Raw genomic sequence first — 140,711 nt, 5'->3', positions numbered from 1 at the left:
TAAAAATTTATAATATTAAAAAAAATTGAATTAAATTTAATTTTATTTGAATCGTTATTACCTTTAATCTCTCTTCTCCCTCCCTTTACCAGTAATGCTTAATCTATAATTCAAAAAAAAAAAAAATTTCAAAATAAATCTTTTTATATTTGATGCATTATTAATATATAAAATTTATAAATTATTAGTGAATACTAAAATTTTTTATCATTGAGATAATATAATCTTATGTATTAATAATGTATAAAATATATCGATAATACATTAAATCTAAACTCTTATAATAAAAGATAATATTACTTTTTATTTTTTTTACTAAAAAGTGTATTTTCAACTAACTTTTACAAGGAGATAAACATCTTTAATTGAATTTGAAGCATATTTGTTGTATCTATTTGGTTTACTTATCTTTTGTAAGCCTTCAATCTTGAAAGAAAACTACTCACAATGGGAAAAGGAAACGTAAAGAATCCTCAATGGCATGAATCCAAAAACAGGGGAAATGATTAATCATAAAATAGTACAGATTAGCCTGGAAAGTCTTCAAGTTTTTATTTTTGTTAATTATTTTGGGTGCAAACCTGGAAAGTCCATCAGGCTTCAGGTGTGCTTTTGGCAACTATGCATTGCGTGCTAACCACAAATAAATTGAATTGAATCAGTAAAGCACTCAAAATTAAAATATGATTATTTAATTTATATTATTTTTTATAAAAAAAAATCACAACTTTGAGAACAAGTAATAAAATTTAAATATTAAATTTACTAAATATCAGCTCTTAAAAATTACTGTAAAAATCAATTGCAACAACTGTTCTTACTGCTTACTCCCTGCAATATATATTGTACAGCTGCAGAGATACACATAGCCACCAACTCCTGCCATAAGTAGATGAAGAATCAGTCTATTTTATCACTTTTTTTTTTTGTTTTCTTTTGGAATGGAATTTGGACATTGATTTCAGTACTTACATACTGTGGGATTATAGAATTTCAATTGACAAATGAAAAAAAGAATCAGACTATACAGTCTGGATTCTGAACTTAAGGTATATAGTTGAGTTATTAATACTACTTAATATGTATCAAAAAGTGACATTAACCTGTAAATGATGGTAATATATTAATTAATATGTTATAATGAAGTTTAGAACATGAGAGTATTCAAAGGGCAAATCATGAATGATCAGCAGCCACTTGGGGTCCATGGGAATAGGATTATGAAGGCTGTTGTTGAGGTTTCACTTTCTGTTCTTGTGTTTTGTTTTTGACTTCGTTAAAATTGTTGTTGAGGCCCTTTCTCATGTAAATTTTAATGCACGTTCCTAACGGAAACATGGTTCTTGGAAACTGAAGTGAAATGTACAGGGACAACAAGACCCTGAGACAAACAGTTCCTTCTGTAATTTCAAGGGATGGACAATTCTTGAGAACAAGAAAAAAAAAATATTGGTAAGGGAATAATACAACAGCTGGTTAGATTTGTTTCCCTTTGTTATTAACCATTAACCGTATAATTTATTGATAAAGTATTTGATTATTAATTTTATTAATTATAATTTAAGTTTAGAAATTCCCTATAATATATTAGAAAATCAATTAAACTCTCATATTTTAAGATATTGTCCTCACAACAAACGCATTTTGTCTTTGCTTGAATTAATGTAATAAATCACTAAGAAAAAAAAAAACCTTGAGACATATTGATTTCTTGCCGTTTGAATAACTACTAAAAAAAATCTTTGAAATTATTAAGGTTTGGTGGATGATAAAGTCGCCGATTTTTTTATCGATAAAAAAAAAAAAATCAAATTGTTTACCCACAACTACAAGTGGTGGCTCATCATGGTTGACTATGCTTTAATTTTTTTTTTTTTTTGCAATTTGTTATATTTGTTTCGTGAAATACTTAAATGTTGACTAAAATTAAGATCGAGTAACGTCTTTATGTTATACAAGTAAGGGAGGAAGGAATGAGTCAACGTCCAATATGGCCCTAAAAATCAAAGTGATGTCAAATTCTAATAATTACTATTGTTAGATGTATTTTTGGATCTCAAACATAAATCAATTTTTTTTGTTTTTTTATTAAAGAATGTCAATAAATGATTAAAAATATTTTTAATTTTTGAATTAATTTAATATATCAGATCGATTTAACATATGTAATATTACATTAGCTTGATTATATTATCATTTTACCCAATAAATCTCTCATTTTTTTCTTTTAAAATAAAACCATCTAAATATTATTTATTCATCTTATTATTTTTTTATTTTTCTCATTTTATATTCTTCTTTTGATTTCCAATAATAGATCTCAAATTTGAGTATGAGAATGCAAACATTAAAAATAATTTTTATTTTGGCCTTTAATTATTTTTTATTTTGGTTATGGTTTTAAAAATTTGACTCTTAGTTTGGAGCTCGATATCAACAATTAATAATTTCAATTTATAAGAAAATTTTGATTCAATTGAATTAATAAAAAAAAAAACCACAATAAAAATATCTTTGACGTTAAAAAAATGTTACGTGGAGTTTTAATATATAATGGAAGTATATATATTACTTTGACATGTAAAATTAAATTGAGCTTGATGATTGGAAAAGTAAAACAACAACGAGGAACGTTGGTGACTATTGTCGTTGAAGCATTTTCTTACCAAATAGCAATCGTGGAAAGCAGGATAAATGTGCATTTCCAACAGTACCTTCCACTAGTTTGTTGCCTTCTTTTTGTTTGAAAATTTGATGTTCATGGCCTTTCTGACATGGGAACATAAAACCCACTTGCCTTTGCCTAGGATTTTGACCATTTTTACGTCTTTAGTCATTGCTTAGGCAGATTCCGTGTGGTAAGGGAGGAAAGCCATGGCAACAGGTTATCATCTTTGTCATGTCCTTTTATTTTGATTTGATTTGTTTTGTTTTTCTTTTTCTTGTTGTAAATAACTATTAGCATCAAGTTTATGGAAAAGTTCCGATTTGTCAAGTTTTACCCAATCAAAAAAGTTTTGATTCACATACAAAACCTTTGTTTCTTGTTCTTTTAAATCATTTATTGATACATTTTAAACAAGTGATAAGAAAATCACCCCTTTTTTGGCATGCATTCGATCTACATTTGATTCTAATATTGACTGATAGAATTCCCTTTAAATTGATAGTTTATTGATGCTTGATGGGTTCCAAATTCCAATAGCTAGAAAGTTTCTATCATTATCATTTTTGCAACATATGGTTTGAACTTTTAAATTCACGCAAAGTAAAGCTAGAGATTTGAAATATTTTGTTGATTAGAAAAAGGGTCAGATTATTTTTGCAGTTGGTGCGTTATTGGCTATGGCATAGGCTGAGACCTAACAATCCATCCTTAGCTACTTCAAAAAAATATTTTTTGTCGCTGTTGACCATAACTCATTCAATAGACTGAACCCAAAATGATCAATAAAAAACAGCAACAGCAGCGGTAAAATTTCTACTTAGGATTTGAAAGGACTTTTCACCCTTGTGCTGCTGCTAGAACTTCAGCATTCAATTGAGGGGGGCGGGCATACCTGACCAGCTCAAAGTCTTGCTTGTATGATTTAATGAAATGGGTATTCTTGAAAGCAACAAAGTAACGTTCTAGGCTTCTAGCAAGCGAGGTTGAAACCAAAAATTAAATGCATTTCCATGGAGCGAATGACTGGAAATAAACTTGACTCATAATTAACGTTCACAGTGTTTAATTGATTGAAAGTGATCTTCTTTGGGAGGTGGGCGTTGAAAGTGATTATGAGAAATAATGGTTGGAGACTTGGAATTCAACATCTGAAAAAAACCATGGGGATACGTTTCAAAAGTAAGCATGGTTCAACTTCAGGATCTAGACATTAAAATTAGAAGCAACTATTTCCACAAGCAAGAAAATTGCCTTGAGAGTAACAAGTCATGACGTCAATTTTCTCTTGGTGGTCGACATAACTTTTCAGGGAGCATTGTTATATTTTAGTCAAGATCCTGGTTATATTTTAGTCAAGATCCTGGTGGTTGTAATAGTAGTTGCCAGAAGCAGGGGACCAGAATAGAAGAAAGGCTTCACTCTCTCTCTTAATTGGGTTTTGTCTTATCTTTTCCTTCTTCTTTGGTTCTAATCATTGTAGTTATTCAATGATCTTGTTTTTCTCTATCTCATGTGTCATTTTCTTGACACCAAACTTAAAGAGTTTCACAAGTCAATGTTTTAATCAGTGTGAAAAAAAAAAAAACAATTATATTGCAGTACAATATGTTTCTGTCTTATAGTTTTTTTCCATGCATGAAAGAGATTTTTGGTATTGAAAGAGGAAGATTATCATCATTTTTTTTCCAGATGAAGAAAAGCTCCATCTTGCCCTAGCTGTAGTATGAAACAAAGTTTCATGCTGACAAGTTGTATAAAAAAAAAAAACTTGGATGGATCCATTGAAAAAGTGGGTATGAAGTTGCAAAGTGGATTTGTCATAACTCATGAGTTTCAGAAGCTGTCAGTTATGCGAAGCTCTTGTAATGGTAAACGTTAAATAAATGTTTAATGAACCTCATGAATGCCAAGAAATTATTCAAGAAATTACTGATTTCAATTGATGTTACATACAAGCATTTCTTTCACAATTATTTAACAGCTTTTGTTAAAAATGACAATTTGAGTGATCCCACTAAGATTCACACCAGTCAACAAGTCTTTCATTTAATTAATGCTTTCTTTAAATATTGTGATCCAAAAAAAAAAAATAAAACTATTGCAGTTCAATCTCTTATCTTCAATAAAAAAATTCCAATTGAGATCCAACATTAAAATACTTATCAAACTATAATTTGAGACTTGGAAATGGAATCAAAGCAAAGGAGATAAGAGTTTGAATATTATCAATAGAAGAGATGGAGATTTCAGATTTGGGATTAAATTTTTATTTTTGTTCATATTCTTGATAAAGCTCCTAAAAAAACCCAACAAAAGGTTGAACTTGAAAAGAGTTAAAAAAAATTGGATGGCCGAATTATTTGATTAAGCGAAACAAGTACATTAGGATCACCTACCCAGGCCAGTGCAGTCCCACATGAACCCACCATAACAGGGACTTAAAACAAATGCAAGTAATATCTGTTGCTTGAATAGTAAATAGCAGATTTTTCCAGCCCTATGAACTGTAAATTTAGGTGTCTCTTTTTATCACTGGTAACTAGTACTGTAACTTTCCTTGAACCGTTGAGTGACAGAAATTCATTCCAAAAATCCAGTTGTTTTTCCTCCCCACAAAAACAAACAAAACATCGTAAACCAAAACAAAAACGGGAAACATGAGAAAACCTTGAAGAAGTTATTACAAGACAATGGAACAAAGAAAGAGAAAGTGATAGAGAAGTTCTTTTTTTGTTTTTTTTACGAAGCTTTGCTTAGCTGGCTTGGGCGGGATTACCGGAGGTCAAACTAAAAACCCGAACCAGCGCCGGACCTGGCTCTGTTGTCAGACCAAAATCACGCAGCCAGTGGTTCAAGCCTGTTATTAAGACTTCTTTTTAATTCTTACCCCTTTGTTCTTACCCCTTTTTTTGTCCCTCTGAAAGATCAACTCTTTTTTCATAAGTTGATTTGTCAGAGCTTAAAAATTAAACCTTTTAAAGTCCGTTCAGAACAAGAAAAAGGAAAGAGACAGAGTGTAAAAGTCCACCACTTGAGTTTTTGACCGGCCTCCTTCAGTTCGTTCTCTCTCTAGAATTATTATTGATTAATTCATTAAACATTTGTAGTTTTTTTTTTCTAAATTTCTTTTCCCTCTGTCTTATTCTCTTTTGTCAACATTAGAAACTGAAGGATTTAGAGAGAAAAAAGCAAGCAAAGAAGAAGAAGAGAAGTTGACACGGATTGGTTACCAACAGTTTTGAAGAATTAAAAAAATAGAGCTTTGGTGCTTCAAGGTAAGAGCTATTTTGTGTTCTTTTTTTGGGTGTTGAGTCTTACAAAAGAGAAAGAAAGTAACCATTTTTACTGAAGTGGGTATCTTTTATTTTTGTCCAATTTTCATTACATGTAAAGATACATGTATTAAGAATGGAGAGAGAGAAAAAAAAGAATGTTTAGATGATTGGGGTTGGTGTCCATAAGCCATGGTGGATCAGCGTAGCATAAGAGTAGCTTTGTTATATCTCATGTTCTTGCTGTTATTTGAGTCTACATTTGGGCAACAAGTGCAGCAGCAGCAGCAGCGACTGAGTTCAGGCATTGAGTTTACAGCTTTATTTGAACTCAGATCCTCTTTGGGGCTTAGAAGCAGAGAATGGCCTAGAAAAGTTGATCCTTGTACACGTTGGAACGGTATAACATGTGAAAATGGTAGTGTTATTGGGATTAACATTTCTGGGTTTAGAAGAACAAGGGTTGGTAAACAAAACCCACAGTTCGCTGTTGATTCTCTCGCAAATTTTTCGCATTTGGTTTCTTTTAATGCATCTAAATTCTTGCTTCCTGGTTCTATTCCTAATTGGTTTGGCCAAAGGCTGTTGACGCTGCAAGTGTTGGATCTCAGGTCTTGTAATGTCACAGGTGTTATACCTTCGAGTATTGGCAATTTGACTAATTTAACTAGTCTATATTTGTCAGATAATAGGCTCACTGGGCAAATTCCTTCTACTCTGGGTCAATTGTTAAGCCTTTTAGTTCTTGATCTTTCGAAGAATTTGCTTACTGGATCTATACCATCATCATTTGTCTCACTAAGGGATTTAACGAGTCTTGACATTTCTTCAAATAACTTAACGGGGTCAATTCCTCCCGGCATTGGGGCCCTTTCAAAGCTACAAAGTCTGAATCTTTCGGACAATAGTTTAATTTCTTCAATACCTGCACAACTTGGTGACCTTGATAGCTTGGTTGACCTTGATCTCAGCAGCAATGGTTTGTCAGGGTTGGTGCCACAAGATCTTAGAGGGCTAAGGAATTTGCAGAGAATGGTTTTTGGGAACAATGGTCTAGGTGGGTCTCTGCCAGCCAATTTGTTCCCTGCTCCAAGTCAGTTGCAGGTTATAGTTCTGAGAAACAACAGTTTCATTGGTGACCTTCCTGTAGTATTATGGTCAATACCTGGGTTGAATCTGCTTGATATCTCTCACAATAATTTCACAGGGGAGCTGCCTAATTCTGCTTTGAATTATAATGCCACTGCTGCAGTACTCGATATTTCCCATAACAAGTTTTATGGAGGTCTCACAACTGTACTTGGAAGGTTTAGTTCTATTGATGTGTCAGGAAACTATTTTGAAGGCAGGGTTCCAGACTATGTGCATGACAATGCATCTCTTAGTACTAACTGTCTCCAAAATGTGTCAAACCAGAGGACTTTGACGGAGTGTGTATCATTCTATGCTGAGAGGGGCCTGAGTTTTGATGATTTTGGGCGCCCAAATTCCACAGAACCTTCTGCCCCTGAAACTGGGAAGAGCAACAGAAGGACAATTATATTGGCTACAGTTTTGGGAGGAGCTGGGTTAATTGTGCTATTAATGTTGTTGCTATTGCTGGTCCTATGTGTTCGTAGACGGAGCACTGCAAATCATAGAGAGATTGGTGTCGGACCAGTTCCTGCTAGAGAAACACCTCCTTCGCTGGGAGTAGATATTAATTTTTCGAATCTAGGTGATTTATTTACATATCAGCAACTTCTTCAAGCCACTGGTGATTTTGGTGATGCAAACCTCATCAAGCATGGTCATTCCGGTGATCTCTTCAGGGGCATCTTAGAAGGTGGGCTTCCTGTTGTCATCAAAAGGATTGATTTGCAGTCAATTAAAAAGGAAGCTTATCTTTTGGAATTGGATTTCTTTAGTAAAGTTTCACATCCACGAGTAGTTCCCCTATTGGGACACTGCTTAGAGAAAGAGAATGAAAAATTCTTAGTTTATAAATATATGCCGAATGGGGACCTGTCAAGTTCCTTGTATAGGAAAAACAATTTGGAAGATGATAGTTTACAGTCATTAGATTGGATAACAAGATTGAAAATTGCTATAGGAGCTGCAGAAGGCCTATCTTATCTGCACCATGAATGCACACCACCCCTTGTCCACAGGTATTTTTGCAGTTTTCTGTTTCTTATGCTTAAACTTCCTTCAGTTGCATGGTTCTTTTCTTATGCATATCAAACCTTCTTGTAAACTGGAATACAGAGAAACTTACAGAAAAAACTTCAGGGTTTAGCAATATCGCAGGAATGGTAGTCCTTTATGTAGGCAAATTATCATATGATGAGGATTTTGTTACAATAATCTGTTTTCTTTTTCCCTTTTTCTTTTGGTAGCCTATCACTAAAGTATGTCGCCTTTTCTTTGTATGGTCGTGTTTTGATAAATCTGCTTGCATCAACAATGGGTTAATTCTATAAAGCAAATGCTTTGGCTGCATCAAATATATCTTTATTTCATTTGGCTGTGCAATAGATATTTGTTGATTAGCTTCTGTAGGCGCTACAAAAACTGGCAGTGACATGTTCTCTTTTATTGTTGTAGAGATGTTCAAGCTAGCAGTATACTTCTTGATGATAAATTTGAAGTGCGACTAGGGAGCCTGAGTGAGGTCTGCGCTCAAGAAGGCGATGGTCATCAAAATAGAATTACAAGATTACTGCGGTTGCCACAGTGAGTATTCTGTAGAATTGTCTCTGATCAGATGTTTTCAGATTGTGAACTATACATAGATGTATGTTTTAGCTTGCATAAGATGTTTGTTGAACATATTCTAGCATATTGATTGTGTTATCTCACTTTTTAGTAAGTTGCCGAATACATTTGAATTTTTAATATTTGTTAGTCTTCCCGAGGATGGTGGTTTGACATGCTTATATTTTGTAGTTTAAGTTGCAGAAAAGTGTTGCCAGCTGCCTTTTTAATGCAAATATTTATTGATTGTTTTCATGGGTTTCCTTCACTTAGTTGTGGATTGCACTGAATTTTTGCAGTATTGCTTCCTTTAGCTGTCATGAGTTCTGGATATATAAAAGATTTTGCTTAGGTTTTGTTATAAAATCAACCTTCCTTTCACCAGAATGAAGCTGAGAATTTAATGTATATATTTTTGGATGGAGAATCTAATTGAACAGAGTGGTACTTCTATGTTGTTCTATGTTTTGGCTACAAACAACAAACTGGTAGAACATGGTATTATGAAGTCTGAACTTTCGCGCAATTAAGCCTGCCTATAATTCTTATGTGCCCAGTGCAGTGCTTTGCTTCATTTTAGCGTTGTGCATATTTTTCCTGGACACAAACATGTTTCCTTGACCTGAAGGGATGAGCCCAAGATCTGGTTTTAATGCCTGATGCAGTAGAGAGCTGGCAATTTATATGTTAAATAAAATTGTTATATTTTGCTATGGGATCTAGAATATATTGATATACTTTAGATGTTTCAAACCTGGAGCAATGCATGCCCATATGCATCAACATTCGTTGTAAACTGAGTAGTAATTACCAAGTAGCGTATTTTATTTCTGCCTCTCCATTTTCTCCTTTTGGATTTTATTGCCGTTTCAAAAAAAAATGTACCAAGTCTAATTTCATGCTTTTTATGCTTGTTTTACTTGATAAAGGTTGTCATACAGTTTTTTCTTTGTTGCATGCAGGTCATCTGAACAAGGTTCTTCAGGTATGTGCACATTTTATTCATAAAATTTCACACTTATTTTAGATCTCAATTGTTATCAACTAGCTGTTCATTAACGTACTTTGCACTTTAGGTCCAACATGTATGTTGCATCTCTTATATGTTTGCATGCGTTCTGCCATTTGACTAATTAGCAACCATTTTCATTCAAGTTTCACATTTGGATAGCATTGTACCTGAAAATTCAACTTTTCTTCCCCCCCTTCCCTTTAGGAGACTGGCGGCTTGTTGCTGTGATATGCCTACTTATTTAGACTTACCAGATAAATAAATAATCACTCATTCTAGGACAGACAAAATGTTGCCAGAGTCTTCTTAAATTTGCCTGACCTTACCTCCCAGGGGGATTTTGAAACATGAGGGAGGCTTGATAGCGTAGAATTGACATTAAAATTTTCATCAAATCCGAAGGCTTTTTCTGAAATTGCTTTTTTATTTGCAAAATGGCCAGGTTCATCTACAGCATTATGTGCCTACGATGTTTACTGCTTTGGCAAGGTTTTACTTGGGTTGGTAACAGGTAAGCTGGACATCAGTGCATCCAGTGATACCCAGATGAAGGAATGGTTAGAACAGACACTACCGTATATCACTATATATGATAAGGAACTTGTGACAAAAATTTTGGATCCATCTCTTCTTGTGGATGAGGATCTATTGGAGGAAGTCTGGGCCATGGCCATTGTTGCCAGGTCTTGTCTGAATCCAAAACCTTCTAGGCGACCCCTAATGAGATATATTCTCAAAGCTTTGGAAAATCCTTTGAGGGTGGTTAGAGAAGATACTTCAAGCTCAGCAAGGCTTAGAGCAACCTCCTCAAGAGGATCTTGGAATGCTGCTCTTTTTGGTAGCTGGCGTCAAAGCGCTTCGGATGTAACAGTTATTCCACCAGCCTCCACCACTAGAGCTGAAGGGGGAAGTAGTTTCAAACATTCAGGAACAACGGGTTCACAGGGCAGTGCCCCGAATGGTGGAGGTGACCATTCATCCTCACATAGACGGCATTCTAAGGAGATATTCCCAGAGCCACCCGAAGCCCAAGATATAGAAAGACCGGATCGTGACTAGCAGAGAGGTTAATTTGTTCTCAATTCTTTCTTAATAAGACAGCGGGCTTCCTATTTGAGTGCCTGCTGGCTGGCACCTGATGAAACTCTTCTTATTTTTGGAAGTAAACTGGGTTTCAAGGTGATATTTGTATCGAATGGGAGGCTTCGAGATGCACATTTCTTTAGATGTTCATTGACAACTAAGTTTTGTGAAGTCAGAGTCCAATGGACAACAGTTTTAGTTTGTGTATGGATCAGGATTGATAAAAGTTGGGCAGAAAAAGGGGTGCCATTGACCGTTATGGTTCATATTTGTTTGACAGCTTGTTTTCATTTTAAAACAAGCCACAATTTGATCTGTAATTGATCTTTTGTTTGTGGTCCTTTTGTGCAATGTATATGGTAATTTTCCAGGATTCCTTCATTCAGATCAGATTTTCAGTTGTTCAGAAAGAGACAGAAAATCAAGAGAGAAAAGAAATTACGCTAATTTTTTTCTTGGTATTTCTGTGGAAATATACTAATTGGGAAAGAGTCGTACTGTTTGGTCAAAAAAAGAAGGCTCAATTATTTTCTTGAGTAAATGAATTCTGTTTCTCGTATACGGTGTCTCTTTCATAGAGTGTAGTCTTTGTTCTCTTCCTTTCCATTTGGTCAGATCAAAATTCCGTGTCAGTTTGGTGAAAAAAGTACAGTATGAATAAACTCTGTATTTAATAAAAAGGCAAAAAGAGAAGAAATAATATCGATACAGACAAACATATAATGCCATCGAAATATCCATCCCAAACAATGACAAGCCTGAAACAAAAAGATAACGATTCCCTATCACCAGATGCTTCTAAAATGATTAATGTTGACTTCAGAAAAGAACACATGCTTTTTTTTTTTTTTAAGAAACAAAAGGTTCCACCGAGATTTGAACTCGGGTTACTGGATTCAGAGTCCAATGTCCTGACCACTAGACCATGGAACCTCGGCTGTCAACAATTACAAATATTTCAAATGAAAAAAAAAGTAGAAACCCACAGTCATATTATCTATTTGGTTATGCGGGCGCTTGAGATTAGAAAGGTAATGCCGGAGGTTTTTAATGGGGCAATGAGGAAGGGAAAATTTGGAATTACTTAATCGACGAATTTGGTTAATAGGTTGTTAGAATTTATTGATTACGCGATGATCGAAGCAGCTCTCTTGAAAACGTTGCCTGAGTTTGAGGATTCTACGTTTAATGCACGTGCTAAGTATGTTATTGATGACTCCAATGTTGTTCGTGTTATATGGTAAGGCATTGCTTTTTTTACTTGGTTTTTGCTTCAGGGTAAAGTCAAAATGCAAAAATGTCTTTGGATATGAAAAGATAATGCTTTTTGGTATGTCTATGGTATGTCTTCGTCATATTGATTGTGATTACTTAATTGTATAGGTGGTTGAACCACACTAACCTCTCATATCCTAAAATTGCAAAGCTGATATGCATGTCTAAAGGGAATCTTGAGTCTGTAAGACGGCTTGTTGAGTGGTTGAAGACAGTTCATGTGAAAGGAGAATTTCTAGGTGTTACGCTTTTGAAATCTGGACTTGATATTTTGCAACGTAGAATTGAAGAATTGGATCAGATTTTTGAGTATTTGGAGAGTAATGGAGTTAAGAGGGATTGGATGGGTTTTGTTATTAGCCGATGTCCAAGGTTGTTATCCCATAGCATGGAGGAAGTGAAAATGCGTGTGGAGTTTTACTTGAATATGGGTATGAAGAAAATGATTTTGGGACAATGGTATTTGATTATCCTGGAGTATTTGTCTATTTCACTCTTGCAGAGATGAAGCTGACTAGTTTGCTTGCTCCTCTTAACATTCTAGATCCTTTATTCACTTAAATAATTTAATCTACATGGAACTTTGATCACAATACCAAGGAGTCTTGCTTTGTAGCAAGTTCCGTTAAAGTAATTATATCCAGGCTATTTAATCATTAAGTTATATGCTCCCGATGTTCATACGGGTTAATTGTCCGAAAGAGTTTGGCCAGTACAGTATATGTCGGGAAATCACTAGCATTCGGGCTACAGTTGATGGGTTGTAGCAATGAAGAAAGATGGAAGCCTCTGGTTAAGAAACTATATTACCTTGGACTTTCCCAAGATGGAATGAGGAGAATGCTTACCATTAAGCCAATGATTTTCTGTTTTAATTTGGACACAACAATTGCACCCAAGTTAGTCATTGTTGTCTTGAATTGGTTACGTGCTTCAGTTTTCTTCCTAAATGTGATCTTATTTAGCTAACAATGTATTTCATGTTTCATTTATATTTTCCATTTATGATCCTATACTTCAAATTTTTCTTATTTTGTTTTTCCTCTCCATCTCTAATATGTACATTTGGATGATAGGATATATGTCATGAAGATAATGCTTCAGCTTATATATTATGAACTAGAAATCTCTTATATTGAATGGTTATGATGTCATGCTGTATAATGTGAGATGTTGACACTGATTTGGGTTTCATCTTTTCAGGTACAATTTTTCCGGGACCTAGGCGTTCCAGATGATGCCATTAGTAACATGCTTGTTAAGTTCCCTGGAAGCAACATTTCAGGTCTGAACATACCAGAATTCCCAATTTCCATCCATTTCTTCAAGCCTTTATAATAACTGATTAAAACAAAAATGATCTATCAAATCTTATATTTACCTAGCAAGTAACAAACCAATTAAGAGAAGCATGTGACTTATCACCTGAATATCTCCATGCTAGGTTCAGTATATGGGTTGCAAGCAGGCTTGAAACGCATCTTTGACATTCCTGAAAGAGATCATATAAAAAAATTAACATAAATTACATTACTCACATTTCCAACATCACTACAAATTCCTAAGGCAGTTCCCGTGGCATCAATTTCATGATGATCAGTAGCATAACAGCAGACAGATAAACCAACTGTTTACATGACAAAACTTATCCAGAAACACTACACTCTTCAATATATTGAACCATAAAAAACTAAACTATTTGTCCAATTTATTAAAAAAGGCTGCTATGGAACTCTATCTCCAGTAGAATGATGATAGATGATCATTACCTAGTCATGAGAAGCAGTCATTCAGAACACCAATTAAGTCACCAAGACTAAGACCCCGCTTACGTACTAAACCTAAATCCAAAGAGATAATTTCCAGATGGTCAGCGAATCATTAAATGCATTCCAAATAAAAACATTAATCAGCTATTTGAGATAACAAAAATAGTGCAATAGAGCTTGGTCCACAGCTTGGATCCAGTTAACATAATCAGAACTTGGACTTGACTAAAGATGACAAAACCAGTGCAGATGCATGCAGCTTATAAATAACTTCAATGTGATGGAACTCTGCAAGATGAGTTCGGTCCACAGATTCATTTCTGAACACACAATCTATAGAGAAATATCTTTTGGGGGCAAAAGGTTGCTGAAGATGAAATCATAAAGCTACTGTATATTAAGATTCACAGATACTAAAAAATAATGATGCAACCAACATCAACGACAACTAACTATTAAGACAGCATAAAATATTTAAATACAGCTATCCTTTTTTCCAGATGGAAAGTCAAATTTAACATATAACAGAGATCCTGATCATTGATGGATTATACTTGCAATCAGCATTATGGTGCAGTGCACATAATTATAATGGCAGTATGATGCTCCTAGGGATGTATGAGTGCATAAGCATTAAAGCAGTATACACTAGTTTAGAAATCCAAACTACAAGTTTATGAGAAAAGCTTAAGAAAACGAGGGCTTTTGAATTTAGGAAAAACGTTTGGCCAAAAAAAAAAAAAAAGAATTTAGGAAAACAATCAATTGAAGGTGGTTACATTACATCTAACCAGAGAGATAGATAAAGTGTATGAAGACAATCAAACCTTTGCTAGAGCATAAAGCATTCTAGTAGAGACAGCAGTTGTATGAGTTCGCAGCAGATTTTTGTTTGCTTCCTCTCTTTTCCAGTCATACATATATCTTTGGGAAAATGAATAAATAAATCAATTTCATGGTTGTGAAATATGGAAGCAAGAAAAACATAAAAAAAAAAAAAACGTCATACCCCCTGGAGCCATAACCACCAGACTCATGAACATGCTTCACCAACTCAACATAATCTTCAGGCAGTTCCCATGTAGTGGATGGAACTGCAGATGAATGCTCCAAATAAGCATCAAAAGGAGAGTAGAAAAGGCATGTGTTGGCCATTCAGTCAATTGAAGCATACCTTCCAGAAGGAATGTATCATGTGAATCACGTGCAGGGTGTTGTTGTGGATGGAACAATGCATCAAAGTTCCAAAAGCTACAAGTTAAAACAAATATAGGTTAGCAACTTTAGAAAAAAATTTATTCTTGTCAGATATGAAGGAAAAGATTTAATGAGAATGTAAACATAGGATTTCGGGTTCCTTCCAACCACTTTTCTAAAAACATTATCTTCAGAATGCTTGAAGGCACCCTTGAATTAAGAAAACTGGAGGCATGCATATGTTCCTTTCTCAGTTTTCCTAACAAGTATATGTTGCTTTCTCAAAGAAGCTCCACTTGCAATCAACTATCACAGAAAGAGCTGGCTATGTCAACTACCTGCTTTCAACGAAATTGTTTGTTGGCATCTCCTCAAAACTGCAGTCAGCACAAAATGAAAAAATATATAAAAGTTTTAACAAATGCTGCAAAAACAATCATCTCAAACTTGCAGAGAGAAAAATCTGTAAATGAACTTGATACTAAAGAAAAGAGCATTATAATAACATGCCATAATTTGTGGTGATGCCAAGTAACATGTTTTTAGTATCACAAAAAAATAATAAAAGTCGAGGTAAGGCAGAAGGTGTCGTATATGGACTATGAGTTGATATTTATCTGTGGTTCTCATACCGCACCACTGTCACCATGTAAGATAAAGTATAAAACAAGCATGTACAATCTGAATATATGTATAAGATTTATATCAAAGCTCAAAACTAACCCCATCTGAAGAAATATGTTCTTCAATTGTTGTTTCACCAGAATATAAAATGAGGCCCAAAAATTTTAGCTCCATATAAACAATCAAATGCTTAAGCAAACAAAAGTCAAGGCATCAATCAACCAAAAGGGCATGGTGAAACAACTTCCTAAGAGAATTATTGGCATCATATTGTGCATAATATATCGTTTTCACACATTCAAATATAGGTGCCACGAAGAATGATCATAATGTCTTTTTCAGACCAAAAAGAAAGGCCCAATTTATATATCTTCACAAAAATTATTCCCTCTCATGACAACTTTTCTTCTATTCATTTTTATGCCAGCAAGGAATTATCAACCTTTAACAATTATTTAGTTGCATATTAAAACTACAATGTTCATAAATTAAAACGTATATTTAAAAGGCTGATATCCTCATTTGTATGTTTAATGGTTACACATTTGTTGAAAGCTAAATGAAGTTGATAAATATATGGTCCTATCCTTGCTTTGAGCAATGGGTGAAGATGGCCAGCTTCAGCAGGTGGTCCTTTAGCATTGAAGTTATACTCTTTGAACTCTAATTCCTTCCAGTCACCCCTAAAAAGACAGTAACCATGTATAGATATCAGTCTAATAAAATCCCTCTGGAACAAAGCACAATGGTTAACTAAGAAGACAAAAATAAGTCATTTCAACTTCATTACCACAATTCTAACTTCAAAGGCATATTTATCAAATCTATGGCATACCTCTGTAGATTCTCTCACGTCAAATTGGTAGCAACTTTCTTTCTTTTAGGGGCATAGTTAGGCCCTTTTCTCACCGTGTAGCCCTTCCATGTCCTAAAACAAGATGTAATTGACAAAGTATCAGCAATATGAATAAAAATATACATATACTGAAAGAAAATTGATAAAAGCTCAGGCAAGGGACTCAATGATCACTGTGCAACAATAAGCTTCCTTGCTTTAAGTGAGTTAATATCACCTTTGCCAATTGCCTGGAGTAAAAATCAACGTCAATCAGTAAATTGAAACGAAGAAGCAAAATTAAAACCATACGCCTCAATTCAATTAGAAAACTTTTGATAGACTGACCCAATGCAAAACCAAAGACAGGCAACTCATTAATAATGGTGAAATACCTCTCCATTTTGTATTCTAATAAGCAAATCCTTGACCTTGTCTTCCACATGTTGAACCTATACCAAACCAAAAACTGGAGGGATAAATGACATAATCACGTAAAATATGAGCATTCATAAACATTAACCGTAAATATTATTACCTTTCTTGAAACTTGCTTTCCCATGTCGACCCATTTGTTTTTACCAGCTTGTGAGCAGCCAATTTTGAAACTGAAGGGTCTAGCTTTTTCTGTACCAAAGCACAAAATATATTAAAGAAAAAAATTTTAAACACAGATCCCAATAAAAATTTTAGGGATTAAAAAAGGAGAATACTGGCCTGTAGTTCACCTTTAGAAATGGAACCTTCAGGAGGAATAGCTAAGAAGACTTGAGCTTCGGGGGATCCTTCAGCAGCACACTTTTGACCCTCGTCCATGAGTACCCAACTCTCCCTTCAAATGTCCTGAGCATCGATGTAACGGAAACCGTGGAGACTCTTGATGACATTAACGACGTCGTTGTGCTGGAGACCATGTTGGGATGCGAACTGTCCTGAATCAGGGATCTCTTCGTGGGTCGCCAAGTAACCTAGTATTGGTTCCTCCGCCATTGCTGCTGTGTTTCAACTTTCCTCAGTGCGATTTGAACTTCCTGTTCAAATCTAAAAGGCCCCACCCCTCAAGCTGAGTGAATTGGATTGCGTTGCGTCGACGATCAAACATTTTTCGGGCAAAATTACCTCTTGTCCAACGCCAATAGCAGTGGCTTGTGGCCGGGGTCCTCCACTTTGGGCTCTCTCTCTTTGCAATTGGGTTTCTAACGGGGCTGTTTTACAATTGCATCGATAAGCCTATTATTTATGAAAACTAGAATTTCAACCCATGCTTTTAAATTTTAAAAATATTTATCTGTTCCCTGAACATATTTTTACATGCATTTTAATTTTTAACCCCCAATTTGGGTTTTAATTGATATAATTAAAAAAAAATCACAAAAATCTTGCTGCTTCTCATTTGGGCAAAGTTTTACAAATTGAAAAAGTGTTCACTGAACAGAGGAATCTTTTATCCACCATTGCCTTCAAATTTAGCAAAAACAAAATAATTCATCAGGATACATTGACAAAGACATAATGCCCAAAATGCATGCTAGTATATGCAAGACCATGCATCTATTTTTATTTTCCTTTTAAGAAACAAAGAAAGCAGCAGTTGCTGTTCCAAGCAAGAAGGAAATGGAGGGGCAATATCAGCGATAAAGGCTTTCAGATCTGAGATTCTCCGCAATCTCAGTTTCCCATCGGTCACCATTCTCAAGCAGCTTCTCTTTGTCATACAGCAGCTCCTGCAATAACAATGCTGATATCTAATTCACTTTAACTAGCAAGCGAAGGTAGCCATTTATAATTTAATTGAAAGAAAGATGAACCTCATGAGTCTCGGTGGCAAATTCAAAGTTGGGTCCTTCAACAATTGCATCAACAGGACATGCCTCTTGGGAAAGTCCACAGTAGATACACTTTGTCATGTCAATGTCATACCTGCAAAGTTGAATTCGTGTAAGACAAAGATGATAACAATAACAGAAGAAAAACAAGAAGATAGAGAGAATCAACCTTGTTGTCCGACGACTTCCATCCTCTCGTTCCTCAGCCTCTATTGTGATTGCCTGTGCTGGGCATATCAGATAAGCCACCAATACTTCATGAGAACTATATCACGATAGTAAATCCATATTTAATAAAGATGAAAGGAGCTTAGTTTGACTGGGTCCAACTTTTCACAGATTGCGGGCTCTGAAGACTAGCAATGACAGACACTAAACTCCCTTTCTATAACCACAGGGTGTAATAGAGACAATATACACCACAAATATTGTAAACCAAGTTAGATGCATATTAAAAGAAGAATCAATGAACTGACCATGATATCCATTCAGGTGTCAGGTATGCCAACCTAAAACAACATCATACAGACTCAAAGGCAGCGCCCCCAGGCACTTGCATTTCCACTAAGGTGTTCATATCAGAGGGCAGGGGATAGTTTCTACCCAGGTGGATAATTGTTGTCCAATATTGAATCACTGCATGCTGATATCATTCCCACCCAATAGAAACGTAATTTAGATAATGGGGTCATTTTTAAGATGAAGCTTCAACTTACAGCTTCACAAAGTTTACAAGCAATGCAACGTTCCTCTCCGGTTGGTTATCGGCGGAGAGCATGCTCCCCTCGAAAACGAGGGCTCAATGGACCCTTCTCAAATGGATAGTTAATCTGCATAAGGAAAGACAAGTTTGTATCATATATCTGCTCCAATCTAAGCTCAAAGAAAAGGATCAGGAAGACACTTACAGTAACTTTTCTGTCAAAAAAGTACTTAAGCGTCAGCATGAGACCCCGAACCATTTCAGTTAGAAACAATGTGTTTATGCTTCGCTCAAAAACTGCAATTGAGCAGAATACAAGAAATCAATCATTGCCTAAAAGAAAAGTGATGTAACAAGTAAGGGAAACAGAAATATTTTAACGCACTACATTACCAGAGCTCCAGTCTTTTGAAATCTCCTTTGCAAGCTGCTCTCTTTCTTCATCATCTACAGTTATACACATGAAACATCCATGAACCAGAGATACATAGTATCAACTAAAAATTTGCAGCCTTGCAAAAAAAGAAGTCCAATCAAACAAGGGGATCCATAGTTACACGATTAAAGTCTGTTACATGCCTTTTCTAGAAGGATATCTAGTATACTAATGAATCCAGATAGCCCTTTCCACACTCTTTTCAAAACTCAAACTATGACTTCTAAACATGTAAATTTTGAGATTTAGATAAATATGAGAAGACAGAGAAATAAACGCTACCTTTCTTGGTGCTATATAAGTGTGCACTGAGTCGCAACCCGTAGTGCTGTGAACCCTGCAACACTTGCCCTGAGACAGCCTATCCATACATAAACAAAATAAAATAAAATAAAAAAAGCAACTCAACCATGGAAAAAATAACAAATCCTAACAAAAGAAAATTGAACTAAAAACCCTTTTGTTTATAAACAATATTATTAAAGTATTTACCTTAAATCTAGCTATAAAGATTTGCCCTTTTCTATGGTACATTTCCAAATTACATTAGCAAATGCCAGAAATTAACATTTGAATTTTGACCGTCTATCAACAGGTTCTACTGAAAGTTTTATTGCCAATTTCATGAAATTTAATGAAACTAATGCACGCTTGTAAAGAAAATGTCCACAAAAAAATGTTTAGGTTTGGTCCGTTTGGAGGAGGATGAGCGAATTAAGTTCTTACGAGGTGTCGAGATCGGAGAGCATTGAGAGAGTTACGAGCGAAGATCGCAGCCATTGATTTTGTTCGTTGGTGGTAGTAATCTGCCGGATGAAGACGATTAGAACTTCGGCGATCGGAGCTGTAAAGCCTCCCGATTAATTGGGGATTGTCAGATCATTTTTGTTGATGATGACCGAGCGGTTCGTTTAAGAGAAAAACGACGCCGTTTTGGATCATGCAAATGCCAGCCTAATACACTAGTTGAGGCATGAGGACTTTCTGAATGTGGGCTACAGGAAGGGAATTGCCCAACTGACCCAGCCCGATCAGAACACTTTAACTTGACGGTGTCGTTTTAGTTATGTTTGAAACGACACCATTTTGTAGTCCAAGATCTTAAATCTCTGATCCAAAATTTAGGGTTTAAGGAGCGAGCCAGCCCAGCCTCCTATTTCCTCAACCTACGGCTTCACCTTCAAAACCAGAGAGAAGAAATGGCGTCGTTTTGCAGATCAGCAATAATGGTGGGTTCTAGGTCCCTCGCTTCTCGATCCAAAACCCTAAATTTAAAGAGCCTGACCCCAAAACCCATATCGTCTCCTTTCTCTTCTCCATCAACAAGAGCTCTCCCTTGCGCTTCAAGGTACTTTCTTTTTGGTTTTTACATCTAAATTTAGTGTCAAATTCTTAAAATTTATTTTATTTTAAAGGATTGTTTCGGTGTTGGGAGGAGTAGAGTCGATGATACCACTTCATAGTGCCATTGCATCCGCTCGGCTACAATCAAGCATCGCCGTCGATTCCTCCTGTTGGAGCTGGCTCTCTCAAGGTCTTTTCTTTTTCCTTTTTATTTTGTTGGTTTTTTTTTTTTTTTTTGTTTCAATTTTATCTGTTTTAAGAATGCAAAAAATTAAAGCTCCATTTTGACCACTTGGTTGGAAAAAGAATGTGGAAAAAGCGACGACAATAACAATGCTTGGCGAATTGCTTTCTTTTTCTTAAGCTTTAATTGTCAGTTTTACTTCCCTAAGTGCCCTTTGGACGTTTTTCGAGAATCTGAAGTGGAAATTTTGGATAGAAATGATTTGTGTTGCTCTTTAGTTTTAACTGTTATGAGGAATTATACATGGAAATATACTAATTAGTAGTAATCCTATTCACCTTCTGAGCTTGTAGTTGCCTCTTGTTTTATGTAAAACATACATGTTCTAACTTGCTTTTTCTACTATATGAAATAGGACTTGCAACACCATTGTGACAAAGGTGGATCCTTTGTGAGACAATAAAAGCATAGGATCTTTTTTTACAAATCTATGTCAAAGGAAAGCAAATTGTTCAAGTTTTTGTTTTTGTATTCTGAAATTCTGCAGTGCCTGCTGATTTGTTATTTGTCTTTTCACTTATTTACAAGAGTTGAACTTAGCTGTGTATGATTTCTGGACAAGTGAATCTTTTTTAGCTCCAAAATCAAAATGTCCTAGCAAATGATTAGCTGGCTTTCTTTTTTTTTTTTTTTTTGGCTCTGTTGGGTTTTTCCTTTTCAATTTGTTTCAAGCTTCTTTTTGAGGGTTTGAATGATGGGTCACTTACTGTTGCTTGGGAATTCAAACCTTTTTAACATGATGTGGTTTTTTTGTTGTTCCTGTGTGATGGATCTGATTTAGGCCTTTTTTATGCTTTTGAGGAATCACTGTCCCGAGCAAAATCCTTATATATAGTGATGCTCATCGGTCTCGAATCATTTACAAAGTTATGTTCTTAGACCTGTCTTGTGTCCAACTTAGAATGTTATGTGATGTATCCTTGCTGTCAACTTCATCTCCTTATATGCCACCTTCTTTTCTAACATGCTTTTCTCCCTCAACTTGTTTCATACTTTTTGTTCTAATCAGGAAAATTTTCATAATTCCTTTGATCGAACTTTTCCTTCTACTGATTATCTTCTATATTTCTTTATTGTCATGCCCTAGACTTTGCAGTTCCTCGGTGACAGAGTAATGGCTTCAGTCATTCCAAACCTTGATCCCTTTTCCTTCTCTTTGCTCTTGTTTCCAAGCCTGCACATCACATCTAAAATTGTTCTTTGGCTTTGGGAAATTTGGAGGCTTCACGCAGACCTGCAAAAGTACTGCATACCGTTGCTTGTGCCTTTTTTCCTTCTATTTTGTGTCACAGTTCTCTGAGAACTGGGGTTGTCAGCCGCTTTTACTCGTGTTCGTAGTGGCGTTTTCCATGAAGGGAAAACCAGTATGTCTGTTGGCTTTTGGGTTATTGCGTCAGTTTTTATGCTTGTTTTAATTACCCCTTAAAATTCTATGTTGGTGGAGTTATTGATTTCCAATGATCATATTAAATGAACAAATGGTGTTCATTGCTTTATGATAGGAAATGCTTTTATATCAATTTTCACTCAAACTGAATCCTGATGACTACCTCTAAAAGAGCTCGAGAATCAACTACGCTAACTGCTATGGGAAAATGATTGGTGTGGGACTGGGGTTGACTTATTCTTTTCTTTTGTTGGGCCAAAGCGTTGACTTTATGGGTTTGGGGATTCCAAAGTTTGGCTGCAGACCCTAAACTAACGTAACAGATTAGTATTATATATCCAGAAAGAAAAAGACTAGCCAGCTAAATTATATGCGAATTTGATAGAGATAAAGGCTAACCTTTATAATAAGGAGGCCAAAGCTGACAGCTAAAAGGTGTGGCTTGCGAGGACAATAAAATATTGAAGCAACTGATTTATCCGAAACAAAAAACAAATATTGAAGCAACTGCTTTAGACTAGTGCCTCTGTTTTGACTGTAAATTCTTTAAATCCGATTTGTCACCCTTAATTTCAGTGTGGAATAACCAAAATCTAGTAGCTCTGTTTAGTGGAATGCGTATAGAGAAATGGAGCTCGCCCTTGTGTTTTCGAGAAATCAAATGAGTGTCTCTGAAACTGTGTTGGTCCATGTGATTTTCACGTGGAAATGTTAGGAATCAAGATTTATATATCTGTCCTATACTAGAAAATGATGATAAAGACCTAGCTATTTTCTTGCCTTTTGACCCTCCCCATAACCCCGGATCCGAATCAATGATAATCTATGAAACAAGAAACTAGGCATAAAAACTGTGGATGGCATCCATTTTCTGTATATATAACAAATGAAAAGGCTTAAAATGAATCAATATTCGGTACGTTTTTATATCACTAGCAAGAGAAAAGTGATTATCATGTTGTTTGTTTCAAGTTTCAACTTTCTACAGGCGGAAAATTTCCCTTGAAGGAAAGGAAGAACCAAATTGTTGCTCTACATTTTGTAACAATGACAAAAATCCAGGGAAATACATCCAGGGGACTCGTTGTATCAGATACAAGAAAAGCCGTCCTTGGTATTTAAGTCCCGAACACGTCAAAGATAAAGAAAGAAAATGGGGAGTCGAGAAAAGAAAAACAATTCAATCTCAATCACACTTGTTCCCTAAACTAACAAATATTTATATGCTTATCAAAAGCAAATAAAGATTAAAAAATTCAAGAGGAAAAAGCGAGCTAAAAGAAAATATCTTCAACAAAGCTGTGAACAGAAACAACAATATCATTAATAAAGTAGTTGCATACTTAGGCCTACTAATATCTCACTCTAGGCAAAACTTCCTTCCAGTGGGAGAAAAAGCCTTGGCCTTGGATACCCTTTTCAACACAAGTGGCTAGTGAACCATCATTTCTCTGTTTTAAGGATAGATCTGTAGAATGCATCGTCCACTTTGATCCCACTTATAATCCTATCATACATTGGAAAAGGAGAAGAAAAGAAAACAACAAGAACCAGCGCTGTTTACTGAATTTCAGCCCTTGGGTTGTTCTTTGTTTTCATTGATTGTAATTTGATTAATTTTGTTTAGAAAATTTAAGGACTTGGGTTGGTCTTCGTTTTGCATTTTACTACTACAAAATTATTTAGAATGTGATTTTTGCCTGGTGAGGATTGGCCTCTTTAGAATATCAAGAGCTGTGCTTTGTTCTATTTGAGGAGAAGGAAATTGGGAAAGACCACTCGAAGTAATTCCTTTTGGATAGCGTACGCCACAAAGGAAGATTGAGGATGTCAGTTATTCGAGGTAAGTCTTTCTCTGTGTTAATGTTTTGATTCAAAAAAGGTTGTGGCTTTGTTTGTTTTGATGTTTTCCTGGTGATCATACACATGCCTGATCGATGCATTAATTTTGTATACAATTAAGAGAGAGGGATATACAGAAGGGTCTTATTTTGTCTGTTTAGGTGACGTGCCTGAAAAATTGTCTATCACCGGCAAGTTAGTTGAAATCTGTGGGAATTGATGTTGTTGCTTTTGTTTTTTTCTCTGCTATGATCATTCGTTTAAGAGTTTGGCAAGACAATTTGTTTGTTTTAATTAATCTTCATTGAACTCTAATCTAGACGGATGAAAGGACAAATATAGATTCTTTTTTCTATTGCTTAGCTGATTTCATTGATGCCACTCTGATGTTCATTATCTTAGTCACTGGTTAAATTTGATTCTAGATTTCCTTTTATTCTGTGTAAATTTTGGATTGGAATTTAAGGTTGTGTTTGTTGTGTTTTCGTTTTGCTTTTACCACCAATATTTTTTGGGCTTCAACACTTCGGAACTTTGGATTTTTCTCCTGTATACCCATCTTCTTATTTCTTCCTTAACTTTTTGCTTCTACTTTTGGTTTGGTAGTAGTTGCCCTCATTGGCTCTGCCACTGCTTGAATTGCTTTTTGTTTCTCAGTTCAATTGCTGCAGAAAATAAACAGAATTTCATCAATAGGTTCTCTCTTCTGTTTGATCTCTGTCCTGAGGGTTTGATTTCTTTACTTCAGTTTCATCTCTCCCTGCTCTATTTCCTTTTGAGGGGTTTTGTTTCTTTAGTTCAGCTTCAGTTGCCTTGTTATAGTTTTGGTATTTTTCCTTATTTCCTCTTTCAACTTCTTATTTTCTGGTTTAGAGTTGAGTAGTCTTCAGTGGAAATTTAACCTCCACCCCTCTCTCTTTTCATTGTCTGGAACAAATTGCATGAAATTCCTTTGGTTTCACCTCCTTCACATTCCTGCTGTTTTTTTATGATCGAATGATTCTTGTATGGACTATAACAAGTCATCAACTCAAACAAGGTGGAAGGGATTCACCAAGGAATACTAGGTTCTCTGGAGTTATGGAGAGAGTTTATGAATCATCTAATGGAAATGGACAACTAGTAATGGCCACACGGTCATGAGGCACTCTCCTTACCAGCCATTCTCCAAGGGATCATTATCTTGGCTTGTTCTAAGAGTTTTCTATGTCAGAATAAGCAAGTGTGAGACTGATGATTCAACCCCCAAATACCTCAATTTAAACCATGTCCCATTGAATCCTGATACACTTCTTGAAGTAAATGGTGTTAGGACTGGCATCTATTCTGATGGTGCATCCACCATTCTTAGAAGGGATCGACTAGATAAAAAATCTGAAGAAACCACTTTTGTAAGCACGGAGAGCATAAAGCTGACAGGAAGTGTGAAGTTCGAGGTCTTTTATAAGGATACCTTTCTGCTATCCGGGGTTTTAGAGTTGTGTGACAGTAATGGTTACACTGAAAAGTCAAGAGGAAGTGGCCAGAAGTGGACCATGAATTGCGAATCAGTTATAAGTTCAGGCACTAGCTTTCTGAAGGCCAAGCAATTTTTCAGTCCAGATTCAGCTTCACCCACAGTTGAGGTCTATGTTGCAGGGTCTTTCTTGGGCAGTCCAATTATATTAACTAGAACTTTGCAGCCTAGCTTACGGAAGAAACAAATGAAGAAGGGGATGCTGGATTCAATACCAGAGTATGAGGCAACTGAAGGCCAGAAAGAAGTTACTCCCTTGCAGGTATTTGTTAACATTTGAATCTTCATAAGAAATATGGCTGGTTTCCCCTTCCCTACTTAACTGGTATGGTTATCCTTATCCATTTATCAAATACTACTGATTATACCCTAAATTGTTCATTGTCTGATAAAACTCCTAACTAATAATCAATCTTGTCTTAAATAAGCAGAATATTTTGATAGGTACATACTTTTACATCAAAAGGTAATACTCAGTCTATGGTACGTAGGGCATTGTTAACATGACCTATTAGAATATTGGTAGAGCTGCATGCATTTATCTCATTTCCTATGTTGTAAGTACTAATATATGTTTTGATTCGTATCAGTAATCCTATGTGAAAGTCATATGCATACCTGAACCTTTTTTTTTTTAAATAGGAATATTTTACCTGATACTTGCCTTGGAAAGATTAGAGAAAGAGTTGAATATCATGTTGAGTTCAATCTCATTGAAAAACTGTTATGCGGTTTACAGTTTACTATGGTTTGGGACTTTGGGTGTAAATCATCCTGGTGTATTGTCTTGTTTCTTCGAGGTATCCTTCTGAACCTCAAACATCCTGAGTAGTAATAATTTGGCAAAAAGATCTGTTAATTGTTAGAAACCTAATACCATAACTTAGAATGTAGTTTCCTTAGCTTGAGCTTTTTGCATTAACATACCAGTTTATTGCATCGATGCTAGTATGATGGTCAAATCCAACCACAAAACTCTATTGGAGTTGTTGTTCTTCCCTCTCCACTGTTCTCCTCAAGAAGGTACTTCACAATGTCTTTTCTCTAAAACAGGTCGAACTGCTGCATGTTTTTGCAAGATGAAATCTTTACCTTAAAAAAAAAATGTAATAACGTTTCTAAGAAGCTTTTGGGTCATAGATCAAATAATAAAGGGTTTTTTAGCTAGTGACTTTGCCAAGTGCCAACCATATTGATGTATCCATATATTTGAATTTGGTTAATTATTTTGAAAACTATGGGAATACAATACATAAACCATGTCTGTTTGAATTATCGTTCTGCTTTTCATTTCTTTCTCAATTTTGCAGTACCAGATTACTTGAATCGTAAATCAGAAAGTGAAGAAGAGTACAGTTATGTGCATTCAGGGATGTACTATTTTGATGGTGAAGATGGGGAGCTCACTTGGTTCAATGCTGGTGTGAGTGTGGGATCTGTGTTGGAATTGGGATAGGAGTTGGTTTGCTGGTTCATACCTACCAAGGCACTACCCGTAACTTTAGAAGGCGAATACTATAATCAACACTTTCCCCTTGCTCATCCTTTTGCTAAATAAGTCCTCCATATTTTACCATGGGCTAACTTAATTGGTGTTTCTAAGATATTTCCTTTGTGTAGGAGCTCATAATTTTCGATTAACTGAGACAAGGCATGAATTTGAGCATTTCTTGCCATTAATTTTAAATAAGTAGATAATCTTGTTCTATACTATGTATGCTAGCTCGAATTAGGAAGCTTTCCTACATTTGATTTCATAAGAAAGAGAATTCAGTCACATTTTAGCCTCTTCATATAGTTAGCTTGTGAGTTTGGTAGGGGCTGATTACTCTAAAAATCATAGTGATTAGATTATTATATTTGGTAAACACTTATTGATCATACATAGTACTGATCTTGAATCACTTAAAGTGATTAGATCACTGTCTTGAAAGGTGATCAAATTTTCATACAAAAAAGTAAAAATTTTTTATCATTGAGATGATGTAATATGTAAAATTAATAATAGTTAATTTTATTCAAGTGAAGTAAAAACTTATTACATCTTATAATTGTAATTATCTTATATTGTAAGTTTTTGTATTTTCAAACCAATATTTATTATAATAAATTCAAAAATAATTTGTGTAATTTTTTAATTTTCTTTAATATTTTACATGTAATATAATTTTTTTTCTTTTATTATGGATTTAATTGATTGGTTTTATTTTCTAATTCATATATATTTTTAAATATAATTCACATTATAAAAATCAATTTACTTATCAATAAATATATTTATTAATTTAATTATATTTTATTATAAAATAAATAAACATTATTAATATTTTACAAATTTTTATCTTGAAACAATCTTAAAATTATTAATTTATATAACTATTATAATATTCACGATTATTTTCATACTTTAAAACAAAATAATATTTGATTTTTAATAATATCAAATCCAATAATCTTTAATTTTTAAAAATTAATAATTGTTAATCAAAAAAAATAATTTTAAATCATTGAGTGTTAAGATTATTCTTGTAATAAAATTATTTTGATAATTATATTATCATGATAATTTTATAAAAAATATCAAACGTTGCTTTGAGAATGTCGGCAACAATAAAGATTTTGGTGAAAAGAGAAGATACAGATTATGATCCAATATCTTTGCAAGTTGCAGGTCCTTGAAATTACTAGTTTATTGTTAATGTAGGGTTTAAACTTGAGAGCTTCTAAATACATCCCACTTTTTGCCTTTTATTAATTTTTTATAAATAAAATCACTTAATTATCCTTTTAAGAAGTTTTCGAATATCTATATTTAATAAACTTTTCGAAAATTCATTTCCATGGAGAAAACTTATAAACTTTTTAAGGAAATTTACAAAAATGGAATTTTAGTAAAGATTATGTAAAAAATAATAAATTTTAAAATTAATAAAAAAGAAGTTAATTTTATTATTTTAACCTTAAAGAAAAATAAAATTTTATGAGATATTAATTAAACATTTTAAACTTATAAACTTTTTATTAATTGTTGTAATAAAAAATTATTGTGTAAAAAATAATAAATTTTAAAATTAATAAGAAATAAGTTAATTTTATTATTTTAACCTAAAAACAATAATAAAATTTTATGAGATATTAATTAAACATTTCATCTCTTGATATTACGAAAGATGATAAAGAAATTATAAAATCTAATCAACATTTGAGAGATGATATTCTTTAAAGTTATATTAGTAATACTACTAAATACTATATAATTTTATCAAAATTCCTATATGTTAACTAGAAAAACCTATTATGATAAGCAAATGTATCAAAAAATTCAATTTAATTAAAACTATTATAAAATTTTAATAATTGATACTAAAAAAAAATTTTATTAAAAGATAATAAATTTCAAATTTATAAAAAACTTACATTTACTAATTTATCCTTAATTATTTAACATAAGATTTTTTAAAGTGAAAATAATATAGTTAACTTTTTTATTAATTTTAAAATTTATGATTTTTTCAATAATAACTTTTTTATTGCACCAATTAATAACAATTTCTAATACATTTTTTTCATAATTTTTCTTAAATTTTAATTTTCAAATTTTCTGAAATAAATTTTTAGTAAATTTTATATTTTATCAAAATTCATTCGGATAACTTGTGAGAAAGATAATTAAATAATTTTAATTATAAGAAATAAAAAAAAATGTAAAGAGAAAAAGTGGAATTTATTTAGAAGCTTCCTCAAACTTTTGGCCATGAGCCAAGTTCGTGTTAATGCCGCTAGAATACATTTGCCAGATATGTACACGCAACTTCCTACAACATCGACGCGGAGGAAGCCCTTTCCTAGTTACAATAGAAGTATGATTACGGGATTTATAAATATGGCTGAATAGTTTAACGAAGAAAAAGTCATTATAATCGAACAAAAAAAAAATGGCATTGCCTGGCAAGAAACCTGTGATTTTAGACAAGTTTTTGCAGAAGATTTGAAAAGTGAGTTTGCGATAATCCAGAGTGCAATTTTGGACTACCCTTTTGTCTCCATGGATACCGAATTTCCAGGTACGATTTTCAAGCCTTATAAACGAGTCATCCAAGAGATCAATCCTGTTATCAACTACCAGTATATGAAATCAAATGTCGATGGTTTAAAGATTATTCAACTTCGCTTAACCCTCGCTGATTATGAAAGTAATCTGCCAGATTTTGGTACTCCTTTCTGTTATATATGGGAGTTTAATTTTAAAGATTTTGATATGAAAAAAGATCTTTATGTTAAGGAATCCATTGAGTTACTTAAACATCAAGATATTGATTTTGAGAAAAATAAAAAGAAGGATATTGATTCTAATGACTTTTCAATGATGATTTGAAATTCTAGATTATTAAATTATTTTAAAAGGTTGAACTGAATTACCTTTCATGGCGCTTATGATTTTGGGTTTTTGATAAAGATTTTGATTCAACAACCGCTACCACCTGAGTTTAAATCTTTCATGAAACAATTGGTTTCTCTCTTTGGTTATAAGATTTTTGACATCAAGCACACCTTCAGATTTTTCGGCCTGGAGGGTGGTCCGAAGAAAATGGCTAAAACCTTAAATGTGGATGGTATGGCTGGTTTGAGCCATCAAGCAGGGTCAGACAGTCTTCTCACCCTTGAGTGTTTTATGATGCTTAAGAAATCCAAAGTTTTTGAATGCAGCCAAAGACAGAGTAATCAAATGCTGCCTGCTCTCGCATTGTACGGACTAGTTTCAACAATAGGATGACAATTTTCCTATTTACTTCTAGTGATTTTCTATAGCTTATGATGCTGTATTAAAATTTTTTTCCCAGTAAATCTCAATTATTATGTTCAAGATTGCTTGCTTGCTTGCTTGTTGAGTTGGATTCTAGTATTAATATAATTATTACAACTACAAGAAAAATTATAATTATTACAACTACAAGAAAAAATTATAATTGTTGAGGTACAGGACAGCTTCAAGTGACTGCATTAAGAGCATTCAGTTTTTGATTCTGTTGCGCACATTGGAACATTGGGGAATATCCAGTTTTATATACAAAATAGCCGGTTTGACTCTACACATCACTGCGTCAGTTTAGTATATGCACAAAAGTCAACAGAGTAAACTAAACCTCCATAATCAAAGCATCCACCCACCGACGCCATATGTCCATATGCAAATACCCTTGCGAACCAAGTATTGAAAGCTGTGACTAAGTGGGGGCAATCTTCAACATTTCTGGTTAAGACGCTGAGACATTGCTTGCTGCAACTACACTTGTACATCTGACGTTTGCAGTAATCCTTTGTGAAAGTCATATGCATACCAGAACATTTTGTTTTATTAGATAGGTATATTTTGCCTGATACTTGCCTTTGAAAGAGTAGAGAAAGACTTGAATATCATGTCGAGGTCAATCTCCTTGAAAAACTGTTACGCAGTTTACAGTTTACTATGGTTTCGGTATAAATTGTCCTGATGTACTGTCTTGTTTCTTCGAGGTATCCTTCTGAACCTCAAACATCCTGAGTAGTAATAATTTGGCAAAAAGATCTGTTAATTGTTAGAAACTTAATACCGTTACTTAGAATGTAGTTCCTTGATTGAGCTTTTTGCATTAAAATACCAGTTTATTGCCTCGATGCTAGTATGATGGTCAAATCCAACTAAAAAAATACGTCTCCATCGGAGTTGTTTTTCCCTCCCCACTTTTCTCCTCATGAAGGCACTTCACATTGTATTTTCTCTAAAACAAGTCTGTTTCATGCTTTTGCTAGATGAAATTTCTAACTTAAAAAAAAAGTAATAAGGTTTCTTACAAGCTTTTGGGTCTTAGATCAAATAATAAAGGTGGTTTTTTAGCTAGTGACTTTGCCAAGTGCAGACCATATTGATGTATCCATATATTTAAATTTGGTTAATTATTTTGAAAACTATGGGAATACAATACATAAACAATGTATGCTTGAATTACCATTCTACTTTTCATTTCTTTTTCACTTTTGCAGATACCAGATTACTTGAATTATAAATCAGAAAGTGAAGAGTACAGCTATGTGCATTCAGCGATGGACTATTTTGATGGTGAAGATGGGGAGCTCACTTTGTTCAATGCTGGTGTGAGTGTGGGTATCGGAATTGGCCTCTGCATCCGTGTTGAAATTGGGATAGGAGTTGGTTTGCTGGTTTGTACCTACCAAGGCACTACCCGTAACATTAGAAGGCGACTACTACAATCAACATTTTCCTTCTTGCTTATCCTTTTGCTAAACAAGTCCTCCATATTTTACCATGGGCTAACTTATTGGTGTTTCTAACATATTTCCTTTGTGTGGATTAGCAGCTCATAATTTGTGATTAACTGAGATAAGGCATGAATTTCAGCATTTTATTGCCTTTAATTTTAAATAAGTAGATAATCTTGTTCTATACTATGTATACTAGCTCAAATTAGGAAGCTTTCCTACATTTGATTTCACATGAATGAGAATTCAGCCACATTTTAGCCTCTTCATGTAGTTAGCTTGTCAGTTGTCTTCTCTTTTGTTTTTATGAAGCTATTTCTATCTTTAGTTTGGTTTTCTTTTAAGGATTCGACGACAACAAAGTTTTTGGTGAAGAAAGAAGATATAATTATGACCCAATATCATTGCAAGTTGCAGGATTGTCCTTGAAATTACTAGTTTATTGTTAACATCGGGTTTAAATTTGAGGGCTTCTAAATACGGAAAAAATTTAAATGAAAATTTTTAGATGAAGTTCACGAAGTTTTTAGCTAAAAATAATTAAATACAAATTGAAATAAAAAATTAAAATTGATAGATTAAAATGTATCTTATATAGATCAAATGTAAAAATTTTTAAAAAAAATTTAACAAATTGATATAAATATTTTTAATAAAAATATTGATATAATTTTTATCATTAAATAAATATTAATTAAATTTAAATTATAAACAATATATTTACTATATATTTTTTTACATATTATTGATTTTTACAATTTTTTGTTGATTAGGTAATACCCGGATTTGAACTGAGAAATAAGAGATTTACAATCCTCACCTTACCGCTCGGCCATGTCACCGAAAGGCTACAAACAAAAAAATGAGAGTACCTCTTTTTATTGTTAGATTGGATTCATACCTTCAATTGGTTATAGTATCTCAAGACACACAATATTTAAAAACAAAAATTTTTTCCCTTTTTTTTTTCTATTGAAAAAAAAATGTAGATTTTCAGTTACAAAAGTCAAAATACATGACAAAAAAATTGGAACCATTAACTATTTTATTAATATATTGGTTTAGATTTTTTATTAAAATATTTTTAAAAAGGAACTTCATAAATTTTACCTAAAAAAACTTTATGAAGTTTTCTTTTCCAAATACACCCTTTTTTTACTTTTCATATCCTACTTTTAAAAAAAAATTATAAATAAAATTACTTAATTATCTTTTCAACAAATTTTTAGATATTTATATCCAGTAAATTTTATAATTTATGAAAAATAAATTTTGATAAGTTTTATAACTTATCAAAACTAGATTTCTAAAAAGTTATATAAAATTTTTTGAAAATTTATTTATGCAGAAAAGTTATAAAATTTTTAAGGAAAATTACAAAAAAAGGATTTTATTAAAAAATTTTTTAATTGCTGTAATAAAAAATATTATTGAAAAAAAATAAAATTTAAATTAATAAGTTAATTTTGTTATTTTAACTTTAAATAAAAATAAAATTTTATAAGACCTTAATTAGATATTTAATCTTTTGATGTGACGAAAGATGATCAAGAATCTACCGAGTCTAATCAATATTTGAGTGCTAAAATTTTTTGAAAATGTGTAAGTAATATTATTAAATATTATATAATTTTATTAAAATTTAATATATTAATCGGAGAAACTCATCACGATAAGTAGAAGGAGAGAATTCTCCAAAAAATTTAATTTAATTAAAATTATTATAAAATTTTAATAATCAATACCAATAAAATATATTTAAATTTATAAAAAAATTACATTTATTATTTTAACCTTAATTTATTGAAAAAAAGATTTTATTTTTTAAAGTCAAAATAATATAATTAACTTTTTTTTATTAATTTCTTGAATTTAAGATTTTTTTCAATAATAATTTTTTTATTAAACTAATTAATAAATTTTCTAATAAATTTTTTTTCGTAATTTTTCTTAGAACTTTAATTTTCAACTTTTTAAAAATGAATTTTCGATAAATTTTATAACTTATAAAAAATTCCTATCTGGATAATTGTGAGAAGTATAATTAAATAATTTTATTTATAAAAGAATTTAAAAAAAAAGGGATGTAAACAGGAAAAGTGGAAAAAAATGGAATGTATTTAGAAACTTTTTCGAACTTTTGGCCATTGGCCAAGTTCCTGTTGATGCCGCAAGAATACATTTGCCAGTTATGTACACGCGACTAGCTGCAACGCCGACGCCAAGAAAGCCCTTTCCTAGTTACAATAAAAGAACGATTACGCGATCCATAAATATGATTGAATAGTTTTACCAAGGCAAAAGTCATTATAGTCGTGAAAAGAAAAAAAAAAAAAGATGGCGTTGCCTGGCAAGAAACATGTGATTGTTAAACAAGGTTTTGCAGAAAATTTGAAAGTGAGTTTGTGATAATTCAGAGTGCAATTATGGAGTACCCTTTTTTCTTCATGGATACGGAATTTTCATATATGATTTTCAAGCCTTATAAATGAGTCATTTAAGAGGCTAATCCTGTTATCAACTACCAGTTCATGAAATCGAACGTCGATTGCTTAAAAATTATTCAACTTGGCTTAATCCTGGCTGATTCATGAGATAATTTGTTAGATTTTGGTATTCCTTTTTGTTATATATGGGAGTTTAATTTCAGAGATTTTGATATAAATAAAAATCGTTATGTTAAACAGTTAATTGAATTGTTTAAGCAATAAGATATTGATTTTGCAAAGGATAAGAAAAATGATATTAATTCTAAAGACTTTTTAATGATAATTTAAAATTTTGGATTGTTTAATTATTTCGGAAGAATAAATTGGATCATTTTTTATGGTACTTATGATTTTGGGTTTTTGATGAAGATTTTGACCCAACAGCTATTATCCCCTAAGTTTAAATATTTCATAGAACAATTGATTTCTTTATTTGATTACAAGATTTATGATATCAAGCACACCTTTAGATTCTTCAGCTTGGTGGGTGGCTTGTAGAAAGTGGTTAAAACCTTAAATGCGATCGCGTTGCTAGGTTAAGCCATCAAGCAGGATCAGAAAATCTACTTATCCTTCACTGTTTTATGAAGCTTAAGAAATTCAAGGTTTTTGAATGCAACCAAAGACAAAGTAACCGCATGCTGCTGCTCTCGCGTTGTACGGATTGGTTTCAAGAATAGGATGACAACTTTCCTATTTATTTTTGGTAATTTTCTATAGTTTATGATGTATTAAAATTTTTTTTCAATAAATCTCAATTATTCTTATTTTTAATATTGTTTTCTTGTTGAGATGAGATAGATTCTACTATTAACGTAATTATTACAACTACGAGAAAAATTATAATTTTATCTTCATTGGAATTTAATTCGTATTTAATTTTAAAAGTTTTTAATGTATTAAATATTCATAAAAATGAATTTTCCAGCATTTGACTTCAGGGTTTAATTCCACACGTGAAATATAGACTAAACAGTTTTTAAGAAAATGCTTTTCTCTTCTTTAAAAAAAAAAAGGGAAATTCTAATAGCAACATGAATTCAAACTTTGTTCTTGAGCAAAGTGATACATGCGGTTATAATTGAGTCAAAGACAAAAGCTTTCACTAAAACTAAAGATGAGGTCAAGAGGTGCAGGACAGCTTCAAGGAACAGCATTAAAAGCATTCAGTTTTTGATTCTGCCGCGTACGTTGAAACTTTGGAGAATATCCAGTACTTTTATGTACAAAATAGCCAGTTTGACTCTACACATCACTGCATCAGTTTGATATATGCACAAAAGTCAACAGGGAAAACTAAACCTTCATGATCAAGGCATCCACCCACCAACATTTGTCCATATGCAAATACCCTGTGAAACCAAGTATTGAAAGCTATGACTAAGTGGGGCAATCTTTAACATTTCTGTTTGAGAAGCTGACACATGGCTTGCTGCAACAACACTTGTGCATCTGACATTGGCAGTGTCGAGATAATTCTCAGGAATATCTCCTCCAATTCCAGATACAGTGTTTTGTGGCTGGGCAGCATGGGTGATACATTGTCTTTGCACACAATCAGAACAGGAAGCCAATCTTTGATAAGCTTCATTCTAACCTGCAATTTTACAGAATGTTTTATAGGCTTTACCCTCAAACCTTATTAGAACAAATAACTCAACCTTTGAGTACTCTGCAATTTATCATTCAAATCTGAAGTCAACACATGTTCAGACCATACTTTTGCTTTAAAAAGATAAGTTTTAGTTAGACTTTAGAAGAATTTGTTAAACTCTGAGAACCAAAACAATTCATTTTTCTAGTACACTTGCTAGATCTTAAGTACATTAAGTTAAATGATTTTTGACAGATAAAATTTTAAAGGTCCCAGTTGTGACCATTGTGTACAGGATTCTAGAATGAGTGATTCTCAACTGATTTAATGAACTACCTTGAGTAGGCATATCAGTCAAATGGTTAGATCACCCAAAGACACCACATCATATACATTTGCTCTTTTAAACAGGACTGATGACAGGCCACATTTTCTGGTCCTCACTTTATAAAAGCAAATCACATGTATCAACAGGTGGCCAAAAAAGTGATCAAGGCCTGGGACGAAACAATTACCCTAACTTAAGTACTTAGCATTCCAAACAAATTTTCAAAGAGTCAAATGTTAATTAGCCGAAGACATGAACTTTCTCTCAGCAATTGATTGAACAGAGCCAAATTTCTTGGGGTTTATAATCAACTTTCTTTCAGAATCACTTTTACCGCAGAGCCTAAAGAAGAACTGAGTAACAATACGTTTACACAGCATATAGGTAATCCCTACTCCATTGTCACCTAGACAAGACAACTAATATGCTTGCTTCATTTTCTTGATTTGTCCATCATAACTTTTAATTGAAATCAACTTGTTCCTATGGCTATTAGTTCACATAACTTAACAAATAATTCGCGTTTGCATGCCTAACAAGCAGCCCTCACCAGCACTCCATTAGAAGTACCAGCAAACTCGAGTAGATTCCACCAACAAAACACAACATCATCTTTACCAATTTATTAGACATTGTACAATAAATAGCTGCATATTCATATAGTCAAATAACTTCCAAGAAACCAATACCTGTATAGCAGCCAATATTGTTCCAACAGCAACTGCATTGGCAGGCTTACAAGTATACTGGAGCAGGACAGTAGGGAGTTCCGGAACAATATTCCTCCTAGCATCATCCCTAAACGCTCTCAGCAAATCCGCTGTAAATGCAGCCTGCTCACTCCGTTCCTTCACTGCCGAATCTGCCACCCTCAACTCAATCATCCTCTCAACCAACCACAACAAATGCCTCCCATTAGTCATTGCCGTATGCAAATGCAACCCCTGTATTACCTCCGTCTCCTTATGATCCCCTCTAAAATCAGGGCTCGAAAACCCCTCCAAACACTCCTTCACAATCTTCAAACTCGTCTCGAATGCCCTTTCCAAACCCTCCTCGCTGACTACCGCAAGGAAAAATCCCTCAGAAGCTTAGCGACAAACGCTTCAACAAACGCCATATTGGGATGGTTATGAATCGCTGCTAAAATCATTCCGTGCAACATTTCTTCACAAGAATCATTTTTACCTGGTGAAACTCTAGCGAGAAGTTCCTTCGATTCCTCCTCACACAAGAAAGAGATCAAGCTTAAAACTGTCTTCTTATCCTCCTCCTCGCTCCATGGCACGGCTTCCAAGAATTTCACGTATGATTTTATGCAATCTTCGAAGAGTAATTGGCTTTGGTCTTGATTCCAAGCCATCCTATATATCAAACATAAATACTAGATTAATCAAGGGTTTTTTTTTTTCCTTTTTTTTTTTTTTTTATGCAACTGATGTAAGATCTTGAAATTACTACAAACTAACCGTTATGATTCTTTGGTTTGACTGCATTGGACACAATCTGATAAGTAGATATAGAGAATTCTCCAAAAAGTTTAGTTGAGTTAAAATTATTATAAAATTTTAGCAATTGATAAAAAAAATATTTATTAAAAAATAATAAAATTTAAATTTATAAAACAATTATATTTATTATTTACTCTTAATTTATTTAAAATAAGGTTTTTTTAAAGTCAAAATAATATAATTAACTTATTTTTATTAAGTTTAAAATTTATGATTTTTTTTCAATAATAAATTTTTTATTACACTAATTAATAAAAACTTCTAATTTTTTTTTCATAATTTTTCTTAAAATTTTAATTTTAATTTTTTAGAAAAAATTTTCGATAAATTTTATAATTTATCATAAATTCATATTAGAAGAAAGATAATTAAATAAGTTTATTTATAAAAAAATTTTAAAAAATATATAAAGAGAAAAAGTGGAATGTTTTTAGAAGCTTTCCTAGTTACAATAGAAGTAGGATTGAAACCCTTTCCTAGTTACTATAGAAGTAGGATTAAGGGATCTATAAATATGGCTGCAAAGTTTCACCAAGCAAAATTCATTATAGTCGAACAAAAAAAAAAAAGATGGCATTGTCTGGCAAGAAACCTGTGATTGTTAGACAAGTTTTTGCAGAAGATTTGAAAAGTGAGTTTGCGATAATCCAGAGTGCAATTTTGGAGTATCCTTTTGTCTCCATGGATACCGAATTTCCAGGTACGATTTTCAAGCCTTATAAACGAGTCATTCAAGAGGCCAATCCTGTTATCAACTACCAGTATATGAAATCGAATGTCGATGGCTTAAAGATTATTCAACTAGGCTTAACCCTTGCTGATTATGAAGGTAATCTGCCAGATTTTGGTACTCCTTTCTGTTACATATGGGAGTTTAATTTTAAAGATTTTGATATGAAAAAAGACTCTTATGTTAAGGAGTCCATTGAGTTACTAAAACAACAAGGTATTGATTTTGAAAAAAATAAGGAGAAGGGTATTGATTCTATAGACTTTTCAATGATGATTTGGAATTCTGGATTATTCAATTATTTTAGAGGACTCAACTGGATCACCTTTCATGGTGCTTATGATTTTGGGTTTTTGATGAGGATTTTAACTCAGCAACCACTACCACCGGAGTTTAAATCTTTCATGAAACAATTAGTTTCTTTCTTTGGTTACAAGATTTTTGACATCAAGCACACCTTTAGATTCTTTGGCCTGGATGGTGGCCTGGAGAAAGTGGCTAAAACCTTAAATGTGGATCGAATTGCTGGTTTGAGCCATCAAGCAGGGTCGGACAGTCTTCTCACCCTTCAATGTTTTATGATGCTTAAGAAATCCAAGGTTTTTGAATGCAACCAAAGACAGAGCAACCGAATGCTGCCTGCCCTCGCATTGTACGGGCTAGTTTCAACAATAGGATGACAATTTTCCTATTTATTTTTGGTGATTTTCTATAGTTTATGATGATGTATTAAAAAAAATTTTCTCAATAAATCTCAATTATTCTTATGTTCAAGATTGCTTGCTTGCTTGTTGAGTTAGTTACTAATATTAATATAATTATTACAACTACAAGAAAAATTATAATTTTATCTTCATGGAAATTTAAAGTGTTTAATTTTAAATTTTTTAAATATAATAAATGTTACCATATGTAGTTCATATAAATAATTTTCTTCCATTTGACTCTATACTACTCAAGGACCTTTCACATAAAATTAAAGGTAAGTTCAAGAGGTGCAGGACAGCTTCAAGGAAAAGCATTAAGAGCATTCAGTTTTTTATTCTGTTGCGTACATTGGAACATTGGGGAATATCCGGTTTTATGTACAAAATAGTCAGTTTGACTCTACACATCAATGCATCAGTTTAGTATTTGCACAGAAGTCAACAGAGTAAACTAAACCTCCATAATCAAAGCATCCACCCACCAACACCATATGTCCATACGCATATACCCTTGCGAGCCAAGTATTGAAAGCTGTGAGTAAGTGGGGGCAATCTTCAACATTTCTGGTCAAGAAGCTCAGACATTGCTTGCCGCAACAACACTTGTACATCTGATGTTTGCAGTAATCCTTTGTGAAAGTCATATGCATACCTGAACATTTTGTTTTATTAGATAGGTATATTTTGCCTGATACTAGCCTTTGAAAGAGTAGAGAAAGACTTGAATATCATGTTGAGGTCAATCTCATTGAAAGGCTGTTATGCAGTTTACAGTTTACTATGGTTTGGGTATAAATTGTCCTGGGGTATTGTCTTGTTTCGTCAAGGTATCCTTCTGAACCTCAAACATCCCGAGTAGTAATAATTTGGCAAAAAGATCTGTTAATTGCTAGAAACCTAATACCGTAACTTAGAATCTAGTTTCCTTGCTTAGCTTTTTGCGTTAACATACCAGCTTATTGCCTAGATGATCATATGATGGTCAAATCCGACTACAAAAATATATGTCTCTATTGGAGTAGTTGTTCTTACCTCCCCACTCTTCTCCTCAAGAAGGTACCTCACAATGTCTTTTCTCTAAAACAAGTGGAACTGCTTCATGTTTTTGCGAGATGAACTAAAAAAGAAGTAACAAGTTTTCTTACAAGCTATTGGGTCTTAGATCAAATAATGAAGGGTTTTCTTTAGCTAGTGACTTCGCCAAGTGCCAACCATATTGATGTATCCATATATTTGAATTTGGTTAATTATCTTGAAAACTATGGGAATACAATACACAAACAATGTCTGTTTGAACTACCATTCTGCTTTTCATTTCTTTCCCCCCTTTTGCAGATACCTGAATCAGAAAGTGAAGAGTACAGCTATGTGCATTCAGGTATGGACTGTTTTGATAGTGAAGATGGGGAGCTCACTTGGTTCAACGCTGGTGTGAGTGTGGGTGTTGGAATTGTTCTCAGCAAGTGTGTTGGAATTGGGATAGGAGTTGGTTTGCTGGTTCGTACCTACCATGGCACTACCCGCAACTTTCGAAGGCGACTACTGTAATCAACACCTTATCTTTGCTTATCCTTTTGCTAAATAAGTCCTCCATATTTTACCATGGGCTAACTTATTGGTGTTTCTAACATATTTCCTTTGTGTGGATTAGAACCTTATAATTTGTGATTAACTGAGACAAGGCATGAATTTCAGCATTTCTTGCCTTTAAGTTTAAATAAGTAGATAATCTTGTTCTATACTATGTATACTAGCTCAAATTGGGAAGCTTTCCTACATTTGATTTCACAAGAATGAGAATTCAGCCACATTTTAGTCTCTTCATGTGGTTATCTGTTTAGTCATCTGCCTTTTGTTTAATTTTGTGTGTTGGCTTGGTTTTCTTTTAGATAATGTTTGGTACATGATGATTACTCTAAAAACCATACTAATTTACACATAGCGATTAGATCATTGTGTTTTATAAACATTTAATGATCTTATGTGATAGTGATCTTAGATCACCTTGAGTAGTTAGATTATTATCTTAAAGTGTGATTTAACTTTCATAGAAAATGGTAAAAAAATTTTATCATCGAGGTGAAATGATATGTAAATTAATAATAATTAATTTTATTCATCTAATATATGAATTAAAAATTTATTGTATTTTAAAATTGTAATTATTTTATATTGTAAGTTTTTATATTTTCAAACTAATATTTATTATAACAAGTTGAAAAATAATTTATATATTTTTTTAATATTTTATATGTGAGGTAATTTTTTGTTTTTCTTTTATTATGGATTTAATGGATTAGTTTTATTTTCTAACTCAAATTTTTTTTACATAATTTATATTATGAAAATCAATTTATCTATCAATAAATATATTTATTAATTTAGTATTTTAATAATATTTTATTAAAAAAATAAATATTACTAATATTTTATAAATTATTATCTTTAAACTACCTTCAAATTATTAATTTATATAACTATTATAATATGCATGGTTATTTAGTACATTTACATAAAATAATATTTGATTTTTAGTAAAATCAAATCCAATGATCTTTAATTTCTAAGAATTAATGATTGTTAATAAAAAAATGATTTCAAATCACCAATTATTATCTTTATAATATTTTAATTACTAATATTTTACAAATTATTATCCTTAAACACCCTTAAAATTATTAATTTATATAAATATTATAATTTACATAATTATTTTTATATTTTTAAATAAAATAATATTTGATTTTTAGTAATACCAAACTCAATGATCTTTAATTTCTAAGAATTAATTATTATTAACTAAATAAAATAATTTCAAATCATCAAATGTTAAAATTACTTTAATAATAAGATCATTCCAATGATTATAGTACCATAATGATATTCTAAAAAATATCAAACGTTAGTTTAAAAATGTTGACAACAATAAAGTTTAAGTGAAAAAAGAAGATAAGATTATGACCCAATATCTTTGCAAGTGGCAGGGTTGTCCTTGAAATTACTGGTTTATTGTTAATATAGGGTTATAAACTTGAGGGCTTCCAAATACAATCCACTTTTTTCTTTTCATATATATATATATATATATATAGAACAAAAATTTTTAAAATATATATATGAAACAAAAAGCTTTAAATATATATATATATTGGAAATTTTTTGTTTCATATATATATTTTACAATTTTTTGTTTCATTTATATATTTAAAATTTTTGTAAATAAAATCACTTAATTATCTTTTGAATAAATTTTTGAATATTTATATCTGATAAATTTTATAGCTTACTAAAAATAAATTTTGAGTAAATTTTATAATTTACCAAAAATGAATTTTCGGAATATTATATAAAACTTTTCAGAAATTCATTTATGTAGAGAAAACTTATAAAATTTTTAAGGAAATTTATAGAAAAAAATTTTATTAAAGATTTTTTTTAATTGATGTAATAAAAAATTATTATTGATAAAATAATAAATTTTAAAATTAATAAGAAAGAAGTTATTTTTATTGTTTTAACCTTAAAGAAAGAATAAAATTTTATGAGATATTAATTAAACTTTTCATCTCTTGATGCTAGGAAAGATGATAAAAGAATTACCAAATCTAATCAATATTTTAGAATTGAGACTCCTTGAATCTGGACAAGTAATATTACCGAATATTACATAATTTTGTCAAAAACTTAATATGCTAACTAGAGAAACCTATCATGATAAATAGATATACAGAATTCTTTTAAAAGTTTAGTTTAGCTAAAACTATTATAAAATTTTAATAGTTAATACTAATAAAAAATATTTATTAAAAAATAATTAATTTATAATTTATAAACAAAATTACATTTACTATTTTATCCTTAATTTATTTAAAATAAGATTTTATTTTATTTAAGGTCCAAATAATATAATTAATTTTTTTATTAATTTTGAAATTTATGATTTTTTAATACACCAATTAATAAAAATTTTCTTTTTCTTAATTTTTCTTAAAACTTTCATTTTCAACTTTTCAAAAATGAATTTAAGGTAAATTTTATAACATATAAAAAATTCTTATTAGGATAATTTGTGAGAAGTATAATTAAATAATTTTATTTAGAAAAAAATTTTTTTTTAAAAGAGAAGAGATGTAAAGAAAAAAAGTGGAAATAAATGGAATGTATTTAAAAGTTTTTTCAAACTTTTGGCCATGGGCTAAGTTTGTGTTGATGCTGTTAGAATACATTTGCCAGATATGAACATGAAACTCACTGCAACGTCGACGCGGAGAAATCCCTTTTCTAGTTACAATAGAAGTAGGATTACAAGATCTATAAATATGGCTAAATAGTTTAACCAAGGCAAAAGTCATTATAGTTGAAAGAAGAAAAATGATGGTGTTGTCTAGCAAGAAACTGTTGGGATATGGTTCATATGTGAGTAAAAAATCTCACATCATTAGAAAATTTAAATAAGATATCCTATATATGTATGAAAGACCTAAGAATTTAATAATTTAAGCTTTTGGGCTCAAGTTGTGTTCAACATGTATGTATGAGCTCTCTGGTGTGCTCCTGTGAGCTCTGAATGTGGCTTATATCCCTAACAAGTGGTATCAAAGCGATTGTTATTTTGAAACATTGATATAGAAGTAATCTAAGACAGAAGTAAATTCTGTTTAAAATCATAAAGGGTGATACAAGTTTCATGATAAAATTGATAGCATCAAATTATTTAATTTGAAAGCCTATGATGGAAGATCATTTATACTGTAAAAATTTGTACGAGCCAGATATGAAAGATTAAAACTGAAAGAAGATAGGCAGAAAGACGCTAGCTACAATAAAAAAATGAGTTGATATCAGCATATTCTATCATGTAACGAAGAGATAAATACCCACATTATTTGAGAAAAATTGGTAGCATTGTATGAAAGAAAATAGGTATGAATAAAGTTATGCTTGTTAAAAAACTTGTAACTTTATAATACAGGGATAGATGATTGATTGTAAAGCACTTGAGTGATTTTCAAGACATATTTAATTGAATAACTACTATAGAACTTAAGATGGATAATGAAATGAAAGCATTATTTTTTTTTTTGGTTCATTTTCAGACAGTTAAAATACTCTAGTTATGACTATTCTTAATTCAGCTCATGATTATAAGGTGACATTAGAGATGGTAAAGGAAAGTATGCTTAATAAAAAAGTAGGACAAAAAGAAATAGACCATCGGAATCAAGCTCTGGTCACAGAGAACAGAGATAGAAATATCAACAGAGGTTAAAACTCAAAAAGTCATAGTAAATCTAAACATAGATCCAAGTACATAGATAAAGTGAAGTTTTTTCATTATGGTAAAGCAGGTTATATAAAATAACACTGTAAAATCTTGAAGCAAGAATGAAAAGATAAGAAAAAAAAGAGTTCAAATGATGGTAATATTACAGCAGTGAATTTAGATAGTGATCCAATTACTTTGATTTATACATGTGATAATTGTAATCATGTTGGCAATTTCGGCATTGAGTGGATAGTTAACACAAGAGCAGCATATCATTATGTTTTTAAGAGAGAATTATTTACAACTTACAAAGTAGGAGACTTTGGTTGCACTAAGATAGGAAACAAGAGTGTGTCATAGATTGTTGAGATTGGTGATATTGTTTTACAAACTAGTACGGCTACATATTAACCTTGAAGGATGTCAAACACATTTTAGGTATAAGAATGAACTTACTTGCTATTAATATCCTTGATAAGGAAGGATATAGAAGTCGATAAAAGAATGGGCGGTGAAAGTTTCTCAAAGGATTTATGATAGTTGTAAGAAAAAAATTATGCTGCACAATGTATAAGATATGGATGCAATTGAATGACAATCAGATAAATGCTATTGAGAATGATGCTTCAGCAAACTTATAACACAAGAGGTTGGTACATATGAGTGAAAATAGGTTACAAGTTTTGGGAAGGCAATCTCTCATTCCTTTGATCAAATGTATGTTTCTCGATTCATGTGATCATTGTTTATTTGGTAAGCATCATAGAGTTTTTTTTCGTAAGAGTTTTTTAAAAAAATAGATTGAAATTAATTTATTTTGACGTATGTGATCTCATTGAGGTTAAGTCATTAGGTGGTAGTAGGTATTTGCTACTTTTATTGATGATACTTTACGTAAGACTTGGGTGTATATGTTGAAAAATAAAAGCGAGGTACTATAGTATTTTTAAAAATTTCATTCCATGGTGGAAAGGATGACAGGTTACCCTTGAAGTATATTTGGACTGATAATGATGGAGAATATACATCCAAAGACTTTGAAGAGTACTATTCAAAGCATAGGATCAAGCATAAGATGACAGAACCTGAAACATTATAGCATAAGGTGTAGCTGAAAGGATAAATCACATCATTGTGAAAAAAGTCAGATGCATGTTGAGGATGACAAAATTATCAAAGCCATTCTAAGGTGAAACAGTCAACACAACTTGTTATTTGTTTGACAGATCACCATCAGTTCCTTTGGGCTTTAGCATTCCAGAAAGAGTGAAAGATGCTTCATACTCTCACTTAAAAGTTTTTAGGTGTAACGTATTCATACATATACTGAAAGAGTAAAGGTCAAAACTTAACGGTAAAGTTATACAGTGTGTGTTTGTAGAATATGATAATGAGAAATTTGGCTACAAGGTATAGGATCCAGTGAAAAAAAAAATAATCAAAGTACAGATGTGATCTTTTATGAAAAAGAAGTCATAGCAGATCTTAAGAAAAATGAGAAGATTCCACGAGTTACTATTAAGTGTGATGTTTCAACATCAATAAGGGTTCCACACGAAAAAGCCACAGGTAGTGAAAATGAGTAAAAAACAAAAATTAAGGATATGAATAAGCTAGTCACGGTTAGTGATGAGCCAAATGCAATCAGTTTAAGTAGGAGAAACAATCCTCTTCACCAAAAAATGTTAAGTAAGGGGAGCTATCTTTGGCATCAAATGGTATAGAGTTTTATCCTAGGAGATCTTCTAGAGAGCACATGCCATCTATCAAGTATCCAAGTTCAGATTTTATTTTAGCTACCAATGAGGGAAAGCCAGAGAGCTTCCAAGATGTATAGGCCACTATTGATAGAGATCACTGGTTAAAAGTAATAAAAAAAGAGATGGAGTCATTACAAAAAAATAATGCTTATGATCTTGTTAAATTTTTAAAAGGGATGAGATCGTTGAAAAATAAATAGGTGTTCAAATTGAAAAAGAATGGTGACTAGCTAGTGAGGTACAAAGCTCGATTGGTGGTAAAAGGTTTTTCTCATAAACCAGGCATCGATTTTGATGAGATATTTTCTCCAGTTGTGAAGATGAGTTTCATTCGAGTGGTATTGAGATTAACAGCTTGTTTGAATCTTGAGTTTGAGCAACTTGATGTCAAGACTACATTCTTGCATGGTGACTTATAAGAAGACGTTTATATGAATCAGCCTGAGGGTTTTGAAATAAAAAAGAAAGAGCACTTAGTTTGCAAAATAAAGAAAAGCTTATATGGCTTGAAACAAGCTTCGTAACAGTAGTACAAAAAATTTAATTTTTTTATGGTGAGCCATAACTATAAAAGAACGATAGCAGATCCTTGTATGTATTCAAAAAAAATTTTGGTGGTAAATTCATTATTCTCTTATTATATGTTGATTGTGGGATAAGATGCTAGTATGGTTCGTAGGTTGAAATAATAATTATCTAAGTCCTTTGATATGAATTATTTAAGTCCAGTAAAATAGATTCTCGATATGAATATTATCTGAGATAAGAGAGCTAAAAAGCTATTGTTATCATAAAAAATGTATGTTGAACGAGTGCTTAGTAAATTCAACATGTAACATGCTAAATTAATTAGTAGTCTATTTGCCAACTATTTTCATTTGAGTAAGAAATCTTAACTGGTGACTAAGAAAGAGTAACTGGCTATGTCTAGTATTTCTTATTCTTCTGCAGTTGATTCTTTGATGTATCTTATGGTTTGCACACGACCTGACATTGCTCATGCAATTAGTATAGTGAGCAGATTTCTTTCTGGTGTACTGGGAAGCAATGAAATGAATTTTTTTATATTTAAGGGGTACTTCAAAAATGTGCTTGAGTTATGGAGTTTCACAACCAGTACTGATGTTGATATGGTAGGTGATCTTGATGGTAGAAAATTTACTTCAAGGTATTTGTTCACTTTTACAGGAAGAGCTGTGTCTTAACAGTTTAAGTTACAAAAATATGTTACTTTATCAACTACAAAAACTGAGTATATTGCAGCAACTGAATTAAGTAAATAAATGCTTTGGATGAAACTTTTTTTTTTTGTATTGAGATTGAATCAGAAAGAGTATGTGATATTTTGTGATAGTCAGATTGCTTTAGATTTGAGTAAGAATGTCATGTTTTATGCTAGAACAAAGTACATTGATGTTAGATATTACTAGTTATGTTTAGTGATTGAGGAACATCAAAATGTTATTGAAGAAAGTTCACACTGATAAGAATATAACAGATATGTTAACTAAGAAACTTCCTAGGAAGAAGCTTGAGCTCTGCAGTAACTTGATCGGAATGAGTTCTTTGGCCAAGGTAAGTTTCAAATGAAACTACTATGATGATAAATCTTTTCCTAATGGGGCTAGAGGGAGAGATTGTTAGAAAAATGGGATCTAGCCCCATGTAATTGGGTTTGGACTAATCAAAAGCCATAGGCCTTGGTATTTTTTTTTATATAAAGCTCTAGCTACTTAATAAAAAGAGATGGGGCTATTTTAAGGTGGTGTGGCAAATCAAGAAAAGAAAGAAGAAAAGTCAAAAGAAAAAAGAGAAAAAAAAAGAGTTGGTTAAACAGAAGTCAATCCGTGATCCGATTGAGTTAAAATTTTATCAGCAAGTTTATGATTTAGAGTTCTACATTCTGAACAATGAAGATCAGATTTGAAGCTCTCTAAGAACAAATCCATGGTGTATTTGTTAAATCACCTATTTGGTGAGATTTCTTCAATTGTCTCTTTCTAGTTGTTGATTATCTCTAGTTTTAGCTAGAGAAAAACTTTGTATATCCATTATTTTATAGTGAAGATTTTTTTGGTAGTTCATGGTTTTTCTCTCTACACTAGAGAGTTTTTCACGTAAATTTTAATTCTTTTATTTTTTTTACGTTATTAATTATTGATTGTTGTCTATTACTGTGTGTTTATTGCAATATATTGCTTCTGTATCATTGTGTTTATTGCTTCAAGCTCAACAAGTGGTATTAGAGCCAATGTTACAGAAGGTTCAAGTCCTAGTGATGTTGCTGGGGGGAGATTGCGGGTAGATCGGAGGTTGGTCACATCCATCAACTCCATGTGCTTGAATGCCGGTATTAAAAGGTTCGACTTGGATACAGTGAGTCTATGATAATATACAAAAGTGGAACACCCAAGTGGGTGATCTGTTGAGTCAATTTGGAGTGTAAGCTTAAGGGAGCACTAAGACAACCTAGGCAGCCAAGTGCTATGCCTTGGCCCAAAAGAGCACTAGAAATGTGATGTTGCCTGGCCCAAAAAAGGAGGTTGTCTAGCCCAAATGAGGTGTTGATAGGACTTACTCACATGGGAGAGTCGATGTGGGACTTGATTAGAACTCATAAGTGAATGGGAGAAATTATTGGGATATGGTTTATATATGAGTAAAGAATCCCATATCATTAGAAAATCTGAATGAGATGTCTTATATATGCATAAAGGACCTAAGAACCTAATAGCTTAAGCTTTTGAGCTCAAGTGGTATCTTACATGTATGTATGAGCTCTTTGGTGTACTCCCCTGAGCTCTAAGTATGACTTATCTCCCTAACAGCAACCTGTGATTTTTAGACAAGTTTTTGCAAAAGATTTGGAAAGTGAGTTTACGGTAATCCAAAGTGCAATTCTGGAGTACCCTTTTGTCCCCATGGATTCCAAATTTTCAGGTACGATATTCAAGCCTTATAAACGAGTCATCCAAGAGTCCAATCCTGTTATCAACTATCAGTACATGAAATCGAATGTCCATGGCTCAAAGATTATTTAACTAGGCTTAACCCTCGTCGATGGTGAAGGTAATCTGCCAGATTTTGGTACTCTTTTCTGTTATATATGGGAGTTTAATTTTAAAGATTTTGATATGGAAAAAGATTGTTATGTTAAAGAGTTTATTGCTTAAGCAATAAAGTATTGATTTTGTCAAGAATAAAGAGAAGGGTTTTGATTCTAAGGACTTTTTAATAATAATTTGAAATTTGAAATTATTCAATTATTTTGAAAGGTTGACCTGAATTACCTTTCATGGCGCTTATGATTTTGGGTTTCTGATAAAAATTTTGACTCAACAACCACTAGCACCTGAATTTAAAATTTTCATGAGACAATTGGTTTTTTCTTTGGTTACAAGATTTTCGACATCAAGCACATCTTCAGATTCCTTGACCTGGAGAAAGTGGCTAAAACCTTAAATGTGGATCATGTTGTTGGTTTGAGCCACCAAGCAGGGTCGGACAGTCTGCTCACCCTTCAGTGTTTTATGAAGTTTAAGAAATCCAATGTTTTTGAATGCAGCAAAAGACAGAGTAATCGAATGCTGCCTCCTCTCGCATTGTACCGACTGATTTCAACAAAAGGTTGACAATTTTCTTATTTATTTTTTGTGATTTTCTATAGTTTATAGTGCCGTATTAAAATTTTTTTCTCAGTAAATCTCAATTATTCTTATGTTCATGATTGCTTGCTTGCTTGTTGAGTTTTTTACTAATATTAATTTAATTATTACAACTACAACAAAATTTATAAGTTTACCATCATTGAAATTTAAAGTATTTAATATTAAATTTTTTTAAAATGTAGTTCATATAAATAATTTTCTAGAATTTGACTTTATACTACTAAAGGATGCACATCAAATTAAAGCTAAATTTCAAGAGGTGCAGGACAGCTTCAAGGAACGGCATTAAAAGCATTCAGTTTTTGATTCTGTTGCACTTTATTATTCAAATCTGGAGTCAACACATGTTCAGACCATACTTTTGCTGTAAAGAGTTAAGTGATGGATGATTTTTTTGAACTCTGAGAACCAAAATAATTCATATTTCAAGTACACTTGCTAGATCTTAAGTACATTAAGTTAAATGATTTTTGACAGATAAAATTTTAGAGGTCCCAGTTGTGACCATTCTGTACATGATACTAGAACGAGTGATTCTCAACTGATTTAATGAACTACCTTGAGTAGGCATATCAGTCAAATGGTTTGATCACCCAAAGACACCACATTATATACATTTGCTCTTTTAAACAGGACTGATGACAGACCACATTTTCTAGTCCTCACTTTATGAAACCAAATCACATGTATTAACAGGTGGCCAAAAATGTGATCAAGACCTGGGACGAAATAATTACCCTAACTTAAGTACTTAACATTCCAAACAAATTTTCAAAGACTCAAATGTTAATTTGCTGAAGGCATGAACTTTCTTTCAGCAACTGATTGAACAGAGCCAAATTTCTTTCGTTTATAATCAACTTTCTTTCTGAATCAGTTTTACATCAGAGCCTAAAGATCTGAATAACAATATGTTTACATAGGATATATGTAATCCATACTCCATGGTCACCTGGACAAGACAAGTAATATGCTTGCTTCATCTTCCTGATTTATCCATCATAACTTCTAATTCAAATCAACTTGTTCCTATGGGCCATTAGTTCCATCATAAATAGCTGCATATTCAAATAGTCAAATAACTTCCAAGAAACCAATACCTGTCTAGCAGCCAATATTGTTCCTGCGGCAACTGCATTGGCAAGCTTACACGTACACTGGAGCACTACACTAGGGAGTGCCGGAACAATATTCCTCCAAGCATCATCCCTAAGCTCTCTCTGCAAATCCCCTGTAAATGAAGCCTGCTCACACCGTTCCTTCACAGCCGAATCTGCCACCCTTAACTCAATCACCCTTTCAACCAACCACAACAAATTTAGTCATTGCCGTTTGCAAATGCAAGCCATGTATTACCTCCGTCTCATTATGATCCCCTCTAAAATCAGGGCTCGAATACTCCTCCAGACTCTCCTTCACAATCTTCAAACTCGTTTCGAATGCCCTTTCCAAAACCCTCCTCGCTGATTACCGCGAGGAAAAATCCCTCAGAAGCTTAGCGACAAACGCTTCAACAAACGCCATATTGAGATGGTTATGAATCGCTGCAAAAATCAATCCGTGCAACGTTTCTTCACAAGAATCATCTTTACCCGGTGAAACTCTAGCGAGACGTTCCTTCGATTCCTCCTCACACAAGAAAGAGATCAAGCTTAAAACTGTCTTCTTATCCTCCTCCTCGCGCCATGGCACGGCTTCTAAGAATTTCACGCATGATTTTACGCAATCTTCGAAGAGTAATTGGCTTTGGTCTCAATTCCAAGCCATCCTATCAAACATAAATACTAGTTTAATCAAGGTTTTTTTTTTTTTTTTCCTTTTTTGAGTCGTTTTTTTTTATGCAACTGATGTAAGATCTTGAAATTACTACAAACTAACCGTTATGATTCTTTGGTTTGACTGCATTGGACACAATCTGATAAGTAGATATAGAGAATTCTCCAAAAAGTTTAGTTGAGTTAAAATTATTATAAAATTTTAGTAATTGATAAAACAATATTCATTAAAAAACAATAAAATTTAAATTTATAAAACAACTATATTTATTATTTTATTCTTAATTTATTTAAAATAAGGTTTTTTTAAAGTCAAAACAATATAATTAACTTATTTTTATTAAGTTTAAAATTTATGATTTTTTTCAATAATAACTTTTTTTATTACACTAATTAATAAAAACTTCTATTTTTTTTTTCATAATTTTTCTTAAAATTTAAAATTTAATTTTTTAGAAAAAATTTTCGAAAAATTTTATAATTTATCATAAATTCATATTAGAAGAAAGATAATTAAAGAATTTTATTTATAAAAAATTTTTAAAAAATATATAAAGAGAAAAAGTGGAATGTATTTAGAAGCTTTCCTAGTTACAATAGAAGTAGGATTGAAACCCTTTCCTAGTTACTATAGAAGTAGGATCGAGGGATCTATAAATATGGCTGCAAAGTTTCACCAAGCAAAATTCATTATAGTCGAACAAAAAAAAAAAGATGGCATTGTCTGGCAAGAAACCTGTGATTGTTAGACAAGTTTTTGCAGAAGATTTGAAAAGTGAGTTTGCGATAATCCAGAGTGCAATTTTGGAGTATCCTTTTGTCTCCATGGATACCGAATTTCCAGGTACGATTTTCAAGCCTTATAAACGAGTCATTCAAGAGGCCAATCCTGTTATCAACTACCAGTATATGAAATCGAATGTCGATGGCTTAAAGATTATTCAACTAGGCTTATCCCTTGCTGATTATGAAGGTAATCTGCCAGATTTTGGTACTCCTTTCTGTTACATATGGGAGTTTAATTTTAAAGATTTTGATATGAAAAAAGACTCTTATGTTAAGGAGTCCATTGAGTTACTAAAACAACAAGGTATTGATTTTGAAAAAAATAAGGAGAAGGGTATTGATTCTATAGACTTTTCAATGATGATTTGGAATTCTGGATTGTTCAATTATTTTAGAGGACTCAACTGGATCACCTTTCATGGTGCTTATGATTTTGGGTTTTTGATGAGGATTTTAACTCAGCAACCACTACCACCGGAGTTTAAATCTTTCATGAAACAATTAGTTTCTTTCTTTGGTTACAAGATTTTTGACATCAAGCACACCTTTAGATTCTTTGGCCTGGATGGTGGCCTGGAGAAAGTGGCTAAAACCTTAAATGTGGATCGAATTGCTGGTTTGAGCCATCAAGCAGGGTCGGACAGTCTTCTCACCCTTCAATGTTTTATGATGCTTAAGAAATCCCAGGTTTTTGAATGCAACCAAAGACAGAGCAACCGAATGCTTCCTGCCCTCGCATTGTACGGGCTAGTTTCAACAATAGGATGACAATTTTCCTATTTATTTTTGGTGATTTTCTATAGTTTATGATGATGTATTAAAAAAAATTTTCTCAATAAATCTCAATTATTCTTATGTTCAAGATTGCTTGCTTGCTTGTTGAGTTAGTTACTAATATTAATATAATTATTACAACTACAAGAAAAATTATAATTTTATCTTCATGGAAATTTAAAGTGTTTAATTTTAAATTTTTTAAATATAATAAATGTTACCATATGTAGTTCATATAAATAATTTTCTACCATTTAACTCTATACTACTCAAGGACCTTTCACATAAAATTAAAGGTAAGTTCAAGAGGTGCAGGACAGCTTCAAGGAAAAGCATTAAAAGCATTCAGTTTTTGATTCTGTTGCGTACATTGGAACATTGGGGAATATCCAGTTTTATGTAAAAAATAGCCAGTTTGACTCTACACATCAATGCATCAGTTTAGTATATGCACAGAAGTCAACAGAGTAAACTAAACCTCCATAATCAAAGCATCCACCCACCAACACCATATGTCCATACGCATATACCCTTGCGAGCCAAGTATTGAAAGCTGTGAGTAAGTGGGGGCAATCTTCAACATTTCTGGTCAAGAAGCTCAGACATTGCTTGCCGCAACAACACTTGTACATCTGATGTTTGCAGTAATCCTTTGTGAAAGTCATATGCATACCTGAACATTTTGTTTTATTAGATAGGTATATTTTGCCGGATACTAGCCTTTGAAAGAGTAGAGAAAGATTTGAATATCATGTTGAGGTCAATCTCATTGAAAGGCTGTTATGCAGTTTACAGTTTACTATGGTTTGGGTATAAATTGTCCTGGGGTATTGTCTTGTTTCTTCGAGGTATCCTTCTGAACCTCAAACATCCCGAGTAGTAATAATTTGGCAAAAAGATCTGTTAATTGCTAGAAACCTAATACCGTAACTTAGAATCTAGTTTCCTTGCTTAGCTTTTTGCGTTAACATACCAGCTTATTGCCTCGATGATCATATGATGGTCAAATCCGATTACAAAAATATATGTCTCTATTGGAGTAGTTGTTCTTACCTCCCCACTCTTCTCCTCAAGAAGGTACCTCACAATGTCTTTTCTCTAAAACAAGTGGAACTGCTTCATGTTTTTGCGAGATGAAATCTCTAAAAAAAAAAAGGTAACAAGGTTTCTTACAAGCTATTGGGTCTTAGATCAAATAATGAAGGGTTTTTTTTAGCTAGTGACTTCGCCAAAGTGCCAACCATATCGATGTATCCATATATTTGAATTTGGTTAATTATCTTGAAAACTATGGGAATACAATACACAAACAATGTCTGTTTGAACTACCATTCTGCTTTTCATTTCTTTCCCCCCTTTTGCAGATACATGATCACTTGAAGCATAAATCAGAAAGTGAAGAGTACAGCTATGTGCATTCAGGGATGGACTATTTTGATAGTGAAGATGGGGAGCTCACTTGGTTCAATGCTGGTGTGAGTGTGGGTGTTGGAATTGTTCTCAGTAAGTGTGCTGGAATTGGGATAGGAGTTGGTTTGCTGGTTCGTACCTACCATGGCACTACCCGCAACTTTCGAAGGCGACTACTGTAATCAACACCTTATCCTTGCTTATCCTTTTGCTAAATAAGTCCTCCATATTTTACCATGGGCTAACTTATTGGTGTTTCTAACATATTTCCTTTGTGTGGATTAGAAGCTTATAATTTGTGATTAACTGAGATAAGGCATGAATTTCAGCATTTCTTGCCTTTAAGTTTAAATAAGTAGATAATCTTGTTCTGTACTATGTATACTAGCTCAAATTAGGAAGCTTTCCTACATTTGATTTCACAAGAATGAGAATTCAGCCACATTTTAGTCTCTTCATGTGGTTATCTGTTCAGTCATCTGCCTTTTGTTTAATTTTGTGTGTTGGCTTGGTTTTCTTTTAGATAATGTTTGGTACATGATGATTACTCTAAAAACCATACTAATTTACACATAGTGATTAGATCATTGTGTTTTATAAACATTTAATGATCTTATGTGATAGTGATCTTAGATCACCTTGAGTAATTAGATTATTATCTTAAAGTGTGATCTAACTTTCATATAAAAGGGTAAAAAAATTTTATTATCAAGATGAAATGATATGTAAAATTAATAATAATAAATTTTACTCATTTAATATATGAATTAAAAACTTATTGTATTTTAAAATTGTAATTATTTTATATTGTAAGTTTTTATATTTTCAAACTAATATTTATTATAACAAGTTGAAAAATAATTTATATATTTTTTTAATATTTTATATGTGAGGTAATTTTTTGTTTTTCTTTTATTATGGATTTAATTGATTGGTTTTATTTTCTAACTCAATTTTTTTTTACATAATTTATATTATGAAAATCAATTTATCTATCAATAAATATATTTATTAATTTAGTATTTTATTAATATTTTATTAAAAAAATAAATATTACTAATATTTTATAAATTATTGTCTTTAAACTACCTTCAAATTATTAATTTATATAACTATTATAATATGCATGGTTATTTAGTACATTTAAATAAAATAATAATTGATTTTAGTACATTTAAATAAAATAATAATTGATTTTAGTAAAATCAAATCCAATGATCTTTAATTTCTAAGAATTAATGATTGTTAATAAAAAAAATGATTTCAAATCACCAATTATTATTTTAATAATATTTTAATTACTAATATTTTACAAATTATTATCCTTAAACAACCTTAAAATTATTAATTTATATAAATATTATAATTTACATAATTATTTTCATATTTTTAAATAAAATAATATTTGATTTTTAGTAATACTAAACTCAATGATCTTTAATTTCTAAGAATTAATTATTATTAACTAAATAAAATAATTTCAAATCATCAAATGTTAAAATTACTTTAGTAATAAGATCATTCCAATGATTATAGTACCGTAATGATATTCTAAAAAATATCAAACGTTAGTTTAAAAATGTTGACAACAATAAAGTTTAAGTGAAAAAAGAAGATAAGATTATGACCCAATATCTTTGCAAGTGGCAGGGTTGTCCTTGAAATTACTGGTTTATTGTTAATACAGGGTTATAAACTTGAGGGCTTCCAAATACAATCCACTTTTTTCTTTTCATATATATATAAATATATATATATATATAAAACAAAAATTTTTAAAATATATATATGAAACAAAAATCTTTAAATATATATATTGGAAATTTTTTGTTTCATATATATATATTTTACAATTTTTTGTTTCATTTATATATTTAAAATTTTTGTAAATAAAATCACTTAATTATCTTTTGAATAAATTTTTGAATATTTATATCTGATAAATTTTATAGCTTACTAAAAATAAATTTTGAGTAAATTTTATAATTTACCAAAAATGAATTTTCGGAATATTATATAAAACTTTTCGGAAATTCATTTATGTAGAGAAAACTTATAAAATTTTTAAGGAAATTTATAGAAAAAAAATTTATTAAAGATTTTTATTAATTGATGTAATAAAAAATTATTATTGATAAAATAATAAATTTTAAAATTAATAAGAAAGAAGTTATTTTTATTATTTTAACCTTAAAGAAAGAATAAAATTTTATGAGATATTAATTAAACTTTTCATCTCTTGATGCTAGGAAAGATGATGAAAGAATTACCAGGTCTAATCAACATTTTATAATTGAGACTCCTTGAAGCTGGACAAGTAATATTACCAAATATTACATAATTTTGTCAAAAATTTAATATGCTAACTAGAGAAACCTATCATGATAAATAGATATAGAGAATTCTTTTAAAAGTTTAGTTTAGCTAAAACTATTATAAAATTTTAGTAGTTAATACTAATAAAAAATATTTATTAGAAAATAATCAATTTATAATTTATAAACAAAATTACATTTACTATTTTATCCTTAATTTATTTAAAATAAGATTTTATTTTATTTAAGGTCCAAATAATATAATTAATTTTTTTATTAATTTTAAAATTTATGATTTTTTAATAATAATTTTTTAATACACCAATTAATAAAAATTTTCTTTTTCTTAATTTTTCTTAAAACTTTAATTTTCAACTTTTCAAAAATGAATTTAAGGTAAATTTTATAACATATAAAAAATTCCTATTAGGATAATTTGTGAGAAGTATAATTAAATTATTTTATTTACAAAAAATTTTTTTAAAAAAAGAGATGAGATGTAAAGAAAAAAAGTGGAAATAAATGGAATGTATTTAAAAGTTTTTTCAAACTTTTGGCCATGGGCTTAGTTGGTGTTGATGCCGCTAGAATACATTTGCCATATATAAACATGAGACTCACTGCAACGTCAACGCAGAGAAATCCCTTTTCTAATTACAATAGAAGTAGGATTACAAGATCTATAAATACGGCTAAATAGTTTAACCAAGGCAAAAGTCATTATAGTTGAAAAAGGAAAAACGGTGGCGTTACCTAACAAGAAACTGTTGGGATATGATTCACATGTGAGTAAAAAATCTCACATCATTAGAAAATCTAAATAAGATATCCTATATATGAATGAAAGACCTAAAAACCTAATAATTTAAGCTTTGGGGCTCAAATTGTGTCTAACATGTATGTATGGGCTATCTGGTGTGCTCCTATGAGCTTCAAGTGTGGCTTATATCCCTAACAAGTGGTATCAAAGCGATGGTTATTTTAAGATATCGATATAGAAGCAATTCAAGACAAAAATAAATTCTGTTTGAAATCATAGAGGGTGATACAAGTTTTATAATAAAATTGACAGCATCAAATTATTCAATTTGAAAGCTATGATGGAAGATCATTTATACTGTAAAAATTTGTATGAGCCAAATATGAAAGATGAAAGCTGAAAGAAGTTAGGCAGAAAGATGCTAGCTACAATAAAAAAATGAACGCTAGCAACAATAAAAAAATGGGTTGATATCAGCATATTTTATCATGTAGCGAAGAGATAAATACCCATATTATTGGAGAAAAATTGACAGTATTGTATGAAAGAAAAATATGTATGAATAAAGTTATGCTTGTTAAAAAACTTGTAACTTTATAGTACATAGATAGATGATTGATTATAGAGCACTTGAGTGATTTTCAAGACATATTTAATTTAATAACTATTATAGAGCTTAAGATGGATAATGAAATGAAGGCATTGTTTCTTTTGGATTCATTGCTAGACAGCTGAAATACTCTAGTTATGACTATTCTTAATTCAGCTCATGATTATAAGGAGACATTAGAGATGGTAAAGGACAATATGCTTAATAAAAAATTAAGGCAAAAAGAAGGACCCTAAGAATCAAGCTTTAGTCACAGAGAACAGAGATAGAAACATCAACAGAGGTTAAAACTCAAAAGATCGTAGTAAGTCTAAACATAGATCCAAGTGTGGAGATAAAGTGAAGTGTTTCCATTATGGTAAAGTAGGTCATATAAAACAACACTATAAAATCTTAAAGCAAGAGCGAAAAGTTGAGAAAAATAAGTGTTCAAATGATGGTAATGTTACAGCAGTGAATTTAGATAGTGATCCAATTACTTTGATTTGTACATATGATAATTGTGATCATGTTGGTAATTCCGGCATTAAATGGATAGTTGATACAGGAGTAGCATATCATTGTATTTCTAAGAGAAAGTTGTTTACAACTTATAAAGTAGGAGACTTTGGTTGCACTAAGATAGGAAACAAGAGTGTGTCATAGATTGTCGAGATTGGTGATATTATTTTACAAACTAATACGGGTTGCATATTTACCTTGAAGGATGTCAAACACATTTTAGGTATAAGAATAAACTTACTTGCTATTAATGTCTTTGATAAGGAATGATATAAAAGTCGATAAAAGAATGGGCAATGAAAGTTTCTCAAAGGATTTATAATAGTTGTAAGGAAAAAACTATGTTGCACAATATATAAGACATGAATGGAATTTAATGGCAATTAGATAAATGCCATCGAGGATGATGCTTCAGCAAACTTGTGACACAAGAGGTTAGTACATATGAGTGAAAAGGGAATACAAGTTTTGGGAAGGAAATCTCTCAATCCTTTGATCAAAGGTATGTTTCTCGATTTATGTGATCATTATTTATTTAGTAAGCATCATAAAATTTTTTTTCGTAAGAGTTCTTAAAGAAAAAATAGATTGAAATTAATTTATTCTGACATATGTGGTCCCATTGAAATTAAGTCATTAGGTGGTAATAGGAATTTGTTACTTCTATTGATGATGCTTTATGTAAGACTTGGGTGTATATGTTAAAAAATAAAAGTGAGGTACTATAGTATTTTTTAAAATTTCATGCCATGATGAAAAGGATGACAAGTTACCCTTGAAGTATATTTGGACTGATAATGGTGGAGAATACACATCCAAAGACTTTAAAGAGTACTATTCAAAGCATGGGATCAAGCATGAGATGAGAGAACCTGGAACACTGTAGCATAATGATGTAACTGAAAGGATAAATCACATCATTGTGAAAAAAGTCAGATGCATGTTGAGAATGGCAAAATTACCAAAACCATTCTGGGGTGAAGCAGTTAACACAGCTAGTTATTTGTTTAACAGATCACCATAAGTTCCTTTGGGCTTTGGCATTCCAGAAAGAGTGAAAGATGCTTCATACTCTCACTTAAAAGTTTTCAGGTGTAACGCATTCATACATGTGTCGAAAGAGTAAAGGTTAAAGCTTAATGGTAAAGCTATACAGTGTGTGTTTCTAGAATATGATAGTGAAAATTTTGGCTACAAGGTATGGGATCCAGTGAAGAAAAAAATAATCAAAAGTAGAGATGTGGTCTTTTATGAAAAAGAAGTCATAGCAGATCTTAAAAAAAATGAAAAGACTACATGAGTTACTATTGAGTGTGATGTTTCAACATCGATAAGGGTTCTATAGGAAAAAGCCACAGGTAGTGAAAATGAGTAAGAAATAGAAATTGGGAATATGAATAAGCTAGCCACGATTAGTGATGAGCCAAATGCAATCAGTTTAAGTAGGGAAAATAATCCTATTCACCAAAAAGTGTTGAGTAGGGAGAGCTACCTTCAGCATCAAATGGTGTAGAGTTTTATCCTAGGAGATCTACTAGAGAGTACATGCCATTTACCAAGTATCTAAGTTCAAATTTTATTTTAGTTACCAGTGAGGCAAAGCCAAAGAGCTTTCAAGATGTATAGGCTACTTTGGATAAAGAGCACTGATTAAAAGCAATAAAAAAAGAGATGAAGTCATTACGAAAAAATGATACTTATGATCTTGTTAAATTTTCAAAAGGGATGAGGCCATTGAAAAATAAATATGTGTTCAAGTTGAAAAAGAATGATGACTAGCTAGTGAGATACAAAGCTCAATTGGTGGTGAAAGATTTTTCTCAGAAACTAGGCATCGATTTTGATGAGATTTTTTCTCCAGTTGTGAAGATGAGTTTCATTCGAGTGGTATTGAGATTAGCAGCTAGTTTGAATCTTGAACTTAAGTAACTTGATGTCAAGACTACATTCTTGTATGGTGACTTACAGGAGGACATTTTTATGAATCAGCCTGAGGGTTTTGAAATAAAAAAGAAAGAGCACTTAGTTTGCAAAATGAAGAAAAGCTTGTATGGCTTGAAACAAGCTTTACAACAATAGTACAAAAAGTTTAATTTTTTTATGGTGAGCCATAGCTATAAAAAAATGATAGCAGATCCTTATGTGTATGTCAAAAAAATTTTTGATGATAAATTCATTATTCTCTTATTATATGTTGATGATATGTTAATTGTAGGATAAGATGCTGGTATGGTTAACAGGTTGAAAGAATAATTATCTAAGTCTTTTGACATGAAAGATTTAAGTCCAGCAAAGTAGATTCTCGGTATGGATATTATCTGGGATAAGAGAGTTGAAAAGCTGTTGTTATCATAGAAAATGTATGTTGAACGAATGTTTAGTAAATTCAAGATGCAACATGCTAAATCAGTTAGCTGTCTACTTGCCAACTATTTTTATTTGAGTAAGAAATCTTATTTGGTGACTAAGAAAGAGTAACTTGCTATGTCTAGTATTTCTTATTCTTCTACAGTCGATTCTTTGATGTATCTTATAGTTTGCACACGACTTGATATTGCTCATGCAATTAGCATAATTAGCAGATTTCATTCTAATCCAAGAAATGTGTACTGGGAAACAATGAAATGAATTTTTAAATATTTGAGGGGTACTTCAAAAATGTGCTTGAGTTATGGAGTTTCACAATCAGTACTGATACTGACATGGTAGGTGATCTTGATGATAAAAAATTTACTTCAAGATATTTGTTCACTTTTATAGGAAGAGCTGTGTCTTAACAGTTTAAGTTATAAAAATGTGTTACTTTATCAACTATAGAAGCTGAGTATATTGCAGCAACTAAATCAAGTAAAGAAATGCTTCGGATGAAATATTTTTTTCTTGAATTGGGATTGAATAAAAAAGAGTATATGGTGTTTTGTGATAGTCAAAGTACTTTAGATTTGAGTAAGAATGTCATGTTCCATGCTAGAATAAAGTACATTGATGTTAGATATTACCAGTTACGTTCAGTGATTGAGGAACATCAAATGTTATTGAAGAAAGTTCACACTGATAGGAATATAACAGATATGTTGACTAAGAAACTTCCTAGGAAGAAGCTTGAGTTATTGAAGAAAGTTCACACTGATAAGAATATAGCAGATATGTTGACTAAGAAACTTCCTAGGAAGAAGCTTGAGCTCTGCAGTAACTTGGTCAGAATAAGTTCATTGGCCAAGATAAGTTTCAAATGAAACTACTATGATGATAAATCTTCTCCTAATGGGGTTGGAGGGAGAGATTGTTAGAAAAATGAGATCTAACCCCATATAATTGGGTTTGGACTAATCAAAAGCCATAGGCCTTGGTATTTTTTTTTACACAAAGCCCTAGCTACTTAATAAAAAGATGTTGAGCTATTTTAAGGTAGTGTTGCAAATCAAGAAAACAAAGAAGAAAAGAAAAAAAAAAAAGAGTTAGTTAAACAGAAGTCGATCCGTGATCCATTGAGTTAAAATTTTATCAGCAAGTTTATAATTCAGAGTTCTACATTCTGAACAGTGAATATCAAATTTGAAGCTCTCTAAGAACAAATCCATGGTGTATTTGTTAAGTCACCTATTTGATGAGATTTCTTCAATTGTCTCTCTTTAATTGTTGATTATCTCTAGTTTTAGTTAGAGAAGAACTTTGTATATCCATTATTTGATAATGAAGATTTTTTTGGTGGTCCATAGTTTTTTCCTCTACACTAGAGAGTTTTTCACTTAAATTTTAGTTTTTTTTATTTTTTGCGTTATTGATTGTTGATTGTTGTCTATTACTATGTGTTTATTACGATATATTGCTTCTGCATCATTGTGTTTACTGCTTTAAGCCCAACAAGTGGTATCAGAGCCAATGTTACGGCGGGTTTGAGTCCTAGTGATGTTGTTGGGGGAGATTACTAGCAGATCGGAGGTTGGTCACATCCATCAACTCCATGTGCTTGAATGTCGGTATTAAAAGGTTCGACTTGGATACAGTGAGTCTATGATAATATGCAAAAGTGAAACACCCAAGTGGGTGATGTGTTGAGTGAACCTGGAGTGTAAGCTTGAGGGAGCACTAAGACAACCTAGGCAACCAAGTTGAGTGCTGTGCCTTGGCCCAAAAGAGCACTAGAAATGTGATGTTGCCTGGCCCAAAGAAAGAGGTTGTCTAGCCCAAATGAGGTGTTAATATGACTTACTCACATGGGAGAGTCGAAGTGGGATTTGATTAGAACTTACAAGTGAACGGGAGAGATTGTTGGGATATGATTCACATATGAGTAAAGAATCTCACATCATTAGGAAATCTGAATAAGATATCTTATATATGCATAAAGGACTGAAGAACCTAATAGCTTTTGGGCTCAAATGGTGTCCAACATATATGTATGAGCTCTCTGGTGTGCTCCCATGAGCTCTAAGTATGACTTATCTCCCTAACAGCAACTTGTGATTTTTAGACAAGTTTTTGCAAAAGATTTGGAAAGTGAGTTTACGATAATCCAAAGTGCAATTCTGGAGTACCCTTTTGTCCCCATGGATTCCAAATTTCCAGGTACGATATTCAAGCCTTATAAAACGAGTCATCCAAGAGGCCAATCTTGTTATCAACTATTAGTACATGAAATCGAATGTCCACGGCTCAAAGATTATTTAACTAGGCTTAACCCTCGTTGATGGTGAAGGTAATCTGCCAGATTTTGGTACTCTTTTCTGTTATATATGGGAGTTTAATTTTAAAGATTTTGATATGGAAAAAGATTGTTATGTTAAAGAGTTTATTGCTTAAGCAATAAAGTATTGATTTTGTCAAGAATAAAGAGAAGGGTATTGATTCTAAGGACTTTTCAATAATAATTTTAAATTTTAAATTATTCAATTATTTTGAAAGGTTGAACTGAATTACCTTTCATGGCGCTTACGATTTTGGCTTTCTGATAAAAATTTTGACTCAACAACCACTAGCACCTGAATTTAAATTTTTCATGAGACAATTGGTTTCTTTCTTTGGTTACAAGATTTTCGACATCAAGCACTTCTTCAAATTCCTTGGCCTGGAGAAAGTGGCTAAAACCTTAAATGTGGATCATGTTGTTGGTTTGAGCCACCAAGCAGGGTCGGACAGTCTGCTCACCCTTCAGTGTTTTATGAAGTTTAAGAAATCCAATGTTTTTGAATGCAGCAAAAGACAGAGTAATCGAATGCTGCCTCCTCTCGCATTGTACCGACTGATTTCAACAAAAGGTTGACAATTTTCTTATTTATTTTTGGTGATTTTCTATAGTTTATAGTACTGTATTAAAATTTTTTTCTCAGTAAATCTCAATTATTCTTATGTTCATGATTGCTTGCTTGCTTGCTTGTTAAGTTTTTTACTAATATTAATTTGATTATTACAACTACAACAAAATTTATAAGTTTATCTTCATTGAAATTTAAAGTATTTAATATTAAATTTTTTTAAAATGTTAGTTCATATAAATAATTTTCTAGAATTTGACTTTATACTACTAAAGGATGCACATCAACTTAAAGCTAAATTTCAAGAGGTGCAGGACAGCTTCAAGGAACGGCATTAAAAGCATTCAGTTTTTGATTCTGTTGCACTTTATTATTCAAATCTGGAGTCAACACATGTTCAGACCATACTTTTGCTGTAAAGAGTTAAGTGATGGATGATTTTTTTGAACTCTGAGAACCAAAATAATTCATATTTCAAGTACACTTGCTAGATCTTAAGTACATTAAGTTAAATGATTTTTGACAGATAAAATTTTAGAGGTCCCAGTTGTGACCATTCTGTACATGATACTAGAACGAGTGATTCTCAACTGATTTAATGAACTACCTTGAGTAGGCATATCAGTCAAATGGTTTGATCACCCAAAGACACCACATTATATACATTTGCTCTTTTAAACAGGACTGATGACAGACCACATTTTCTAGTCCTCACTTTATGAAACCAAATCACATGTATTAACAGGTGGCCAAAAATGTGATCAAGACCTGGGACGAAATAATTACCCTAACTTAAGTACTTAACATTCCAAACAAATTTTCAAAGACTCAAATGTTAATTTGCTGAAGGCATGAACTTTCTTTCAGCAACTGATTGAACAGAGCCAAATTTCTTTCGTTTATAATCAACTTTCTTTCTGAATCAGTTTTACATCAGAGCCTAAAGATCTGAATAACAATATGTTTACATAGGATATAGGTAATCCATACTCCATGGTCACCTGGACAAGACAAGTAATATGCTTGCTTCATCTTCCTGATTTATCCATCATAACTTCTAATTGAAATCAACTTGTTCCTATGGGCCATTAGTTCCATCATAAATAGCTGCATATTCAAATAGTCAAATAACTTCCAAGAAACCAATACCTGTCTAGCAGCCAATATTGTTCCTGCGGCAACTGCATTGGCAAGCTTACACGTACACTGGAGCACTACACTAGGGAGTGCCGGAACAATATTCCTCCAAGCATCATCCCTAAGCTCTCTCTGCAAATCCCCTGTAAATGAAGCCTGCTCACACCGTTCCTTCACAGCCGAATCTGCCACCCTTAACTCAATCACCCTTTCAACCAACCACAACAAATTTAGTCATCGCCGTTTGCAAATGCAAGCCATGTATTACCTCCGTCTCATTATGATCCCCTCTAAAATCAGGGCTCGAATACTCCTCCAGACTCTCCTGAACAATCTTCAAACTCGTTTCGAATGCCCTTTCCAAAACCCTCCTCGCTGATTACCGCGAGGAAAAATCCCTCAGAAACTTAGCGACAAACGCTTCAACAAACGCCATATTGAGATGGTTATGAATCGCGGCTAAAATCAATCCGTGCAACGTTTCTTCACAAGAATCATCTTTACCCGGTGAAACTCTAGCGAGACGTTCCTTCGATTCCTCCTCACACAAGAAAGAGATCAAGCTTAAAACTGTCTTCTTATCCTCCTCCTCGCGCCATGGCACGGCTTCTAAGAATTTCACGCATGATTTTACGCAATCTTCGAAGAGTAATTGGCTTTGGTCTCAATTCCAAGCCATCCTATCAAACATAAATACTAGTTTAATCAAGGTTTTTTTTTTTTTTTTCCTTTTTTGAGTCGTTTTTTTTATGCAACTGATGTAAGATCTTGAAATTACTACAAACTAACCGTTATGATTCTTTCGTTTGACTGCATTGGACACAATCTGATAAGTAGATATAGAGAATTCTCCAAAAAGCTTAGTTGAGTTAAAATTATTATAAAATTTTAGTAATTGATAAAAAAATATTTATTAAAAAAAATAAAATTTAAATTTATAAAACAACTATATTTATTATTTTATTCTTAATTTATTTAAAATAAGGTTTTTTAAAGTCAAAACAATATAATTAACTTATTTTTATTAAGTTTAAAATTTATGATTTTTTTCAATAATAACTTTTTTTATTACACTAATTAATAAAATCTTCTAATTTTTTTTTCATAATTTTTCTTAAAATTTAAAATTAAATTTTTTAGAAAAAATTTTCGATAAATTTTATAATTTATCATAAATTCATATCAGAAGAAAGATAATTAAAGAATTTTATTTATAAAAAATTTTTAAAAAATATATAAAGAGAAAAAGTGGAATGTATTTAGAAGCTTTCCTAGTTACAAAAGAAGTAGGATTGAAACCCTTTCCTAGTTACTATAGAAGTAGGATTAAGGGATCTATAAATATGGCTGCAAAGTTTCACCAAGCAAAAGTCATTATAGTCGAACAAAAAAAAAAAGATGGCATCGTCTGGCAAGAAACCTGTGATTGTTAGACGAGTTTTTGCAGAAGATTTGAAAAGTGAGTTTGCGATAATTCAGAGTGCAATTTTGGAGTATCCTTTTGTCTCCATGGATACCGAATTTCCAGGTACGATTTTCAAGCCTTATAAACGAGTCATTCAAGAGGCCAATCCTGTTATCAACTACCAGTATATGAAATCGAATGTCGATGGCTTAAAGATTATTCAACTAGGCTTAACCCTTGCTGATTATGAAGGTAATCTGCCAGATTTTGGTACCCCTTTCTGTTACATATGGGAGTTTAATTTTAAAGATTTTGATATGAAAAAAGACCCTTATGTTAAGGAGTCCATTGAGTTACTAAAACAACAAGGTATTGATTTTGAAAAAAATAAGGAGAAGGGTATTGATTCTATGGACTTTTCAATGATGATTTGGAATTCTGGATTATTCAATTATTTTAGAGGACTCAACTGGATCACCTTTCATGGTGCTTATGATTTTGGGTTTTTGATGAGGATTTTAACTCAGCAACCACTACCACCGGAGTTTAAATCTTTCATGAAACAATTAGTTTCTTTCTTTGGTTACAAGATTTTTGACATCAAGCACTCCTTTAGATTCTTTGGCCTGGATGGTGGCCTGGAGAAAGTGGCTAAAACCTTAAATGTGGATCGAATTGCTGGTTTGAGCCATCAAGCAGGGTCGGACAGTCTTCTCACCCTTCAATGTTTTATGATGTTTAAGAAATCCAAGGTTTTTGAATGCAACCAAAGACAGAGCAACCGAATGCTGCCTGCCCTCGCATTGTACGGGCTAGATTCAACAATAGGATGACAATTTTCCTATTTATTTTTGGTGATTTTCTATAGTTTATGATGATGTATTAAAAAAAATTTCTCAATAAATCTCAATTATTCTTATGTTCAAGATTGCTTGCTTGCTTGTTGAGTTAGTTACTAATATTAATATAATTATTACAACTACAAGAAATATTATAATTTTATCTTCATGGAAATTTAAAGTATTTAATTTTAAATTTTTTAAATATAATAAATGTTACCATATGTAGTTCATATAAATAATTTTCTACCATTTGACTCTATACTACTCAAGGACCTTTCACATAAAATTAAAGGTAAGTTCAAGAGGTGCAGGACAGCTTCAAGGAAAAGCATTAAGAGCATTCAGTTTTTGATTCTGTTGCGTACATTGGAACATTGGGGAATATCCAGTTTTATGTACAAAATAGTCAGTTTGACTCTACACATCAATGCATCAGTTTAGTATATGCACAGAAGTCAACAGAGTAAACTAAACCTCCATAATCAAAGCATCCACCCACCAACACCATATGTCCATACGCATATACCCTTGCGAGCCAAGTATTGAAAGCTGTGAGTAAGTGGGGGCAATCTTCAACATTTCTGGTCAAGAAGCTGAGACATTGCATGCCGCAACAACACTTGTACACCTGATGTTTGCAGTAATCCTTTGTGAAAGTCATATGCATACCTGAACATTTTGTTTTATTAGATAGGTATATTTTGCCGGATACTAGCCTTTGAAAGAGTAGAGAAAGATTTGAATATCATGTTGAGGTCAATCTCATTGAAAGGCTGTTATGCAGTTTACAGTTTACTATGGTTTGGGTATAAATTGTCCCGGGGTATTGTCTTGTTTCGTCAAGGTATCCTTGTGAACCTCAAACATCCCGAGTAGTAATAATTTGGCAAAAAGATCTGTTAATTGCTAGAAACCTAATACCGTAACTTAGAATCTAGTTTCCTAGCTTAGCTTTTGGCGTTAACATACCAGCTTATTGCCTAGATGATCATATGATGGTCAAATCCGACTACAAAAATATATGTCTCTATTGGAGTAGTTGTTCTTACCCCCCCACTCTTCTCCTCAAGAAGGTACCTCACAATGTCTTTTCTCTAAAACAAGTGGAACTGCTTCATGTTTTTGCGAGATGAAATCTCTAAAAAAAAAAGTAACAAGGTTTCTTACAAGCTATTGGGTCTTAGATCAAATAATGAAGGGTTTTTTTTAGCCAGTGACTTCGCCAAGTGCCAACCATATTGATGTATCCATATATTTGAATTTGGTTAATTATCTTGAAAACTATGGGAATACAATACACAAACAATGTCTGTTTGAACTACCATTCTGCTTTTCGTTTCTTTCCCCCCTTTTGCAGATACCTGATTACTTGAATCATAAATCAGAAAGTGAAGAGTACAGCTATGTGCATTCAGGGATGGACTATTTTGATAGTGAAGATGGGGAGCTCACTTGGTTCATTGCTGCTGTGAGTGTGGGTGTTGGAATTGTTCTCAGCAAGTGTGTTGGAATTGGGATAGGAGTTGGTTTGCTGGTTCGTACCTACCATGGCACTACCCGCAACTTTCGAAGGCGACTACTGTAATCAACACCTTATCCTCGCTTATCCTTTTGCTAAATAAGTCCTCCATATTTTACCATGGGCTAACTTATTGGTGTTTCTAACATATTTCCTTTGTGTGGATTAGAAGCTTATAATTTGTGATTAACTGAGATAAGGCATGAATTTCAGCATTTCTTGCCTTTAAGTTTAAATAAGTAGATAATCTTGTTCTGTACTATGTATACTAGCTCAAATTAGGAAGCTTTCCTACATTTGATTTCACAAGAATGAGAATTCAGCCACATTTTAGTCTCTTCATGTGGTTATCTGTTCAGTCATCTGCCTTTTGTTTAATTTTGTGTGTTGGCTTGGTTTTCTTTTAGATAATGTTTGGTACATGATGATTACTCTAAAAACCATACTAATTTACACATAGTGATTAGATCATTGTGTTTTATAAACATTTAATGATCTTATGTGATAGTGATCTTAGATCACCTTGAGTAATTAGATTATTATCTTAAAGTGTGATCTAACTTTCATATAAAAGGGTAAAAAAATTTTATCATCGAGGTGAAATGATATGTAAATTAATAATAATCAATTTTATTCATCTAATATATGAATTAAAAATTTATTGTATTTTAAAATTGTAATTATTTTATATTGTAAGTTTTTATATTTTCAAACTAATATTTATTATAACAAGTTGAAAAATAATTTATATATTTTTTTAATATTTTATATGTGAGGTAATTTTTTGTTTTTCTTTTATTATGGATTTAATGGATTATTTTTATTTTCTAACTCAAATTTTTTTTACATAATTTATATTATGAAAATCAATTTATCTATCAATAAATATATTTATTAATTTAGTATTTTAATAATATTTTATTAAAAAAATAAATATTACTAATATTTTATAAATTATTATCTTTAAACTACCTTCAAATTATTAATTTATATAACTATTATAATATGCATGGTTATTTAGTACATTTAAATAAAATAATATTTTATTTTTAGTAAAATCAAATCCAATGATCTTTAATTTCTAAGAATTAATGATTGTTAATAAAAAAAATGATTTCAAATCACCAATTATTATCTTTATAATATTTTAATTACTAATATTTTACAAATTATTATCCTTAAACACCCTTAAAATTATTAATTTATATAAATATTATAATTTCCATAATTATTTTCATATTTTTAAATAAAATAATATTTGATTTTTAGTAATACCAAACTCAATGATCTTTAATTTCTAAGAATTAATTATTATTAACTAAATAAAATAATTTCAAATCATCAAATGTTAAAATTACTTTAATAATAAGATCATTCCAATGATTATAGTACCATAATGATATTCTAAAAAATATCAAACGTTAGTTTAAAAATGTTGACAACAATAAAGTTTAAGTGAAAAAAGAAGATAAGATTATGACCCAATATCTTTGCAAGTGGCAGGGTTGTCCTTGAAATTACTGGTTTATTGTTAATATAGGGTTATAAACTTGAGGGCTTCCAACTACGATCCACTTTTTTCTTTTCATATATATATATATATATATATATATATATATAAAACAAAATTTTTTTAAATATATATATGAAACAAAAAGCTTTAAATATATATATTGGAAATTTTTTGTTTCATATATATATTTTACAATTTTTTGTTTCATTTATATATTTAAAATTTTTGTAAATAAAATCACTTAATTATCTTTTGAATAAATTTTTGAATATTTATATCCGATAAATTTTATAGCTTACTAAAAATAAATTTTGAGTAAATTTTATAATTTACCAAAAATGAATTTTCGGAATATTATATAAAACTTTTCAGAAATTCATTTATGTAGAGAAAACTTATAAAATTTTTAAGGAAATTTATAGAAAAAAATTGTATTAAAGATTTTTATTAATTGATGTAATAAAAAATTATTATTGATAAAATAATAAATTTTAAAATTAATAAGAAAGAAGTTATTTTTGTTATTTTAACCTTAAAAAAAGAATAAAATTTTATGAGATATTAATTAAACTTTTCATCTCTTGATGCTAGGAAAGATGATGAAAGAATTACGAGGTCTAATCAACATTTTAGAATTGAGACTCCTTGAAGCTGGACAAATAATATTGCCAAATATTACATAATTTTGTCAAAAATTTAATATGCTAACTAGAGAAACCTATCATGATAAATAGATATATAGAATTCTTTTAAAAGTTTAGTTTAGCTAAAACTATTATAAAATTTTAATAGTTAATACTAATAAAAAATATTTATTAAAAAATAATAAATTTATAATTTATAAACAAAATTACATTTATTATTTTATCCTTAATTTATTTAAAATAAGATTTTATTTTATTTAAGGTCCAAATAATATAATTAATTTTTTTATTAATTTTGAAATTTATGATTTTTTAATAATAACTTTTTAATACACTGATTAATAAAAATTTTCCTTTTCTTAATTTTTCTTAAAACTTTAATTTTCAACTTTTCAAAAATGAATTTAAGGTAAATTTTATAACATATAAAAAATTCCTATTAGGATAATTTGTGAGAAGTATAATTAAATAATTTTATTTACAAAAGAAATTTTTTAAAAAAGAGAAGAGATGTAAAGAAAAAAAGTGGAAATAAATGGAATGTATTTAAAAGTTTTTCAAACTTTTGGCCATGGGCTAAGTTCGTGTTGATGCCGTTAGAATACATTTGCCAGATATGAACATGAGACTCATTGCAACGTTAACGCAGAGAAATCCCTTTCCTAGTTACAATAGAAGTAGGGTTACGAGATCTATAAATATGGTTAAATAGTTTAACCAAGGCAAAAGTCATTATAGTTGTAAAAGGAAAAACAATGGCGTTACCTAGCAAAAAACAGTTGGGATATGGTTCACATATGAGTAAAAAATCTCACATCATTAGAAAATCTAAATAAAATATCCTATATATGAATGAAAGACCTAAGAACCTAATAATTTTAGCTTTTGGGCTCAAATTGTGTCCAACATGCATGTATGGGCTCTCTGGTGTACTTCTATGAGCTATGAGTGTGGCTTATATCCCTAACAAGTTGTATCAAAGTGATGGTTATTTTGAGACATCAATATAAAAGTAATTCAAGACAGAAGTAAATTATGTTTGAAATCATATATGGTGATACAGGTTTCATGATAAAATTGACAACATCAAATTATTCAATTTGAAAACTTATGATGAAAGATCATTTATACTGCAAAAATTTGTATGAGTCAAATATGAAAGATGAAAGCTGAAAGAAGTTAGGCAGAAAGACGCTAGCTACAATAAAAAAATGAACGCTAGCAATAATCAAAAAATGAATTGATATCAGTATATTCTATCATGTAGCGAAAAGATAAATACCCACATTATTTGAGAAAAATTGACAACATTATATGAAAAAAATAGGTATGAATAAAGTTATGCTTGTTAAAAAACTTGTCACTTTATAGTACAAGGATAGATGATTGATTATAGAGCACTTAAGTGATTTTCAAGACATATTTAATCGAATAACTACTATAGAGCTTAAGATGGATAATGAAATGAAGGCATTGTTTCTTTTAGGTTCATTGTCAGACAACTCAAATACTCTAGTTATAACTATTCTTAATTTAGCTTATGATTATAAAGTGACATTAGAGATAGTAAAGGATAGTATGCTTAATAAAAAAGTAAGGCAAAAAGAAGTAGACCTTGGGAATCAAGCTCTGGTCACAGAGAATAGAGATAGAAACATCAATAGAGGTTAAAACTCAAAAGGTCGTAGTAAGTCTAAACATAGATCCAAGTGTAAAGATAAAGTGAAGTATTTTCATTATGGTAAAGCAGATCGTATAAAACAAACACTGTAAAATCTTGAAGCAAGAGCGAAAAGATGAGAAAGATAAGAGTTCAAATGATGGTAATATTATAGTAATAAATTTAGATAGTGATCCAATTACTTTGATTTGTACATATGATAATTGTAATCATGTTGGCAATTTCGGCATTGAGTGGATAATTGATACAGTAGCAGCATATCATTGTGTTTCTAAGAGAGAGTTATTTACAACTTACAAAGTAAGAGACTTTGGTTGCACTAAGATAAGAAACAAGAGTGTGTCATAGATTGTTGAGATTGGTGATATTGTTTTACAAACTAATACGGGCTGCATATTAACCTTGAAGGATGTCAAACACATTTTAGATATAAGAATGAACTTACTTACTATTAATGTCCTTGATAAGGAAGGATATAAAAGTTGATAAAATAATGGGCAATGAAAGTTTCTCAAAGGATTTATGATTGTTGTAAGGAAAAAAACTATGCTGCACAATGTATAAGACATGAATACAATTGAATGACAATCAGATAAATGCCATTGAGGATGATGCTTCAGCAAACTTGTGACATAAGAGGTTGGTATATATGAGTGAAAAGGGGTTACAAGTTTTGGAAAGGTAATCTCTTATTCCTTCGATCAAATGTATGTTTTTTGATTTATGTGATCATTATTTATTTAGTAAGTATCATAGAGTTTTTTTTCGTAAGAGTTCTTAAAGAAAAAATATATTGAAATTAATTTATTTTGACGTATGTGATCCCATTGAGGTTAAGTCATTAGGTGGTAGCAGGTATTTGTTACTTCTATTGATGATGCTTTACGTAAGAATTGGGTGTATATGTTGAAAAACAAAAATGAGGTACTGTAGTATTTTTAAAAATTTCATGCCATGGTGAAAAGGATGATAGGTTACCCTTGAAGTATATTTGGACTAATAATGGTGGAGAATACACATCCAAAGATTTTAAAGAGTACTATTCAAAGCATGGGATCAAGCATGAGATGACAGAACCTGAAACACTACAGCATAATGATGTAGCTAAAATGATGAATCATATCATTGTGAAAAAAATCATATGCATATTGAGGATGACAAAATTACCAAAGCCATTCTGGGGTGAAGCAATCAACGCAGCTTGTTATTTGTTTAACAGATCACCATTAGTTCCTTTGGGCTTTGGCATTTCAGAAAGAGTGAAAGATACTTCTTACTCTCACTTAAAAGTTTTCAGGTGTAATGCATTCATACATGTGCCAAAAGAGTAAAGGTCAAAGCTTAACGGTAAAGCTATACAAAGTGTGTTTGTAGAATATGATAATGAGAATTTTGGCTACAAGGTATAAGATCCAGTGAAAAAAATAATTAAAAATATAGATGTGATCTTTTATGAAAAAGAAGTCATAACAGATCTTAAAAAAATGAAAAGATTACACGAGTTATTATTGAGTGTGATGTTTCAACATCGATAAGGGTTCCACAAGAAAAAGCCACAGATAGTGAAAATAAGTAAGAAAAAAAAATTGGGGATATGAATAAGCTAGCCACGGTTAGTGATGAGCCAAATGCAATTAGTTTAAGCAGGAGAAATAATCTTTTTCACCAAAAAGTGTTGAGTAGGGTGAGCTACCTTCGGCATCAAATGGTGTAGAGTTTTATCCTAAGAGATCTACTAGAGAGCACATACCATCTACCAAGTATCCAAGTTCAGATTTTATTTTAGTTACTAGTGAGAAAAAGTTAGAGAGCTTCCAAAATGTATGCTACTCTGGATAGAAAGCATTAGTTAAAAGTAATAAAAAAAGAGATGGAGTCATTACGAAAAATTGATACTTATGATCTTGTTAAATTTCCAAAAGAGATGAGGCCGTTGAAAAATAAATAGGTGTTCAAGTTGAAAAAGAATGGTGACTAGCTAGTGAGGTACAAAAGCTCGATTAGTGGTGAAAAATTTTTCTCAGAAACCAAACATCGATTTTGATGAGATCTTTTCTCCAGTTGTGAAGATGAGTTCTATTCGAATGGTATTGAGATTAGTAGCTAGTTTAAATCTTGAGCTTAAGCAACTTGATGTCAAGACTACATTCTTGCATGGTGACTTACAAGAAGACATTTATATAAATCAACCTGAGGGTTTTGAAATAAAAAAGAAAGAGCACTTAGTTTGTAAAATGAAGAAAAGTTTGTATAGCTTGAAACAAGCTTCGTAACAGTAGTACAAAAAGTTTAATTCTTTTATGGTGAGCCATAGCTATAAAAGAATGATAGCAGATCCTTGTGTGTATGTCAAAATAATTTTTGATGGTAAATTCATTATTCTCTTATTATATGTTAATGATATGTTGATTGTGGGATAAGATGCTGGTATGGTTCACAAGTTAAAAGAATAATTATCTAAGTCTTTGACATGAAATATTTAAATCTAGCAAAGTAGATTCTCGGTATGGATATTATTTGGGATAAGAGAGTTGAAAAGCTGTTGTTATCATAAAAAAATGTATGTTAAACGAGTGTTTAGTAAATTCAACATATAATATGCTAAATCAGTTAGCAGTATACTTGTCAACTATTTTCATTTGAGTAAGAAATCTTATCTGGTGACTAAAAAAGAGTAACTGGCTATGTCTAGTATTTCTTATTCTTCTGTAGTTGATTCTTTGATGTATCATATAGTTTGCACACAGCCTACATTGCTCATGTAATTAGTATAGTGAGTAGATTTCTTTTTAATCCAGAAAAAGTGTACTGGGAAACAATGAAATGAATTTTTAGATATTTAAGGGGTATTTCAAAAATGTGCTTGAGTTATGAAGTTTCACAACCAGTACTGATGCTGACATGGTAGGTGATCTTAATGGTAAAAAATCTACTTCAAGGTATTTATTCACTTTTACAAGAAAAGCTGTGTTTTAACAGTTTAAGTTATAGAAATGTGTTACTTTATCAACCACAGAGGCTGAGTATATTACAGCAACTGAATCAAGTAAAGAAATGCTTTGGATGAAACATTTTTTTCTTGAATGGGGATTGAATCAGAAAGAGTATGTAATATTTTATGATAGTCAAAGTGCTTTATATTTGAGTAAGAATGCCATGTTTCATACTAAAACAAAGCACATTGATGTTAGATATTACTAGTTACGTTCAGTGATTTAGGAACATCAAATGTTATTAAAGAAAGTTCACACCGATAAGAATATATTAGATATGTTGACTAAGAAACTTCCTAGGAAGAAGCTTGAGCTCTACAGTAACTTGATCGAAATGAGTTCTTTGGCCAAGGTAAGTTTCAAATAAAACTGCTATGATGATAAATCTTCTCCTAATGGGATTAAAGGGAGAGATTGTTAGAAAAATAGGACCTAGCCTCATGTAATTGGGTTTAGACTAATCAAAAGCCATAGGCCTTGGTATTTTTTTTTACATAAAGCCTTAACTACTTAATAAAAAGAGGTGGGGCTATTTTAAAGTGGTGTCGTAAATGAAGAAAAGAAAGATGAAAAGCTAAAAAAAAAAATTGGTTAAATAGAAGTCGATCCATGATCCAATTGAGTTAAAATTTTATCAACAGGTTTATGATTCAAAGTTCTACATTCTGAACAATGAAGATCAGATTTGAAGCTTTTTAAGAATAAATCCATGATGTATTTGTTAAGTTACCTATTTGGTGAGATTTCTTCAATTGTCTCTCTCTAGTTGTTGATTATCTCTAGTTTTAGCTAGAGAAGAACTTTGCATATCTATTATTTGATAGTGAAGATTTTTTTAGTGGTCCATGGTTTTTTCCTCTACATTAGAGAGTTTTTCAAGTAAATTTTAGTTTTTTTATATATATTTTTTTACGTTATTGATTATTGATTGTTGTCTATTACTATGTGTTTATTGCGATATATTACTTCTGCATCATTGTGTTTATTGCTTCAAGCCCAACAAGTGGTATCGAAACCAATGTTACGACGGGTTCGAGTCCTAGTGATGTTGTTGGGGGAAATTACTAGCAGATTGAAAGTTGGTCACATCCATCAACTTCATGTGCTTGAATGCCAGTATTAAAAGGTTCGATTTGGATACAGTGAGTCTATGATAATATGCAAAAGTGAAACACCCAAGTGGGTGATGTGTTGAATCAACCTGTAGTATAAGTTTGAAGGAGCACCAAGATAACTTAGGCAACCAAGTTGAGTGTTGTGCCTTGGCCCAAAAGAGCACTAGAAATGTGATGTTGCCTGGCCCAAAAAAGAAGGTTGTCTAGCCCAAATGAGGTGTTGATAGGACTTACTCACATGGAAGAGTCGAGGTGAGACTTGATTAAAACTCACAAGTGAATGGGAGATATTGTTGGGATATAGTTCACATATGAGTAAAGAATCTTACATCGTTAAAAAATCTGAATGAAATGCCTTATATATGCATAAAAGACCCAAGAACCTAATAGCTTAAGCTTTTGGGCTCAATTAGTGTCCAACATATATGTATGAGCTCTCTGGTGTGCTCCCATGAGCTCTAAGTATGACTTATCTCCCTAACAGCAACCTGTGATTTTTAGACAAGTTTTTGCAAAAGATTTGGAAAGTGAGTTTACGATAATCCAAAGTGCAATTCTGGAGTACCCTTTTGTTTCCATGGATTCCAAATTTCCAGGTACGATATTCAAGCCTTATAAAATAGTCATCCAAGAGGCTAATCCTGTTATCAACTATCAGTACATGAAATCGAATGTCCATGGCTCAAAGATTATTTAACTAGGCTTAACCCTCGTTGATGGTGAAGGTAATTTGCCAGATTTTGGTACTCTTTTTTGTTATATATGGGAGTTTAATTTTAAAGATTTTGATATGAAAAAAGATTGTTATGTTAAAAAGTTTATTGCTTAAGCAATAAAGTATTGATTTTGTCAAGAATAAAGATAAGGGTATTGATTCTATGGACTTTTCAATAAGAATTTGAAATTTGAAATTATTCAATTATTTTGAAAGGTTGAACTGAATTACCTTTCATGGCGCTTATGATTTTGGGTTTCTGATAAAAATTTTGACTCAACAACCACTAGCACCTGAATTTAAATTTTTCATGAGACAATTTGTTTCTTTCTTTGGTTACAAGATTTTCGACATCAAGCACATCTTTAAATTCCTTGGCTTGGAGAAAGTGGCTAAAACCTTAATTGTGGATCATGTTGTTGGTTTGAGCCACCAAGTAGGGTCGAACAGTCTGCTCATCCTTCAGTGTTTTATGAAGTTTAAAAAATCTAATGTTTTTGAATACAACAAAAGATAGAGTAATCAAATGCTGCCTCCTCTCGTATTGTACCGACTATAGACACTGAATTTTATCCAGATCTACATTTTTTATAATCTAAAAAAATTAAAATTTTAAATAAAAAAATAAAAAAAAGACAAACAGAAAAAAAAACAAATTGGAAAATGTTGGTGCCAGTGGGTGCTGTGCACGGCACCGCTGGCCACCTACGTCCTGCCACTACCCCAACTATCATACCACCCCCTCGTCCAATCCCTTCACTCCATCAGCACACACTATCACCGTTTCTAACCTTATAAAACACTCGATTCTCCTTCTTTTTAGAGCTAGCTGAAAACTCTTCAGATATCCCCTCACCAGAACACCAAAAACATGCACCCCTACCAACAACCTCTCAGACAAAAAGAAAAAATCAAACAACCCCCCAAATACCCAAACATATCTACGAAAATACAAAAAAAATAAAAAAACAAAACACAGTCCTCTCCGTAGGGAGGAACCCAACGTCGAGCCACCTGTACCAAGAAAGAAGGGTATCAGTTAGCTTTAAAAAAAAAAGAGAAAAAAAATAATATCAAAAACTTCAAAACTTTATCTATGCGAATCAAGGTCGTTTTTGGTGAAAAGAGCACCGAATCTTAGCTCAGGAGGTTGAACGAAACCTCCTAGTCAGTTTTGAAGTCTTCGACTACTGACGACGATGGACTAGGCGACGACCGACGTGGTGTTCTAGCGGCCAGACGGCGAGAGTGCCAGACCTCTCCCAAAGCCCTCTCTCCCCTTTTTTTCCCTTTAAAATAGAAAACTGAGTTAAAAAAATCTAATTTTTATATAAAGCATAAGGGCAAAACGACGTCGTTTTGAGCATATGACCAAAACAACGTCGTTTCAAGCGTAGATGATCCGCGTAACTTGACCCGTTGACTCGCTCTTCCAATAGCTACTAACCGATCTAATTGAACCGATCTGAATTGGATCGAACTAAACTGCTGATTAAACCGTCGAACTGGTCAGACTGGTCCAAACCAGTGTTGATCGGATTGTTGATTGGTCTGATTCAGGTAAAAAAATTTTTTTTTTTAATTTTTTAATTTTTTATATATTATTATTTTTGTTATTTTAAGTTTTTATATTTATGCATGATAAAAATGTTTAAATTTATTATGATAAATATCTAATTATTTTTAATAATAATAAATAATAATAAAAGTAAAATAATAATTAAAATATATATATTAAAAATGCTTTAAAAGGAATAATAATACTTTTGATTATTTTCCTACCTAGATGTTGGAGGGAATAAAACATATTTCTAAAAGATAATTTCGCCTAGATGTTGAAGAATTATTATTAATAAATTTTCAAAAAAAAAAGAAATATATAAGAAATTTTTGATTAATTTTAAAAAATTATAGAAATTGAATTTGTTCCGAAAGTCCGCTTAGATGTTGGAGATTTTTAGCGATGTTCGCGTTTTAATTAAACCCCAAACTTAAATCCTAAACTTTTACCCTAAATCTATTTCAAAATTTTAAGGATATGTGCGAAAATCTCACATGAAATGGTTTGTTTTCGAATGCTGCCTAAATGATGGGGTATTTAGGAAACTCCATTTCATTAAGTTTTTCACACGAGTTCTTAATTCACATTAACAATAAGATTAATAAATAAAAAGTATAATAGTAAATTAAGATTTTAAATATAAACAGTCGCACCTAAGTTTCGCCTAGATATTGGAGAGTCGGGGTAATCTCATTATACTTAAGAATCCAACTTTTAAATTGCATTTCAATTTACATGACATCCATTAGCATACATACGTCAGCGTGTTATCATCAATAATTGTCGAGATTATTTTCTCTTTAATTTACTGTTTGATGATAAAATATTTTATAATAAAAAAGAATAATACATTTAAAAAATTTTTTTGTGATATTATAAAATAAAATAAAAATAAAATTTTGAAAGAAATAATTCTTGGTACTCTGCCTAGATATTGGAGAGTCACTAATAATTATTTTTTATAAAGATTGTTATTTTATTTTAAGGATTATTGTGTTAAATCTTAAGCAAAAAGAGTTATTTTAAATTCTGTCTAGATGTTGAAAAATTTTAAGATAATTCTTTAACTTAAAGATTTTCTCAATATTTCTAAATAAAAATTTTAGCAAAATTTTATTTTTCCAAATGAAGGGAATTAGTGTTAAATTTCAAATTAAAATTATTTTTATCCAACATAAAAAATAGCGCGTAATTAAATGGTACAAATTTATGAGCGTTGTGAGAGTGCTAATCATTCCCATATGTAATCGACTCTCGAACCCAACTTGATTTTTGATAGATCGAAATTTATCTTTTTGATAAAGTTTAAACCTGTTTTTATAGTTTTTTAAAATGATAAACTTTTGAATGGTCAATCACACCCTAACAAAGATTAGTGACGACTCCTCCATTTACTTCGATTTTAAAACTCTTTTATGTTAGCGGTCTCAAAACCGTTACGACACTGACTAATTTCAACAAAAGGTTGACAATTTTTTTATTTATTTTTGGTGATTTTCTATAGTTTATAGTACTGTATTAAAATTTTTTTCTCAGTAAATCTCAATTATTCTTATGTTCATGATTGCTTGCTTGCTTGCTTGTTAAGTTTTTTACTAATATTAATTTGATTATTACATCTACAACAAAATTTATAAGTTTATCTTCATTGAAATTTAAAGTATTTAATATTAAATTTTTTTAAAATGTAGTTCATATAAATAATTTTCTAGAATTTGACTTTATACTACTAAAGGATGCACATCAAATTAAAGCTAAATTTCACGAGGTGCAGGACAGCTTCAAGGAACGGCATTAAAAGCATTCAGTTTTTGATTCTGTTGCACTTTATTATTCAAATCTGGAGTCAACACATGTTCAGACCATACTTTTGCTTTAAAGAGTTAAGTGATGGATGATTTTTTTGAACTCTGAGAACCAAAATAATTCATATTTCAAGTACACTTGCTAGATCTTAAGTACATTAAGTTAAATGATTTTTGACAGATAAAATTTTAGAGGTCCCAGTTGTGACCATTCTGTACATGATACTAGAACGAGTGATTCTCAACTGATTTAATGAACTACCTTGAGTAGGCATATCAGTCAAATGGTTTGATCACCCAAAGACACCACATTATATACATTTGCTCTTTTAAACAGGACTGATGACAGACCACATTTTCTAGTCCTCACTTTATGAAACCAAATCACATGTATTAACAGGTGGCCAAAAATGTGATCAAGACCTGGGACGAAATAATTACCCTAACTTAAGTACTTAACATTCCAAACAAATTTTCAAAGACTCAAATGTTAATTTGCTGAAGGCATGAACTTTCTTTCAGCAACTGATTGAACAGAGCCAAATTTCTTTCGTTTATAATCAACTTTCTTTCTGAATCAGTTTTACATCAGAGCCTAAAGATCTGAATAACAATATGTTTACATAGGATAAAGGTAATCCATACTCCATGGTCACCTGGACAAGACAAGTAATATGCTTGCTTCATCTTCCTGATTTATCCATCATAACTTCTAATTGAAATCAACTTGTTCCTATGGGCCATTAGTTCCATCATAAATAGCTGCATATTCAAATAGTCAAATAACTTCCAAGAAACCAATACCTGTCTAGCAGCCAATATTGTTCCAGCGGCAACTGCATCGGCAAGCTTACACGTACACTGGAGCACTACACTAGGGAGTGCCGGAACAATATTCCTCCAAGCATCATCCCTAAGCGCTCTCTGCAAATCCCCTGTAAATGAAGCCTGCTCACTCCGTTCCTTCACAGCCGAATCTGCCACCCTTAACTCAATCACCCTTTCAACCAACCACAACAAATTTAGTCATTGCCGTTTGCAAATGCAAGCCATGTATTACCTCCGTCTCATTATGATCCCCTCTAAAATCAGGGCTCGAATACTCCTCCAAACTCTCCTTCACAATCTTCAAACTCGTTTCGAATGCCCTTTCTAAAACCCTCCTCGCTGATTACCGCGAGGAAAAATCCCTCAGAAGCTTAGCGACAAACGCTTCAACAAACGCCATATTGAGATGGTTATGAATCGCCGCTAAAATCAATCCGTGCAACGTTTCTTCACAAGAATCATCTTTACCCGGTGAAACTCTAGCGAGACGTTCCTTCGATTCCTCCTCACACAAGAAAGAGATCAAGCTTAAAACTGTCTTCTTATCCTCCTCCTCGCGCCATGGCACGGCTTCTAAGAATTTCACGCATGATTTTACGCAATCTTCGAAGAGTAATTGGCTTTGGTCTCAATTCCAAGCCATCCTATCAAACATAAATACTAGTTTAATCAAGGTTTTTTTTTTTTTCCTTTTTTGAGTCGTTTTTTTTTATGCAACTGATGTAAGATCTTGAAATTACTACAAACTAACCGTTATGATTCTTTGGTTTGACTGCATTGGACACAATCTGATAAGTAGATATAGAGAATTCTCCAAAAAGTTTAGTTGAGTTAAAATTATTATAAAATTTTAGTAATTGATAAAAAAATATTTATTAAAAATAATAAAATTTAAATTTATAAGACAATTATATTTATTATTTTATTCTTAATTTATTTAAAATAAGTTTTTTAAAGTCAAAACAATATAATTAACTTATTTTTATTAAGTTTAAAATTTATGATTTTTTTTAATAATAACTTTTTTTATTACACTAATTAATAAAAATTTCTAATTTTTTTTCATAATTTTTCTTAAAATTTAAATTTTAATTTTTTTTAAAAATTTTCGATAAATTTTATAATTTATCATAAATTCATGTTAGAAGAAAGATAATTAAATAATTTTATTTATAAAAAATTTTTAAAAAATATATAAAGAGAAAAAGTGGAATGTATTTAGAAGCTTTCCTAGTTACAATAGAAGTAGGATTGAAACCCTTTCCTAGTTACTATAGAAATAGGATTAAGGGATCTATAAATATGGCTGCAAAGTTTCACCAAGCAAAATTCATTATAGTCGAACAAAAAAAAAAAAAAAGGATGGCATTGTCTGGCAAGAAACCTGTGATTGTTAGACAAGTTTTTGCCGAAGATTTGAAAAGTGAGTTTGCGATAATCCAGAGTGCAATTTTGGAGTATCCTTTTGTCTCCATGGATACCGAATTTCCAGGTACGATTTTCAAGCCTTATAAACGAGTCATTCAAGAGGCCAATCCTGTTATCAACTACCAGTATATGAAATCGAATGTCGATGGCTTAAAGATTATTCAACTAGGCTTAACCCTTGCTGATTATGAAGGTAATCTGCCAGATTTTGGTACCCCTTTCTGTTACATATGGGATTTTAATTTTAAAGATTTTGATATGAAAAAAGACTCTTATGTTAAGGAGTCCATTGAGTTACTAAAACAACAAGGTATTGATTTTGAAAAAAATAAGGAGAAGGGTATTGATTCTATGGACTTTTCAATGATGATTTGGAATTCTGGATTATTCAATTATTTTAGAGGACTCAACTGGATCACCTTTCATGGTGCTTATGATTTTGGGTTTTTTATGAGGATTTTAACTCAGCAACCACTACCACCGGAGTTTAAATCTTTCATGAAACAATTAGTTTCTTTCTTTGGTTACAAGATTTTTGACATCAAGCACACCTTTAGATTCTTTGGCCTGGATGGTGGCCTGGAGAAAGTGGCTAAAACCTTAAATGTGGATCGAATAGCTGGTTTGAGCCATCAAGCAGGGTCGGACAGTCTTCTCACCCTTCAATGTTTTATGATGCTTAAGAAATCCCAGGTTTTTGAATGCAACCAAAGACAGAGCAACCGAATGCTGCCTGCCCTCGCATTGTACGGGCTAGTTTCAACAATAGGATGACAATTTTCCTATTTATTTTTGGTGATTTTCTATAGTTTATGATGATGTATTAAAAAAAATTTTCTCAATAAATCTCAATTATTCTTATGTTCAAGATTGCTTGCTTGCTTGTTGAGTTAGTTACTAATATTAATATAATTATTACAACTACAAGAAAAATTATAATTTTATCCTCATGGAAATTTAAAGTATTTAATTTTAAATTTTTTAAATATAATAAATGTCACCATATTTAGTTCATATAAATAATTTTCTTCCATTTGACTCTATACTACTCAAGGACCTTTCACATAAAATTAAAGGTAAGTTCAAGAGGTGCAGGACAGCTTCAAGGAAAAGCATTAAGAGCATTCAGTTTTTGATTCTGTTGCGTACATTGGAACATTGGGGAATATCCAGTTTTATGTACAAAATAGTCAGTTTGATCTACACATCAATGCATCAGTTTAGTATATGCACAGAAGTCAACAGAGTAAACTAAACCTCCATAATCAAAGCATCCACCCACCAACACCATATGTCCATACGCATATGCCCTTGCCAGCCAAGTATTGAAAGCTGTGAGTAAGTGGGGGCAATCTTCAACATTTCTGGTCAAGAAGCTGAGACATTGCATGCCGCAACAACACTTGTACATCTGATGTTTGCAGTAATCCTTTGTGAAAGTCATATGCATACCTGAACATTTTGTTTTATTAGATAGGTATATTTTGCCGGATACTGGCCTTTGAAAGAGTAGAGAAAGATTTGAATATCATGTTGAGGTCAATCTCATTGAAAGGCTGTTATGCAGTTTACAGTTTACTATGGTTTGGGTATAAATTGTCCTGGGGTATTGTCTTGTTTCGTCAAGGTATCCTTTTGAACCTCAAACATCCCGAGTAGTAATAATTTGGCAAAAAGATCTGTTAATTGCTAGAAACCTAATACCGTAACTTAGAATCTAGTTTCCTTGCTTAGCTTTTTGCGTTAACATACCAGCTTATTGCCTCGATGATCATATGATGGTCAAATCCGACTACAAAAATATGTCTCTATTGGAGTAGTTGTTCTTACCTCCCCACTCTTCTCCTCAAGAAGGTACCTCACAATGTCTTTTCTCTAAAACAAGTGGAACTGCTTCATGTTTTTGCGAGATGAAATCTCTAAAAAAAAAGGTAACAAGGTTTCTTACAAGCTATTGGGTCTTAGATCAAATAATGAAGGGTTTTTTTTAGCTAGTGACTTCGCCAAGTGCCAACCATATCGATGTATCCATATATTTGAATTTGGTTAATTATCTTGAAAACTATGGGAATACAATACACAAACAATGTCTGTTTGAACTACCATTCTGCTTTTCATTTCTTTCCCCCCTTTTGCAGATACCTAATTACTTGAAGCATAAATCAGAAAGTGAAGAGTACAGCTATGTGCATTCAGGGATGGACTATTTTGATAGTGAAGATGGGGAGCTCACTTGGTTCAATGCTGGTGTGAGTGTGGGTGTTGGAATTGTTCTCAGCAAGTGTGTTGGAATTGGGATAGGAGTTGGTTTGCTGGTTCGTACCTACCATGGCACTACCCGCAACTTTCGAAGGCGACTACTGTAATCAACACCTTTTCCTTGCTTATCCTTTTGCTAAATAAGTCCTTCATATTTTACCATGGGCTAACTTATTGGTGTTTCTAACATATTTCCCTTGTGTGGATTAGAAGCTTATAATTTGTGATTAACTGAGATAAGGCATGAATTTCAGCATTTCTTGCCTTTAAGTTTAAATAAGTAGATAATCTTGTTCTATACTATGTATACTAGCTCAAATTAGGAAGCTTTCCTACATTTGATTTCACAAGAATGAGAATTCAGCCACATTTTAGTCTCTTCATGTGGTTATCTGTTCAGTCATCTGCCTTTTGTTTAATTTTGTGTGTTGGCTTGGTTTTCTTTTAGATAATGTTTGGTACATGATGATTACTCTAAAAACCATACTAATTTACACATAGTGATTAGATCATTGTGTTTTATAAACATTTAATGATCTTACGTGATAGTGATCTTAGATCACATTGAGTAATTATATTATTATCTTAAAGTGTGATCTAACTTTCATACAAAAGGATAAAAAAATTTTATCATCAAGATGAAATGTTATATAAAATTAATATAATCAATTTTACTCATTTAATATATGAATTAAAATTTTATTGTATTTTAAAATTGTAATTATTTTATATTGTAAGTTTTTATATTTTCAAACTAATATTTATTATAACAAGTTGAAAAATAATTTATATTTTTTTTTAATATTTTATATTTGAGGTATTTTTTTTTGTTTTTCTTTTATTATGGATTTAATTGATTGGTTTTATTTTCTAAATCAATTTTTTTTACATAATTTATATTATGAAAATCAATTTATCTATCAATAAATATATTTATTAATATAGTATTTCAATTATATTTTATTAAAAAAATAAATATTACTAATATTTTATAAATTATTATCTTTAAAGTACCTTCAAATTATTAATTTATATAACTATTATAATAAGCATGGTTATTTAGTACATTTAAATAAAATAATATTTGATTTTTAGTAAAATAAAATAATATTTGATTTTTAGTAAAATCAAATCCAATGATCTTTAATTTCTAAGAATTAATGATTGTTAATAAAAAAAATGATTTCAAATCACCAATTATTATCTTAATAATATTTTAATTACTAATATTTTGCAAATTATTATCCTTAAACAACCTTAAAATTATTAATTTATATAAATATTATAATATGCATAATTATTTTCATATTTTTAAACAAAATGATATTTAATTTTTAATAATATCAAACTCAATGATCTTTAATTCTTAAAAATTAATGATTATTAATCAAATAAAATGATTTCAAATCATCTGAGTGCTAAAATTGTTTTAATAATAAGATCATTCCAATGATTATATTACCATAATGATATTCTAAAAAATATCAAACGTTGGTTTAAGAATGTTGACAACAATAAAGTTTTAGTGAAAAAAAGAAGATAAGATTATGACCCAATATCTTTGCAAGTTGCAGGGTTGTCCTTGAATTACTGGTTTATTGTTAATATAGGGTTATAAACTTGAGGGCTTCTAAATACAATCCACATTTTGCTTTTCATATATAAAACAAAATTTTTTTAAAATATATATATGAAACAAAAAATTTTAAATAATATATTTAAAATTTTTTGTTTCATATATATATTTAAAATTTTTTGTAAATAAAATCACTTAATTATCTTTTCAATAAATTTTTGAATATCTATATCCGATAAATTTTATAACTTACTAAAAATAAATTCAAGTAAATTTTATAATTTACCAAAAATAGATTTTCGAAATATTATATAAAACTTTTTGAAAATTTATTTCTATAGAGAAAACTTATAAAAATTTTAAGGAAATTTATAGGCAAAAAAGATTTTATTAAAGATTTTTATTAATTGATGTAATAAAAAATTATTATTTAAAGAATAATAAATTTTAAAATTAATAAGAAAAAAGTTAATTTTATTATTTTAAACTTAAAAAATGAATAAAATTTTATGAGATATTAACTAAACTTTTTATCTTCCGATATTATGAAAGATGAAGAATAAATTATCAAATCTAATCAACATCTAAGAGTTGAGACTTCTTGAAACTGTACAAGTAATATTACTAAATATTACATAATTTTGTCAAAATTTTAATATGTTAATTAAAAAAACTCATCATGATAAATAAATTTAAAGAATTTTCTAAAGAGTTCAATTTAGTTAAAACTATTATAAAATTTTAATAATCGATGCCAATAAAAAATATTTATTAAAAAATAATAAATTTTGAATTTATAAAAAAATTACATTTATTATTTTATCCTTAATTTATTTAAAATAAGATTTTATTTTATTTAAGGTCAAAATAATATAATTACTTTTTTTATTAATTTTGAAATTTATGATTTTTTAGTAATAATTTTTTAATACACCAATTGATAAAATTTTTCTTTTTCGTAATTTTTCTTAAAACTCTAATTTTCAACTTTTTAAAAATGAATTTAAGGAAAATTTTATAACTTATAAAAAACTCCTATCAGGATAATTTGTGAGAAGTATAATTAAATAATTTTATTTACAAAAAAATTTTTTAAAAAATGTGATGTAAAGAGAAAAAGTGGAAATAAGTGAAATGTATTTAAAAGTTTCTTCAAACTTTTCGCCATGGGCTACGTTCGTGTTGATGCCGCTAGATTACATTTACCAGATATGAACACGAAACTCAGTGCACCGCCGACGCGGAGGAATCCCTTTCCTAGTTATGATAGAAGCAAGATACGGGATCTATAAATATGGGTAAATAGTTTAACCAAGGCAAAAGTCATTATAGTCGAAAAAAGAAAAAAGATGGCTGGCAAGAAATCTGTGATTGTTAAACAAGTTTTTGCAGAAAATTTGGAAAGTGAGTTTGCGATAATTCAGAGTGCAATTCTGGAGTATCCTGTTTTCTTCATGGATACCGAATTTCCAGGTACGATTTTCAACCCTTGTAAACGAGTCATCCAGAAAGCCAATCCTGTTATCAACTATCAGTACATGAAATCGAATGTCGATGGCTTAAAGATTATTCAACTTGACTTAACCCTTGCTGATTCTGAAGGTAATCTGCCAGATTTTGGTACTCCTTTCTGTTATATATGGGAGTTTAATTTTAAAGATTTTGATATGAAAAAAGATCGTTATTTTAAAGAGTCTCATTGAGTTACTTAAATAACAAGATATCGATTTTGTCAAGAATAAGAAAAATGATATTAATTCTAAGAATTTTTCAATGATAATTTGGAATTTTGGATTGTTCAATTATTTTGAAAAGTTGAACTAGATCACCTTTTATAACGCTTATAATTTTAGGTTTTTAATGAAAATTTTGACTCAAAAACTGCAACCACCCAAGTTTAAGTCTTTCATGAGACAATTGATTTCTTTCTTTGGTTACAAGATTTTCGACATCAAGCACCCCTTCAAATTCTTTGGCCTAGAAAAAGTGGCTAAAATCTTAAATGTGGATTGCGTTGTTGGTTTGAGCCACCAAGCAAGGTCGGACAGTCTGTTCACCCTTCAGTGTTTTTGTCCACCAATTTATTTTATTTAGATTAAAAATAAAAAATAAATTTAATAAATAACAATTTTAATGTAAAAACCAATTTTATTTAATAGAAATATGTGAAATAATTATAATATATTATATATTATATATAGTATATATTAAAATAATTTAAAAACTTTGGGGAGGTCAAGGCCCATGTAGCTCTAATATCCGTTTACCATTGATTACTTACACCATTCGAGGAAATTTTTTAATTGGATTTCAAATAAATAATGTGATTATTATTAATTTCATTATTCACTCGTTACAATTTAAATTGTTCAAAAAAAAAAATCTTTGACAAAATTTATATTACTTTTATTTTGTTGGCAATGCTTGTTGTACCAACGTTGCATTTGCGAGAAGCAATGACAAAAATGATAACACCTGAGCAATTTTACCTACTGCAATTTCTTCTGATCTGGAATAAACACACAGATCCAATTTTGGAAATTTCCAACAATTCTCATAAAATGTAATTCTTCATGGTTTAAAGAATAATGCTAATAGAAGTTGACTTAAGTAATTAAAATTTAAAATCTGAATGTAAAATAGTCAGATTAGAATATCCATAATTTTTTATTGGTAGGTGATTTATAAAATCAAAAATTTTTCATCAAAAAAAAATTCGTAAATTTTTTTTATAAATTAACGATTTATTCTGATATTGAAGATGGGATAATTGCATCTACTCGTACACTTAATCCGATAAAAAAAATTAGGAATAAATCAAACTTTTAAACTAGTTGTTAAAACCAAGCAAAAGCTGGTTACTAGACAAATCCATTAGGTAGCAAGTTTACATTAGACATTCACGTTCAACCTGGTTAAGTGTTTGAACATAAATGACATACCTCGACGGGTCGGGTTAAATTGTGATCTACGTAAAGGGCTTATTATTGGCCATTGTCACTGAAAATGGTAGTTGAACAAAAAAAAAAATTGAAAATTGTTATTCAACTCGGATTTTTAACCTAATGTTGTGTCGTTCAAATGTTAAAAAATCCTGTTGTTGTCGGAGAATCTTTGTTCCAAATTGAGGAACTTAATCACCAAGAGATATGCTTTAGTTTCTCATTTCGTCATGATTTGCTCTTTCTTATTCTTTTGAATTTTTTTGGTAAAAAGAAAGTAATAATTGAAAAATAAAAAAATATTAAAAATTATATTTTAAAAATTAATTGCATGAAATAATTAAATTAAATTTTAAATTTTATTCAAATGATATTCACAGTGCTTAAATTCAATTTCCATTATTAATAATTTGTTTGAAAAACAATATATATACTCAAAAGCTTTGGTACAATGAAAGGGACTCTGGCCAAAACGAAAAGCTTTGGTCGTGTGAGGTTATATTAGTCATTTTAAACTACAAGAAGAGCAAGCGGGGTAGCCACGATGGTGGCATTCTCGTAATAAACCCGCATACGCAAACCCAATATGGTTAAAACACAGTATCTCCTGTCTTCCTCAAGCTTTGCCTTTTTTTTTCCTTTGTATCCGTTGAAACTCTTCTTTTCTCTCCTTAAAGCACCCATAACTTTTCCCACTCTTCCAGCCCTCGAAATCTTTCTCTTAACATTTTCTGTCGCTTTCTCAAGAAAATTCCATCCCTCACCCGAACCAATGCCGGACACCGGCGAAACCGACGACAACAACAAAAACAACTCTATAATTCATATTCTTTCATCAAAAACACCGTTGTTCAACCTTAAACTCTACTTAGTAATCTCAATCCTCGTAGTCTTCATACTCGTGTTTTCTTTCACAATCTTCCTATGTTTTCGTTTAAACAGAAACTCGCGCAAGCAGAAAGTTAAGCATAGCTCAAGACTAATTCCGTTAGTCTCCAAAGAGATCGTGGAGATCAAGTCCTTGGATCATAATGTAGATAGCATTACCGACGAGGGTAAGATCGGAAATGTGGTTCCCAAGAAGAGTAGCGAAGGAGTTAGCGATGACGCCTCGGGAGCCAGTGACGTGTCGGTGGATATTCAGAATATCGGGTGGGGTCGGTGGTATTGCATGAAGGAGCTCGAGATAGCAACGCGTGGATTCGCCGAGGAGAATGTGATCGGTGAAGGCGGATACGGTGTCGTATTCAGAGGCATTTTGCAAGACGGTTCTGTCGCTGCTGTAAAAAATCTGCTTAATAACAAGTACGCAAAGTGAACTTCTTATATTCTGTATTCACTTCTCAGATAGTGCTTTACTCTGTTTGTTTCTAGAGAAAAGACAAAGCAGTTTCCGTGAAAATCTTTCTCTAGGTTATTTTATTTATGCATGCTAGATCCGATCCAAGACAGACTGTTAAAGATTATGTTCTTGTTCTTTTAATTACTGTTTTGACTTCAATATGTTTCTTTTAAATTGGGTCCAACATTGTAACTTGTCTACAATCTGGCTTTGAATTGCTTTTGTGATGGTAAGTAAAATAAATTACATGTCTTTGTTGCGTGTCCCAGTACTAGGAAAAGTAAAAATGGTTACTTTGTTCTTTATTACTTTGGTGTTCCTTTATTTTAATATTAAAATAAGAAATTGCTGTTACATTGTTTACAGGGGCCAAGCAGAGAAGGAGTTCAGCGTGGAAGTTGAAGCCATTGGCAAAGTGAGGCATAAGAACTTGGTGGGTCTAGTTGGGTACTGCATCGAAGGTGCTCAAAGGTAAATTTTGTATATGCCACTTGACAGACAAACCCTTATATATTTAAATGGAAATGAACTGGCTACACTAATTTACTATTTATTCAGGATGCTTGTGTATGAATACGTTGACAATGGGAACTTGGAGCAATGGTTGCATGGTGATGTAGGGCCCGTTAGCCCTCTTACGTGGGATATAAGAATGAAGATTGCAATAGGAACGGCAAAAGGGTGGGGAGTTTCCTCTTTAACTTTCTTTTTTCCCCCCAGTCTCATCTCATGAAGCCTTATTTATCTTGCCTCTACTTGAATGTTGAAGAGTGAGCAGAGTATTTATGGCTTTCAAAATGCTCTGTGTGACGCTAAATCAATTTAACGTCTTTTTCAGCTTATTGTAGAGCACAAGAAAAAAAGAATTTTTACATGTGAAGTTGCATACCATATTAAGTAGCATTAATTGTGTCATTTTGTGTTCCTAGAAGTCTATTCTCACATTAGTCACTTATTATCCTTAATTATAGGATCATATCAAGTGAGAAGAACAAAACTGAAAATTGAAAAATGCTATAAAATCCCTGCCATGAATACTCGGGATATATCGTCTTATGGTAAAGGTTTATATCAAAACCTTCTATACCCTCATTTTGAATCTTCTTATTGTAAATTTTATTAGTCTCTAATGTCAAAGTGGCATTTAGTTCTGTATTGATTTTATTTCTGAGTTTTCTGCTAAGATGGATAGCTTCATATGTGTGTGACTGTGTGTTTTTTAACTTCTGCTGGCAGTAGGTTTAGCTATTGTCATACTTCTATCCTCTTTCCCTCCATTACATCAATATGTTTCTTGCTTCTTTTGCAGGTTAACCTATTTGCATGAAGGGCTAGAACCTAAAGTTGTGCATCGCGATGTAAAATCAAGTAATATTCTTCTGGATAAAAAGTGGAATCCAAAAGTATCAGATTTTGGATTAGCCAAGCTCCTAGGATCTGAAAAAAGCTATGTGACTACACGTGTAATGGGGACATTTGGGTTTGTTCTCTTTTGTGATCCCATGTCTATATTTTCGCAGATGGAAATATATTTATACCCTACATCATTGGTTCTTATTGTGGTATATTTGTTTTTCTCTTCAGTTATGTATCCCCGGAATATGCAAGCACAGGAATGCTTAATGAGGGAAGTGATGTCTATAGTTTTGGTGTTCTACTCATGGAGATAATTACAGGGAGAAGCCCAATTGATTATTCGAGGCCACCTGGAGAGGTAAAAGCAGTGTTTCTCTTGTAATACCTTCATTGAATACCAAAATACCGGAATAATACCTTTCTGTTTGATGTATCACAGATGAACTTAGTTGATTGGTTCAAAGGTATGGTAGCAAGTCGTCGTGGAGACGAGCTTTTGGACCCATTGATAGAAGTTCAGCCCTCACCTAGAGCTTTGAAACGAGCATTACTTGTTTGTCTCCGCTGTGTTGATTTGGATGCTAATAAGCGCCCAAAAATGGGGCAGATTGTTCATATGCTTGAGGCAGATGATTTTCCTTTCCGCTCTGTAAGCCCTTCTGTCACATGCTTTCTGCATTGCCTTATAATTAGTCATCGAGTATTAAAAACCTGCCATAACCTTTATTGTAATGGTTTATCGTTAATTTTATTTTAATTTCAAGATTTGATTGGTGCTGTTGGTCAAGAAAAGCAAATATCCACGAACTTTTCATGAAGGGAAGTTTTATTTTATGAATGTCAATGGCCAATGTTTTCTTCCTCAAGAATGAGTTTCTAATAAAGGTAGCCATTTGGGCTCAGTTGAGTTTTAGATGTCGGAACTCTTTTATCACACTGATAACACATATTGAGTCCTTAGTACGTGTACTTTTTTATTACTGCTTGTGCATGGTTTCATGCTGTTTATAAATAAGTAACTTTATGCACACTGAGCACTTAGGACAGCTGGTGTGCCTGGGGCCAACAGTTGCGGATAGTTAATACGTTTATAGAAACCCTTAAAACATACTGCTTTAGTAATCGAATTGTTAATATATCCAAAAGTTCATTGCCCATCTATATTTCTTTGAGACTTCTTGATCATATACTGATTCTTTCTTTCCCTGCTTTCAGCAGTTTCGATTAGTTACCTGTTCCTTTTTCTGCAGGAGCATCGGCTGGCACGGGAGAGAGACACTGTTCCATCCTCTGTGCCAATTTCCACGAAAGTTGCACATCGAAAGCACATTGAGAAAGTTGATGTAGAGAAATCGAGATGGAGATAATTGTTGTTTGTTTACAGCTCCTGAGGTCAGATTATGTTGTAGAATAAGTTTTCCATTAGTTCAAATGAAAAGATTACACACCTTCGATGTGCATACATGCATATATAATTTTTCTTACTTGGATAATTTTTGCTGATACACTTGAGGCCTTGTAAATATGTAATTGCCTTTTCATATTGATATTATGCATGTCTGTTTAAGTATGTCAATCCTCTCTATTCCCACATTAACGAGACATTGATATACTTGGTGCCTGCCAATGACTTAAAAAAACAATTGAAACTTGTGAATTCATTTATGAATTCATTTATGGCATGTCACTGTTAAAGAGACCAAAATCACGTCAATCAAAAACAAGCACGATTTTGCCAAACCTGAAATGCACTGTCTCGTTAAATAGACAGCGATACTCTTCGTCATCAAACCAATGCCATTGCTATCCATGATTGTTCTGTCAAATTGCCCCACCCCTTGGCCCAGGCATCCTTTTACCTTCCATCTCTCAGCTTGAACACCAAAAGAAAACAAGATAAAAACAAACTACTTCATATATTTCTCACCAACAATATAACTATACAATAAAGATTTATATTTGATACACTGTCTACTTCATTAATAAAGTGAAAAATCCTAATTTTCTTTTAAATGTTTATGGCCAGTTATTAGTCGAGAATGTTAGACCAATTTATTTATGAATAAAACAGAAAGGAAATAACATCAAGATCACACACGCTAATAGCCAATCGGATGGTTAGTTTTTTTTTTTTGTAGTGAAATTGATTTCAATAAAATTAAAAATAATAATAAAATTTATTATAATTATATTTTAAAAATTATTATTATAACTAAAATTAAAAATTTTCACTAAAAAATTTATATTAAATAAATTTTATTAAAATTAATATTTAAATTTAACTTATAATAAGATAAACTCAATCACACTTTTCTGTATTTAATCTCTCAGCCCACCTAAAACAATAGTATTAATTAACTTAATTTCAGTTTTATTTTATTTAATTCACTTCACAGGTGTTGCAGCACACAAAGGAGGAACAGCCAATAATCCTGCATTATCCGACGCGTGTCCTCAATATTCCATCTCTCGACTCCATCGCAAAACAAAATCCACGTTTACAGATCGATCAAAACCCCACCAAAAAAATTCCGCTCACTCGCTTTACCACCTTTCGGCGATTAAAGATAAAATAATAATAATCAGTGGTTATACAATCACTTCAAACTCCAGATCTGCTCTAGAGGCAAGTTTAAGAAATCTTCGAGAAAATTAGAGATCGATTCGAGCATTTTTGGAAAAGGAAAGGAGAGGTTAGTTTTGAGTATGGAGGGGAAGCTGATAGAGAGGTTGGAGGCCGCGGTGGCGCGGCTGGAGGCTCTATCGATCAGTGGAGTCTCCGCAAGGGGGTTACCGGACAGCGGTGTTGAGGTGGCTTCGGATCCCTCGATTGTGGCGTTTGACGATCTTATGGCTCAATATGCTGCTAGGGTTTCGGGTGCTGCGGAGAAAATTGGGGGTCAAGTGCTGGATGTGACTAAGATTCTTCTCGAGGCTTTCTCTGTGCAAAAGAAACTTCTTATCGAGATCAAGCAAACTCAGGTTACTATTTTCTTTTTTTTTTCTTTTCCTTTTATTTAATTAAATTTTTGTTGTCTCTATTTTGTTTCATTGAGCTTTTTTTTAATAATTATTTTATTTTGTGATGAATTATGTGGAATTCAGTGAATTACATTCAGGTGTAATGCATTTATAGCGTAAATTTGGTTGTTACGACGATTGTACAAAAGTGGTTTTGGTTTTAGGGGCAATGAGAACATATCTTATTCATTAGATAAATGTCATAGCTTTGATTCCAATCCAGAGAGTGTCCCTTTCGTGTTTGAAATCTGATTATGCTTGTTTCACGGCCTTAAGAAATCATGAGAATTATTGAGCTATAACTTTTTTAGCCATATTTTAACAAATAATATTAGGAGAAGCAGTTTGGTGATAGAGTTTCTAGGAAGCTGTTTGAAAATTTTATAGTAGAGAAAATTAAGATATAGTGGCTTGAGCGTCTGATGTTATGGTTTTCTGAAGAAGTTTGTTTTCGATGATAGGGCAACAATATTGGTCTTCCAGCCGGTATCTGCTTTTTATCCTTATACTCTGCCAGTATCATATTCAGTGGCACTGTCGTGTTCATGAAATTTTGAATGTCTTCCACTCTGTTGGTACAGAAACCTGATATGGCTGGCTTGGCTGAATTTCTCAAACCACTGAATGAAGTGATCATGAAGGCTAATGCTATGACAGAAGGAAGGCGATCTGATTTTTTCAACCACTTGAAGAGTGCTGGGGACAGTCTTACAGCTTTAGCATGGATTGCTTACACTGGAAAAGATTGTGGTATGTGAATGTATGTTGTGGCGTATTTGCACATAGCTATGTTTTCTCAATGAAGTGGCCAGTTTGCTTAATGAAATGACTCATGTATGGGGCGTAGCATTACTCCTAACTTATGTTGAACAAATCAGGAGCCCGATTCACATTATTTGTTTAAAGTGTGGAGTTGTATTCCTTCCTTTATTCAAAGAGTGAATCAGGCTCATGCTTTCAACTAATCACACTTCGGGAATAAGTGTGACCTCCACTCATGCTTTTCATGCTTAGGCCTTTAGTAAAAGAATATGAGTGGTGCTGCTACTTGTTGTGTAGGTCATCATATCCACTGAAGGTCTTGCTATTTGTAAATAGCCCTTTTGGAATTTTATATGACACTAGCACATTATCTCCTCCGACTTGCTGTTTGATTCTTGGTAATGCTTTTCTGATTCAAGGTATGAGTATGCCTATCGCACATGTGGAAGAAAGTTGGCAAATGGCCGAATTTTACAACAACAAGGTACTTCTTTATTTGTAGGAAGCCAGCAACTCAAACTGGAAACTGCCATCCACCTTGCGTGTTATCTGTTTCTTTAAAGCTAAGGAAGAAAATTAAGGAACAGCATTGGATGCATAACAAGGGTGCTAAATCTTCTTATCAATTCCATATGTTAATGTTTGCTTTTTTCTCTCTTTCTTTTTTTCTTAAAACAATTGGTCAATGATGTTGTAATTGGTCAGATAAACATCTCTTTTGAAACAGTTGATTTTTCCCTGCAAAGATATGATATATATAAATATTACTGAGAAGAAACTTCAATATATTGCAAGTTGTAGTAAGTGGTGATTAACACATTCTGGTTGTATCTTTTTCATCTAAAATTTTCCATTCAATTGATATGATCATAAATATAAGCAAAATGTCTAGTTGGTTGGTATTGAAATATGTATTGTAAATATCAGATTCTTGTAGAGTACAGAAAGAAAGATCAAAACCATGTTGAGTGGGCCAAAGCTTTGAAGGAGCTGTATTTACCAGGTCTGAGGGATTATGTCAAAAGTCATTTTCCTCTTGGCCCGGTATGGAATGCTTCTGGTAAAACAGCGTCTAGTGTTCCTTTGAAAGCTCCTCCACCAGGTGCCCCTGTGCCTCCTCCACCTCCACCTGCTTCTCTTTTCAGCTCAGAAGCTTCTCAACCTTCTTCATCACGTCCAAAACAAGGGATGGCAGCTGTTTTCCAAGAAATCAATACTGGGAATGTTACTGCTGGTAATCCTCTTTTCTCTCCCTTTCTTCTGATTTCCTGTCTATCTTTTCTGTCGATATTGAGCAACTATGATCTGATTATCTTGATGTCTAGGCCTGAAGAAGGTTACTGCTGATAAGAAGACAAAGAACCGTACAGATAGAACAGGCATTGTTAGTGCCAGTGAAAAGGACACTCGTTCCAGCTCCTCTTCTTTCTCAAAAGTCGGACCACCGAAACTAGAGCTGCAAATGGGTCGTAAGTAAGTGTGCATGATTTCTGTATACTTGTTTAAATTTTATTTAGGTGGTTAGTAATGGTATTTGATTTGTTGAGTCTCTTACTTGTAACATTGGCAGGTGGGTCGTTGAGAACCAAATTGGGAGAAAGAACTTAGTTATTGATGACTGTGATGCCAAACAGTCTGTATATGTTTTTGGATGCAAAGATTCTGTTTTGCAGATTCAGGGTAAGTTTATTATACCATATGCATGATTTTTTTTTCACACTGCTCTGTACTTTATTTACATGTGTAATTGTTTGCTTTGGCACTGTGAGACTTTTTGTTATTTGAAAAAGATGACTGTTGAAAAATCATGAGCAACATGGTGGCGTTGTGATATTATGCAGGGAAAGTCAACAATATAACAATTGACAAATGCACTAAGATGGGAGTGGTTTTTAAGGTTAGTAGGACAAAGACCTACTTTAAACATTTATATTTTCAGAAGCAGAAACGTATTCTCATTTATTCCTTTTACTTAAATGGGCAGGATGTTGTGGCTGCTTGTGAGATAGTAAACTGCAATGGTGTTGAGGTGCAATGTCAGGTATTTTTCTTCTTCTTCCTTCGGACATAAATACCTTGAAAGCAAATACTGGCCATGTTATTGTATTCCATAACAAATAATGTGCTTTTGTCCCATGTTCTTTGATTGATATTGCTACTATTTACAAGTGCTGTAATTAGCGATTGATACTTTTTGTACTTATGATTATCTACTTTGTGGCTATTTTAGGGTTCTGCTCCAACAATTTCAGTGGACAACACTTCTGGCTGTCAGTTATATTTAAGCAAAGATTCTTTAGGGGCATCTATAACAACAGCCAAGTCAAGTGAGATCAATGTACTAGTACCTGCTGCTGAGTCGGGTGGTGACTGGGTAAGTTTACAAGTTTTTTCCTGTGTTTTTGAACCTTTTGACTTTGAGGTTTTCTTGATTAGCTAAATTCTCCTTCCTCCTGTTTAGAATTCATTTATTTTACTTTTAGAATAGTTGCCTGACCTTAAGGTTGCCATGTCTTATAGAAAGCAATATCTGCAATAGTCATGTGGCCCTAAAAGTTTATTCTGGATACAAGTGGAAAGACAGTTAATAGCATGACTAGGAGTGGAAAATGCTAATTACAATTTAATTATAAAATTGATGTCTTTATAACAATGGGTTAGCTGGTACATTGGAAAAGTTTTTGTTGGTTGGTTTTATTTTTCAGATTTGATCTTTGTTTTAGTTAGAGTTATTCCTTACAACATGTTATGATCACACACCCTAGAGAATGTAAGACAATAAAAAGAATATGCTTTTATAACTAAATTCAATTTTAGGCAGGCCTTACTGCTATCTATAAGAATATTTTTGGGGTCTCATATCCATCAGTTTAAAAGAGGTATCTGCCTTTACATTTTTAACCAGACCTTTATTTCTGATAATTTAGGATGTATTAATGTCATATCCTACCTCTATTTGTGCCTGTTGCCGCAGGAAGAAATCTGAAAGCACAAATCAAACATAAACAATGTGATTTCTCTCCTCTAAAATGTTGTACATTAATCTTTAAGTAGTTTAACGGGTTTTATATTCCATTATTTTTCATGTCAATGATAAGTTGCAACCATGTTAATCATGCCTTTCAATTAACTGGAGGATGCTGTTGGTTTATTTTTGTTTACCATGGATGGCTTACCATTTTTTTCCATTGTAGGTGGAGCATTCTTTGCCGCAACAGTATGTCCAGGTATTTAAGGATGGCCAGTTTGAAACTACTCCAGTCTCGCACTCAGGAGGTTAATTGAGGTTTATTTTAATCTACAATTTAGCTTTTTCGTTTTAAACTTTACTCTGGATAACTTTGGGTGATTTTGATTTCTTTTGTACCCTTATTCAATCTCTGTCTATATATTTATGACAACATATCCGCTGGTCATCATCTGGTTTGAATCTCATCCGTTATCTTTTTTTATTTTTGTTTTCTGGAGATGAGTTGGTGCTTTTTGCAACTATTTATGTTGTAATTGTAACTTTTAAGTTTATAATGTTCTGCCGAACATTTTTCTTTAATGAATTAATATGTGAGTGAGTATACTGTTTTTCTTACATTCACGTTGCTTATTTATTTGGATGTCCTTGAAACAAGGACTCAGGTAATAAAATGTGAAACGTGAAACGTACTAGGAACTTCGTTAATACTAGGCTAAAATTATTGAGTCCATGCAAAAGGAACAGTAGATTGGTACGCTGGTAGTATTGAGGCTGAAACTGCCTTCTCCAGCTATGGTAACATTATGACAATGCTTAAGCACAGAACTTAACCTTTTTTGGATTCAGTCGACTCTCACACGGTTGGGGTACACTCGTTTATGACAATGATGTCCTTACTAGCACTGGCCCATTTCTATCATTCGATGTGTTTTGTAAAGTGTTATTAAAATCAGCATGTGAATGATAAGTGCTCTAGGGATTTCTTTTTTAGATTTAGGAGAATGGGATACTTGAATTCAATTATTTGAACGATAATAACATACATCAATCATTCACTCAAATGATGGAGAGAATTTCTTGCGTTCGATAAACCGGAAGGTATGATTGTAGGTGATGAAAGTGGGCGTGGATCTGAGACATGGTTCATGGGCCTGTCCAAACATGTGCTCCTCCAAATCAACATCAAGTCTCGAGTTCGCTGAATTTGTTTGTATTTGAACATTTGGGAATGGGCTGGAATTTGACGTTAACAATCACAAGTCTGGTCCAATGGGAGATCTCTTTTCAAAAGCGGGGGGAAGCTGCCCGCAACGCAATCCTTCGTTGTTGGCTCAAGTTCTGCACAGGTGATTTACCACATCTTCTATTCCTATACGCACACGGCCGATTCAAATAAACCAAAGCCAGGTACGAAAAAGCGACACTGGTTTCGTCCTCATACAGAGTTGGTGGATTGCTTGCTGCTCCATTTGAGGTTATGGTGTGGTTATAAATTCAAGTCAAGGTAGTGCCACCGCTTGATTTAGGCAAAAGCATATTTTATTTTATCTAAGGCATGTCAGCTTTAGTTAGGTTAAAATCAGAACAATAAATAAATGTCGACCTATTTTTTTTTTTTAAGTTACTTGATATTCAGTCAACCAGTCCTAATATTGGAATTACGAAACAAAACCATCATACCAACTCCTAAATTTAAAATCGAAAAACATTTTGATCCAACAACTTATCCCTTGATCGAATTAACTACCTCAATTTCACTTTATTTTTTTTAAGTAAAAATTTGACATCTTTCAATCTGAACCATAATAACCAAAATATAAAGATTAAAGACTAGTTAGTAATTGTTCTAAACTCCCAAAACTACTAAAGTTCTTTATGTAAAATGGTGAATGGAAGGCACGAGTTTCTATTACTAAACCTTCCCTACATTCCTTTCAGACCTCTCCCCAATAAAAAAAGGGGAAAGAGGCGGAAAAACTAACATCACACGAGGGGTGTGACCATGAGTACGAGGATAAAAAACTCGGTTCCACTGTCAGATCCTTCTCTTTTTTTCAATTATTAAATGAAAATTTTTGTTGATGCTCATATTAAAAAAATACATATACATAAAAAAAAAAAATTATTATCTAAATAATATTATATCAAAAGTGTCATGTCAAAGTTATAAATAAAAAATATTATTTGATAAAAAAAAAATCTCAGTGAAGGCAGTTCAAATGTTAAAAGATTTCCACTTCAGAATCAGAACCAGAACCTGAACCTCTAAAGTTTTCCACAACTTTCTAACAGTTGCATTAACTGAGTACTTTGCAACTATACTAATCCAAGATCCAATATTTTTCCAAACACATCCCTTTCTTAGTTTCAAACACTCAGCTTAAGCAATAAACGACACCCACTCATCAGAAAAAAACATTCCCTTTCACATACTCCCTCTCTGACTGTCCCTCTTCCCTGTTATGGCAACTCTCTTCCTCTTCCTCCTCCTCGTCCTCCTCCTCTCCCTTCATTTCTCAAGTAAGTCTCTAACCACCCAAACAACATCGCTTTTCCTTTTCCTCGACCAAGAAAAGAAAACACAGAAGGAAATAGCATCAGTATCAGTTACTTCACTCTCAAGTTTCAGAACCTCAACTTAAATTTTGACTTTCTCTAATGATTTGGGATTTTTTTTTTTGTAAATAGGTTCAGAGCCGTTTATTGGAGTGAACTATGGCCAAGTAGCTGACAACTTACCGCCACCATCAGCCACCGCGAAGCTTCTACAATCCACGTTGATAGAGAAGGTTAGGCTATACGGAGCGGATCCAGCGATCATTACAGCTTTAGCCAACACCGGAATTGGAATCGTTATTGGAGCTGGGAATGGAGATATTCCAACTTTGGCCTCGGATCCTAACTCAGCTGCTCAGTGGGTTAACTCCAATGTTTTGCCTTTCTACCCTGCTAGCAACATCATTCTTATCACTGTCGGCAATGAGGTCACTTTCAAAAATCATCATTTGTCCTTTACAGTTTTCCCTTTTCTACGTCTGAAAAGATTAAAAAAGTGATTTTTTAGAAGAGAAAAAGGTTGAAAATTTCTTAAATTTCATTAAAAGTAAGATTTTTTTTTAGTTCATAAGTAAAAATTTTTGTTCTCTTTACAGGTTTTGACTACAAATGACCCGAACCTGATAAACCAGCTTCTGCCGGCGCTGCAAAATGTCCAAAATGCCCTTAACGCGGCCTCGCTCGGTGGAAAGATCAAGGTCTCAACGGTTCATTCAATGGCGGTGTTGTATCAGTCGGACCCACCATCTTCCGGGTTGTTTATCCCGAGTTATCAACCGGCATTGAACGGCTTACTTCAGTTCCAGAAAGACAATGGATCCCCTTTTGCTATTAATCCGTACCCATTTTTCGCTTATCAAAGTGACCCGAGACCTGAAACGCTTGCCTTCTGCTTGTTTCAACCTAACGCGGGACGAGTTGACTCGGGAAACGGGATCAAGTACATGAACATGTTCGATGCACAGGTTAGTTATTATTTAATAACTGCTGATGGAATTTTCATTCACGTGCGAACAAAGTACTTCCCTAAAAAATTGTTATGTGAAAAAAAACTGCAATGTTTTTTTTTTTTTTGGTGGGCTGAGCTTAGTTTATTTTGGACCAAGCCCAGTTAAAAGAGATAACCGATAACGTTTATGTCAATTCTGGTTACTGGTCCACGACATTTATGTAGGATGTTGAGGGATTGGATCGCATGAATTCACTTTTTTTGTCGTCGATATGATTAACATTTTGACATAAACCCACAATTTCTTTTTCCATTCTTTGCCTGATCAAACTGTTTTTTTTTTTTTAGATCAGGGTGCTTTGTAGATATAAGAAAATCTAATTGATTGCAAGTTAGGTTTATCTAGTACATTTCCTTTAGGAATCAGTTCAAGAAATAACTGGTGACACCCTTAATTAGGTTGAGTTGATTAGTGACTTATAATAGCACTTGTCATTTGATGATTGTTCATTAGTTTGCTGTTTAAGTTTTGCTTTTGATGATAGGCTTCTGTCTTGCTTGTCACGATTTTGATGATTTTTTTATTGCATATGCCACTATATACGAAAGAGTTGGTAGGTTATTTGCTTCATTAACCCTTGTTCTATCACGTTTCCTGGACAGAATCTGTCTTAGAATAAACTTATCCAACTATTGAATTTGTTGCAAAGTTTGATTAAGTTCATTATCTTGTTGCAATTGGCCCAGGGCATAACCTATGAATATAGTAACTTTACAAAAATTCATGTTCCAAACTCAATGAGCGGAAGATCCTGACATTGCACATAAAAATCTGCATTCCGTCGTCATTTCTCCATTAATTGTTAAGATCTGGACCATATTATTTATGAATTTTATTACTATCAGATGCTAAAATGACAAACAATCACTGTAATGCATGTGATATCAGCATTTGTGTGAGAAAAAGCCAATTAGTGATCCCTATTAAGTACTATAATAGACTACTATTGTATCTCTTTAATTTTCTTGGCCTTTTTCATGGAATAATTGGAGGCATTAAGTGTAGTTGATGTGACTTGTGTGCTTGGTGATTGACTGGTCGTTGCAATAATTCTAGGTTAGTTCTTCTAGAATTTCGTTTATGGTTGGATGCAGATGAATACATCATAGAAGTGAACATTTTAAATTCAACTAGGTCCAGAAAAACGTAACCCTCATATACTGGGAAAAAAAATTATATTCTTACCATAATATAGTAGTTTGGCCATTAATTATGAAATTTAAATATTTACGGTTAGTCCTAAATAACTGAAACGTTGCTCTGTTTGAATTTGATCCAGCATGCTAGTTTAGCAGTTGATCCATCAGTTGGAAACTGAGTGTATGCAAATGATTTAATACGATTAGCTCTATGACTTGATTATGATGTGCAGGTCGATGCAGTGCATTCTGCCTTGAGTGCTATGGGGTTCAAGGATGTTGAGATTATGGTTGCTGAGACAGGATGGCCATATAGCGGGGACAGTAATGAAGTTGGACCTAGCATCGAGAATGCCAAAGCCTATAATGGGAATTTGATTGCACATCTGAGATCAATGGTTGGGACTCCATTGATGCCTGGAAAATCTGTGGATACATACCTCTTTGCACTTTACGATGAGGACTTGAAACCAGGTCCTGGTTCTGAACGAGCATTTGGACTTTTCAGGTCTGACCTTTCAATGATATACGATGTTGGGATTTCAAAGAGTGATCAGGTGAGTCAACTAATTTATTTATCTGAACAAAAACAAAAAAAAAAAAAGGTTATCTATAATGGGTGAAGAAACGATTCTTATTCTTGAAGGAGCTTTTTAAAAATTCTTAGTCAGACTAGATTAATTTTAAAATATATTTTAAAATTAAAATTAAATAAAAATATTTTTTATTGATAAAATTAGCTGTAAAAATGCGACATCTTGTTTTCCGTTATTTTTTTTTGCCTTTGAAAAATGATTTTCTTCCACCAAATAAAGGCCTGGGTGAAAGTGTTCGAGAAATTTCCAAACTTTTTGGATTGCATGATCCATTGTAATAGCTGCTACGAGTTTTAAGGACATACAAGAAGGCTACTGGAATTCCTGAATGGTATTATTTGTCTGGTAATTGACATTCTTCCCTGCTTTTTCATTGCTCCAGACTCCATCGTCTCCACAAAATCCAGTGGCTCCACAACCAATACCAACTGCAAATTGTTGGTGTGTGCCAAAGGCTGGTATTTCTGATACTGAATTGCAATCAAGTCTAGACTATGCCTGTGGCCAAGGTATTGACTGCAGTCCAATCCAACCAGGAGGTGCCTGTTTCGAACCAAATACCGTAGCATCACATGCTGCTTATGCCATGAACCTTTACTACCGGACTTCTGCCAAGAATCCATGGAATTGTGACTTCTCGCAGACGGCAACACTAACATCCCAAAATCCTAGTAAATATCTTCATTCCAGCTATATCTCAGTTCTATAAAATTTATCTTTTACATCAAAAGCTGGTCATTTTATAGTTCCCATAGTCACATCATGTTTGTCAAGCTTAGATTTGTTGGTAAGCAAATGAATAAAGTGTTCACACAAGGAAATGGACTTTTATTTAAGATTATGCTTTAATAAGGGGTTTTATCTTTAACATTTCAAAATGTTCTCCTTTTGGGTTAAGCGTCCATTTGGAATATGAAGATTATGAAATTCTAATTTTGTGGTTTATGACTGCCTTATCTTTCAGAATAAGATCCAATACTCCTTATCTTAGTATCCATGCCTTCCTCTCAGACAAGCATCTCTGCCTTATCTTTAAGAACAAGATCCAATACTCCTCCTTGCCTTAGTATCCATGCCTTCCTCTCAGACAAGCATCTCTTGTTTTAGTGTTTGTTCTTTTTTTCTTTTTTTTTTCTCTGAATGAAAATTTTCTTTTGATGGCAGGTTACAATAATTGCATCTACCCTGGTGGGAGCACCTGAAAAGACAGATGAATGTGATTTGAAATTGAACCAAGAAAATGAATAGTTAAATAAAGGTGGTGGGGACATATTTACCTTGTGGGTCTTATTTCATAGTTTTAACTGTAAAGTTCTTCTCCTTTGATCTGGATCAGTCCAGATTTTTTTCTTTCTTATATTATTTGATCTAATAAAGTAAAGGGTGGAAAAAATTGTGTTGCTAAAACTTTAGTGGTTAAAAATGGTGTCATCCTTAAATGTCTGTGTATCAGGTTTTCTTTTTATGCATCCAATCACATATAAAAGTGTATTATTTATAGTCAATGATTTTGGCATTATCTATGCCCAAATTGTAGATTCATGTCAAGCTTCAGCTGATTTTCTTTACTTGTGTTGTTCAGAATTTTCACTGATTAACGTATGATTATGGAGGTATGAGCATTGGTCAAAACCATTGTCTGCAAATGCATGATGGCTCATTAATTTTGTCTATCTTCAGTGTAATGCAGCGTTTGCATATGGAGATACGTCTTGTAAAAATGGGGTTCCAAATCCCAAGATTACAGAAGTTGATCTTGCGTAGGATTCTGGATTCTGTCTTTTGGTCTAAACTGAATTGAAGATGTCCTGAAAAAAATTCTCAAGACTGAGACAATGTACCACGATCGTACCGTTGAAAGCAACCAGGCTTAAGAACTGTTGATGGTCCAGGAAACTCAAATAATTGAAGTTAGAGGGAGGTGGCAAATTCTAATGGAAAGGCCCATAGTTTGGCTGTCCAACCAAATGTCTTTTGATTTTCTCCGTGGTACCTTGCTTTTGAGGGTTTTTTTTTTTTTTTTTTGTTTTTGAGAAAAATTTATTGGTCTTTTGTTACTTAAAAAGATTGTGAAGTTTTTTTTTTAATGTTTTTTTAATTTATTGAGTACATGATTTTAACCATAGTGACTCAATTGATTCAAGTATATTAATTATACAATCTTTGACTGAGTCAATGTCATGAATTGAGTGGATATCTATCAATTCAATAAAAAAAATTTTACAAAAATTGAAAAATTTTAATGTTTCTGTCAAATTAGAAGTAAATGTTAAAAACTAAAAATCACAAGTACGAGATTGAGATTGGTTAAAAGTAAAAGTTAGAGCTGTCTTTAATGATTGTACTTCAACATTCAAATAAGTGAGATAAAAAAATAATAATAAAGAGATAAAGAAAGCAAAATTGATAAATGAAAAAATTAAGAAAAAATGGATAACTTTCTTACCTATAACTTCAATAATGGTAAAATTTCAGTCATTCTGAAGGTAAAAATGAAGAATCAAGAGATATTTGTGGGTTTAATAGTGGCAAGTTTGATGGGTTTGTGAGTTTGTTTGTTGAAATTAGGAGAAATGGTGTTTGTGTGGCTGTTTTGAAAATTATTTTTCCTAAGAGAGAAACGGAAGATAATTTCCGCCTGTGATGCTTTATCGTTTCATTGACCCTAAATCAATTTCTGTTGATCAAGTTATTTTTGTCCTTCCAAACATTGAAAAACACAAAAAATAATATTCCAAACTGATTTTCGTGGTTACTAAATGAAAGCTCAAATTTCCGTTGTCATTTAGTGGTTAGGATATCTAGCTTTTGTAAGGATACGGAATGTCGTTGTTAGTTTTATTTTGGTATCTATTGTACCGACCAATATGCTTAATATATATCAATATACGACACATTTAAATTTGACTTTTTTTTTATCAGATTTGATATTAAATAATATCGGTTAGTTTCAAATAGTTTTAGGGAATTAGCTTATTTTAATTAATATGTAAATATAAAATATATTTTACATTTTTTGTTATTTAATTATTTTTAATTTGATAAAAATAAAATTACTAGGTAAAATAATTTTTAAAATTTTGGTTTATATTTTTTTTATTACAATTTATTTTCTTTTATATTTTATTTTTTCAAATCGAAATTTATAAATATTTCAATTTTTTTAAAAAAAGTAATTGTATTTTAAAAAAAAACTTAATAATCATAAAGACTTTGTTATTTTTTTATTTTTATTTTAATATATTTTTATATAAAAAAACTCATTTAAATATATATGATTAAATTAACTATTTAAAAATATAATGATAAATTGATAATATTATTTTTTTATACTTTTAAATTTATTTATTTATTTTTTAAAGATAGTATATATTTATTTTATAGATTGTTAATAATATTATTATATACAAAATTTTATACATATATGTTTAAAAATATATTTATATTAAATTAAAATTTTATCTAATAAAATCAATAGTTAAAAAATATGTAAAATTTTTTAGTGAAATTTATCCTCTCTCTCTCTCTCTATATATATATATTTTTATTATTATTATTATTATTTTACATTTTTTTTAACCATTGAGTTTATTAAATCCAAAAGATTAAAAAAAAAAAAAAACTTAATTTCATTTTTTTCTATCGATCTCAATCAATGGTTAATAAAAAGTATAAATCAATATATATATATATATATATATATATATATATATATATATATTCGAAACGTAACAACCTTTCGAGGGAACGTAGGGTTCTACACACTGTCAAACCAAACTTCCCATGGCATGTGAAGGAAGACTGCTTCTCCTCTGCCCTCTAGGATTTGACTTTCAAACCATACAATCTTCTTCTTTAAAACACTAACACTTGGTTACGTCGAATACATACATGTTTTAATCAACATGTCAATATTCGTTACTCTTTTTTGCATCCAACGTTTATAAACTGGCTTCAACCTTTTTGCTTTGACTTCTGCTTTCGGTGTTTTTTTCCTTTTTAACATGAAAGAACAGGGAATTTAACCAGGTAAAAGGGAAAAGGAAAAGAAGGGTGTCGAGGGGTCCCAGTAGATAACCACGTGGGACAGGGTGGGCCTGGCGGCGTCGGTCAAACTCTATCAAGCCTTACCAATCCAACCATGACTCTCTCTCTCTCTATGTCTCTCTCTCTCTTACTCCTTCAGAATCTTGCAGTCATCACCACCTTCACTATCACTAAAAAAGTTCCTTTCTTTTTTATGGGTTTGTTTCCCGTTTAATTATGAATCCATAGATAAGAGTAGAGAGGGGCCTTGATTTCATAAGCCAATATAAAAAACTAATAAAAAATGGTTCTTTTTTTAGTCAAATTTTGTTAAGCAAAAAAAGAGTAAGAAAATGTCCGTTGCGGAGCTGAAAGAGAAGCACGCGGCGGCGACGGAGAAAGTGAACAATCTAAGAGAGCAACTGAGGCAGAGACGCCACCAGTTGCTCGATACGGATGGTGGCAATTTTCAATCTTTTTTTTTTCTTTTTATTGTTTTAATTTTGGGAAATTTGACAACTTGCTTCTGAGATCTGCTTTTTGTTTTTGGGTAAATTATGGGTAGTCGCCGAATATGCAAGTTCCCAAGGGAGGAGTCCAGTTACTTTTGGCCCAACGGATCTGGTTTGTTGCAGGACATTGCAAGGTCACACTGGCAAGGTATTCTTTTTTTTTAGCTTGTTATTGCAATTATTTAAAGTTGAATTGCTTTGGAACATGGGTGTTTTTTTTTTTTCTTCTCCAATGGTTTAGTTTCTTGCAAATTTCTTTACTACATAATTTGGAGATGAACAGGTTTCATATTCTGTTTTTTGGCACCCCAACATATGATGTGTCTGTCTTTCCCAGCTCCCAAGTGGATGAATGATTCATGTTTGTGCAGTTGCATGTCTATTTTCTCCCAGGAACAAGGAATACTTCTTGCTATGTAGATAACTGATAAGTGATGACAAATGAAATGCTTTGTGGGTAGAAAAAAATGTGGTTTGGTTATTATAGATTATCCTGAAAACTGAGAAGTGAGACCTTCTGAAGCAATTTTTTTCCCCTCGTTATTTGCTGAAATGGGAACAAAACAATTTCTAAATTAAAGCAAATCAGCATTTTGATGGTTTGGACAGTATGCAACCCCTTTATTGCTGCAGAATGATGCAAAAAGTCAACTTTATTTCATTCAATTGTAGATCATTTGTCATACTGCTGACTATCGATAATGTGCTACATATGAATTTAATTTCCAAGAACCATGCAGGTATACTCGTTGGATTGGACTCCAGAAAGAAATCGAATTGTCAGTGCCTCTCAGGATGGACGCTTAATTGTGTGGAACGCTCTAACAAGCCAGAAAACTCATGCCATAAAGCTGCCTTGTGCATGGGTTATGACATGTGCTTTTTCTCCAACGGGTCAATCAGTTGCCTGTGGTGGTCTTGATAGTATGTGTTCTATTTTCAACTTGAATTCACCAACTGACAAGGATGGAAATCTACCAGTATCAAAAACCCTTAGTGGGCATAAGGGCTATGTTTCCTGTTGTCAGTATGTTCCAGATGAAGACATTCACATTATTACCAGTTCTGGTGATCAGACATGTGTTCTATGGGATATTACAACAGGCCTCAGGACTTCAGTTTTTGGGGGAGAATTTCAATCTGGACATACCGCTGATGTGTTGTGGTATTTTAGTGTTTTTTTCTTTTTCATGTTGGCTCAACTTATATGTTGCATCAGCCTTTTTTAATAAGAATTGTGTCCAATTACAATTCTTTCTCTGGTATCTTTATAAGATCATGCCAAATGTTTATCTAGAAGTTAAAAAAATAGTGGCCTTTGTGAATCAACTGCAAGGGAAGTTGGTTTTCGTCTAGTTGGATTACCGAGTCAGTGATTCGCAATTAGGGAGTGTTCAATATTTTTATGAAGTGGCCTGGATATGAAGTTGAATTAGAAAAGTTTCCAATAATATAATGGTTGTTATACTTGTTAACTGCTGGTTATAACCTTGAGGAAGCCTAAACCTCACTTTCTGTATATTAAATTGCATCTGATTGATTTATTCTACTTTTATTAGTCATATGATGGACCCTGTGACCAGTGATGTTAATGTTTGCAATAAGTGTAATACTATAGAAACTTCTTATGAAAGATAATATGTTTGTTTCACAATGCTACATTTAATAAGTTTGTTTTACAATGTTACTTTTTTCATTCTTTCAGTGTCTCAATTAATGGGTCAAACTCAAGAATGTTTGTTTCTGGTTCGTGTGATGCAACTGCCCGATTGTGGGATACTCGGGTTGCAAGTCGAGCAGTGCGTACATTTCATGGTCATGAGGGTGATGTTAACACTGTGAAGTTCTTTCCAGATGGCAATCGGTTTGGAACTGGATCAGATGATGGAACCTGCAGGTTGTTTGATATCAGAACTGGTCACCAGTTGCAAAGATACTATCAGCAACATGGTGATAATGACGTTCCACATGTGACTTCGATTGCGTTCTCCATATCTGGAAGACTCCTCTTTGCTGGATACTTAAATGGAGATTGCTATGTATGGGACACTTTATTGGCAAGGGTACATAACTCAACTGCCACCCCCCCCTTCCCTTTTTTTTTCTCCCCTTCCGCATCTTTCCAGCCCTCTGACTTGAGAACCTGAATTATTTCTTAATATCTTCATAAAGATATTTTTGCCTTGAAGATTCAATTCTTTCTTGAATCTGGTGATGTTGTCTTTTGGTCGACACTGATCTAAATTATACCGGCATAGCCTGCAAATTGGTTTTGTTTTGTTGACTTAGATGCTTCATAAATGCTTTAGCTGAAAGCATAAAGAGTTTTATTGAGTTTCCTCCTTTCTTCAGGTCAATTGTGGTGTGTGCAGAAATACTTCATATGAAGCGTGAATTTTAGTGAGTTATAGACGTTAATTTAGGAAATCCTTGTGTTATCTGAGGCTGTCTTTTACTTTTAGCCCTACCTTTTTAGCTTGGGAACGCTGCACTTTCAACCTTGTTTGTTCTCCCATTCTTTTGACTATCTCAATCAAGCATCAGCTCAAATGATTTATAGGTGAATCGACTTTGGCATATGGTAGGCACTGGTTCTAATTACCTACTCTTTTGGCAGGTTGTTTTGAACTTAAGATCTCTCCAGAACTCACATGTGAACCGGATTAGCTGTTTGGGTTTGTCAGCTGATGGTAGTGCCTTATGTACAGGAAGTTGGGATACAAACCTCAAGGTTAGTCTATGTTGTCATTTTATCAAATGCATTTGCAACTTGTAGAAATGAAAACCAACCCTGCCTACTTGTTCTCTTCTGTTCTTTTAATATTTTTTTTTTCTTTTAACTGAAGCTAGTATGTATTAATATTAATGGAAAATTGAAAATTCCGAATTTCTGCTGAATGTGATATCATTCTTGGCATGGCAGATTTGGGCATTTGGAGGGTACAGGAGGGTGACTTGAGTCCAAAGACAGGAAACTATTTCCATGTTGCCAATCCTCTCCATGTCAGGTCCATTCTTCCCAATAGAGTCCTTCCTGCATGATCCTATCTGGAAGATTCATTTGTAGTTCAATCATGTTTATGGTTTGGGAAACCCTGATCTTTTATTGTTGCTTGTAACTTTCATGTCGAAAAGTCAATTTTATTAGTGGGTAAAGAAAGATAAAAGGTAGTTTGGCTTGAGAACTTGTATTGGCAGAAAGGTTCATTTGCATTTGGTTAGCTTTTGCCTGATTGTGATAATTTTTTTTTTCTCCCATAGTAGCAACTAATTGTACCCTGAGTGCTACCAACTCAATCGTGTTACTTTGGTTTCCTTTAATCCCAATTCCTATAACATTTGTGTTTATAACAGCTCAATGCTCCTGAGCTTTCAGATTGTTTATAGCTCAATGCCTTGAAGTAAATTTTCTGCTTTGCCGTCTATCTTTAACAGTTTTGTTTTGTTTGCCATCTGACTTAAATAATAAAAAAGCTTTTGAATTTTATTACTTTATTTACATAAGTTTTTTATACTTTAATTGCATTTAAATAATTTTTTGAATATTAATTTATATCTAAATAAATCATTAACTTTTTATTTATATTTAAAAAAGCTATTAATTTTTAATTATATTTAAATAAACTTTTAATATAAATAAATCTGTTGTTGGAAATATGAATTTTTTAAACAAAGATTTACTCCAATACAAATAAAAGATAAAAACTTGTATATTTAAATACAATAAAAATATAAACATTAATTCAAAAACATCTTTAATATTTTATCCTTCTCATACTTAAAATCAAAAGATAAAGTACAATACAGTTGCGTCTTCTTCATTGGGTTCGAGGCAATTATTTATGGGACAACTTGAGCGATAATAACTTCACATCAAAGTCAACCATCACAACTCTGAAGTCAAACATCATATTCGCATATATATATATAAGGGCTCGTTCAAATTTGGCATAATATTAATGCTGATTACTACAAAATTATCGAGCGTTCAATATGACAAGAAAAAAAGCAACTGCACCTTAAAATTCATGATTAATAAAATCAAGCAAAGCTATGGATCCTATACTTAATCCAACAAAACAATTAGAAATAAAAAAAAAAAAAAGGGAATAAGGGGCATTGCAATTCTTTCTACAAGCTTTTCAAGATTCTACAGCCATTTAATTCCGATCTCATATAAAACAAGAACATCTATAGAAGCCGGATTAGAGGCAAAATTATAAATAAATAAATAAAAGAAAAGAAAAAGAAAAATGAATTGACAACCTAGCCACTTTCTACAGCCATTTAATTCCGATCTCATATAAAACCACAACATATATAGAAGCCGGATTAGAGGCAAAATTATAAAGAAAAAAAAAAGAAAAAAAAAAGAAAAAGAAAAAGAAAAATGAATTAACAACCTAGCCACTAGCTACAGTCTCATGAATGGCATCACTAACAGCTTCATCCTCAGATCTAACAGCAAGTTTCATTGCCACATCCTTTGGACCATCAATTCCAAATTGCAACCGCACAAGCACCTTGACATTGCCTATGTATACTCCAGATAGAAGACAGGTGTGTGATCTGGAATTGCTAGGCACAACCTCTGTGCCCTGGACACCAACAGAAAAAGACCATCCAATTACAATGGGAGTTGCAGTGTAAAAAAATGATATGGTACTTGACAGTCTAATGTAAGGCAGTTAAGATTAAGTGTAAACAGCATACCCATAGCAACAGCATTACAGAAAAACAAAAGAAAAACACTGGCACTTACCTCACAGGGTTGCATGCCAAGAAGATTTATGACAGCATTAACAGCCTCAGCCAGGCTATCCCTTGGGCCAAGTCCATATTCATCTACACGCTCAAAATCTGCACCTATGCTTTCCCATGCATTCCTGAAATTAGAGACACCCACCCTCAACATGTAATCAGCTGCAACAACTTCAAGCTCCTCCAGTTGGTACTCGTCCTCTACTCCATCATCCTCAGCCTCACCAGTACTTGGATCAACCTAGCAGAACCAATGCAAACATGAGATAGGAAAACCACCTAAAGTGTCCAGCTCATTATGGAAAACATACTCTCTATGGTGTATTAATGGAAGCTTAAACTCGCTCAATTCGTGCCAAAATGAAGGAGAGGGAGAGCAAATGAGATTTCTTTACAAAACATGCCATCATCCAGAATCAATTTAAACTTGTTGTGTGGTCTTCGCAAAATGTGCTATCATTCAGGACCAATTTAAACCTGATGTCTGGTCATTGCACATTCAAACAATGGAGAATTTTAACAAGCTACAGATTTTGCTTGAGCAAAAAAGGGAAGGAGCCATACCTCTTTTACGATGAACCTTAGCATATTTGAAAACTTTCCAACAGCTGGGACCCCCTCTGGCTTCTCAAATGCCACAAAGGTCTGTCCAGGTGAATCATATGGAAGTGATCTTAAAGGCTTTGAAGCTACTTCAGCAAATTCCTCAGCCTCTGAAGCATCCGCAATAACAGTGACCTGGTACCATGCAGATTAAGTTATCAAGATATTCTATCACAGGTTTTAAGTAATTTATAGATGCTTGGTGTGATTTGATTATTACATTCTCCAATAATTGCTCCGGAATGGTATTGGTGCAGTTGTACTGAAACACAGCATGACCATCAAAAATATGTTTGACCACATTAACTGCATATTCTGTTTCTGCTTCTGTCAGCTCCACAGGTGAAGAGGACTGGCCAATAAAAATTGGAAACAAGGCATTAGTAACCAAAATAGGAATAATGTCTAAATCATTATAAGCATGGAACACACAAGCAAAGTCAATGAAAGAACCTTGAAAAGCTTGCCAAAGTTTGAAAACTCAGGAATTGATGAAAGCAGCTTGTCATAAGCATCAACACTTGATGGAGGGCCAGCAAAAGGAGCACCAAGACCAATTGGCTTTTTACCTGGAGCTTTCTTCTCAGCAAGTGGCTGAGTCTTGACCTCCTTTGGGACAGAATTAATGTTAAAAGACTCTTTTGATGGCTCCTGTACCCAAATTAAACACATGACATCATGACCTTAAAAGTAGAAAAAAGTGCAATAGAAATTTAGAAACTTACATAATTCTTCAAACTGTTCTCCAAGTTCACCAGAGGGATATCTAGTGAACCAAAGAGAAACTCCTTTACATCTTCACCAGTTTGGAAAACTGCACCATCGCCACAAAGTGTATTAAGATAGAGTGTAGCCCTGTCACGAACCTACAATTAAAAGTCCTTAAATTATTGGAATATTAAGAAAAAAAAGCATATTTGAGTTTCCACAGCTTGGAAGTAAGAATGCAACAAAAATGAATAACAAATAAAGGGACAACAATGAATGCATAAGCATATAATACAATTGTACAAATGTGATGTTATTCAAAACAGACTGACCTCGTCATCATTATCAAAGAGACAGCGTCTTAAGAGAACAAATATGCGGGGCTGCAAAAGAGTAGCACAAGATTTTTGTGTTTAAATAGATAAGCAATGAGTAGCAGGTTGAGATTACTTCAGAAAAACGAAAGATAATAATTAAGATTTCATACCTTCAATGTATCAACCATAGCACCGAATTTTGCTAGGGTGCTCACTGCACCAGCACGGACAGTTGCGTTCTCAAGATGCACACGGTTGTAAATGTACCGTATATATTTGCTTGGATCTGAGGTTTTTGGGCCTTCAATCCCCAGAAAATGAAGTATCTATAAGACAATGTTGAGACAAATTTAATAGAAGTCAAAGGTGGGAGAAAAAAAAGTATAAAGAGCACAAAAGAGAAGATGCAAGATAATAAATGAAAGTGCTACCTGTGTGGAAAGATATGTGAATTCACAGTCTTCAATGAACTCACACAAATGAAGTAATCCACTCTCCTTTGCTTCAGGGATATCTCTGATTAGAATCACAATTGAATCTACAATGGCCTTTTTGTACTCAAATCCACCTTCTTCCCTTATAATATTGCTTAAGAAATTCATCCTGAAGACAACAATGGATATAAAGTTCTTTAAGGCAATAAAAAAGAAGCATTTACAGAAGCCTACTGACCAATAATGCAAAGCCAAGCATCCCTTACAAAGATCTGTGCTTCAATGGAAACTTTAAGCATAATGATCTTATGGCTTCCACAACGACAATTTTGAATTCATCGGCAATATCAGACATAAAGTTAGTTATCTGCTTCATCAGGCGATCCACACTTGACTCATTTCCAGTCTTGAGAAGGGTAGTGATAGCAAGTGTGGCAATGCTTCTATTTTGGTCAGAAATTAAACTCTCCATATCAATATTGCAGTTAGTGACAGCCATGGGATGAGTCATTGCAACCTGAAAAGATATTAAGTCACACCATCAGAATGCACAAATACATACATGCATCTGAATTAGAAAGAAACAACAATCATTTATGACTGAAATATAATTATATGTTTGTTAAACAATATAGTAACAGAAATTTCAACAAGCTCCATAAGCGTGTTTGAACTTCTGAAATCTGCAGAAGAAACTACCATAGCCCCTTCCAATAAAGTGTTTAGCTTTCATTTTCCTTGAACCAACAACATAGATATCTATATAATAGCATGATGTATTACTTAGCAAAGGAAAATAAATCAACCTTGTTCAAAGTACGAACTGCAGCAAATCTCAGCACTGGCTTAGAAGAGCTTAAAAAGAGCTGAAGAACTGTAATTGCCGGTGTCAATTCTCTGGTTGTCACACCACTGAGCTCTGTAATTGCTCTAGCAGTCTCAAAAATCACCATCTCAGCCTTATGGCGCAGACAGCCCTCAAGAAAGTCATAGAAAGGGCGATCCCCTGTTTGAGTGCTATTGGCTGATTCACGAATAACCTGCAGATTCACCAATTACTTCACAATGTTTATGAACAAAAAGGTTGGCAGAAGGGCGAAGATATTTAGAGATGGTGAGTACCTGACTAGTATAACGTATCAATAGGCACTGGGCTAAAGGAGAGCGGACACTTCCCCTAGTCAAACTACTAACCAGCTTATTTACAGCTAGTCTATCGTTTTGCCGTATCTGCCAGTATGAAAACACATAAATTCATCACAGTTGTGACTCAATTTAAAACTGAAAAGATCAATTTAATGATCATCACCCCAAATCCAACCATGCATATACACAGACATGCAAGCATGCGAAAGTACCATGGATTTTTACTGCATGCAATTACTGTACTTTCCTTTATTACATGCATTTTAACTACCACTTGCTGCAGATAAATCTATAAGTATTGTTCTACCTAGGATAACGAGCCAAGAATGCAATGTGTTAAAATCCAGTAAAAAGAAACCCACAAACTGCTAAAACTAGTCAGAAGAAATAAAAAACTTGAGAAGCTATGCGACTCAAGATATTTTCAAGGAAAACTCTTTATCTTCATAGACACAAGGCTTAAATCAGTTAAAGGTTGGGCTTGAATCAAGCAACTGGCTTCAACTACCAAATAAACTCCAAAGCTTTCCGAACAAGGAATGTAACATACCTGGTGGAGCAATGCCAGAGCATGAAACTGCACAAGGGCTGCTCTTGATTGAACAGCTTCTTGAACCTCATTACTCCATCTTTTCACAATCTCAGGGTTTGTCTGCCAAAATATTTATGAAATATCAACAAGTCATTAGAGTTTTGATAATTAGTTTCAAAACTATATATATATATATATAAAAAACCAACCCTAACGAAAAAGCATTACCTGCAGTAAGTGGATACCACTGACTAAGGCCGCACTTGCGACAACTGGATTTTTGTCAACAATTGCTTGTTTCAAGTATCTCTCTATCTGGGTCAGAAGAGTTCCATCTGTTATCCGACAAAGCACACGTATAGCATTTGCTCGATACATATCAGTCTTGCTAGTCATGTCCTTCATGAGAGAGCTTGTGACAATAATAACCTATTGTCAACAAGAATAAGGATTAATTGGTATCTAAATTTTCAGACATGTTTGCACACAAACAAAAAAGTTATGCAACAAGCATGGAAATTTCAAGATATATAACCTCATCTGCTGATGGAGATAGCTCCTTTATCATCACATATACCATTCTCCTCAAACCTATATCCTTTGATTGGAAGAGCTTTGTCACAGAAAAGAAGACTTCTGTGGCTTCAACCTATCCATATAACACCAGAAAATAATCATTCAACAAGGGAAATTTTCATCACAATACAGCACATTTCCTTCAATATACATACTAAAGTAGAAACCCATTCAACAGACATCAGTTCTAATTTAACAAACTGAAAAAGAAAAGAAAAATGGATCTAATCTTTGCCGGAACAAAGAAAAACTAACCTTAGTGAACATTTCTCCTTGGTTCAGTAGATAAAGAAGCTTTGTGATAACCTACACAAAGAATTTATAAACAAACATTCACTATAAAATGAAAACACAAACAGACAAAATAGAAAATCAAGATAGCTTAAAAAGCAGAAACCTGAGAGCATCTTCGAGGATCAAGCTGAGGGTCATTGAAAACCCTACCTTCTTGAAGAACCGCACCCTTCTCAATCCCCAAAAATGGAGAGTAGTCCGCTGTTTAACAAACGAAAGTACAAAATTAACAATTAAAAAACCTTCTCCAAACACCTAAAAAGCTAGAAGAATTCAACAACAATACATACAGAACTCGATGCTAGAATATACATAAAGTCTCGAGATCCACATCTCTACACAAATCAACTAAAATTAAACGCATCCATTGAAACTAACAATATACATTGCCCTTTCAGGAACAGAAAATCTAGTGGAGCAAGAGTATGGGTCAGATCAACTAGAAGTAAATGAAATTCCACTAAAACTAACCGTAATCACTCGAAATTAGATCTATCGATCACACAATGCATCTCTAAATGAATCAAAAGCCGAACAGATCTAGAAGCTCAAACCTAAGATTTACGATTAATTAAACACGAAAAGAAGAATCAATAAGAAAAGAGTGAAATAAAATGGACTGAAGAAAATGAGAATTGAATTTACCTTCATCGTCGATATCGTCGTCCTTCTTCACCAAAGTCTGTGCCATCGCAAATTCAAATTTTGAATCTACGAGATCTAAGGTGATTTTATATAATTTCTCTTAGGTTTTATATTTGCAGGCGAGTGAGTCTTCCCCTCTGTATCTCTTCTCTCTCGCTCGCTCGCTCTCTCTCTTCTGTACTCTTAACGCATTGGTTTTTCAAAACGGGGGCTTAGAACTTTGAAAGGCGGTTGAAAAAAGAGGGTGGAGATCTGGTGGATCTGGTAATATTTGCAATCAGTGTTGATGTTGGTTGAGTAATAGAAATACGCCACGTCAAGGAAATTAATAGTAGTTGAATTACGGAAGTGCCCCTGGTTGTTATGATTAGTTAACTGTCAGGAGGTAGATCCATTGGCGGGAAAACGATGTTTGTTACCGGTGACTGTGAGTTTGTTTAAATGACTGGAATGTCCTCACATATTTTAAGTATGGTATTTTATTTATTTTCAATTTCAATATTGAAAATGTCTCCCCATTTAATGGGCTATGAAGATTGGAGCACCAAAAAATTTTTAGAAATTGTTTCATAAAAAAAATATCAAACTTGAAAAAATAATGCAGGAAAAGATTTCTTAAACTCTCGATTAGTGCATTTTATATATAAAAATTAATAAATTAATAAATTAATTAAAATACTTTTTAAAAAAAACATACAATTGAAGAAATCTAACATAAAATTAGATTAAAATTTCATATACTTTAGGATTTTATGATTTTTTTTCTTATTATTGAAATAAAGTCTTGTTGATCACATTCTCGATTTCTTTTAGATTTAAATGAGCGAAAAATAAGAGTAATTTTTTAATTTTAAAATTCAACTTTAAATATGATTTTATAAGCAATTCAGCATCCATGCAAGGAACCGAGTCAACTCGGCATTCATGCAAGGAATCAACTGAGTCAATTCAATCCTATATAACTCAGCAGTCATGCAAGTCTGAGGAGCTAACTGAGACAACTCAGTTGCATGCAAACGACCATCTCAACGGCGAGAAGCCATGATGCCATACAAAGTTAAGGCGGTCATCAAACTTCCAAAAAAATCCAAAAATCAGCCAGCACAAAAGTCAAGAATAGACAGCTAATTGATTCAAATCAGTTGACTGTCAAATTGCTAAAGGGGTATTTTTGTTTCAATTGTATTCTGTCATATACGAGATTATGTTTTACTTGTACAAAATTATCTTTGACCATTCATATTCCAAATCTTTTATGTATGAACAATGTAATTAAATAGAATGACTATAACTCACCTTGAATAGAGTGTTCATTTCATCTATTTGTTGAGTTTTTATAAAAGCATGGTATCTCTGTCACATTTTAACGCGGGGAAAGTGAAGAAAATGTCTGAACTTTCAGTAAAGGGGTTGGTTTTGATATCCCTTACGTATTATTCTTGATGAATTTCGAGTTTACTTAAGGTTGCCTTCGGCTCATAGTCCCACTTGAGTCACTGCTAGAGGGAGAAGGATTGAGCCCGTACTCACTCGTGTCGCCAAAGTTGCAGCTTCCAATTTCTAGGCTGTCCAATGCCAGTTTCCTGAAATTCTTCATGTCTGCACTATATGAACTAGAATCATAGTCATTGCTGCCACTCGTGGAGCTGAACCTTGAACTTTGGCCTGGTCTCATATCCTCATTTAGGTAATCCAATGAAACATCATCTTCCAGTGCACGCACAATCTGTTTCAGGCATATAAATATATATAAATTCATCAATATCTACCCATGTTCAGAATTTTGTGAAGCATTTCAAATCTCCAATACATGTGGTTGGTGAATAAGACCAAAGAACTGCTTGATAATTTATAATTGAAGAAGCATTACTTATATATAATGTGTTAGGTAGCAAATCCTATTCAGGGGAAATAAGGTGCTTAAACATGCAATCTTTTGATTCACTTCCAAAGAACCTGAAAGTTAACAAGATCTAGCTAGGACCATAATTGTGCTTGAAAAAATTTCCTAACAAGATTTAGGATTCATATACCTGTCGCATTTTCGGCCGCCTTCTAGCAGAATGCCTAACACATGCAGCAGCACATGCAACCAGGCGTGCCATCTCATGGCGGACAAAATTGTTTTCCAGGCGCGGATCCACCAATTGACTTAAGTTTCCATTCTCCATTGCACTTGCGCATAAGGGTCTAGCCTGTTAATGAATGTATAGTTGAATTTTTCCGTGTCAGCATCTGGTGTATCAAGACATTAAACTTATATATTAAAAAGGAGACACTTCGCACCCACTCTACTAAGCTCTCGTCCATATCTGAGGTCAGGTCTAAAGGCCGACGTCCAGTTATCAATTCCAAGAGCACAACACCAAAGGAGAAAACATCAGATTTATCTGTCAGCTTGCCACTGGATGCGTATTCAGGAGCTAAGTAACTGCATTTGTTGATTATAAGAAAATTCATCAAAATTACTCTAATCAGATATAACCAAAAGCTTGTGGATTCAAAGTATTGAACCAATTTTCCTCACCCAAATGTTCCCATGACACGAGTTGAGACATGAGTATTGTCATCTTGAGTAAGTTTAGCCAACCCGAAATCTGCCACCTGCAGGTTCGCAATTCAATATACATTTCGAATAAGCTGAAACAAACAAAACAAATCCAATCAATTTATTTCAAGGTTGTAACATACCTTGGCTTCAAAACTGAAATCGAGAAGGATATTGGCGGATTTGATGTCCCTATGAATGATGCGAGGGTGGCCTGTGTTTCCTCAAATGGATTATAAAAGAAAAGGAAGGAATGTGGAATAGAGAGTTTACTAATGCTATATAAAATTATACTTACAATCTTCATGCAAGTATGCAAGGCCTTTGGCTGCTCCCAGAGCAATTTTGAGCCTAGTAGGCCAGTCCATGGTCGGAAGACCTTTCTCTGCAATCAAACAATGATAGCATAAGATATGACCAGTTACACCTCTAGCATATATAATGTAAGCTTGACTCATCTCTAGTCTATCAAAGAATCTTATTTGATGGTCTTTTTATCTGAATCACAGAATCCATAGGTGAGTAATTAGAGTTGTGGCCAAAAAGTGTAATATCATCGTTATCCCTTTGCATACCCTGAAGGTGGAATTCAAGAGTTTTATTAGGCACAAATTCATAGACCAACATCTTTTTATCTCCTGCCATGGAATACCCAACAAGAGACACGAGATGACGATGATGGACACGACTGATAATCTCAACTTCAGCTTGAAATTCACGTTCACCCTGTCCGCTACCAGATTTGAGACTCTTAACAGCTACTTCTTTGCCGTTGGGCAAAACTCCTTTGTGGACAAACCCAAACCCACCTTGACCCAACAAGTTAGCTTGAGAGAACCCATGAGTTGCGACTGCTAGCTCTTCATAGGTGAAAGGGCTTTGGTTGAGCCCTAAAGGCGATGGATATGCGTGTGGCAAAGTTGGACCATGTAAATTGGAGCTCATTTCACTAGAAGATGGTGTTTGCCCTTGTGGTGATGGTGTTTGTTGCCATCCTCCACGACCTGCATTTCCACCACGAGGCGATGGTAAATTAATGACAAGGTGATCATTAGCTTGGTACCTCTTGTTCATTTGTCCTGCTTGGGCTAGGCTTGAGGCATTTCCATATCTAACACCACCTATAAATTAATGCATTATTAATCAAAAAGCATGATTTTTTAGAAAGATCACAGTAACATTTTTCTCGTATTACAAGGGATTACAATTAGTTTCTTGAAATATACTTACCTTGTGGTGGCGTAGAATTATTGTAATATTGCATATGATTATCAGACTTCTTTTTCTTTCTGTTGCATGTAGCAATAATGAGCGCTATAATGAGAGTAAACAACAAAACAACGCCAACTGAAACACCTATTATAATTGGCAAAGACTGCGATGATGAGGTATCCGATTCTGATTCACTCACAATATTAGTAGATGATGGTGGAGGTGACAGTCTTGGCGAGGAAGAAAGAGTTGATGAGCTATTTTCGGATGTCAACTTTGGTGGTGGTGGTGGTGATGATGATGATGATAGAGTAGGATTAGTTGTGGCAGCATTATTTTGATTGCTGCCATTATTATTAGATGGAGATGGTGGTGACGATTCTGATGATGACGAAGGTGGTGTTGGTGGTGATGATGATTCTGATGATGAAGAAGGTGTTGTTGGTGAGGATGATGACGAGGGTGGTGTTGGTGGCGATGTTGATGACGAAAGTGGTGTTGGTGGCGATGATGATGACGTTGGTGGTGGTGGTGATGACGAAGGTGGTGGTGGTGGTGATGACGAGGGTGGTGTTGGTGGTGGTGGTGATGGTGATGATGAGGGTGGTGGTGGTGGTGATGGTGATGGTGATGATGATGATGAGGGTGGTGGTGGTGGTGTTGGTGTTGGTGTTGGTGGTGGTGGTGGTGTTGGTGAAGAAGATAAAGATGAAGGAGGTGGAGATGACTTTGACTCTTCCGGGGGTGGTGACGATTTTGGTGGTGGAGGTGAAGCTGAATGTGGTGGCGGTGGCGACGGCGGCGATTTATCTGTCGATGATGGAGGTGGTGATGAACTAGATGGTGAAGGTGGAGAACCTTCTGGGGAAGAAGCCATTTGGGGTATTTCCGACGAAGGTTATCCTTAAAAGGTGCCAGAAAAACCCCTCCTCTCCTCCTAACGATGCCTTTCAAACACCTCTGCAATGAAACATTCGACAAAGAAATTAGATAGAAAGTAAAAGAAAACAATAACAATCCTATCAACAATCATCAATCTTGATTACAACTGCGCATACCATAGGCTTAGCCATGAAGAAAAAAATATATATAGGAAAAAATTGCTGTTAGCCAATGCATTGGAAAATAATGAGAAAAATGAGAAAGAAAAGAAAAATAGAGTACCTGTAGGAGAAAGGTAAGAGGATTCTCAAAGTGAAAGGAACAGGAAGAGAGTTTTTTTGCTAGGTAATAGCTTCATCAAACATTCTGAGAACCATGAGTTTCCTTTTTTTAGCTGAATCATCTCCGAATCTCCATTTTAAGTTCTAATTTTAAGATTTTTTTTGTTATTTCTTTTCGGCCAATGTCTATATAAGTTGTTTAATTGACAGCACAAATTTAATGTAAAGCAGTGAAAGGTACAGGCGATTAATTTATATAAGTTGATTTAATTAATTAAAATTTTCTTTTAACGAAAAAAATTTTAAATTTAAATTTTTTTATGATTATTTATTGAAATCATTTCCAATATTAATTTATAATTATTTATTTTAAATTATCATATTAAATATATTTTATTTTAATTTAAAAAACTGTATATTATATTTGGAATTAAAAAAAAAAAAAGATTAATTTATGCTGTTTCTTATACTCGGTCTATTCTCTTATACTATAGAGTTAGTTATGCCATTTTTACTTATACAATGGCCCAACAAATTAATTTCTATTTTTTTTTTTTTGGATAAATGGTTTTCATTAAATCAAAGAAGCATGAAATGGCAAGTGATTTTTGTCAATATTTGTCTCCTTACATTGATAAAAATGGCCACCGACTCCCTTGAACAACCATATATTTACTAATATATTTGGAATGACAATGGCATACAACGGCTAATGGGGAGGGAAAAAGAGGGGAAAATTGGCTAAATATTAAATGTTGCTCTCGTTGAGAGTCGAACTCAAGACCTCCCGCTTACTAAACGGGTGCTCTAACCAACTGAGCTACGAGAGCTAGTTGAAAAGCATTCGTCACTCTAATATTTTCTAACAATTACAAACAAATCAACCGAAGCAACACTCCCGTTAAACGGAACAGCAGTCCAAGCTACGGAAAATTTCCGGCCCATATACTTGAAAAACCCAAACTATAAATACGAAGATGCCAGTTACAGGTCAGTCCGGTATTTCCACGACTTGGAAGAGAGAGGGAAAAAAAAAAAAAGAAAAAGGAGTAGAAGAAACTTTGCAAAAAACGCTAGAAAGTTCGGCCAATTTTCCTACCGAATTTTCTCTTTGCAGACAAACAAGTGCACGAGCACCTCAGTCACTCTCTTTCTTTCTAGATATAGAAAATTTTTCTTCATCTATAGATCCGCCGTTTCTTTAGTGTTTCTTACGATGCCGTCTCGCCGTAGAACCCTCTTGAAGGTCATCATCCTCGGCGATAGCGGGTTAGTTAGTTTCTTTTTCTTAAACCTGTCCGTATATTTATCCGTATAGATTCGTATGTATTTTTCTTTTCCGAAAATTCGTTTCTAGGGTTTTCCGTACGGATCTCTCGATTCGAATTACTGGTCTTGTTTGTCATAATGCTCTAGCTAATTTCGCCTGTGATTTTCTTTAGAATTTTTATTATTGTTTTTTTTTTTTTTTTTTGTAATTCAATGCCTATGATTGTGATTGATCTGTGATTTGCAGGGTAGGGAAGACGTCTTTGATGAATCAGTATCCTGCAGCAGTCGTTTTTTTTTAATTATTAAAAAAATTGAAGTCGTATTTACTTATTAATTCATTGTAATTATTATCACTACGAGTTATGGTTTTGTTTGCCTTTACATTTTGCTTTTAGATATGTAAATAAGAAGTTTAGCAATCAGTATAAGGCGACGATTGGGGCTGATTTTTTGACAAAGGAAGTGCAGTTTGAGGATAGGCTTTTCACCTTACAGGTTAGATTTCATACTGAGCTTTATATTTGATTTATTACAGAGTTAATATCGATTTTTTCTTGTGCTCAAATACAAGCATTTTGACATTTTGAATATCTTGATTCAGCTGTTGGTTTTTTTTTTTTTTTTGGGAATTTAATTTCTCATGCTGAGTATGGTGTGTTTTGGACGAAGAAGAGGCTTGGTTTTTATCTCTAGCTCATGAACCAAGCTTAGCTTTGATGGAATAGAGCTTAACCATGATTTCTTAATTACATTTAAGATCTGTAACAAATGCATCTTACTTTGCACTATGATCTCATTAATTCAGAACTGCCAGTGACGACCCTTTTCTATTCATTGAAAAGCTCGTAGATGGTTTCTTTTTCTCTAGTTATATTGTTGACGAGGTGCAAATTTGTGATGATTGACTAGGGAATTATGTTTTTCCACTCATCGATTGGACTTAGGTTGATCACTGCATGAATTTTGTCTTCATCAATCAGGGTTTATCATATTAGGCAACCTTATGGACCACCGTTGGGCGTTTATCTAGCAAATTGTAGCATTACATTCTAAAGAGATTCAGGTCTTGTTTTAGCTTTTTTTAGTGGCCACTTTGCTTGAAATGCATCAACATTATTTTCTTTTCCCAGATCTGGGATACTGCTGGGCAGGAAAGATTCCAGAGCCTAGGTGTCGCTTTCTACCGTGGTGCTGATTGCTGTGTCCTTGTGTATGATGTCAACTCAATAAAATCATTTGACAACCTTAACAACTGGAGAGAAGAGTTTCTTATTCAGGTATGTATTCTGAACTGAATTCTGCTGAAAACCATCAAACCAACTCTCCGGGATTTATTCAGTAGAGAAATGATGATTTCAGAAATCTCTTGCAGGCAAGCCCTTCAGATCCAGAGAATTTCCCATTTGTTGTTTTGGGAAACAAAGTTGATGTGGATGGTGGAAACAGTAGAGTGGTATGTCTTTTTTCTCCCTCTGCAGTGGCTTTACATACTCTTTCTTTCTACAAAGATACAATTATCTGCTTATTGTGGACTCTCTAGGTGTCTGAGAAAAAGGCTCGAGCATGGTGTGCCTCAAAAGGAAATATTCCATATTTTGAGACATCAGCCAAGGAGGGAGTTAATGTGGAAGAAGCTTTTCAATGCATAGCAAAGAATGCCCTAAAGAGTGAGGAAGAGGAAGAAATGTAAGTTAAAAATCATAAACAGTTCTATTCCTGCAAATGTATACATTCCTAGTTAATTTTTAATTATGGAAAAAACCTTAAGCTGCACTTTAGTAGTGTTTGCTGTAACACAAATTAGTTGCTGCATATAGAAATGCAATTCGATAGCTGAATGAACAAACTCCAGTGGCAGCAGCTGAAAGCATAACTGCGTCTTAAATTTGCTCTGCAATTTTAGGTTATCTCATGCGATATTCAATTATTGCAAATTATGAAGTGAATTTTCTTTTTGGTAACTGAGAATTAGCAATATTTGCAATCAATATTTATTTTTGAGGACCCATACTGAAAGTTGTTAACAGCTTGGGTTCTGAAATTATTTTTCAATAGTTTTATTTCATTTGTTTTTGTATTGTCTGACTTACACTTAATTTCTTTCTTTTTTTTCTCATGTTCTTATGGTGGATATTTTGTTCCTGAAGATACTTGCCTGACACCATTGACGTTGCAAGCAGCAGCCACTCAAGGTCAACTGGATGTGAATGTTGAAATATATTATGTGATTTTTTTCTGGTTCAGTAAAATTTATCATTTAAGTGTTACGAATGATTTGGCATTCCCAACCATTTTTATGGATTCATATCGGGGCTACGCTGTACAATTAGTGTTTGTGTGAGAAACAAAATGGTCTGTTAATGCTTTCGTTGGATTTAGTTGTCTGGTGCCTGTGTAATGTTCAAGTTCCTCATTCGTTCAACATTCTTGTATTTAGCTTAGCGCTACCCAAGTATTGTCTGGCTAGTAGACTTGATATTATGATTGTGGGGCACTTCAAATTTCAAACTAGGATTGTTTTTTGATTTATGTTTTATTTTTGTTTGACATAAAAACGTTACCATATGAATTGTTATCTCTGACACAATCTGATTTTCAGAAATCAATGTTGCAGTTTGCAGTTGTCGCATTTCCATATTTGCATATCACATTAGAGGAAGCAGAAATGCTTGGTGATCAGCGATTTTGGGTTACAACATATGCCTAATAAGAGAACATGTCAAACTTGATTGAAGCTGATTGATTAACCAAAGATTTCCTATCTACATCTTGCTTGCAAAATCGTAGCAGTTTATATCTTCGTCCCTTGTGATTTTGACTAGCTTTTTCTAAGCGTCGCCAAAATACAGCTCAGATATAACCCCTTCTGAGTATTACACTAAGAAGCCATTGCGATTCATGGTCTAAAAGTTAATGAAAACAGGAAGCTACTTATCTAGAAAAACAACAGAGAAGAGGGAGCTCCAATCCAAAGATTTACGTCATTTATAACATTAAAACATCTCTGTCCGTTTATAAATAGAATACACCGGTTGCATCTGCCAGACTTGCACCTTAAGATGCCCAAGAATTTGGTAAGGTTATGGATGATTGATTTGCACCACCTAATTTCATCATTGAGTACCCATAGTATTAAACTACCAACAAGCCTTACAAAAATACGAACACAGAAGAAAATTCCAAGTTAGAAGGCTCAAACCATTTTGACTAGAATAGGATTGAAGGGAGAGCAATAGCCATCTGCTCCTTCCTCCTAGGACAATGAGATGCCAGCTTCACATCTAATGTAAGGCAGTGGTTTCCAGATTGCTCAGAGATAATCAATGCTGTGGCTGGAATTAGCAAATGAAAAACATCAAAATGAATTTGCTATTAATTCAGCCGAGTAAAATCTCAAGTTCTTAAAAGCACCCAAAATGACTGGCAACACTAACAAGAACAAAAACCACAAGTACAAAAAGAGGCACTCACCTGGTAACTCTACCCTCATGACAGATGGCTGTCGTCTAAGAATGGATGAAAAATACTATCGACAAGTAAATTTGAATAGACTACTTTGTTCCAACTGAAGAAAGATTGTCCTCACTAGCAGGTCGAATTGAGCTTCCTGCAACTGTTGTGGATACAAATGGGTTGGAAGGGGTAGGTTCCATAGGCCCCATGAGTCTCGACATTGGCGGCCTTGGGGCTGTCATGCTCATAGGAGGCCTTGCAACTGAATTTGCAAAGTTAGTTGCAATTCTATTTGCAGTATTTGATGGTGGCATTGCTCTAGAGGAGGAAGCTGGCAAGCCCAGTCGAGCAGCAATTATCTGTGCTCGCTCATGGTAAAGCCTCTGTCTTGACCTGTCCAATTGCTCCTTCACCCTCATCATGACACCCTCCATTTCATTGAAGAAATCTAATTTGGCTTCCATCTTATGTAACTGCATTGAATTAAAGCCTCCAAAAACTTAGATTTAGCTCCAGTTGGATATAGAAGGAGACTCCCTGGATTTTGCAACTAAATTACCTGCTTTTCTATTAATGATGTGGTAAGCTGTAGTATTTGGTCCTCTTCCTGGTCTGCCAGAAGTTTTGCCTTCACTGCTGCAGCTGAGAGTGCTGTAACGGCAGCACGCTTTAATTATCAATGTTATTATCACCTTTTCTCTTTGTAGAGTCACAGTTCTCGTTTTTACCTTCTTTAATCTTGTCTGCAAAGAACAATAAGATAAAGGAGACAATATAAAAATGAAGTAAGCATTTTGCCAGCTGGTGGTTCTTATAATATATTGTTTATATTTTACTGAACATTATAAAACCATTCCTATGTATCAAGGCTCAATTTTCCAAGCTAATCTGCATAAAGCCAAGAAAAATTATGTTTAACCTTATAGAACCAAGCATTGCTTCTGGCGCACCGTACATATTTCAAATCAGACTTGTTAAATATTTCAACAAATTCCCATAAGATATTAACTAGCATTTTCAGTAAAGCTGGTTTCTGTTATGGTGACGTCCAAACTATAAACAAGACATTTATAGAAGAAAAAGAAGAAACCTGTGGTTGCTCCATTTTCATTTATTGAATTTGATGTGACTGGTTGCTGGGGCTCACTCCTTTCTGATGGTTGTGAATCAGACACCAATTCAACATCATTTGATGCCTCTGTTGGCTGAGCAGACTCCCCACCAGAACTTGATTTAACAGGTTGTTGCTCATTCTTTGCTCTGGATGGAGAAGAGGAAACTGTCTCTAGATTTTCTAATGCCTCTGCTGGTTCAGATAGATCGCGCACTGGCTTTGATGCAGCTGCATCACAAGGCTCATTCTTTTCCAATGGAATAGAATCGGACATATCTACTTCCTTCACTGCCTCTGGAGGCTCAGAAAGCTCTTCAGCTGAGGTTTCCTTCCCCCCAGTCTCCCCCAGAGAACTTGGTAGAACTTGGGATGCGAAGTTATCTGATTCCCTCACTACACTTGGTTGATGATCCTTTGATTGATCAATAATGCTGGATTCATTCAAATTAGCCTTTTTAACTTCCTCGTTAGTTGCAAAAGTGCCTGGCTCTTTTTTATCGTTGGATAGATCATTGGGGGAAGGTGATGTCACCTTTTCTTTAGGAAGAGAAACTTTAGCCTTCTGGTCCCCATGGTTGCGAAATGAACTTTTCTGATCCAAAACTGGAGTGAACTTATCCTCCTTGAGGCTTTTGTCTTCTGAGATTTTGACATTCTGAGCATCCCAATTACCCTTCTCATTGACAACACTGTGTGTCTCTAACTGACATCAGATAACATTCACAAATTGCTAAGCAAAATATAATCTTGAAATACGTTAGCATACCTCTCAGAACCTGTTGCTTCCTTCTTGTCATCAGGTGGATCTTCCAAAAGACAGCAGTTCCTTGCAGCCAGTTGAATGCTGGGAGAATTACCTGTGGAAGTCTAATCTTCATTATTACTTGATTGATTGACTTTATCTATTTTAGTTAAGTCTCTCATTTTTAGAATAAGGAGTGATTTGGGTAATTACACCAAATCCATTAGATATTTTTCTATTATGTGTAGAGAGTAAATTACTCATTTGATTAGCTGTTTTAATCCATGAAAATCTTGGGTTTTAAGGCTGAGAATATTTAGTCTTTAGCCTATATATTTTTATGCAATTCTAGTATTGTAATTAGAAAAATATAGAAGAATAAAATAGTTTTATTCTAGAGATTTCTTCACTACCAGATAACGATTTCAATGAACTCTGGGCTGAAGCAGCAGCAATGTTGGGTCCAACCAGACGTGCAAAGAACCCTGCCTGCAGATGGAGCAACCTTTGGTTGTAATATATCACCAATGAAAACACACAGGAAAAGGTTGAATGGTGGAATAAGTCAAGCAAAAACATTTTCAAGAGAAAAGTTGCAAAGTTTAATGAAGCAAATTTTTGTATGCAGAAGTGATGATGATTGTTCATAAAGTAAGCATGAGCATGTAATAGGTTAATAAAGGACTTCGAATAGCATAGCAATCATTTAAGAGGATGAGGAAAAATGGCCATGAAAAAACTATTGCCAATGGGAAGAAAAGCAAAATGCCATTAAACAGCATCTTGTAGTTTGGTCATTTATTTGATCACCAAGCTTCGAGGTTGGGAAATTCTAAATGTTAGTCCAAATATGCTCAGTGCCAATTTCATGAAAAATAATTACCAACAGTCACCTAAATAGAATCGAAAGACTAGTTTAATTGTTTCTTTAGCAGCTGAAGAAGTCAGGTTAAATGGTATAAGTACAATCACATCAAGTCATGTCCTCAACCCTTTCCAATCAACACATTTTAACTTTGAAGTACATCATCAAAACAAAACTTTTTCATAGGAAGCAAACTTGATAAAGCCCTTTAAAATTATTCTAAAAGCACAAATAAATGATTCCCTGATAATTGTTAGGATAAGAAGATTATTTCAGAAGCCATGTACAAAATGGATAAATTTAGAACGTTAAATGAACTCAGTTTTCCCTTCAAATACATCAATTAATAAAACCTCAATTATGCACTTACATGTTCAACTTACCAATGCCATGACAGGATTTCCTACATCAGCAAATGAGAGTGTGCTTTCAGATGTTAAATTATATCCAACAGCTTCAAATGCCTCCCTTAGAGCCATAATTGCACAATTTTCAGTTATGTCTTGTCCATTTTTTGCTACTTTGGTTTCTTCTGACTTTGATGTTTCCGGTCCACCTTTTACACCAGTTCCAGTTTCAGGTTTCGACATTTCCTCACCAGCCCTCACTTCTTTTTCATCTTCATGTTTTGAAGTTTCCATTGGTGTAGTCTGGGCCTGATCCTCTTGGGAAGTAGTCTTACTCTCTGTTGTTTCAGGGACATCTTTAGGGACAGATGTTTCATCACTCATTACAGCAGGTCCAGCGGTTTCTTTGGAATCAAGGTCTAAGTTATCATCAGAATTAAAGAATAGATCCTCAATAGGCATTTGAATAAAGTGCCGTATGCATTGTGCTTTTGTTTTTGTAGCAACATGCTCTGCAATCTCATTCCAATTTTCTTTATAAAGTTCTAGTGCCTCAAGGAGAAGGAGGGTTTCCTGATCTGTCCACTTGCCGCTACTCAGACCAGGGGCCTCAGCAGGTTCCATGAGAATAAAATCTGAAGAAGACATGCCAGAGCCAAACTTCCCATTGTTAAAGCAATTGGTACGTAAGTCAAAATCTGCCTGTCAAATACAAGCATAATTAGCATCATAAAGAAATGGAACAATAAGTCAATAAATAAAGAAAAACCAATTTACTAAATTAGTTATATTTTCCATTGTGATCATTCTATTTGCAAAAAGCTTCAAAGATCATTGCCTTATTGTTGTAAGTAGTGCATCAAGCATTAAACAGATTGTGCAGGTGGTGCAAACCATTTATGTTGATTTCTTATTTGCTGAACACCTGCTTATATAACAGTTGGACAAGGAGTGGTAGCTAAAAAGGTTTGAGGATTTCCTTATAACTTGGCTAGAGCAGAATATGTCATATAAATAGATCTTGTTGACGAAGAATTCCCTCTTACTCTCTTAGAAATATAAGACTTGCGAAAAAATGAGCAAAATATATATACAAACATACATATATAAATTCAACCCAGGCAAAATTGAAACATTGACTACCACCATAAGGAACACTCAGACAGACATGACTAGTGCAGTTATTTTTCTTTTCCTAGTGCACTAAATAATTTGAGGTTCAGACAATTATTTATTAGCCAATAACTAACCTGCTTCTGGCAATGGTAGCGCTTCCGAGGGCAATCAGCTGAACAAAAGTTGCAATGGTACTCAACAGATGGCCCCTCAGGTCTCACCAAGTCCTCAGAAATTGCAGACTCTCGAAGAAACCTAGATGGTACAGATGGAGTTGAAAGGTTAGGTCCGGTAACAACTTGTGGACGTGATTCAATTGCCTCAAAGTGAAACAATTTTTCAAGCAAAGAATCCTTTTTGGCCATCTGATCCCCATCAGCATTGGGCACAGCAGAACCAACTGGAGGGAATGGATGAAAGTTAATCAAACCCCAGTAGTCCAGGAACTCCAATACCTCCTGCCTTGCATCCAAGTCACCAACTTCAAGATCTGCCAGGTCTTTCAACTCAATCAGTGCACCTGGATTTGCATGAAATTTCTTCATAATACAGTTTCGTATATCCATGTACACATCATGGGTACGCATTGGGGATTTCCCATTAAAGAAAGAAGGCAAGACATGCTCCTCCAGATGGTGAACTTTTGTCCATGAAAACCATCCTGTGAGAACAAAGAGTGGATGAATACAAAAATTGACAACAGGAGGAAACACTAAAGAATCTAATGGTTCATTGTCATCTCCTTCAATCTTTACAGCATCAAAATAAGAGGCTTCCAATGAAGCCAATTTATTTAGAACCGTAGTTTGCACTCTGCTAATGAAACTAAGATCAACATTCTCTTGCAAGGTTGACAATCAGTGAGCACAAGAAACAGGATGAATACTTATTATCATTTCCTTGTGAAAAACCATAATTATCAGGAATTACAACAGGATTAACATTTTCACATTCCCTCCATTTTGAATCTCTCACTTTTTTTTATCAAACAAGTGGCAATCCTTAAACTGCATTGACATTTCAAATGCAAAGAAACATGGTAAAACCCTCATATGCTTTTCCTGGTAGCCAAGTGAAAAACAACCAATAAATCGATTCCAAATGCAAAATAATAAGGGTTTTATCGTAGCATTCGTATTATCATGTAGAAACAAATAAAGAAAGAAAACTCCCAATTTAACAATTCAAAAAAAATTAAAAATTAATTTTTTTTTCTTGTTTTCCACTTAATTAAGACAGAATTTTCAATTCAAACTGCATTGAACTCCTAAATCAACATAAAACAAAATAAAAAATCCACATGCTTTCTCCAATTCACTAGCCCCCAGAAAAGAAATTCACCTCACTAAAGTTGCAAAAGAAAAGCTTCAACTTTCCATCCCTTTCCTCCCCATTTTCCCATCAACCAAACAACGAAAAAGAAAAGAAAAAGAAAAACTCACCGCATTGATTAGGAACCACATGCGCATTATTGTCACGAGATTTAACAGCCTCAAGCTCAGCCTCAATATTCGATTCTAAAGCCTCCCACTCTTCACTTGCCTTATTAAATTCGTCCAAATCTTCAGCTTTTACACTCTCTTTTACCAAACTCGTCTCCTCGAGCTTCGCGCGACCCGATCCTGAACCGAAACCCAAGGCTAGGTTTCCTCTAGGCGCCCCTTGGCGAGCCCTAGTTAAAGGACCGTAATGGTTGATCGGAGAGTGGGAGATCAAGTTTGACTTCTCTCGAGTAACCCGTTTCGACGGAGTTAATGAAGAGCTCGATCCGTAAAGGGAATTAGCTTTTCTATTCTGTGCTCCAGCTCGACGGCGCGTTGATGCCGGCTCCGGCTCGGCTGAGCTCTGCCCCGCCGGTGAGATTCCTGCGTCCCGGCGTCTCCTCCATCACGGGTCGGGCGGGTTGGTTTTCTGGAAAAGGGTTTTCAGTGGTTCCAGTGTGAACATTGTTGCGGTGTGAATTTGAGATTTTACTATCGCCAGGGTTGGGTTTTGTTTCTTCCACGGATAACAAAAGCGTTTTCCCTAATTAAATGAAAATTGACAATCGTGTTTGGTTGCGGTTCACGATAAATGATAGAACATTAATTTGATGGTTAATCCAAACCGTTGAATGATCATCTACCTTAAGATCTATTAAAATGTCAAACTGTACAACTTTTTACTTATTGGAATATCTTAACACGGTGTGAATGGCTACACTAGATAGCTCCCTTCCAACAGTTTTCAGGGTTTTTTTTTTCCTTTTATCCTTTATTTATGTTTTTTTGGCAAAGCTTTTAAATTTATTTAATTTTTCTTATAGAAATTAGGTAAAGGAGTTATTCTATTATTAATAATTATAAAAACGGATTATTCTGTCAGGAATTTTTTTTTTTTTGCAAAGATCAGATTTTTTTTAAAAAAAATAATTTTTTGTTTAAATTATTACAAATATGAAATATTAAATTTTATATATTCTTGTAAAATATTAAAATTTATATATTTATATAATATTTTATATAAAAATTATATATAACAAAAAATTAAAAATTATAATTTTTTATTTTATTAAATTCATATATAATTATTATTTAAATTTTAAATCTCATTATTTTTTTTATCATATTCATATACTATATCTATATCGTGTTCTAAATTGCAAATTCTAATTTTAACCCATTCCAACTGAGGTGGAATGTGTTAATGCCATTTTGGAATCGAAACATGTTTATAACCGTGGCTGTAATAGACGAGAAGAACAGAAAATGCTACAATTTGATACCAGAATATCAATGCTTTTAGGATCGATTTTTGTGTTTTGGAGAGAAGATCTTTCACAGCTGTAAGAAGAACTTCTGCTTCACTTAAAAGAACCATTACATGGTATCTCGTGAAGCGAAGGAGGCAGACAGGATTCATTTCCCACAGCTGCTCTGTCCAGCATTTTCACTTGGAAATCAATGAAATCAATGACCAGTACAACTCTCAAGTTATCTATGAGGTAAACAGAGGCACTCTATTAGTGTAGTGAAGCACCATGGCTGTTATAAAAGCAGACGAAATCAAGAAATGGGCAAAGGAGATTCTATTTGCTAAAAAGAAATATAAGCTCGAGAAACTACTGAATAACTCCGCCACCATTGATAGAAGAGACAAGTTTCAGGTTAGTTTACGAGATAAATGTTTGTGGCTGCTCTGTATCGGTTATACGAACCTCCCCTCTCATTTAGAATTACAATTACTCAGCATATAAGAGTTCTCTCCTTTTTTTTCCAGAATTCATACAAACAACAATAGACAAACTCTATTTTATTGTGATTCAAGACTGAATTATTGCACGCTGATCACCTCGAACCTCAGCCAAGACCTGCCAAAATTGCAGAATGAATTATACTATGGTGACAGAGATGTAATCATGAATTGCAGGGGAGGAAAAACAAGAACAGGTCTCGTTTTAGTTTCTTCTGAAGCACGTAATTTTTATTTTTAATCACGCGAATACAAGATGAAAATCTTACCTCGCTTATGGAAGGCCTGCAACCTGAATCATTCTTCAGACAGAGCAAAGCCGCACGAGCCATATAATGAACAACCCTTGAATGATCATCCTTATCTGCCAATCTGGGGTCCATCAATTGAGTGACTGAACCACTCTCTAGAAGTGGCAGCGCCTGCATTACAATGCCGAAAGTGTCAATGTGGTCCTAATCAAACACCTTCCTGTTTCCAAATTTAACTTGAAATACTACAAGCTTCCTTTATTTATACTTAATGTACATTCTAGATGTCCAAAAACTTCCAGGAATGCATATCTGCCTATGCATAACAGTACATTAATGCATAAACATTTTCACTTTGAAACTCCTTAAAACAGTTTAAAATGTTGCCACAGGAAGGAAGTTGTGCAGACATCTTACCCAATCTATCAAGGATTGACCCTTGCTTTCATTTGGAACGCAATTGGCAACCTTTCCAGTAATAAGCTCCACAAGAAACAATCCATAGCCACGTACATCCACATAAAGCCGCTCGTCTTTTCCTGGGTTTGGGCATCTTCTCCCACCAAATAGGTTCATGACAAGGATGTAAGTAGCACAAATATTGTGACATGGCAGATATTGGAAATTCCAATATAAGAAGCTGAAACTGGGTGCTTTAATTCAAGCTGAAAATCATATTAAGAAAGTTTGCTTACTTGACTGTTGAATTCCCATTACAGGGAACATCATCCTTGAGCCACTTGGCTGTTATAAAATGGCTTAGCTTGAATATGATGTACAAAACCACAAGTCAGTTAGCATGGAAAACTGTAGTACAAAAATTTAGAGAAATCTGGCCCCAAATTTGAAGAAAATTTATTGAAAGAATTGCACATTCTACTCAAGTCGTCGTAAGTTGATTGTAGAGATTTTCATTTTTTATTTTCACATGAACATAAATTCAGTCTTTAAGTTGTGACCCGAGACATAGTTCTATGTACTTACCATCACCGAGTAACCATGAGAATAGAAAACGTTAGATGAACAGACAGACTGGTGAACAATTGACCCATCAGGACATTCTTCGTGAAGATAGCGCAAGCTGTCACCTATTTCCATAGCAGTATTCCACCTTGCTCTCCAAGGTAGGTTACTAGCCGATGTATCACCTGGAGAATATTTAAACAGTTTAAGAATGTTTTGGTCTAAAGCAGTAGAGTCCAAAAAGTGAAAAGTAAATCCAAGAAGTTGACAAAAGTTGGGGGAGAAACAAGGGAGAAAGGTATCTTACATTCCAAGTTCATTGCAACACTATTCAAACATGAAAATTCGGATATGAGTAATCTGTTTGTACCAGTGCAGCAATATCCGATCATGTTCATGATATTGCGATGGCGTACCCGGGAAAGGATCGTAAGCATTGACCAAAATCGTTCATCATCTTGAAAAGATTTGACTATAACAAGTGCATTCTGCAATACTCCTTCATAAATTTTTAATATTTCGCTATCAAAAAGAATATCAGTGAAACCATTAGTAATCTCTTCAATTTCACTGAGAGAAAATTTTCGAGGAAAACCGGCTCTCCATTGCAACGGATACCAACAAGAACCATGTGAAGGTGGAGATATTGATGTTTCCCCTTCCTCAACAACATCCGGATTTCCATTTTTCAGATCATTCAGGGGTTGATTTTCAGGGCAAGTTTCACCATCAGCTCTTTCACAATTTGCAGAAGAGTAGTCAGGCTTGGGAGCTCTTGATGGCATCAATGTGGCAACATCTTTTCCTTTCATTACTGCTATATTGCATTCCACACGCCCGTATATAAAAAATTTGTGCTTCTTTAAGTGACTGTCAAGTATATCACAACACATATCAATACTTTTACAGTTTGAGAATGTGTATGCATTAAAATGCAAAACAAAAGTAATGGAGTACAAAACAGGATGATTGTTGTTAAATGCAAATAATACAAAGGATTTTCCATTTTAGCCTTTAAAGGATCAGGGGCATGAGTACCTGTCTAGAACAATCCATCGTGTATTAGAGTTTTGTGCTTCTTCGAGTGTTATTTTTGTAGGAGATATTCCTGCTGCAAGTTTGACCTCCAACTTCACCTGGTCATTACAATGTTTTAGAGTAGATGCCAGTAAAATCCCGTTGCTACAGATAAAAATGAGATTCGCCTACCTCATTTCTTTTACATTGTCGACAGAATGGCTGGAGGTTGGCCTGGAATTGTTCCCTTTTTCTCTCAATTTCTTCTCCAAGCTCTCTAGGATTCACTTCTGCATGTCCGGATGAAATCTCCAACTTTTCCACTGCAATGCAACACCTGTGTATTTAGCATGCCCGCTATGGACATAGCTGAATTATTAACCCATAATATTCTGCAGGCTACGGCTCTGACAACTAATTTTCCTGTAGAACTTGAGGTTGGATTCCTCCTTCCATGATAATATTGAGTATCAAAAGGATTGGAACAATTAATACCAGTTCATGACACTGCTTGTCCATATAATACACAGATGTAAAATAAGATGCCAATTATACTAAGCAGTTTGAACCTAGTTTTCAGAAAATCTTTCTCAGCCTGAAGAAGTCTAGAGCTATTATTATCAAATTTAAGTCCAGCAATTGAACAACCCTGATCTCTTATATATATAGGCCTGGATATCAATGGCAAGCCGGATGCTTAACTTTTACTCCTGTTTTATTTTTCAGTCTTCAATATGCAATTAAACCTTTGAGACTATGATATATAGAGAGCACTTGTAACATTGTACTTCACTATAGTTACGTTATTAATTTTTTTTATACAAATGAGACTTCTGTTTAATTATGAGAAAAGTTATTGTAGATGCTGGGATTTGAATACCATCCAGCATCTGACTATGAGAACTGAGTTAAATTTTGGGTTCAGTACATTGTTAAATTTACTGTCAACTGATTAGGAGAAACAATTCAAGAACTCATGTTTAATGTATCAATACTCATAGGTTTTGCATAACAAATTGGCTTTCAGGTGAGTAATTTTCCTCTAAAATTTAAGTTTCGTCTATGGATTATATCACCTTGCCTATCACATTTACATATTAACTGCTTATTAGAAAAGAGCATCTTTGAGCAATCCTTTCTATTCAATCAGAGTAGCAAAAGGAGAAAGTTTGTGGGAAATAAAAAAGCTCACATATTCCAGACATTCTGATCCCTATGTTAATTGGAAAGCAAGAAGAGTTCTTCTTTACTATATCATCTATAACTCCGATGGCAATCACGGTGTCTTTCGGACGAACAACGTGTTTAAGAGCCCAGTCAAGCGCACCCGCCATTCCTTTGTTTCTTTTAGCATCCATCACAACTATCACACTCTCTCTTGCGACTGAATCCGTTTGAGACACCATTTTTTTCTCTTTGTTGATAGCTTTGTGCTTGTCAATCTGAATACAAGTAATGAAGGAAATGGCTTTGGTCTTGAGAATTGCTACATTGACGGTTTCTAAATATCCATTGACGACTGGAACAAGGTTGTAGTTTAGGCAAAATCGCTGCTCACAATGCTGTAGCTCAATGGGATATTCTTTATATTTCTATTTAATCTTGTCTTTTCCTTATTTTATATTAATTCTACCTTGGAGAATGTCATGCAACAAAACAATTGATGTGCTTAAGATGGTGTCTTGGTGTTCTAAGGACAAACTGGCGCATGAAAACAAAACATTTCTTGTTTGTTTGTTGTATTAATAATTCCTTTTCATTTTTATACCATAAAAAAAAAAAATTACTTTGGTGTAAGGGCAAATCATATCCCAAGTTTGCAATATTGCCAACAAAACGGTAAGGTAAATAGAGATAGAATACATTTTAAACATAGTCAAA

The 140,711-nt window shown here is 32.9% G+C and overlaps 10 protein-coding genes, 2 non-coding genes and 16 pseudogenes across 22 annotated transcripts; 18 read left to right on the top strand and 10 right to left on the bottom strand.

Annotated features, from left to right (window-relative positions):
• Positions 1-5,212: 5,212 nt before the first annotated feature.
• On the top strand, positions 5,213-11,141 carry LOC111282261 (putative LRR receptor-like serine/threonine-protein kinase At2g16250). 3 transcript variants are annotated; one of them, XM_089761194.1, is made up of 6 exons: positions 5,228-5,724; positions 5,831-5,943; positions 6,062-8,090; positions 8,527-8,655; positions 9,639-9,661; positions 10,131-11,141. In XM_089761194.1, exons 3-6 carry the CDS (start codon positions 6,133-6,135, stop codon positions 10,745-10,747), a joined length of 2,727 nt encoding a protein of 908 aa, XP_089617320.1. In that variant the 5' UTR covers positions 5,228-5,724; positions 5,831-5,943; positions 6,062-6,132; the 3' UTR covers positions 10,748-11,141. The 3 variants fall into 3 exon arrangements, with proteins under 3 accessions (XP_089617319.1, XP_089617320.1, XP_022726004.1); XM_022870269.2 differs by having other exon boundaries at positions 5,236-5,943; XM_089761193.1 differs by having other exon boundaries at positions 5,213-8,090.
• LOC111281675 (transcription termination factor MTERF2, chloroplastic-like) lies at positions 10,827-12,736 on the top strand (annotated as a pseudogene).
• On the bottom strand, positions 11,633-11,704 carry TRNAQ-CUG (transfer RNA glutamine (anticodon CUG)). Its single transcript has one exon. It is a non-coding gene; the product is annotated as a tRNA-Gln (tRNA).
• A 420-nt stretch (positions 12,737-13,156) lies between the features above and the next one.
• Positions 13,157-17,575, bottom strand: LOC111281674 (phenylalanine--tRNA ligase alpha subunit, cytoplasmic-like; annotated as a pseudogene). Its single transcript, XR_016342356.1, has 14 exons — positions 17,200-17,575; positions 17,010-17,098; positions 16,867-16,923; positions 16,667-16,722; positions 16,472-16,564; positions 16,222-16,319; positions 15,736-15,766; positions 15,351-15,389; positions 14,990-15,066; positions 14,825-14,909; positions 14,643-14,739; positions 13,816-13,887; positions 13,472-13,538; positions 13,157-13,387 (listed from the first exon to the last, which is right to left on the bottom strand). The product of XR_016342356.1 is annotated as a phenylalanine--tRNA ligase alpha subunit, cytoplasmic-like (transcript).
• A 264-nt stretch (positions 17,576-17,839) lies between these two features.
• LOC111282226 (NADH dehydrogenase [ubiquinone] iron-sulfur protein 8-B, mitochondrial-like) lies at positions 17,840-20,396 on the bottom strand (annotated as a pseudogene). The gene is made up of 8 exons (XR_016342355.1): positions 20,163-20,396; positions 19,719-19,797; positions 19,394-19,447; positions 19,206-19,297; positions 19,010-19,127; positions 18,467-18,551; positions 18,280-18,391; positions 17,840-18,195 (listed from the first exon to the last, which is right to left on the bottom strand). The product of XR_016342355.1 is annotated as an NADH dehydrogenase [ubiquinone] iron-sulfur protein 8-B, mitochondrial-like (transcript).
• Positions 20,397-20,562: 166 nt separating this feature from the next.
• LOC111281840 (protein NONRESPONDING TO OXYLIPINS 2, mitochondrial-like) lies at positions 20,563-22,520 on the top strand. 2 transcript variants are annotated; one of them, XM_022869568.2, is made up of 3 exons: positions 20,563-20,784; positions 20,852-20,970; positions 22,112-22,520. In XM_022869568.2, the coding sequence occupies exons 1-3, from the start codon at positions 20,636-20,638 to the stop codon at positions 22,129-22,131; spliced, it is 288 nt and encodes a 95-aa protein (XP_022725303.1). In that variant the 5' UTR covers positions 20,563-20,635; the 3' UTR covers positions 22,132-22,520. The 2 variants fall into 2 exon arrangements, with proteins under 2 accessions (XP_022725303.1, XP_022725302.1); XM_022869567.2 differs by lacking the exon at positions 22,112-22,520 and adding an exon at positions 21,380-21,640 and having other exon boundaries at positions 20,564-20,784.
• A 1,740-nt stretch (positions 22,521-24,260) lies between these two features.
• On the top strand, positions 24,261-32,296 carry LOC149518926 (uncharacterized protein At1g01500-like; annotated as a pseudogene). Its single transcript, XR_016342358.1, has 2 exons — positions 24,261-26,031; positions 31,791-32,296. The product of XR_016342358.1 is annotated as an uncharacterized protein At1g01500-like (transcript).
• LOC111282970 (putative CCR4-associated factor 1 homolog 11 pseudogene) lies at positions 29,705-30,637 on the top strand (annotated as a pseudogene).
• On the bottom strand, positions 30,756-38,019 carry LOC111281673 (BTB/POZ domain-containing protein At3g50780-like; annotated as a pseudogene).
• A 409-nt stretch (positions 38,020-38,428) lies between these two features.
• On the top strand, positions 38,429-39,490 carry LOC111281836 (putative CCR4-associated factor 1 homolog 11 pseudogene; annotated as a pseudogene).
• Positions 39,491-46,454: 6,964 nt separating this feature from the next.
• LOC111281672 (putative CCR4-associated factor 1 homolog 11) lies at positions 46,455-50,044 on the top strand (annotated as a pseudogene).
• Positions 50,045-52,514: 2,470 nt separating this feature from the next.
• LOC111281837 (putative CCR4-associated factor 1 homolog 11 pseudogene) lies at positions 52,515-53,503 on the top strand (annotated as a pseudogene).
• Positions 53,504-61,920: 8,417 nt separating this feature from the next.
• LOC149518925 (putative CCR4-associated factor 1 homolog 11 pseudogene) lies at positions 61,921-64,274 on the top strand (annotated as a pseudogene).
• A 2,428-nt stretch (positions 64,275-66,702) lies between these two features.
• On the top strand, positions 66,703-67,688 carry LOC111281839 (putative CCR4-associated factor 1 homolog 11 pseudogene; annotated as a pseudogene).
• A 9,255-nt stretch (positions 67,689-76,943) lies between these two features.
• Positions 76,944-78,446, top strand: LOC111281670 (putative CCR4-associated factor 1 homolog 11 pseudogene; annotated as a pseudogene).
• A 2,786-nt stretch (positions 78,447-81,232) lies between these two features.
• On the bottom strand, positions 81,233-82,802 carry LOC149518924 (uncharacterized; annotated as a pseudogene).
• Positions 82,803-83,379: 577 nt separating this feature from the next.
• Positions 83,380-84,312, top strand: LOC149518923 (putative CCR4-associated factor 1 homolog 11 pseudogene; annotated as a pseudogene).
• A 4,324-nt stretch (positions 84,313-88,636) lies between these two features.
• LOC111281668 (putative CCR4-associated factor 1 homolog 11 pseudogene) lies at positions 88,637-89,381 on the top strand (annotated as a pseudogene).
• A 1,395-nt stretch (positions 89,382-90,776) lies between these two features.
• LOC111283187 (putative receptor-like serine/threonine-protein kinase At4g34500) lies at positions 90,777-94,503 on the top strand. Of its 2 annotated transcripts, none has more exons than XR_016342357.1 (7): positions 90,777-91,534; positions 91,938-92,042; positions 92,130-92,252; positions 92,881-93,034; positions 93,156-93,285; positions 93,367-93,576; positions 94,178-94,503. XR_016342357.1 is itself a non-coding variant. In XM_022871630.2 (7 exons), the coding sequence occupies exons 1-7, from the start codon at positions 91,002-91,004 to the stop codon at positions 94,292-94,294; spliced, it is 1,389 nt and encodes a 462-aa protein (XP_022727365.2). In that variant the 5' UTR covers positions 90,853-91,001; the 3' UTR covers positions 94,295-94,503. The 2 variants fall into 2 exon arrangements, 1 of the variants encoding a protein (XP_022727365.2); XM_022871630.2 differs by having other exon boundaries at positions 90,853-91,534; positions 92,881-93,051.
• An 811-nt stretch (positions 94,504-95,314) lies between these two features.
• LOC111283186 (cyclase-associated protein 1-like) lies at positions 95,315-100,296 on the top strand. The gene is made up of 10 exons (XM_022871629.2): positions 95,315-95,909; positions 96,530-96,698; positions 97,130-97,194; positions 97,638-97,944; positions 98,036-98,183; positions 98,281-98,390; positions 98,552-98,607; positions 98,695-98,751; positions 98,941-99,084; positions 99,905-100,296. Exons 1-10 carry the CDS (start codon positions 95,634-95,636, stop codon positions 99,989-99,991), a joined length of 1,419 nt encoding a protein of 472 aa, XP_022727364.2. The 5' UTR covers positions 95,315-95,633; the 3' UTR covers positions 99,992-100,296.
• Positions 100,297-102,059: 1,763 nt separating this feature from the next.
• Positions 102,060-106,541, top strand: LOC111282901 (glucan endo-1,3-beta-glucosidase 7-like). The gene is made up of 6 exons (XM_022871186.2): positions 102,060-102,201; positions 102,370-102,665; positions 102,834-103,202; positions 104,620-104,943; positions 105,365-105,653; positions 106,147-106,541. Exons 1-6 carry the CDS (start codon positions 102,144-102,146, stop codon positions 106,182-106,184), a joined length of 1,374 nt encoding a protein of 457 aa, XP_022726921.2. The 5' UTR covers positions 102,060-102,143; the 3' UTR covers positions 106,185-106,541.
• A 2,576-nt stretch (positions 106,542-109,117) lies between these two features.
• Positions 109,118-112,871, top strand: LOC111282915 (guanine nucleotide-binding protein subunit beta-2-like). The gene is made up of 6 exons (XM_022871206.2): positions 109,118-109,467; positions 109,574-109,668; positions 110,261-110,685; positions 111,226-111,583; positions 112,138-112,251; positions 112,444-112,871. Exons 1-6 carry the CDS (start codon positions 109,362-109,364, stop codon positions 112,477-112,479), a joined length of 1,134 nt encoding a protein of 377 aa, XP_022726941.2. The 5' UTR covers positions 109,118-109,361; the 3' UTR covers positions 112,480-112,871.
• Positions 112,872-113,616: 745 nt separating this feature from the next.
• Positions 113,617-119,742, bottom strand: LOC111282158 (coatomer subunit gamma-like). 2 transcript variants are annotated; one of them, XM_022870134.2, is made up of 18 exons: positions 119,537-119,742; positions 118,995-119,092; positions 118,853-118,903; positions 118,557-118,670; positions 118,250-118,450; positions 118,040-118,141; positions 117,466-117,573; positions 117,150-117,383; positions 116,610-116,860; positions 116,341-116,512; positions 116,080-116,235; positions 115,925-115,975; positions 115,610-115,750; positions 115,338-115,535; positions 115,105-115,236; positions 114,846-115,019; positions 114,283-114,522; positions 113,617-114,118 (listed from the first exon to the last, which is right to left on the bottom strand). In XM_022870134.2, the coding sequence occupies exons 1-18, from the start codon at positions 119,580-119,582 to the stop codon at positions 113,924-113,926; spliced, it is 2,664 nt and encodes an 887-aa protein (XP_022725869.2). In that variant the 5' UTR covers positions 119,583-119,742; the 3' UTR covers positions 113,617-113,923. The 2 variants fall into 2 exon arrangements, with proteins under 2 accessions (XP_022725869.2, XP_089617322.1); XM_089761196.1 differs by having other exon boundaries at positions 113,726-114,118; positions 116,582-116,860.
• A 997-nt stretch (positions 119,743-120,739) lies between these two features.
• LOC111282237 (proline-rich receptor-like protein kinase PERK15) lies at positions 120,740-124,501 on the bottom strand. Of its 2 annotated transcripts, XM_089761197.1 has the most exons (9): positions 124,461-124,501; positions 123,315-124,256; positions 122,660-123,205; positions 122,383-122,469; positions 122,228-122,298; positions 122,064-122,140; positions 121,823-121,967; positions 121,570-121,731; positions 120,740-121,262 (listed from the first exon to the last, which is right to left on the bottom strand). In XM_089761197.1, exons 2-9 carry the CDS (start codon positions 124,171-124,173, stop codon positions 120,996-120,998), a joined length of 2,214 nt encoding a protein of 737 aa, XP_089617323.1. In that variant the 5' UTR covers positions 124,174-124,256; positions 124,461-124,501; the 3' UTR covers positions 120,740-120,995. The 2 variants fall into 2 exon arrangements, with proteins under 2 accessions (XP_089617323.1, XP_089617324.1); XM_089761198.1 differs by lacking the exon at positions 124,461-124,501 and having other exon boundaries at positions 123,315-124,299.
• A 714-nt stretch (positions 124,502-125,215) lies between these two features.
• On the bottom strand, positions 125,216-125,289 carry TRNAT-AGU (transfer RNA threonine (anticodon AGU)). The gene has a single exon. It is a non-coding gene; the product is annotated as a tRNA-Thr (tRNA).
• A 165-nt stretch (positions 125,290-125,454) lies between these two features.
• LOC111283146 (ras-related protein Rab7-like) lies at positions 125,455-128,260 on the top strand. Its single transcript, XM_022871572.2, has 7 exons — positions 125,455-125,728; positions 125,976-126,002; positions 126,127-126,226; positions 126,862-127,008; positions 127,104-127,184; positions 127,272-127,417; positions 127,879-128,260. Exons 1-7 carry the CDS (start codon positions 125,676-125,678, stop codon positions 127,943-127,945), a joined length of 621 nt encoding a protein of 206 aa, XP_022727307.1. The 5' UTR covers positions 125,455-125,675; the 3' UTR covers positions 127,946-128,260.
• Positions 128,261-128,926: 666 nt separating this feature from the next.
• Positions 128,927-135,373, bottom strand: LOC111278026 (SWI/SNF complex subunit SWI3D-like; annotated as a pseudogene). Its single transcript, XR_016342353.1, has 9 exons — positions 134,811-135,373; positions 133,503-134,029; positions 132,289-132,954; positions 131,454-131,529; positions 131,065-131,155; positions 130,275-130,987; positions 129,744-129,927; positions 129,203-129,657; positions 128,927-129,063 (listed from the first exon to the last, which is right to left on the bottom strand). The product of XR_016342353.1 is annotated as an SWI/SNF complex subunit SWI3D-like (transcript).
• A 658-nt stretch (positions 135,374-136,031) lies between these two features.
• On the bottom strand, positions 136,032-140,372 carry LOC111281666 (serine/threonine-protein kinase CDG1-like). Its single transcript, XM_089761516.1, has 9 exons — positions 140,023-140,372; positions 139,023-139,153; positions 138,852-138,949; positions 138,121-138,683; positions 137,835-137,998; positions 137,546-137,613; positions 137,268-137,403; positions 136,869-137,021; positions 136,032-136,717 (listed from the first exon to the last, which is right to left on the bottom strand). Exons 1-9 carry the CDS (start codon positions 140,234-140,236, stop codon positions 136,670-136,672), a joined length of 1,575 nt encoding a protein of 524 aa, XP_089617642.1. The 5' UTR covers positions 140,237-140,372; the 3' UTR covers positions 136,032-136,669.
• Positions 140,373-140,711: the final 339 nt, after the last annotated feature.

This window comes from Durio zibethinus, chromosome 5, assembly GCF_047325235.1.
Source record: "Durio zibethinus cultivar Kanyao isolate XHJ-2024 chromosome 5, ASM4732523v1, whole genome shotgun sequence".
Classification (NCBI taxonomy): Eukaryota; Viridiplantae; Streptophyta; class Magnoliopsida; order Malvales; family Malvaceae; genus Durio; species Durio zibethinus.
This window is presented reverse-complemented; position numbering and strand designations above follow the sequence as displayed.

Bases quoted from the DNA above. Each gene is read 5' to 3' on its own strand.
- LOC111282158 (XM_022870134.2), bottom strand. From the start codon at position 119,582: ATGGCACAGACTTTGGTGAAGAAGGACGACGATATCGACGATGAAG. The intron at 118,451-118,556 runs GTTATATATCTT...TGTTGACAATAG, and splicing joins TATCTCCATCAGCAGATGAG to GTTATTATTGTCACAAGCTC. The intron at 115,976-116,079 runs GTATGAAATCTT...ACTCTTTTGCAG, and splicing joins CTATGGTTGATACATTGAAG to CCCCGCATATTTGTTCTCTT.
- LOC111282237 (XM_089761197.1), bottom strand. From the start codon at position 124,173: ATGGCTTCTTCCCCAGAAGGTTCTCCACCTTCACCATCTAGTTCATCA. The intron at 122,299-122,382 runs GTAAGTATAATT...GAGGAAACACAG, and splicing joins TGCATACTTGCATGAAGATT to GCCACCCTCGCATCATTCAT. The intron at 122,141-122,227 runs GTATGTTACAAC...GCGAACCTGCAG, and splicing joins ATTTCAGTTTTGAAGCCAAG to GTGGCAGATTTCGGGTTGGC.
- LOC111283146 (XM_022871572.2), top strand. From the start codon at position 125,676: ATGCCGTCTCGCCGTAGAACCCTCTTGAAGGTCATCATCCTCGGCGAT. The intron at 127,009-127,103 runs GTATGTATTCTG...AATCTCTTGCAG, and splicing joins GAGAAGAGTTTCTTATTCAG to GCAAGCCCTTCAGATCCAGA. The intron at 127,418-127,878 runs GTAAGTTAAAAA...TTGTTCCTGAAG, and splicing joins AGTGAGGAAGAGGAAGAAAT to ATACTTGCCTGACACCATTG.
- LOC111282915 (XM_022871206.2), top strand. From the start codon at position 109,362: ATGTCCGTTGCGGAGCTGAAAGAGAAGCACGCGGCGGCGACGGAGAAA. The intron at 109,468-109,573 runs GTGGCAATTTTC...AATTATGGGTAG, and splicing joins CCAGTTGCTCGATACGGATG to TCGCCGAATATGCAAGTTCC. The intron at 109,669-110,260 runs GTATTCTTTTTT...AGAACCATGCAG, and splicing joins TGCAAGGTCACACTGGCAAG to GTATACTCGTTGGATTGGAC.
- LOC111282901 (XM_022871186.2), top strand. From the start codon at position 102,144: ATGGCAACTCTCTTCCTCTTCCTCCTCCTCGTCCTCCTCCTCTCCCTT. The intron at 102,202-102,369 runs GTAAGTCTCTAA...TTTTGTAAATAG, and splicing joins CCTCTCCCTTCATTTCTCAA to GTTCAGAGCCGTTTATTGGA. The intron at 104,944-105,364 runs GTGAGTCAACTA...TCATTGCTCCAG, and splicing joins GGATTTCAAAGAGTGATCAG to ACTCCATCGTCTCCACAAAA.
- LOC111281840 (XM_022869568.2), top strand. From the start codon at position 20,636: ATGGCGTCGTTTTGCAGATCAGCAATAATGGTGGGTTCTAGGTCCCTC. The intron at 20,785-20,851 runs GTACTTTCTTTT...TTTATTTTAAAG, and splicing joins GCTCTCCCTTGCGCTTCAAG to GATTGTTTCGGTGTTGGGAG. The intron at 20,971-22,111 runs GTCTTTTCTTTT...GTCATGCCCTAG, and splicing joins TTGGAGCTGGCTCTCTCAAG to ACTTTGCAGTTCCTCGGTGA.
- LOC111283186 (XM_022871629.2), top strand. From the start codon at position 95,634: ATGGAGGGGAAGCTGATAGAGAGGTTGGAGGCCGCGGTGGCGCGGCTG. The intron at 96,699-97,129 runs GTATGTGAATGT...TTCTGATTCAAG, and splicing joins TTACACTGGAAAAGATTGTG to GTATGAGTATGCCTATCGCA. The intron at 97,945-98,035 runs GTAATCCTCTTT...CTTGATGTCTAG, and splicing joins TACTGGGAATGTTACTGCTG to GCCTGAAGAAGGTTACTGCT.
- LOC111282261 (XM_089761193.1), top strand. From the start codon at position 6,133: ATGGTGGATCAGCGTAGCATAAGAGTAGCTTTGTTATATCTCATGTTC. The intron at 8,091-8,526 runs GTATTTTTGCAG...TTATTGTTGTAG, and splicing joins ACACCACCCCTTGTCCACAG to AGATGTTCAAGCTAGCAGTA. The intron at 9,662-10,130 runs GTATGTGCACAT...CAAAATGGCCAG, and splicing joins ATCTGAACAAGGTTCTTCAG to GTTCATCTACAGCATTATGT.
- LOC111283187 (XM_022871630.2), top strand. From the start codon at position 91,002: ATGCCGGACACCGGCGAAACCGACGACAACAACAAAAACAACTCTATA. The intron at 91,535-91,937 runs GTACGCAAAGTG...CATTGTTTACAG, and splicing joins AAAAATCTGCTTAATAACAA to GGGCCAAGCAGAGAAGGAGT. The intron at 93,286-93,366 runs GTAAAAGCAGTG...GATGTATCACAG, and splicing joins ATTCGAGGCCACCTGGAGAG to ATGAACTTAGTTGATTGGTT.
- LOC111281666 (XM_089761516.1), bottom strand. From the start codon at position 140,236: ATGGTGTCTCAAACGGATTCAGTCGCAAGAGAGAGTGTGATAGTTGTG. The intron at 138,950-139,022 runs GTAGGCGAATCT...TGTAATGACCAG, and splicing joins GACAATGTAAAAGAAATGAG to GTGAAGTTGGAGGTCAAACT. The intron at 137,404-137,545 runs GTAAGCAAACTT...TGGTGGGAGAAG, and splicing joins AATGGGAATTCAACAGTCAA to ATGCCCAAACCCAGGAAAAG.